Genomic DNA, 134329 nt, shown 5'->3' with positions numbered 1-134329 from the left:
ATTATCAGCATTCCTTCCCAGACTTGCCAAATTAATTAGCGGGGTTACCTTCAGGTGGAAGCCAACCTGAGAGCATTTAGGAAATATTCAACTGCTCCTTGCTCCCAAATAATTCCCCCAGCAGTCTGCAGTGTTGCTAGAAATTTCACCCTTTGGCTCTCTTCCCTTAAACTGTTTCCTATGAAAATACAAATAGTCTGTGGCGAGTTAGCACATTGTATCAATACTAACTTAAAATAAATGGTCTTACGAAATCCTTCCCAGTCGCTGGAACAGCTACACACATAATAGCTTTGATAGGTGAGAGATGTGGTGGGAAACACTGTGCTGAGTGTTAGGGGTGTCCATCCTAGACCAGCTTCCCATCGGGCCACAGCCTTGCCCAGGCGAGCCCTTTAATGGAAGGCCTGGAGACAAAGAGAGATGCCCTTTAAGAAATAATGCCAAAAATTGCTCTCTGTGTGTCCAGTAGATCAGCCTGTAATGGATCAAAGTAGAAATACACACCTGGAAGAAGTCACGAAGCTGTCGGGCCTGTTGCACTCATAACCAGTGGGGTGCTAGTTAATGAACAACCAGCTTTTGAAGGGGGGGGCGATAAATCTTGATTTGTAGTGTTTGCCAATTTCTCTAGTATAAATACTTCCATCACAGCTGATTTCAAGCTGCCAGTGTGACATCGCTGGAAGCAGAGCTGGGAAGAGGTACACACAATTTGCACTCCTGAGCCGCAGTTGCTGGGAGCCACTCCACCACCACACCACCTCCTAATCTGGTTGAGTGCAGTGAGATTTATATAGAAAACATGTTTCCAGCATAAAAGGAGTTGATCAGCTGTAGCATGGCACAGGAAGAAAAATCACGGAGACAGACACTGACCATGCCCATGGGAATACTATCCAGGAGACAGGAAGGCTTGGCAACTTGAATTATGAATATTTCCAATTCCAAAGGCCACATCACCTGCCCTGTAAAATGATTGTATGGGATTATTTTTAGCTCAATGCCATTAAACCTCAATTTACCTAACACCTCTTTTTCCAATCCCGTTCTCCTATCATGAGCTGCCTTCCCATGCTGGTTTATCTCCATGGCAAGATTTCAACCCCCCTTGACAATGCTTTATCACAGCAAATTTTAACAAAGTGGCTTTTGATTATGTTTTGGTTTCCTGTGTAGCTTAAGAACACAATTTATTAAGATACTCATAGAAGTGTTTCAGTCTACACATCGTTTCTATTTTTCAGTGTAAATGAATTAAATATCACTGTGGTGTTGCCCTGAACCTCTCAGGTGTCCTTGTGTGAATGGTTTTTTTCCAGAGCTCATAACTTCTGGGCGTGCATCAGAATCCACATGCATGCTTTCAAATCTGAGAAAATACCTCAGGTTGTGGTGTCAAATCAACACAGAATTCTGTGCAGCCCTGGCTACCTTCCCCTGAAATACTACCACCAAGTTTCTCTCTCTTCTCTCAAGACTCACTGCTTAGCTATGTAACCTCTACCTATGAATCAAATATCATGAGGATGTGCTAAAAATTGATGAAAACTCATCGGCCTCCATTGTATTTCAAGATGGCAACATGTATTCGTCAGGATCCCTTTGGTTGCATACAATAGAAACCCCTTTCAAGCCAGCCTAGTCCCAAATTCACTGGATCACGTAACAAAAGCTGGGCGAGGGCTTGTTGATAGCAGGGACTCACGTGACGACAGGATTCTGTCACACTCTCTGTGTTGTCATTCTTCCCTGGAGTCGATGGTCCTTCTGCGTACAGCAAGGAGCATGGCCACAGGCTTATGGCCTCATATCCAGAGACAGAGGGAAGCTCTACTGTTAGCTCTGGCTGGGACAATCCCCAGGAAGTTTTCTGTCTCTTTTTCTTTCTCTCCCCCCACCCCCAGTTGAGTACAATCCATCTTGGGCCAATCACTGCGGCCAGGAAGATATGGTAAGATAATTGACCCAGTCTGGGCCACGGCCCCATGTGATGGCGTTAAGTGCCATAGGAAAGACAGCAGAGGGGGTTCAAGGTAGACAGCTACGATGGTCTCCAATAGAGTCACAGCTCGATTTCCGACGTAGAATGATGCATTTATAAATATAAAGTGCCTAATGATTTATAAAGCCCTTTCACATTTATCAGTGGACTGCATCTGAACTACGGATAGTTTGGTTTTTGACTTCTGTTAAAAAAACAGTTCTCTCCATGTTCTCGTGCGGTGGCTGTTTGCAGGAGGACGTTGTTGCTTCCTGCGAGGGTGGCGGAGGGGATGACGTGCTGTGTGTGACCGCTGCAGGTCACAATGGGCACCCAAAGCTTAAAGGTGGCCCAGCCGGGCGTGGCTCAGCGGTTGAGCGTCGACCTAGGATTCAGGCGATCAGGGTTCGAGTCCCGGTCAGGGCACATGCCCGGGTTGCGGGCTGCAGCCGATCAATGACTCTCTCATCATTGATGTTTCTCTCTCTCTCTTTCTCTCTCCATCTCCCTTCCTCTCTCTGAAATCAATAAAGATATATTTAAAAAAAGAAACAAAACAAAACAACAACAACAAAAAGCTTAAAGGTGGATGGGAAGGGGGTGGCTCAGGAGAGGGCATGCGGCAGTCTTAATGAAAGACAGATGGGTAGCAGCGGGATGCTCTCGCGGGGCAGCCACGTGGGGCACACGTTCCCGGTTCCCCTGGGAAGCTGCAGCAGCAGCCGTGCCAGGGCAAGTTCGCCACGCTCCAGCGCATTCCCATGTTCGAGAGCGACTTCATCCGGGTAAACAAAAGGGGAGGAGTGATCGATGCGCACAACAGTGTGCAAATGGTCACTGTGGGCATCACGTACACCAGCCCCCACCTCACCATGCCTTATGTCCAGCTGCTGTCAACTGTGCAGTTGGTGCCAGACGTGACCAAGACGCCCAGGGAAGGGGACTCAAGTCAGCGAGGAGCTTGGAGCTGACCAGGCTGCTTCCTTTGAAATCTGTAAATTCTCCATCTACAGTCGTGAGAAAAAACAGTTCCACTTGAAGCTTGCCCCCAGCCTCTCTTTTTACCTACAGTTATGCCCCCCTTAGAACAAAAGAAGATGTATTTGCAACCTGGGAAGGCCTGGTGTTCTTTCTGAGGCCGCTGGGGGAGGCTTACCGTGGTACCATGCTGTATCAGCTTTGACACGGTGGACATACCAGTGTTGGAGGCTGACCAGCGGTAAGCTTTTGCAGAGACTCTCAGAGAGGGGGCCTGGGCACTTAAGAAGAGCAACTGAAGGCTCTCAGGCTGCTCCCCTAGGCTGCCTGGGGAAACATTGCATGTGGAAGGGCTCGGGCCAGATGAGCCGCTCTGTGGAGGCCTTGCCACACTGGAGAGGTCCCCAGAGCATCTGAACATCTGAGGCCCCTTAGATGTCAGCTCCTTTGGCCTCATAGCCAATGTTGCAATGCTATCAACAGCATCCTGATGACCACAGTCATTTAAGGGTGATTTTGTGTCTTGCAGTTTTCCATGCTCTATTAGTAACTCATTTTCACTCCCTTCAACCCTGAGGCCCGATTAGCTACTGTGCAGAAACTGTCCATTTAGTCTTCTAGGGCATCGGTCTACAGAGATAACATTGAGCCAACTGAAGGAACAATCGCAAGGAACTCACGGTCAAGTTGACCCCCTGATCCATCAGTTCATCAAGTGCCCTTGCCTCTTAGTTTGTTTACTTACACGTTTCCAGAACGATGTAACCCTGGAGAATTAATCATTTATTACCAGTTGTTGTAAAGAGTGAGAAGGTGGGCGAAAAGTGCTTAGCCCATTGCTGGGCACATAGAAAGTGCTTCCCGAATCGCCTCTGTTATGGGCAGTGTGTGAGCCAGCCTGCCTGCCTCCCAACCCCCCAGCAGGCTGTTGGGTGGAGGGTGTGACGCTGTTGCAAGTACTCACATGTCACAGTCCCCGGGCCATGTTCCTGCCCAGAGAAGCGCTGGTGCTGCTCTACGCAGGGCTCCGACGCCAAGCTGTTGGGCTGGACGAAGATTATAAGAAAGGTGATCTGATCACTCACACATCGCTCCCCAGCACTTAGATAGGACTGAACCTCAGAATTACTCACTGTGAGAAGTCAGACATTGTTTTGGCATTTCTCCAAATGCTAACATTGTGGGAAGATGCAATATAGCTTTTTTTTAGAAGGATGGATAAAAAACTATGTTAGAGGTTGACTTTTACTAAGTCAGTGAAAAGAGCAAAAAAGAAATTATTCAATAATGAAAAACTATGTCCATCCCCACTGGAGGAGACAGTGTTTTGAATATAATGAAAATGTAGCCAGTCAATAAAGAAACTCCCAAACTCTTTTTTTTTTAATTACTGAAAAATGTAAGCAGATCTTATCCCTGAAAACTATTTTATTCCTGCCCTTTATCACATAAATATTCTTGCCCTTAAGTGAGTATCCTAGTCAAAGAGTCTGTCCCCCTGTCCCAAGAGTACACAGTGGTCCCCCCCCCAGAAGAGGTCCCCATGGTCTCTGAAGATCCTGGAAACATTCCTCACCCTATGCCAATTGTACAGCTCTGCCCTTTTCCCACTGATTTTTCTTTTTTCTTCTGACTTCCTGTATTTTCCTCCAGAGGGAAGTCTGGGTGATTTTGTAGAGGATGTTCTCTCTCTCTAGAGCTGGTTAAACAGATTCTGTCCCCTTTCCCGTGGTGTGAATATATTGTAGCAACAAAAATATGATAAATTGCTAAATAAGAGCCCTGTACTGTGCTTTATATAAACTACAATTGCAGTTATGCAGAGAAACAATATATACAGATAAGTGATAACATTTTCAAATAAGCAAGAAGACAATCAGGAGAAGGGATATGACTTAGGGTTAAAGGCAGTGAAGCAAACTTTAGTCTCTTCATGCAAATTGTTGCTGCCCCCAATACCTGGGGGGAATGGCCCTTGCTCCTCAGCAGGTGAGTGAGGCTGGGGAAAAAGGGCCCCATCCATGTGGCTCTGCTCTGGCGGGTCATAGTGTCCTTCTGTTTCTCAAGAGGAGAAGGCAAGAGCTTTCTCAAACATGACACAGAACTCATGTTTACCATTAAAAATAAAAATTCTCACTCCTAGATTTGTGTGAAGCTCGTGGTGTGTAAAACATTTTTAAAGATAATATTCAGAAGCCATAAAACATCGCTGTGGGACACAGCGATGGCTCATAAACTGGCTCATGAACTACTTGCTGTAGTGAACTCAAAGTGAACTCTTCTGGGGTTTTCAAAAACTGGTTTCACCCACCTATTAAAAACCTAGTGTTGCTTGTGAAGTCTGCGAAAGCTTATGCCGGTGATTTTCTCTGCTGTTGTTGTTTGAAGTGAACTTGAATTAAAAGTGTCTTTGGCATTTTTTTGAACCTGCACATAATGGGATGAATTTTTTGGTGGTTGTTTTCTTTTGGTTGCTCTAGGAGCTGGGGCCCCAGTGATGAGCAAGACCCAGGCACTACCCTCAGAGAGCCTAGCCTGCAGGCTGGTGTTCAAGGGCCAGGCAAAGCCCACCTTCCTTGACCAGGGTCAGCTTGAGCAGAGGTGGGTAAATGGATGTGTAAATAGCTGACTTCAGGATATGAAGCAAGATGGGAAAGAACCTAAGAACTGCAACTCAGAATACAAGTTGGTACACAGAAAATATACACCAGAGTTGGCCGACAGGGAAATGACTCACCCCTTCGATCTGGGGAAAATGTGCTCTTCTCTGAAGCTACCACACTGTGCAGAAACCGCCCGTGTGTTTGTCCCTGGCTCTGGACTGTGTTGAAGTCATCTTTGTCAGCACTACCATCCACCACACTTCCTGGCACAGAGCAGGGTTAATAAATAATTGTTGGATTAAACAAACATTCAAGAAGGAATGTCCTCACTGGGTAAGAGGTTGAACTAGAATAATTCCAAGATTCTTTTCTATGCAGAGGTTTTATGATCATATAGAGCCTGGCATGTGACAAGTGCTCCCTAAATATGGAATCAAATGATGCCTGCTTAGTATTGGGGTTAGTTGTACCCACGTTTTATCTCCTCATAATTAGCTCACGCTTTTCTACAAGTGTAGTACTATTTACAGGGTATTTTATTAATCAATTTGCATGCATTATCTGATTTAATTTTTCACAACCACCCTGGGAGGTAGTGTTTTGGTTTCTATTGCTGTATAACAAACCACCTCATAACTTAATGACTTAAAACAACAGTTTATTATTATTTGTCAAGGGTTGTGGGTTGACTAGGCTCAGTGGGGCCATTCTTTTTAGGGTCTCATGGGGTTGCAGTCAGATGTTGGCCGGAGCCACAGGCATCTGAAGTCCCAAAGGGGCTAGAGAGCCAAGGTGGCTCACTCACGTGGCTGGAAGTTGATGCTGACTGTTAAGCAGACACCTACACCATGGCCAAAGCTAGGGTTTTTCACAGTGTGGTGACTGAGTTACAACAGAAAACATTACAAGAGACCCAGGCAGAATGACTTAGCCTCATGTGGGCTAGCTTTGGAAGTCCCAGAACATTGCTTCTGTGACATTCTAATAGTCAAGCAAGTCCCTGAGGCCAGCCCAGTTGCAAGGGGACAGGAACTAGACTTTATCGATGGAGGAATGCAAGGCGATTTCAGAGCAGCTGGGATAGGAAGTACAGTTGTAGGCATTTAAGGGAAATAACATCTGCCATAAGTATGCACAGTTAACATCCCATTCTACAGGGGAAAAAACTTTGGAACAGTTAGCTAGGTCATATGACTAGCTTGTTTATTTGAGGTGAATCAAACCCATACTCTCTCAGATTTCTTAACTATTCTGCTTCACCGAAGACAGTATTCTAAAACTTTAATAATGAAAGAATCACCCCCTTAAAAGATGCAGTATTTTAAAGAATATAAAAACATAAAATCTAGCCACATTTATAAACTAGAAATAAGAGTTCTAGTAGGATTTGAGGTGTTATGCATGAGAAATATTATTGAAGGAAGAACTACCTTTTGCTGAACTGCTTTAGTGGCCCTGGTACTTTTATGTAATATATAAACTCATTTAATCCTCACAAAAATCTTTACCTTCGGATGAAAAGTAAACTTTAGAGAGGTTAAGTAACTTGCCCAAAGTCACTCAGCCACTGAATGAGAGAGCCAGGGTTTAAACACAGGTATGTCCCGGTCCATGTTCCACGCTGTTCCACGTTGTAGTTTGGGCTCAGGAAGCGGACTCTGAGATTAGCGTGAAGGAAGTTCATTGAAGAGCGCTCAGGGGCACCGCTGAGGGGGAAGGGAAAGGCACAGGATCAGGCAAAGAAGGTCGGCTGTGATAGTCAGAACAAAGAACTCAGCAGGCCCTTGGAGAGCTTTGAAGCTGGGATAACCCTCCAGAGTTGTCCTGAATAGGAGCAAGGGGCCTGGACCTTTATTATCAACCCCTCCCCCCCCACCAGGCATCACAGTAAATGGTTGCCATAGAAGCAAATGGATCAAGCAATCAAGATTGAATTATTGAAGGAAGCAGCCAGCCCTAGCTCTGCACCAGGAGGGGCTTTCCTGCAGAATGCTAGACTATTCAGGGCCCTGACTCCCAGGCAGTCCTCAGGAGGAGAAGCCAGATCTCATCTCGAAGCCCAAACAAAGAGCTAAGATGAACACTGCAAGTCCCTCTGTATGACCTGCCCAAGGAGCCCTCAGCTCAGGCTGGTACATGTTGTTGAGTTAGGCATGGCCTCAAGTTGAATCAACTTACAGTATTAAATTTATTTACTCTAGGATTCCAAACTGTGACCACACACCCAATGAGGAGTTCCTAAAAGTAAGTAATTCAAGAGCTATTCACGCATAGAGGCCGGTGGTGGGAGATTATTAGCCGATAAGAAGTTAAGAGCCAATCACAATGACAGTCATCTTCAAAGGGTGGTGTTCAAAGAGGGAGGAATGAATCAAGGAACCGCAGGTTTCCCCGGCCCATGCCACACGTCTGCCTGATCCGGCCTCGCCTTAGTCTCGGAGCAGAAGGGAGGAGACGCCGAGAGCATTAGAAGTCAGGGGGCAGAGGGAAAGGTGAGCCAGCCTAGGGAAAACAGGGCTTCACTGAATGTTCTCTCGCTTAATCCGTATCACAGCCCTGTGAATACCCCCATGACAAGCTTTTCAGGTGAGGACACTGCGATTCAAAAGGGCTAACTGAGATACCATGACGACGGGAAGAAACAGGGGACAGAAGAAAAAGAAGTGAAGGGAAAGAAAGGGGGGAGACTAGAATTGGGTACATTTATCTGAAAAGGGAACAATTTTTTTTATTGATTTTTAGAGACAGAGAGAAAGAGAAGCATCGATTTGTTGTTCCACTTATTTAGGCATTCATTGGTTGCCCCTTGTATGCGCCCTGACTGGGGATCAAACCCACAAACTTGGCGTATCGGGACGATGCTCTAACTGACTGAGCACCTGGTCAGGGCCAAGGGGACAATTTTTAAAATGTTGCGAAAACATAGTCATGTTGCCATAATACCATGCTTCCAACCTCTGCACCCAAACTGAGAAACCAAAGGGGAAATCAGTCCCTGAACCCTCAGTCCTCATCTTACCTTCCCTTTCTCCTTTCTAAATATCTCCTGATCCTGAGGAGCCCAGGGAACTCTGATGGACTGTCTCTCCAGAGGTTTTGACATGTGATGATAGGAATCACTTTTCACTTTATTTCTAATACGATTTTCAACAAGAAACAAACTTTCTGAGTATTTCTTATACATCGGGAACTTTCAAAATATGTTATTTCATTTACTCTTCACAACAACCCTGTCAAGATAAAGAATTATTATTTCTTTTTTTAATGGAAGATGAATTTGAAGCTCAGAGACATTGAGTAATAGCTAGTGGAAGAACCAGGATTCTAACCCAGGTTGGAGCCTACACATTTTTCATTTGGTCCTACTGCCGCAAGGTTACTAAGGTCCATGAGTTGTTCACATATTGCCCTGGTCTTGCTTTTGGTTGATCCAAACATTCAGGATCCATCAGGAATTGCAAATTTTGCATGGATCAGTTACCCCAGTCCAGGGCATTTCATTTTTATTTATTTAATTAAATTTATTTGATGACTCTTTGTACATATTTAGCATACAGGCCTCCCTCAAATAAATTAAACTTCCCACCTATACTGAGTCTTTGGCAAGAAGTGGTCACAACCAATGCAAATAGAGGAGTGAAGGAGAGGGGAGAGGTGAGAGAATTTTGTAATGTATGAAGCTATGAGTGTAGGTGCCTCATTTTTGCCTCCCCCCAAATAACCAGCACCCCCAAGCTAATATTAGCCCAAGGAGTCATTCCGTCTGTACTTTTGGTCTGTGGTCCCACAGTGACCCCACAGCCAGAATCCACCACCTATTCATTTGGCAATCACCCTTGGTCTGGGCCTGGCTCTAGCCTGTGTGGACAACTATGGATGCTGTCAATAATTCCTTAAAGGAAGTGGGATAACCATTATCCACTGCACCGTGAGGCTCTGCTTTTCTGCAGAATGGATGGGAGGGCACAGGTCCACCCAGGTCCTGGCAGTGCATTGAGGGAGGGCTGGTGAGCCAGAGCCCAGACTGGTGTCTCTGTGTGTGTGTGGGGGGGGGGGGGGAGGGCATTCTAGAGGCACACCCAGTGTAGAAGGCAATGATGAGGCAAAGGCCATATGAGTCAGGGCCCCCGAAACAGTCATACTGTGTCCCTAAGTGCTACCAAGGAATCAAGGATGTAAGGCAGGTAAAGAGAGTGGTGGGTGAAGGAAGGAGTGGAGAAGTGATATTACTGGGGCATGTGGAAGAACTGGACGGAGTCAAGCAAATGCCAGCCAAGTTTTAGGCAGAAAGGGAACTGTAAAAATGTCATTAATTCTCAACTCTGGGTGATGGAAAGAAGAAAAAATATATTCATGTATCTATGTATGTGTGTATATGTACGTATGTATCTGTAATTTCTCTAAAACAGCACTGGGGTTGAGATCCCCTCTGCCACTTACCAATCATGGGAGCTTGAACAAGGTACATAGCCTAACTGCGGGTAACGAGTGCTCTGGACAAGGTCTGCAGACAGGTTCAAGTGCCGACACATGCTCAGGGCACAGCGAAGTTCCCTTCCCCTGCACGCCCTCGAGTGGTCAGGAAGGTGCTTTGCTTCCTTCCCGGGCAGAGATCTCAAGGAAAAGTGAGGCTTGTGGCTGTCTTCGGAGTTCTCCACGGGAGGCAGCCCTGAGCGTGGAGGGACAGCACCGGGCCCTTGCGGGTGGGGGTGGGGACAAAGGAGCTTTGTTCCCTGGAGGCCTGGCTGGGCGGGGCGCAGACTCCGCCGGGGGCCTGGGTGGGGACAGGTTTGCTCCCCCTGCCGGGAACTCCCCGGGCCCAGCCCGCCGCCACCAACCTCCAACAATAGTTTTGTTCAACAGCAGAAATGCGGGAATAGGACCAGAGACTGTTTATCTCCCCCTGGCGTAGGTAGCGGAGAAAGCCGCTGCTTTTCTTGGGCTGGGCGGAGTCATCCCCGCCCGCGGTGTGGTGGCGGCAGGTTCCGAGGTCCCCAGGAAGGCGGCCAGGTGACCGCGCCGCCCCCTGGCCTCCGCGGCCGCGCTCAGCCGCGTTCCTGCAGCGCAGACAGGAGGCGCTGGAGAGGAGCACGGGCCCCAAGCGGGATAAACCTGACCCCGCTCTTCCCTCCTCCAGACTCGGGGCATTGCGCGGGGAGGGGCTCAGTCCCGATAGCAGGCGGCCCTGCTGTTCGATTGCAGGAAAATAAATCTGTATATCGCGCCCACAACAAGGCACCCGGCGCCTCCTTTGGCTGCGCCCCGTGCCCAGGGCCGCGGTGGGGGGCTCTCGCTTGGAGTCTGGCGGCTCTATTTCGGGTTCGCCGCAGCCTGGGCGCCCCTCCTCTGGGCTCGGGCTCGGAGGGGATCCGAGTTTGAAAGAATCTTTCTCCACCGCGATCGCCGACCGTCGGCCCCGCGGGCCTCCAGGTGGTCCGCGGGGCGGAGAGTCCGACGGCACCCACCCGCTCCCAGCGCCTTAGGAGACCCTCGCCGCTTCGGGGAGAATGAGCCCAAAGAAGCGGACAGAGGCCCGAGGGGCTGCCGGGCTCCTTCCCGCCCGTCCCGCCTCGCGTCCTCCCTCTCGGCGCCGGGTCTTCCCTTCCTCGCGCTGGGAGCCTGCGGGGCAGGAGGCAGCCCAGGCCCCTCCCAGGGGAGTGCACCCTCCGTCCCCGGCTCTCCATCACCCTCTGCGCCTCCCGGGACGCTCGGGAGAACCCCGTGGTCCCTGATCTCACCTGGGAAGGGCGCCCCCCCGGGAGGCTGGAGCGGGGCTCCGGGCCCGACGCCTCTCGCGCTCTCGTTCCCCACCCGGGGGTGCGCGCCTGCGGCCCCCGGCGGCCTCACCCTGTGGCCTGAGCAACCGGGCCGAGGGTCGTTTATTAATTTAGGCCGAGGAAAGGCTGCCGGGGGCCCACCTGTGGCGTGCGTCTTGTCCCGGGGTTCAAGCCCCAGGGGAGGCCGAGCCGGCGAAGGTGCTGGGAGACCGTGAACTCAGAGCGGCCGAGCGGGTGAATCAGACCCCGGTGGCGTCAGGCTCGGACCCTGTGGACCCATCTCAAGGAGACCAGATTCTTCCGTGAGCCCAAAGGGCCCGACCTAACCTAGACCCGCGCCCCGCCTCCTTTTCCTGTGAAGCGCCGCTTCTAAGATGTGGCAATTTCGTGGAGCAGCTCTTCGCACAAACGTCTCCGCGCTCTTCCACCGGGAGCCGGTTCTGAGGGCCACCGGCAGAGGGCAACCTTCTCCAAGGGCTCCCCGGCTCGGCCCCTCTGCCTACCCAACTGGCGAGGGGGGACTTGGGTGCTCCCGTTTCCATTTCCTTCCATGGTGCTCTCTCTCCTTCTCTTGGGGCTTCGGGCACCAGGCGTCCCGCAGCAGATCCAGTAGGTCTGGCCTCTCCCTCGCCCGCAGTGAGGCTTAGGGAAGAGGGGCCCAGCCCACTCGCCTCCAGCAGAGCCCGTTTGAGCTGGCTGTGTCCAGGTGACTGTCTTTTTATTCTTTCCTCTGAGAACTGTTTACGTTTTAAGGAGCCACAAAACCTCCAACCTAGGGAAACCGTGTGTGTGTGCGCGCGCGCGTGTGTGCGCGCGCGAGAGCGCATGGGCACCTGTGCAGGGGTGGGGGGCTGGGCAGTCTCTGATAGAGAGGGAGGGAAGGCTTTCCCTGTTTTCTGGAATCCCCTCAGATTCCAGTTCATTTAGCATGCGAAAGCACCTACTCTGTGCTGGGCATCCACTGCACACTGTCTTACTGGAACAAGCTCTGGGTTTGAAACTGTAAGATCCAGCTGGAATTCTGGTTCTCTCCCTATGAATTTCTTCCTATAGCACTACATCTTGTTCATAGCACTTGCCACTATGCAACTATGATCTTTTTTTTTTTAAAAAATATCTTTATTGATTTCAGAGAGAGAGAAGGAGAGGGAGAGAGAGATAGAAACATCAATGATGAGAGAGTCACCGATCGGCCGCCTCCTGCACGCCCCGAATGGGGATCAAGCCCACAACCCGGGCATGTGCCCTGACCGGGAATCGAACCCCTGTCTCCTGGATCCTAGGTCCACGCTCAACGGCTGAGCCACGCCCGGCTGGGCTGTATGATCATTTTATGCATTGAACACATATTTGTAAAGTGCCCACTATGCGCCATTAAATGACCCCTTGCCAAGCTTGTAGTCAGACAGACAACAAGCAATAAATAGAATAACTAAATCATATCTGTTGGAAGGGAGCTGGTTGTATAGGGCTTTGCAGACATTTTATGGACTTTGGCCTTAATGTGAAAGAAATGGGAAGCCATTCATGGGTTCTGAGCAGCCGATGGACTTTCTCAGGGATCACACCGGCTGCAGTGTCGAGCATAGGCTGGGGAGGTCATTGAGCAAAATGGAGGCCAAGGTAGTGACCCAGGTGGGAGAGGGGGCTCCGTCAGGCCACGGGGCAGTGCTGGAGGTGGAGAGAAGTGGCGAGATCCTGGATATGTTTTTCAAAGGAGAATAGAAAAGACTCCTGTTCAACTGTGGGGTCTGAGAGTGAGGGATGGAAGATGACTGCGAGCTGCTGGAAGAATAGAGTCGCTGCTGACGAAGACTGGAGGACTATGGAGAAGAGCTTAACTCTGAGTCTGAGGCATCTATGAGAAAAACTGTGAGAGAGGTAGACTAGGGTGATCTTCATGTCTAGAGAGGGCTGGGCTGGAGGTAAGAAATGTGGGGTTGTCAGGATGCATATGAGCCTGGAGAGAGTGAGTGAGGCAGAGGAGTCTAAGCACTGAGCCTGGGCCGACAACACACACATCACATGTTCCCTCTGCTTAGCTGTAACTCCCATGATACGATCCCCTCTTGTTCATGCCCAGTACTTGCTCAGAGAACACCTATTAGATAAATGGGCCTGACTTCTCTGACTTGCCCTTTCATCACATGTGAGATGATCATAAGCATGATACCTACCTTATATGTTTACTGTCAGGGGAAGTTAAATGAGGTGATGAAAGTGAAAATGGCTTACAAATAATAGACACTCAGTGTATGTTAAAACTATAGGTTTGATGATCTCATTCTCTACTCTTGTGTATAACTCAGGTTTATATGAACTTTATAGCTTATATAACAACGACAGCTTCACATTTCATTCCTGGTGCAAGCAGGGCAAACACTGTTAATAGTATTCTCATTTTATAGGTGAGGAAAGTCGGCTTGGTCAAGGAAAATAGCTTCCTGAAGGCACCCATCTAAGAGCAATACCAGTGGCTGACATATCTGAGCATGTCTGTGTCAGGTGCTGTATTGATGATTTTGCTTGTATCTTGCAACACTCCGAGGTGGATATTATTACCCTCGTTTGCAAATGAGGAACCTGAAGCATAGAGAGGATGCTTAACTCAGGCAAGGTCACGTGGTGAGTGGGTAGCAGAGCCCGGGGCATGAAGCAGGCATCCTGATCCTGACTTGAATGTCCTTTACCTGACCTTGCAGTGCCCCTTTCTCATTCACACATCCCAGACTGCTGCCAGGGCTGGGCCTCACCGCAGGTACAGTGAGGGACTGCCTGCTTGCTTTGACGTTGGCAGAATTCTCTCTCCTCACGCTCCCCTCCTCCCAAGCCTGCTTCAGGATCTGAAAGTTCAGTCACCTCTTGAGAATCCTGGAGAGCAAACCAGATCAGAGCATTTGATTCATTGTGTCCCCTCCCTGGGATGTCCTGCCCCATCTTCTCTACTTAGTGAACAACCCCTGTGTGTTTGTCCACATTCTGGTGAACTCTAATGTGTTTTCTAAATCCAGCTGATATGTCACTTCTACTGTGAAGCCTTCCCTGCTTGCACCAGTGTTAGTCACCACTAAGTTCATGTGACACTTTGTTCATACCTCTGTTGTAGCAAGTGTCACAACAAACTGACAGTTTCCTATGGATTTGACTGATGCCACTGTATGATTGTGATTTCCTCTGGGGAAACTCCTTGTTGTTCTCATGTCTTTGTATTGGACATGGTGTGTGCTTCGTGAATATCTACATGAATGAACGACCCATCGATAATCACTATCAAAGCAATATTATGGATATTAATACTGTTTTAGAGATGAAGAAATAGGCTCCAAGAAATGACTTGCCCAAAAGCACTCAGCTAATTAAATATTGGAGTCTGGCTCCAGATTGGTGATGAGGTTGCGCCTCATGAAGTCTCCTGACAACTGATGAAGCCCAACGACTTCCCACTGCTGTTACCTTCTTTATCTGCTGCCATCCTGGGTCCTGGAACTCGCCCCAAATGATCCTGCAGGTGGCAACAGAGGCTAAGGAAAGGCCCAGCGTCTGGGTGGGAGCCCCAGTCTGGGTGTGTGTGTGTAGGAAGGCAGAGCTCCCCGAGGGCAGAGAAAAAAATCCCGGCAAGGGGAAAACATCTTAGGCCTCCATCATTTGTAACTCAGAGGGAAACTGTTGACACTTTCAGTGACAGCTGGAGTGAGGAAAAGACAAAGCAAGTAAAACAAAAGGACATCAAATAACAAACTGAAAACTTTTATTTGGATGGAAAAGCCACACGATCTGTCTCAAGTCATGCAGTTAGAAAGTGGCAGAGGGGAGGGTCAGTGCCAGGGCCCATTGCCTCATGTCACCTGTCGAGCAGGTTTCCCCCTGATGGCTGAGCACAGAGAAACCAGGTGTCGGTACAGGTACATGAGATGGGACTAGGGGGTGTTTGGTCATGGGCTGACGGCCACCCGGAGGGTCAAAGCTTCTGGCTTGTGGGGCTCTGTCCCCAACTCTGCCCTAACAAACATTTTTAGCAATAAAAAAGCAGAGGAAAGTCCATTGAGATTGCCAAGTACAGGGAACTCTGAGTATTTAAAAGTGCCCATGTGGAAGAGTGGGGAATTGTACAAATCCAAGCAGCATGGAGAAGGAGGACAAGGTGACATTTGACCCTTGCATCCCACTGTAGAGAGCTCTCATGGTCATCGTTTTCCTCTCCAGTCCACAGGGAAGACAGGAAGTGGTTTGAGAGGCCCTTACCAGGTGTCAAGCTCTTTATATGTAGGTATCTGCTTATTGTTGGTCTGCTGTTCTTGGTGAGATAGTGAGTCACTCAAGGGTAGCGACCCTGGGCCATAGACCTCCAAAGTCTATACTGACTTGTGGTGTAAAACGTGCTCAGTGTGTACTTACCAACAGGGCCAAGATCGTGCAAACTCATGAACTCAATAACTGCAGATTGGAAGCAAAACCATACACTAGTGCTTCCCCCACCCCCACATTTCCTTACCAATCTCCCACACCTCCCAATTCTAGTTTCAAGCATTTTTCAAATCTGAAGCCTTTAGCTCAATTTAAGCCTTGGCTTAAAAATCCATTTTTTACAGAGCTGATTAGGACCTGAATTTGGAAGATGTTGGTTCTTTATTGGCCTTAATTCAAAAAAGTGTTGCTTTATTTGAAAATTAGCTGTAGCACCTTCAAAGGCCTCCTCTTGTGTGTGTTGAACTGAGCCAGATTTGGGCCTTTGAAAGGAATACCAGTTAATCTTGGCCAAGCCCCACGTATTGTTTCTAAGGAGGAAAAAGGCAGGAGGAACACAGATGACTCAGGGCAAAGGACCAGTTGGCCCCAGATGTGATCCGCTTCTGATGCGGAAAGGGCAAGAATCCTGGAAATATATGAATTAGACGCTAAGCTTGGAAAAAGAAAGGGACGAGCGCCAGCTGGGCAACCTTTCAATTTTGCTAACTCCAAAGATTTTTCAAATATTCCCCGCCCTCCTCAGGATTCCTGGCTTCCCCAGCTACTTCTGGCGGTGATGTGCTGAGCAGGGCTCAGCCGAGCAGGGCCGGGCTGCCACTCTGGGTCTGCTTGGGAGCCAGCGGTGCCTTCCCGGAGCTCCCTCTTCAAGACTTCCTCTTGCTGCATGGCTGCCTCCAGGAGCTGCCCACGCAGGGAAGGAACCTTCTGGAAGCACCCTGGCTTTTGGAAATTTTTTATTACTTTTTTCTCTTTTTAAATGGAGTCCCTTCCTTTCCGCGGGAAAGGCTGTCATGACAAATAATATGTCTCTTTTTTATCATTAGGCTCCAAACTTCTCTATGGAGGAGAAAATGGCTTTTAAGAAAATTAAATAAACTTGAGAAGAAGCTCTTTATATTCATCAACTTCAAAGAGACTATACTAGGCTCCTTGGACAGGACTCAGAGCAGAATTTCTTAATCGAAAATCAGGAACAGAGAGAAAAGGAGACTGGGACACAGGGGTGAATTTTACTGGATTAGTGGTTTTTCCTTAAATGGTCTAGTTTGGTAGGGGGGGGAGCAGGGGGAGGGAGTTTGCATGTGTTTGTGCTCCAGGTATTGTGCTGGGAGCTGGGGATGCAGAAATAAATGAAACAATCCTTGGCTCCCCCTGACTGGTGGAGGAGGTGGCCTGAGGTGCCGTGTGCCCAGGGAAGCAGTCTGCGTAGTGGTAAGGAGCACTACCCCCAGGGTCAGAAGGCCTGGTTTGTGCACTGGCTCTGCTGCTTGCTTAGGGCCTGTGTGGCATCAGGCAAGTTACTTAGCTTCTCTGTGCCTTACATTTTGCATCCTAAAACGGGGTTTATTATAAATCCTACATTATAGGGTTCCTGTGAGAACTTAATGAATTAAAATAGTTTAAGGTACTTAAACACAGTGCTTGGCACTTGTGTTTATTGCTCTCGTTTCGAAGGTGTGGAGGAAGTGTGTGGGAGCACAGAGGAGGTGCAGCTGACTGCCTGGATGTGGCAGGGGAGGCGGCAAAGGGCAGGCGACAGCTGATTGTACCCGGAAAGATGAGTAGGAGTTTGGTAGACAAACATGGTGCTAGTGAATCTGGGGGTGGGGGTGGAGGTGGCAGTGCTGGTCAGAGGCTGGAGAAAAGATGGTGACTGCCCGAGGAACAGAGGCCAGTGTGGCTGCAGCCAAGGACTTGTATCTGGATTGAGGAAGAAGTAAAATCACAAGAAGAGTCTGGAAAGGCAGAGTCAGGCTAGATTGGGAAAGACCTTGAGCTACTTGTAATAGGTCATTAATTCATTCATGAAAATCACCTGACTGTGTCTGATGTACTATAAGTGCTTCATAAATATTAGCACTGTTATTACTACTTTATTATCAAGTCCTTTGCAGGCATCATCTCATTGAATTCTCGAGACATCCCTGGGTGGTGGGTTCTATTGTCCCCATTCTATAAAACGAAGAAGGCAGGCTGAGCCAGTGGGGGCGGAGCCCAGAGGTAGCACAGCTGGAATTTGAACCTCAGTCTGTCTGACTCCAGAGCCTAAGCTCTTAACCATGACTTTGTGCTTTCTCACAATGTTTAAGGCTGCTTAAGGCTGCTGTCTTAAAATAGTGCTTCCCGTTTGCTTAGTAAATGGGATTGTTTGTGAATACGATACTGTTTACTTTGAAAGATGTAAATGAAAGGAATCCATGAAAGCAGTCTGACAGGGACCTTGGTGAATAAATGCACCCTCAACCTGGGGTGCATTTCAGGCAGCCTGGGCACAGCCATATGACCATATGACCCTCTGGTGCCCTCAGCACAAAGACCACCATGGCAACTCCAGTTAGCATCTCTTTGCAGACTGCTTGGCAGGGCTGAGTGGTACCTGACACCCTCTGGGGTCACTTTGCTTTGAGCAAGGACTTGGCTCCCTTAGGGGTCAGTGCAGGCCAGGCCGTGCAGGTCTCCAGGCCTTGGACAAGGGTCCAAACATCTTCCAATTGGACCTGGGCCTGGGATACCTTCTCTTCCACCGTTTCATGGCTGGCTGGGCACTTATGCCCTGGGTCAGTTCCGCAGGTCTTCTCCCTTCCTCTGGGAGATGCTCGTTGGAGGAAGGCACTGAGTCAGTGGGCCCCCAGCACCCATCAGGAAGTAGCTGGGGAGGGAAGAGCCTTCTCCAGTGGGGAGGTGCCAGGGAGTTCCCCTTCTCCAAACACTTCCCTGTTCACTGTGCACTGACTGGTGGCTTCGGTGCCAGAGCTTTGAGAAATCACCAGGGGCTTTTGTTGGGGGTGGGGGGGAAGGGACCTTTGCTCTGTGCTTGTGGTGTTTGCCTGCAGTCAAGAGTACAAATAACTTGATTTGGGGACAGAATGGGAGCCTCAGCTTCCTTTTTGGCAGCTGACAGTGCTTTTCTGGTCCCCTATTTGACAGGGAGAGTTGGTAAAGTGAGGATATTAATTTTGGAAGGTAAGTAACTGCCCTGTGGAGTAGAAAAGGGAACAGGAGCACAGAAATGCAAGTTCTCAGGCATAGCCCTAGATCTGCATTAGGAACTGGTAAGCTAGTAGAATGAATGTTCCCTTGGCCAGGTGGCCCATTGACATTGATGAGGAATTACAGAAGGCACCGAGTATGGGCAGGTCTATTAAGACAGTATGGTCCTTGGACCTCGGAGGCCCAGAGAGCTCTTCAGAATCTCTGAAGCGTAAAATGGAAACTAAGATGGTACTTGGCCTTTTTCAATCTCAGAGTTGTTTTTCTAACTGTATAGCTGAATGAACAGAAAGCAGAAGCCCATGAGAACCTAGATGTCCTTTTATTAAAGATCCATCTCTAATGTATTTATATACAAAAAAAGGGAGGAGGGGGGAGGAGTAGGGGGAGGAGGGGGGAGAAGAAGAAGAAATCACCAGGCTTCCCAGGCATTTGCCCGGGGACAAGGGCCCCTCATTAGCATCCCAGTGCAGAGGAGCTGCTGTGAAGAACTGTCCCCAGAGAACCCTGTCCCGCCCCACAATTCACTCTTCCTCTCTTTCCCTTTACAGCATTCATTCCAGTTTATAGTCCTACCATTCTGTGGCTTTCTTGCTTAATGTTCCTGCCCCTCCACCTGACAGCAAACTCCATGCAGGCAGGGAGCGTGTCTGTTTTATTCCCTGTCGTGCAGTCAGGTGGGCACGTGGCTCTTCTGTCTGCATTTCTGGCGGCTCCGCCTCTCCCTCCTTCCCTGGCACTGGCCTTAACTGACGGGTCCTTCAAGGCTGGCTCTTAGGTTATCTTCATCCCTCATTCTTTTTCCTAAACCATCTCACCCATGGACAAAGCTTCACTTCACCTACTTGACATCTTTGTCTGTATGTCTTAAAGTCACCCCAAATTCTCAGTGACCAAGGCAAACACATGGTTTCTTTCCTAGCACTTGGCCCCTTTCCAGTGCTCTCTGAGTAAATTGCTCCATCGGGCAACTACATGGGCAAGCCAGGATCCTAGGAGTCACCCTGACACCTCCTTATTGTTCACCCTCCCCCAATCTAGTCATTTTACTTCCTATTTATCTCCCAAATTCATCTACTTCTTCCATCTCTGCAGTCCCCACCTTAGTCCTTGAAACCTGCTCCTTTCACATGACTGGCTTATTAACTAGCCTTCCCTCTTCTATTCTGTTTGCCTTCATTCTTCTTGTTCCAGCCAGAATGTTCTTGAAATGCAAATCTGATCATGTCAGTACCCTTCCTCCCCTCCTCCACACACACACTAAAAACTCCTGCTGTAGCTTCCATTGCTCAGCCAAGGCCCAGACCACGCAGTGGACTGACGCAGGAGATGGGCTCTCCGGCTTGTGTGCTGGGGGCATCTCACTCTGGCAGGCCACCTCTTAGACAGTGTCCCTTCAAGACAGCACCAGCCTGATTACCTTTGAATTCTTCACTTGGCTTATAGAGAGCTTGCGCATCCTTGCCATGGAAAAGGCTGGAAGGCCTTTGGCTGCCCTCCCCACCCCCAACTGCTTCCACCAGGCAGGCCTGCCAGTGAGAGCAGCTCAAGCCACACTTTAGCCTGTGTGCTTTCTTCTCGATTGAAGTTCGCCACCAGTGTATGGGCTCTTTTACCTCCACAAGACATGTATAAATTCCTCAGAATGGTCTCAGTGAAGGGAGCTGGGACTCAGTTCTTTTTAACAAAATCCTCTCTTCCTGCCTCTTCAGCCTCAAGTTTTTTATAGCCAGGAAAACGGTCGAGGTAAGGCTCACACACAGGTGGTTTTGGTTTTTGTTTTTGTTTTGGTTTTGGTTTTCACTCGTCCTGAATACATGGACCGTCATTCACCTTGGGATATGGGAGCGCTGTGCCACATCCTGAATCCTTTCGTGGTCACAGGCAGAATTAAGCAGAAAGAGTGCCAGTTACAGAGTCCTGTTTTACACAGAAGGTGAGCAATGAAAGCAGTTGGTTAGAATCTACCATTACATAAGAAGGGTCACGTTCCTTTTGGAGAACTTGGGTGGGCAGAGTCCTGGGCAGCCAGCACCATGATAGCACCAGGAAGCCGAAAGAGAGGGAGTAAGGGCTAACCACCATGCCACCACCATGCCCACTGCCTGAGGCTACAGTGCAGGGTCTTCTGAAGCTCTCAACCTCGCCCACCCCTGCTGAACTCCTTCCCTCTCAGTCAGCCCCTGTACCCCATCTGGGGACCTTCTCCATGGACATCAGCCTCACCGCAGCCCAGATGGGGTCCTTCTGTAGGGGATGGTTCTGTAAATATCCACCAGGCCTGGGCCAAGCAACTGGGGGACATCAATGCTGCCATATCCCCTTCAGGCTGGGCAGCCACACTTCTCTTGAAAACTATGCAGAATCTTTTTGCTTCAACCAGTTGGTAAGAGTCCTTCTCTCTTGCTCAGAAGTCCCATGGCTGTCTGAACCTTGCCCCTCACTGAGCCCTTGGTCCAGGCACAGAGTATGTCTATGTCATCTCGCAAGGCCAGCCCTGGGCAAAATCACAAAGGAGATCCAGTTCATCTAAAGTGCTTGTGACCACAGGGGAGGGACATCTCATGCCCATTGAAGGCATAGTTGGCACAACTGTTCAGGAAAGCAACCTAGAAATGTGCAATAAGAGCATTGAATGTTTTTGCCTTTTGAGTCAGAAATTCCATGTTAGTAGTTTCCATTTCAGGAGCAGTGAGGTTTATAAAGGGGAGTTCATGTTCCCCATGGGGCATCCAACTTTGATGGAGCTTCTTCTAGTTTCCTTTTGATTTGCTGCTCTAATAAGACGTGAACCTTCTTCGGTTACGGTCACATACAGAACAGAGTGGGAGGGGCAGTCAAGGTGAATTTAAGGCCACACAGAAAATGTTGTCTAAGGGCCCTGCTTCCAAATGATATCTGGGTCTCAAAAGGAGACCGCTGTGGTGCTGAGTGCATAAAAATTTGTGTGGGGAGCTTGCAAAAAGGGAAACTGTGTGAGCTCGTCCCTCCCACTCTGATTCAGAAAGTTAGGGTGGTTTCCAGGAATGTCTATTTTTAAGAAGCTCCCTGCACAGAGAAAAGATTTTGAGAATCACGGCTTAGATTGACATCTACTATAGCCCCTTTCGTTTTTAAAGAATTTCCCTTTATTTTCATGGGAATATTATATGTCACACTGGTTCCCTGCATTTAAGCAATATCTGAAATACCAGGCAAGCATTCTTACCACAGAGTTATAGGGAGAAGAGTAATTATAAAAGGCATTATGTAACCCATATACCATTTTTAAAAAATATGTTTTTATGATTTTTAGAGAGAGAAGAAGAGAGGGAGAGAGAGAAACATCAATGTGAGAGCAAAACATAGATCTGCTGCCTCCTTGCATGCCCTCCACTGGGGACTGAGCCTAAAACCCAGGCATGTGCCCTGACTGGGAATCGAACCAGTGACCTCTTCGTGCATGGGATAATACTCAATCCACTGAGCCACACTCGTCAGACATCCCACATACCATTTTCTACTGCACATACTGCATATAGATATAGAGAAATCTAGAATGACTTCCATGTGCGAAAGTGTTCTGTCACAAGCAAGCTTGGACAGTTGACTTCTTTTCCTAGGGGTCATGGTCATGTGAAATGGGTCTATATTTCCATGATCACCTTCCTGGCACCTCTAAGATTCTGCCACAACGTGTGATTTTAGAAGCAGCTGGGAATTCCCTTTCATATCTGCCTAATCCAACTGTCTTTTCTCCATTCGGCCTGCGGGTCAATTTGGTAAATCAGGGGTGCAATTCTTTCCACTGTTAGGAAGACATCTATTTGGTGGGAGGTGTAATTACTTTTACCCACAGGTTCTGCAAATGTGCTGGCCATTGGAATCACCAGGAAAGCTTTTCAAAACCAATATCCTGTCTGCACCTCAGACTGTTTCCATCAGAATCTCAGGTGGTGGGTTTGGACCTCAGGTAGCAGTATTTTTAAAGTCCTCAGGAGACTCAGGTGCAGCGTGGTTGAGAGCTATTCATTTGGCCTAAATGCCACCAGAGATAGGAACAGAAGTACAGCAGGAACCTTCATGGACAAGCAGGAAAAACACACTCCTTTTCCCTGTCCCTGCCCCCCACTCGTGATTCCATGACGACTTTCTGTGTCCACTTGTCTTTCAGTGGTTTGGTTTTTTTCTTTGTCTTGTTCTTTTTTTCTCTTCACAACCTTCAAGTATTACCCTTTGGTGCAGCCCAGTGTTGTAGTTTTATTACATTCAGAACTGGAAAGCTCTTCTTATAACCCCCCCGCCCCCCCAGTCTGACCATGTGGCCCCCAGGTACCCAGGAGATACACACACACACACACACACACACACACACACACACACACACACCACACACACACATACACGGGAGTTCTTGGTCTCTGCCCCACACTCACCAAATCAGAACCTCTGAGGGTGGTTCCATAAATCTGGATTTTTAACAAGGTCCTCAGTGATTCTTATATATTCTAAAGTTTGGGTATTTGGGCTCTAAACTCATTAGTCCAGTTATGGGTCCAGTCATGCTTAGGGTCTAAAATATTGAGGATGAAGACCTAGGAACAAGCTTAACAGGAACACGATATACTTCACCCCACAAAGAGGGGCATTCTGGGGACAAAGAGGGATGCTCAAAGCGCTAATTATTAACTTACCAACTACTTTGAAGGTAGTTGAGAGATATAAATGAAAATCCCCGAGTCTATTTCCAGGAAATCCTTTTATTGAATTTATTGGGGTGCCATTGGTTAATAAAATGCTATAGGTTTCAAGTGTACAGTTCTATAACACATCATCTGTATATCGTATTGTGTGTTCACCACCCCAAGTCAAGTCTCCTTCCATTTATCCCCCCTACACCCTCTCCTACCTCCCCCCCAAGGCTATCCTTAATAGACTGTGATATAAGGAAGAAATTTCCCAGTCCCGATTCTCTGCGAAGCGCCAGCCACCTGCAGCATTTACATGATGCCAGTTATCTGTTGCCACAGTAACGCTGTGTAACGAACAACCATGGAACCCCAATGGTGCACAATGAACAGGAGTTTGCTCGGGAGCCTGTGGGTCGGCTGGGCGATTCTGCTGGTCTGAACCGGGCCTGGGGAGGACCCCGTGGGTCAGCAGCAGTCAGCTGCAGGTGGTTGGACTTGGCCGATCTTGGTGGACTTGCCCACATGTCTGGGGCCTTGGCCAGGATACCTGGGGCAGCTCAGCTTGCCCAGCTGGCCGGTCCCCAGCAGGTTAGCCTGGCGCGGCAGGATTCTGAGGAGAGAGTGGAAGCGAGCAGGGGCTCTTCCAGCCCAGGTCTGCAGCTTGAACAATGTCACGGGCTGAACCCCTACTCAAGGAAGTGCAGAAACAGACTCGCCTCTGGTTGAGGGAAGTTGTTAAGTTACAGTCCAGAGGATGTCGACGCAGGGAGGACATTAATTGATGCCATTGATGCGAACAATCCACCACATCCATTACCTAACTTTCATTCATTTAGATAAAGTGTAGTTAGAAAGCACGGAGTTCTGAAGGCTCTCATATTGGTCGTGGGCATCAGAGGGTCTGTGTGCACATATGTGGGAAGCGAAGGCCTTGTATGCTAATAGTTTGCTTTACCAAGGCCAGCCTGGTGTATGTCATCAAGGGGATGCGTGAAAGTACGTGGGAAATTATTTCAGGTATTCATAAAACTTCCCCAAGGAGCCATCACAGTTACCTTGCAGACCGTTTCTCTCCTGCCCTGGAATTCTAGTCAGACTCCTGTTATCAAGGGGCACATTCATCCCAGTGGTAAAAAAAGACCCACTGAAAGTGGCTTTCACCTCCTTTCCCAGGTGAATAAATACAAGTGTTTTAGCCTAAACTTTCAGATCCTGCACAGCCTGACCAAGCGACACTTTCCAAATTCACCTCCTAACGTAGTTCCTACACATCCGCACTGACCATTACAGCGGGTCTCTGCTCCCTCCGTCCTCCCTGCCTGAATGTCTTGTTCCTCGGTCTCTGCCAATCCTAACCTCAGATATTCTACAGGTGCCTGTTTACCTATTACTTGCTTTAAAAACCATCATTGATAACAGCAAACATAAGGGCACTACTTTCCTGTTTACTTGGCATAGAGGAAAAAGAGAATCTATTAAAGTCAGACAAACCTGAGGACAGTCCACCCACCCACTTGTTTGATTTTAGACGTTGCTTAATTTTGCTAAGCCTGTATTTTTAACTGTCTAATACGGGGATAACACCCACCTGCAGGCTGATTATAATAAAAATAATGTGTTTAAAGCTCCTAATATTGAGAAGGTGCTTGACAAATGATGGCTGGTTTTATGACCCCACTTCACAAGTTACTACCTTATGCTTTCCTGTGTTGGCAGGTGTCACCTATCTTATCGCCTTACGCACACTTCCCCCTTCTTAAGGACAAGGGCTATGTCTCCTTTCTTATTACTGTCACCTGCATTTTACAGATGAGGCAACAAAGCAACCCCAATATTCAGTGACTTGTTCAAGGTCAGGTAGTTAGCAATGGTGGCGCTTAGATTTGGATTCATTCTAGGCTCTGCTTTCTAACCCCCTGCCCTGGACTGCCTTATCTTGGCCTGGGCTCCCAGGGAAGCAAAGCCCAAGACAAGGCTGATGTGAGGCCCAGGACTGGAGGACAGGGGGCCTGAAACAGGAAAGGAGGGAAGGCTGAAAGCTGGACTGGTACTCAGTTCCACCAGGCCCTGGGAGTCTCCAAATCGCGGTCTGGGGAAATGAAAGAGGGAAGCAGTCACGGTTGTCTCGTTAGTCACTGGTCGTGGGTTAACCATCAACTCCCTGCACTTCTGGTTGCACCCGCTCAGCTTACAGGCAGTGCCCTCTGGCACCCTGCCACAGCACTCAGAGCAGCCCCGGGGCAGGAAACCAGATGAAAGTAGTCCAGGGCCATCGAGGTACTTTCCCACTGTACCTGTGAAAACCTGGCTGCAGCCTTCATGGGACTGGGGGCCACAGCAGCAGGACGGAGGGAGGTGGAGGGGCCACGGTGACTGTGGAGTGGGGTACACGAGGCGTGCACTAACACCTCCGCACATGAAGGTGGAAAGTACTGCAACCCGGAGGGTTCTCCTGAATTTCATCTGATGCAAAGATGAAGGACTTATTTACATTTATTTTGGGAGCAGGCCAGTGCAAGAGGGAGTATTAAGAATTCTTGCCTCAAGTTCCTTCTTAAAGAATTCTATGGAAAGGTTGGGCTCACCTGTGTTTTGAAAGCTGTGAAGTATGTGAAACCACGGGAGAAGAGACATTCTCTGTGGCCGGCTTTCTTCTCAACTCACAGTTGGAAGGTTATGTGCATTAGAAACTGTGACTTTGAACTGGTAACTTCCTCTGCGTAGCAGAGTGGTCCTAAAAATAAAATGCAGCAGTTGCAAGCTTTCCTGAGTCCTCTTTAGCACCAGGCTTAGCCTTGGGAGAAACGGCCAGCCTTTAAATGGACAGGTACTGATTTTATACACTGATCTGTGCACCTTCCCCTCAGGGACCATTTTCTCAATCAAAGGGCCCATTCAGGACTGGAAGGAAAAAATCAACACTTTAAAACTATAAAAGCTGCAAGTTAGCCAGAGAGGAAAGTTATCGAACTTTTGGTTGGCAGCATGGACTATCCTTTTACTTTTTAATAGAATGTCATGTTGATAGCATGGTCATTTAGATCAGGAAGCAAGACACGTAGGCCCTAGCAGGTTTGGCTCAGTGGTTAGTGTCGGCCTGCAGACTGAAGGGTTCTGGGTTGGTTTCCAGCCCAGGGCACATACTTGGTTGCAGGCTCAGTCCCTGGCCCTGTCGCTGTGAGAGTGGGAGGCAACCAATTGATGTCTCTCATCAATGCTTCTTTCTCTCCCCCCCCAACCCCCCCCCCACTTTCTCTGAAAAGCAATGGAAAAAATATCCTTTGGTGAGGATTAAAAAAACCCTGTTATATACATATATGGATAGCTGGGCTGAATTAAGGTAGTGAAATTTAGTGTAAAAGGTGGCATCAGGAAGACTAAGTACAAATGCTTGCCGTGCCTATTCCAGGTGCCAGCTCTTGGGCAAGCCAAGGTCTCTGCCTCGCTTTCCTCATCTGTAACATATCACTTCTTTACTATTTTGGTAACACAAGATAAGAGTGAAATTATTTTGCCCCTTACCAAGATCACAACTGACATTTTAAAAGGTAACAGTAACTATACATTTTGTCCAATTTATACTATTGCAATATTCTACTAAAGCAATATTGAGTAAATGTATGAAATGTCATGAGAAAACTGTCAGGAAGAAATAAGGGGGGAAAAAAATCACTTAAAATTCTGATGTCATTTATTTTTTTGTATTTTTTAAAAATTTTATTTTTGTTTAAAATATTACAGATGTCCCTTTTTCTCCCCAATGACCCGTTCCACCCCATCCCATCCCATCCCCCTCCCCACCATTGTCCGTGTCCTTGGGTTGTGCATATCTGCGTATGAATTCTTTGGTTACTCTCTCCCCCTCCATCCACCCACCCTTCTCCATTCGTCAGTCTGATCCACGTTTCCCTGTCATTGAATCTATTCTGTTCATCAGTTTATTAAGTTCTTTAGATTTCACATATAAGCGAGATCATGTGATGTCTTTTAGAATTCATGTCTTAATAATCACGGAGAAACAGACCTGGGAGAGAATGGTACTCCGTGAATATAAATGTGTGTGTGTGTATATGTGTGCATATATATGTATATATCCTTGATATATATATGTAAAGAAGAGCAAATAGTCGGGGTTCAGTTTTGCCAATTTTATTGAACCAATAAAATTCCTACTAATAACAATGAAATAAATTTCTGCAAGTATAAATGTGATACAGTTTAACAAAACCCATTGTTCTGTACCTATAAATAGATTTTCAAAATGTCATAAAAAGTGCAGTTATGAATTGTTAACATGTTAATACACAGTTCCTTTATTTCAAATGTGTTTGTCTTGACTCACTAACAGTTCCTTCTGCATCTGTAAAATAATATTACCCATCCCTCCAAAAAAAAAGGCATTAAAGCACTAGAATATTACACATAAACTGACCCATTCAGGTCAGCTTTAGTCAGAGTTGTAAAATCAGCAACAAAAGAAAAATAAAACCTAGTTATACATACGAAAAGCTTTCATGGGTTCTACAATCTCCTTACCTGCTGACTCATGTGGAGGGCATGGCAGTTGAAAAGGCTTATATGGTTAACTACCTTAGACTACATCTACAGCAGGGTCTGGTTCGCCAGAACACATTTAAAGTGGCTGTTTATCAAGTTTGCTATTCTCAGAAATGAAACTATAAATATAAGACTGATGTTTGACAATGAAAATTGTGTAAATCCTAAATTGCATCAATGATCTATTTGATAAAAGCTTATTCTAATGGAAAACCTTATATAGTAAGACACTGATACATATAGCAGTCTGAAGATCATCCGCCTCACATTAGTCCAAAGTCACGTGCTTCGTAAAAAAAAAGTAAAAATTACAGTAACAAAGCACAGGACTACAAAGGCAAAACATCACAGCTTCTGATTACATTGAATAAAAAGTACCGAGGAACGCAAAAGATAATTCTGTATTAATACTGATGAATTAAAGAACTATATAGACATTTCACAGCATGCTACATATCGCTCACAACTTAAGGATAAAATGAAGTCTAAAATTGAAAAAGTCAAGAAGTTGGCAATCTGATTTCATGTGCAATTCAGCTACAAAGTCTTAATATATACATTCATCATGTAGCTGCCCTGCAAAATCAGGATTTGTTAAAAAAAAGATTTCAAGTTCAAATCCTGTTTCATGAGCTAAAGGATACATCCAGTTCTTCCATGACCAGAAAAGGTATTTTCAGGTTTGAAGGAGCTAATCCAAGTAGCAAGGCCATGTTCCATGTCGGCCTGACAGGGTCCTTTACCTTGCTCAGACTATGCACGTGGATGTCACTATTCTATTAGCATGAAGACGCCAAACTGGCTTGTGGTTTCCTTTCTATCTTATCCCAGGTTGAAGAGTATAAATGTGAAGAGAAAGAGGGAGGGAAGATTGTATTTTCTTTCCAGGGAAGATAGATGAATGCAAAGGAAATATCTGCATTAGATATGGAGCTTGGATAACTTTCCTTGACGAACAAGGGTACCATTTAACTCTTACCTTTTATTTTAGAGAATCAATAAAATTCGGAAAGGAGAAAACAGCCTCAACATTACAAAGGAAACTATGTGGCTACCTAACTGATATGCTTTCTTTATCCTACCTTTCGATCCTTCCTTATCAGATTTAGAAGCCAGTTGAAAATGCATGAAGACTAATTAAAAGAAGTTTAACCCATTTCATTAAGTGTCATAATGCACATATCTGGAAAACCAGGATTCATACATTCATTTCTAAGAGGTTAAATGGAGGGGTGGAAGAAAATAGGCTGTTCTTGCAAATTTATGTACCAAAAATTATATTTATCATATTTAGATTTACTGTACGATGTCCTATGAGCTGTAAAATGGGGTGTTTGTTCTAAAGGCTATTTTATAGTATACATTTCATTATTTCAAAAATTTCCACAAGCACTGCAAACAATCAGATGTTCTCCCCCCACAACTTTCCTTTTTTGATTCTGTACTCCATGGTGGTGCAGCCACGATTAATTTAAAGCTAAAACAAATACTTTATGACATATGATTTAATAAAAACCATTCTTTTGGTCTCCATTATTGCCTCATTTCTTAACTAGGCATTGATTCATTCCTGGGCCCTTGAAGGCATTTACTAGACTCCGCTGTCAGTTGGGTTGTTCATGAATGGGAGTGGAAGGCATCCAGATACCACCACTGATCATAATAACCGATACTTTCAAACAGGTGGTTCATTGCTCTTCAGGTCAGACAACCATCTATGGACAAACATGCCCGTTAGAAACCTGTCCAGCTGTCCTCTGAACTACGCCGAGTACACACCGCTGGGGAGGGAGAGCTGCTGCCGCCTCCTCCTCCATGCATTTCCTGCCTGGATGCACCACATGAATCAAGATGACAAAGTCCATGCATTCCCTTTCCATCCCACAGACCGACCCCCCACGAGAACAGGGTAGGCCAGGGGCGCGAGAAGCGTTAATCTAACCCAGGAAAGCTTGAGCAAGCTCTTACGTAGCCCATTTTGTGGTATTTTAAACATATTATAATCAAATGGGCTTCTGTCATCCAATAGAACCAACTAAACACCCTTGATCATATGTCCTTCTATCAGAAATGTGTTTCAAGGCCCAAATACCACCAAATAAAATATCTGAAACACCACCCATTTGTATGCCAGAAATTCCCTGTACCACTGAAGGATTACAGATGAGTCTGGACTGCTGGGGAATTTTAACTTTACATTCAGTAACTTGGACTAATACTAATACCAGTATTTATTACCTAATACAGATCCAGGTTAGAATGGCAATTCGATCACTTTAAAATCCTGTTAGGTGCTAAATTCTGCATGGTAGAAATAGTTCAATTTCTGTATCATGTACAAATATAAAGATTCCTACTTTGTTAGAAGGCAAAAATCTTCTATGACTTATTTAAAACATGGAAGTAGTATTACTTGAACAGAGAGTGAATCCATGCAAAGGTTGGATACTCTGAATTTATAGGCTCTTCGGGGATGAGGTAGAGGAGAGCAAGACATTTTGGCAGCTGGGAAAGGGAGGACGGTCTGGGGTGGACAGGGTTACACTGGGTGCTACAAAACATCTGGAAGGGCATCTAGGGCAAAGGTTAGTCAAAACATAGCTGGATGGTAGGGGGATTTGGAGGGAGTCGGGGCAAAGTCATATTCCTAATGAATGGAGAAAAAGTGACTCAGAAAGTAAATGCTGGTGACTGTCGGCAGGTGGCTGGTGATGCTGGAGTGTGAAAGGCAATCAGATCAAGACGGGCTGAGGGGAGGGGAGGCTGAGGCACTTGGAGGAAGAGAAAGCAGGTGGGAAGGGTGGATCGGGTGCAAGCAGGAGCTCCCGCGACGGGAAATGTTCCTCTATATTAAGTGTATGACGCTGAGGACAGCCACGCTTTCAGAATTATGTTTCATGTGTTCTCTGAAAAGCTTTTCCTTCCTCACCAGGCTCTGCCTTCACAGGCACCTCTAGCTCTGTGACCCTCTCGCCCCTGCTATTTTTGTTCTAGGTCTCACCTGAGCAGACACTGCTAACGGAGCCACATTAGATTGGAAACAAGCTCTGCATACAGGGGGCATCTAAGTTCTGTTGACTGAGATGAATACATTCAGGTTACAGTACTGCTTTGAGGAAAGACTACTTATTTTGATTCTCAGTCTTCAGATGGATATGATAGGGAAATGTAGTTTATGACGACGGCCACCTAGACTAGGTTGTATGCAGATTAGCTAACTTAAAACTTGATCTGAACAGTATAGCCATATGTCTTTCAGTTTGCTGTTGAATTATACTAAGAAAATTTCATATACTATTTATATAACATTATGGTTGCATAAGTTTACTCCATGCAAGACCATCTATTTGCATAAAAGAAGAAACAGTCCTTAGATGAAGAGTTTACGATCTTGCTTTCCAGAGAAATGATTTAGAATTGTCTTTAAATACAACATAAAACAAAACAAAAACCTCATTTTACTAGGTCAGTGCAGATCATTTTTGTAACATGCACTGACATTTATTTTCTTCCCTGATGAATTGTCCTTAGAGTTTAAAAGAATGTTACCGTCATATACGCATGCACTCTGCACTAAAGTGGTGAACTATTTTTAAGTACAGATCTTTGTTTGCTGATAACTGTATTTTGCTGCGGTATAAAAATCTAAGATTTTGGATTAAAAAAACTCTGTAAGGTGGAAAAGGAAAAAGTTGCTCTGGAATAATGTTAATTAGCTTTTAGAAGCATTGAAAAATTTTAGGAGATTGTAACACAATTAAAACAGGGGTTCTGGTTCAAATAGGATTTTGATCTAAAGCTTACATTGAGTTCTCTGTTCTAAAACAGCCCTGTGAAGCTTGGCCATTACTTGGGTTTAAAGCCACAATGGAAGGCCAAGGCCATGCCCCAGATTCTACATTAGCCATCTTTTATTCTAAAAGTACCCTAATCGGGACAAAGATTCTTCCCAAGACTAAGACAATATACTTAGTTCAAAAGGTGAGGAAGGTATTAAGTAGTCCCATCTCAAAAGCCTCTTTTCCTCTAAATATCATGAGTCCACCTGAGGAGGCCTAATCTGAAGGATCCAAGGAGGCAGCCACCAGGCCACTCCCACAGTCAAGGGATCAGGTTAAAGAACAGACTCACTTTCAGATGAGAGAGTGTTTAGATATTTCTTAAGGTGATCTGAGAAATGAAGAATTACAACGGAAGCTGGAAAACTTGAAATTCAAAGGTCAATAGACGTCAGTGGATGACTAGACTAATTTTAACATAAGCTACGAAGGTAGATAATTCACATTCGCATGTGCTTTTTTCACGTACACTTGCACATTTAGGTTTGGCACGATGTGAGCCCACGGTGTAGGTTAGCGTCTTGTATAACCACATCATTTCACCAATTGAACCAGATAGCTCTTTAAAAAATATCACACTTTAATATAAAAAGCTATACTATAAATTACTACATAGTAAATTCAATACTCTGAAAAAATACCACCCTGGAAAACCGCATCAGAATTTCAAGTTTGCATTATATAAAGTCCACAGCAAACTCGGTGTAAAATGGTATCCACAACCTGGAATGCTGTGCATGCCGCGTCTGAGTGGGCGCTTAATTCAGCACCTTCAGAAGCCACCTTTTCTAGGCTGGTTCACTGAGGTTCATAAATAGATTGTTTTGTTTTTGTTTATAGTTCCAAGCCAACTTATTTTCCTGATTACTGATGAGATAGATCAATGCTGAGCTGAAAAGAAACTTTGCTAGGAAAGAGATCTAGTAAAGGCACTAATATTTCCGTAACCCAAACTCCAACTACTTACATTTCTGGGGGGAAAAAACTAAAACAAAACAAAAACGAAGTGGCCATTTTAGTTACTTAAACCTTGTTTCCCCTTTTGGTCTAAAGCTTACATGGTGTTCTGTGAGAATTTCTCCTCCTTCTCAATATACAAAAATCATTTTCATCCTGTAATAGAGGTCACCTGCACAAACATAGGGCTATTGACTGAAAGAATTCTATTACGAAAACAAATGTCAGGAATAAAAGATATCCTCAACTTGAAAGCTCAAAAGTTCGGGAAGTTAAATGGACATTGATGTTGTCATCTAGGTTTTGCCATTCTCCCACATACCTTCTTTGAAATACAGATCTCTATGAAACCAGCATATGCTATAAACAAAACAGAAGAAACCTGGCACAAGTTCTTTGAGTAATCTCTTTAAATAAACCACCCTAGTCTTTAAAAAATTAGCAATTTTTTCCTCACATGGAAGTTTTCAAAGAAGATCCTGGAATCCAAAAATGCAGAACTACCTTATGTTAATAGGCTTACAGTCATCTTTCTATTTTCTCATCTGGAACAAAATCTAAAAGACAGCAACCTACAGTATTATACCAGAAAAGGATGATAAATGGAAGGGGGGAAATGATTTAACAAAACACTAGTCCACTATTCTTTCATGAGAGATAAAAAAAAGTAAGTCCTATATAATAAGTAAATCTAAAATGAAATCTTTGTGGGAACTCTAACAACAAATTTTAACTATAATATTTACTACGAAAAAAGTGGATCTGTTTTAAAAAAAAATTAGCATGTGGTGTACAATTCAAGTCACCATTCATTAACCAAAAAGTGTTGAAGCCGTGCAGTCGTGTCCTACGGATAGTTGTAAGCATCTCTTTAGGCACTTCGCTGGTTCAGTAACGTAACACAAATTAAAGCTATAAACACATAATGTTGTGCTCTGTGAAGATAGTCTAATCAAGCAACATAAACCAATGCAAAAATGTGACTTTTTGGATGCTTATGTTCCTCCCCTAAGACTGGATCATCTTTTTTAACCAGTCGTCCAAAGAGATTTTTCTGGGGAAGGGGATGCTTTGGCATTACGAAAGGAACACTATTCAACCCCAGTAAGGCGAAAGCCTTGTGCAATAAAGAAATCTGAACCAAATTTCTTTATGGCTCTGTCTTAAAGGACACTTCTGCAGTGACACAATAGGGGGAAAGTTTAGCTGAGTATTTTTTTAAACATATTGCACTCTTTTTTTGTTGTTGTTCATTCACATTAATGCATAGAAACACAATTTTTACCTTTGAATAATAAACCGTTTAACTTATTATAAGAAAAATCATGGAAAATAAGTTCTAAAGGCCTAACAGGAAAAAATATAGGTATAGTAACCTTCTTCTGCTTACTGCAATATAGAAATCACTATGAGAAAAGAAAACTGTGCAAAGAAAGTTTTTGGTCAGCCTTGTGTGGGTGCAAGTTTGTATGTGCCAACTAAATGAACTGGAATAAGCAGCACTGTGAGCACTGGTTACTGAAGATGACTGAGGATTACTGTCAGTGATAGAAAGGATTGTGCATAATTCCACTTTTTATATATACATCTGACATGGAAAACTGAAACTCCTGTTTCAGACGAGAAAGAAAATAGCTGAATTTGGCATTTCAGTAGCATGCTATAGAATTCATCATGATTATTTTCACATTAAATTATGGACAATGGCTGTATCACATTTCACGTTATCGCCAATAGCAGTAAAAAAACCAAAAACAAACAAACAAAAAAAACCAAACAGTGCCTGACAAATAATCTCCTGGGGACACAGGGTATGTCCTGTGAGCAGCTTAGTTCAACAGCGCATGCTTTTCCTCTACCGGATTTGGGACACACCATGAAAAGTGGAGAACGGCCAGAGGAGGTTATTCTTTGCTGAATTCCAATATCTGAATAAACAATTGCTTGAGCAGATTATAAGCACTTTTCCTTATTTAACAACCAAAAAAAAAAAAGGTGGGGAAAGAAATACACATACACACAAACCCCAAAGCGCTGAAGTTAAGCATTACCAAACCAGGGTCATGATTTATGATCAGTTTCCAAAAATCTGACTATAAACAATGCAAAGTAGTGCTCCTCAGTATTATTTTTGCAATTGTTAGTAATGTTAAGCATCAAGAAAAAGAAAACACATCATTGCACATTACAGCCGCCCCCAAAAAACGGCTAAACTTTGACACAGAGAATTGAATAATTGTTGATGCTACATCACAAACAGCTTCTGATGTATATCTTATGTGAAAAGGTCTTTACACATATGACACTTTCCCTGGGTGAGGCTTCAGGTCAAATGCCGAGTTATGGCACGAAGAGCATACAGGAGTTCAGCTTGCATCCGTGCTTCCATTAACAGTAAATTGACGTGAACCTGGAAGTGAAAATGTTATCAATTTAATTATAAACAACTGAAAAAACTTTAAATGTTTTTCCTATAGCAGACGTTCCCAAAGGTTTTTCTTATGCATAAAGACACAAGTACAAACCTACATGCCTGGGCACTGTTATGCATGTACATGTAACAGAAGAAAACATTATAAAAAACAGTTCTTGTAAGTGATAAAGATGACCCCTAAAGTCTTAACAATTCCAATAATTTTGTTAGAATATATATTATATAAAGCCAATCAATCTTTTGGGTTGTAAATAAAATTAACCTTTATAAATTACAACTTTTCTACAAATTATACCTTCTTCCAGTTGTAAAACTGTATATGGCTAAAAAAAAATCAGCCCTACATTTCTTATCGCATATGCTTATTCATTGGAAAGCTTTTGAAAACCTTTTTTACTATTTACTCGAAAGGGTACTAAAATGAACATCTGCTTTTAGCAGTTTGTAATTAATGTCTGGTGCTCATTAATATGCATAGCCTCCCTAGAGTCCTTTAGAAATAGCTGCAAACAAGCACCTGACTTTTGGGGGGGATACTACTTCTTATCTGACAGGTTAAAATGAATACTCATGTAGTCCCAAAATGTATTACAAAAAAATGACATATTTAAATTATTTTGGTAACTTTCTATAGGTGGGACATATTGTTAGATACAGTTTTTTGATAAGTGAAGAGAATTTCTAGATGTAACCTAGTAAAGGGAGAAAATCTGCAAACATAAACAGGGCCTAAAGATGCGTCAAGGAGAGATGCTGGAGATACAATGGATATTTATCAGGTGTGTGATTGGTTCTAAGACTTCAAAAAAATCTGTTAAGTATTGAGGCCATAACATTCTCTGTCAAGGTCATACAGTTATTTTGTCACTATTAGGACCCTAAAAGATTTTTTTTACTCTCAAGCTTGGGAACAGTGGGATAAATAGAAGCTTCTTGGACTTAAAGGTCAAAAGACCTCAGGTTTAAGGTCAGTTCTTATACTATAATGTTAGTCAAGATCCTCAGTACCTATTAATTCTTGAATAATGATTCCTCTATATCCAAAGAAATATTTTTATATAATAATATATTTGACTCAAAGGTCCTGCATTATATTTTTAACATACTAAATTACCAAATTGGAATGAAAAACTATTGTTTTAATAGGTTAATTCTAAAGACTACAGTTAAAAAGAAATCTCTATATGCCTTTAGGGCCATGACATAATTACACTTAACACAATATCTCAGTAGGTTTGACTTTTATTGTTAGAATGATGGACAGTTTTCCAAATGTACTTTAAAAATGTATCTATATTCAGATCTAATTTTTCAAAGGCCAATGCTAAACTTTTACTTTATATACCACATAAACAAAACACATAACCAAAATTTAGTTAATAGTCAATAAACCTGAATTTAACAACTTTAAGACAAAAAGATGGCTAGATAACACCACTTTCATTTCTTTAATGGCACTCATTTATTAATATTTTTATGCATAATTTTTCATAATCATTACTTCTTATATTGAACATCTATCTGTGATATAGTGTTTAGTCATGAAACACACCTTTTCCGAGTGTTTGAACTGACGCCAGTAACTATCATACATGCGCTTGGTAGTTCTCTCAGGATAGCAGGTCACTGTCTTAATGTAAACCTTCAGGCTTCGTTCAAGTAATTGGTTAACTTCTCCGTAATCATAATCATCATACCTATGAGCAATGACAACAGCTTTTTATAAAGACAAAAATCACAATTTCTGATTTCTAAAGTTGTACCAGAGACATTTATTGTCCAATAATTAAAAACCAAAGGCTAATCAATTAATTCATCTAAAAAATATTTATTGAGTGTCTATTATGTACCATGTACTTTCCATATACTCTTCTAGGCACTGGTGATACACAAATGAACAAAATAGACAAAAATCCCTGGTCTCACGGAATTTAAATTCTATTGGAGAGAAAAAGAAAAATTAAAAATATAAACATAGTACATCAGATGGTGATAACTGGGATGGAGATAGAATGAAACTGGGGGCTAGAAGAGGGGCTGTGATTTTAGATGGGATGGGCAGAAAGGCCTCTCTGAGAGGGTGATGTCTGAGCAAATACCAGAAAGAGCAAGTGCAAAGCCCTAAGTAGGAGTCAAGTGTTTCAAGGAGGAAGGAGTAATGAACTGTGTCCAGTGCTACTGACTGAAATTAAGATAACTGGAAACTGACCACCGGAAGCAGTTATATAGAGGTCACTGGCAACCTCAGTAAGAGCCATTTTGTTAGTGAGGGAGGAGTAAAAGCCTGATCTGGTAGTGGGTTCAAAAGAGAATGAGATATGAGAAAATGGTGAGAGTAAATATAGAAAATTTTTTCAAAGAGATTTGCTGTGCACAGGAGCAGAAAAATGAGGCAATAGCTGAGGGAAAGCAGGATGAAGAAAAAAAATTGTTAAAAGATGAGAGAAATTATAGCATGTTTATATACAAATGGGAAAGATCCAATAAAGGGAGTAAAGGTGAACATGCAGGATCTTTAGAAGAGAGGAGATGGGACTCTGTGTCAAGTGCACAGGATCATAGACAGTTCATCCACAATAAGAGAAAGGAGCCACAGGGAATAGGCACAGAGGCAGACTAAAGGGTAAATACAGTAGTGGGGTTTTGTAAAATTTCTGGTCTGTATTTTCAGTTAATTTTTAACCCAAACATAACACTGAAAAAACAGTATCTAGAGGATTTTATATAAGTTTTATTTAGTAGCATCCCATAGATAAATATAATCACCATAACATTTGTTATTTATTGTCATGAATACAATAAACATTTATCACAACTGAATTAATTCTATTGGTGTTTCTTTTTCTTATAGGTATAATATCTGCTTTAAAATGTGATGATTCTGTGTAACTTACTGTCTAGGACAGTAAATGGGTAGAGAGCAGTTATTATTTACCAATGTAATAGTGTCTTTTAGGTAGAATGTTGATTTTTCAGGAAATTTGTTTTTTTAGTTGAAATTATAGAAAATACTTTCCTTAACAAATTAAATTACAATTCCATTTGAAAAAGGCTTAAATTGAATGCATTTATAACAGGATTTTCTCTTTCTGCAAATTTATCTTCACAAAAACCTTCACAATCAGCTCAAAAAGGCATATTCTCAAAAAAAAAAACCCAAAACCAAACAAACGAAAATGTTTTCTGATTAGACCATTTTCATTTACTTATTGTCCTCTCAATGCAAATTTTTAAAATTTAGAGGCTATTAATTTACACTGATAGTTTTATTTCAGTGTAGTTGTGTGAACTTATGCAAGCTTTATGAGGGCAGAGTCTATCTTCGTTTTATTTGTACCCAAATTTCCATTCCTTCAAAACTAACCAAGCAACCAACCAACAAACCAACCAACCAACCAGCATTTATTAGTGATCTAAAGGAATACAATGTATGGTTTTTAAGCGCTAATTCTTCCAGGAAGGATTCTCAGACCGAGCCTGATTTTATCCTATCTCCAATGATTCCTGATACTTTTTTCCCTCATTAATAAATTGTTAGTACTGTATTTACATATGCGTGTTAATATTCACAACAGTTAACCATAGAAAAAAAGCCCTTCTATAAAATGGAGTTAATTGTTTAAAACCAGAAGTCCACATGTAGTATTTCCTCCCAGGAACTATATACCCCTAAACAGGATAGAAGTAAGAGTCGTGCCAGAATTTTCTTTTAGAAATTTATAAAACGGTCTCCACAGTGAGCATACCTGATTCCAAACATACAGTGAACATAGTTAAATAAAGCTCTGCGCAGCATGGTTGTGTCAACATCCTCGTGGGTGGCCATAGTGTTATAGGTGAGACTGTAGACCATGCGAAACTTTTCATCAAGAAGATGTCCAATGTCAGAATAAAGTCTATTCACCAGGGAGAACCCATGATTTTCCCAGGTATAGTCCTAAAAGAATAAAAATGTATACAATTACAAACTAGGCATTCTTCATTGACATAAATTCTAGGTTTTTATTAATTATAACTATTTAAGCAAGTAAGTGAAGATATTTCAAATTTATTTCATCAGCCTGTAGACTGGAGTGCTATGTTATTTCCTCAGTGTGGTCCAGGGTTTAGCAGTCGGTGATAAACTGGCTACTTCCTGTGGTGAAGTACTATGCAAACTACCCCCTTATCTGAAAGGACCCCAGACGATCTTAACCCATTCCTGTGATCAAGCCTATTCAGTGACATGGATAGTTAGCAGATCATCTGAAATGGGTGCAAAGGAATTCAAATTTACACTCTCTTTAGGGGTCACATCACTATTGTGGCTATGTTTTCCTAGGGGTGCGGAGGGGATAGCTCTTAAGCCATCAGCTACTGGTTTGTGATTTTATTAAAAAATGTCTTATTATAAATGTGATACATCATTTGGTTTCTTCTCTGTTATGCTCTCCCCCCTAAAATGGTATGCATATTCTACAACTACAATGCGATAATGCAAGTAACTGAATAAAGCAGTTTCCTCTTGTCTTCTTAATGGGGAAAATGTTGAAATAATAATCCATCTATTGGGACATCAAATTAGGCTAGGCTGAAAACTAGATTAAATAAGGAAAGATTTATAGACTCTATCAAAATGACCAATAATTTCTTTAGAAGTCAATTTATTTACATTTTAACACTTCACAGTTAAAATAACAGTATTTATTCCCTAGTTTCTCTGAAATAAAGACATCTCATACCTGAGCTCGGAATGTTGGCAAATGCTCCTCTCCTCGTCTGGCAAAGTCTTCATACCCAAAACCTGGGTCTTCAATATACCGAGAGACATCAGCTGTTATAATCATGTCATCCTCAAAATCTAAGAGCAATAACAAACAATGTAGTGTTAAGGAAACTGTACATAGAACAATGAAACATCCCCATTTTCCTCCACTTTTTAGCTTTTGGATTTCCAAAGTGAAAATATTGACAACCTGGCTTAAATTCATATAAAATATCTACTGCTGAAGTTTTGAATACAATTTCATTACCAAATACTGGCCATCTTAACATTTAGCTATAGTTACTCAGTCAAAAAATTGACTAAATTGAAATACCTAAATAGTAGTAGCTCATTTAGAAAGAGGGAAGATAGCATAGGCCTTTGAATAAAGCTTAAACTTTTGATTTCTCTGGGGATGATGTGGGGAAAGAGAACAGATGAAGGTAAAGACCACTTTAACTGAATTGAATGTTAAGATAGATTTTGTTAAAATTAGATAGATGGTCTTTCATCTGGATGTATTTACAGGGAAAATTCGTTCATTTTTAGTTTACCAAGAGGCATATAGGGAGAAGGGCTGTGATGGGAAAACAACAGGGAGGAAGGGGACTTTCGAGAGCCACTATTATTCTTAGCTGACTTGCTGCTAGTTAAGCAGGAAGGGCCTGTTTGTGAAAATTCACTGAGTTCTACACCTAAGATATGTACGCATTTCTGTGCACATGAAAATAAAAGGTATACAACATATGGAGTAAACAATGTGCTAATGAGATTGAAAATGGAATGCTAACAAAGTGGTATTAAGGAAGGAAGACTACAATAATATCTTAAGACACCTAACTTCTGCATATTTGATAATAATAAAAATTTGCCACAGAGAAATTATAAAAACCTAATGCATGTTAATTTGGTATAAAGATAATTCTCTTTTAACTCACTTTTTAAGGTTAGTTTTTACAATTACTTTTTCCTGATTTAAATCACTAAAAGGGAATGATCAACCTGTATTTACTACTTTCTGTTCTCAAAAATAAACATACATTTTCAAAATAAATGAAAAAAACTAGCTCTTTCCACTCAAAGAACAGTATTTTCTTAGTATTTTAATTAATATTAAATACATTCAATATTTAATAAATATTATATAATGTTAATAAACCAAATTTATGGTATAATAAAAAACTATAATTCTTAACTGGACAGTGTTGATAGGCTTAATAAACAAGTGCAATTATAGTAATTCACCCAAAAGACCTGGTAAACTAGTAGTACCTTCATTAACTTTCATCTTTGCTATTTCATGTAAAGCCTTGCAATAAGTATTCTTTTCTCACAAGTTTTGACCTTTCCTTGGGACACTAGCATGCACTAACTGGAGTGCTTGATAATGGCAAGAAAGATCAGGTGCCCAGGCTACCCAACTTAGGAAACATTTGATTAAAATCCTTACCTAACTTCCTTATTACACAAAACGAGACTGGCATTTGTTGAGTACTTATTACATACCAGGTACTGTGCTATGTACAATGTGGATTAGTTTAAGATGATATAGAAACTTGTAAACATTGAACTACTGAAATTGGTCTGAAGCTCTGAAATGACCTTCGGCTCTCTAAAAGAGAAATCTCAGGCTCTCCCAGCCTACCCCCAGCCACTCTACTGTCTCCTGATGCTCTAGCCCTCTTTTCGGGGTAAACAGAAACACTTTATAAATGGTGTTTTCACTGCATTGTCTTAACATTTACCAATGAGGTTATGGTTGGCTTAATTCAGTCCATCACATAATAATCAGTAGAAATGAAGCAAAAAAATGAAAAATGCAATTGCTGAGGCCACTATGGAAGCTATGAATTTTGTGGAATGCAAAGTAAAATTAAACCAAGCACAGCGAGTGATAATTCAACTCTGTAAAATAGTTTTTCTCTTGAAGTGATTCCCCCCCCCCCCCCCCCCACTGTACAACCTGGTAGAGTTGACTATTACTTAGCTGGTTCCTTTGACTTTGATGTTAGTTTTTGTTTTGCTCATACACATTTTCATGTTGACTTTTAAGCATCTTTAAACAATAGAGAGTAACTAACCAAATAAGATAAAAATTTATTCTACTAATACTATCCATTCATTCATTTTTAAATTAGGAGTCAAATGAGACATGTTTTCTAGGCAATTTTGTCTAAAGAAATGTACAAAGATCTCTCAAACCACACATACCTTTTTCTTAAATTTATCTTAAGAAGTTAATGTTTTAAAAAAAATTAAAATTAGTACTCTGATCAACAAATCTAAAGCTCTCATTTAAATTCTACCTAAACAAAAATATTTCAGTCTGAACTGAAAGGAAATAGTATTTTGCACATTCTGCACTCTTCTGCCCCTAAGAAGTAACTATTAACAAAATACGGAAAATGTTATGTTACAGTAATGAAACACCTTTCTAACTTGAAAAACACACACACAATAAAAGCTAGTTAACTCTGTTACCAAGCTACAGAATACACCCCTGTATAACACTTTAAATATTTATTTTCTTCAAAAGACTGGAAAAACTATTCTTAGAATCTCCACATGGAATCTGGAATGCTTTATCACACTGGTCAAATCAAAAGATTTATTATTATTTTTTAACCAAGAAATTTTTTATAGAAAAAATAAATGTCTATTTCCATTTTAAAACATGGTAAGTTTATAAAAATGACTCAATTAGCCAGTGCATGAAGTCATTTTTTTATGTTATCTTTGTGTGACCAGCAAATTTAGTACTGGGAATGTTTAAGAGTAAATAATGAAATGATTTATTTCCTTGAATGATTTACAAACGATACAGCCTCTTCTGTTAAAATCAGAACAAAATTTCTGGCTAGGGGCTAAGACTTCCTAGTCAAAAATGCACTTTAGAAGGCAGTAAGTAGTTCCTGCTCAAGGGTCCAGGAGAGAGAGAGAGAGAGAGAGAGAGAGAGAGAGAGAGAGAGAGAGAGAGAGAGAGGGAGACATCGATATGAGAAACACTGATCAGTTGCCTCCACATGTTCCTTGACTGGGGATTGAACTCACAACCTTTTGGTGTACGGGACTATGCTCCAACTGAGCCACCCAGCCAAGGCCCTAGGCTTATTATTTTTCTTTGTCCCATTTGTTCTCCCTGGCTGATTTTATAATCAACTCTTTTGATTTTAACCCCTAATTATATGCTGAAAACTTCCAAAACTTTATCTTGAACTTAAAGCCCTCTCCTGATCTTAAGGCTACAACTCCGAGTGTGGTGTGCAGACCAGCAGCATTTGTATCACTTGAGACTATGATGAAGTGTAGCCTACCTGGTCCCAGCCCAGACTGACTGAATCAGAATCTGCATTCCAGCCAGATTCCACCAAGGGACTCACACCCACAGTAAAGTTGAGAAGTGCTGTACTAGACATCTCCAGACTGGATGTTTTATAGACATACCAACTCCAAATGTCTAAACTATGGCAGCGTACATGTTCCTTACGGTTAGAAAGATCAGATCATCACGATAAGACCCCTGCCTACCTAGTCAGCTTCCTTGTCACATTATCTACCCTCATGATTTATGTCCTAACAGCACGGCCATTTGTTCCTGAAGCAAGCATCCTGTTTCCTTACCACCGTGCCTTGGCTCAGGCTTAGGTGCTGTTTACCACCAATTCCCATCCCCCAGCCACTGCCTGACATCCCTGCACTCAAGATTCTAAGACTTAGCTTAGAGCCAAATGGTTGGAGAAAGTTATCCTCTAGGAACCTTTCTGCCCACACTTCTCCCCCACCAAGACTGGGTTCAGGGTCCTCTTCTAGGCTCATATGCCTTTCACATTCTACTATGTATTGTAATTATTAATTTCCTTCCCACTAGCAATGACAGCTCCCAGGAAGCAGTAATCCTGTCTCATTCAGGCTGAAAATCTACCTACCACAGTGTTGAGACTCTACGTCCATGGGGTACTCAAAAAATATTTGTAGAATATTAAGTAACTAAACCACCAGGTTTCCCTTTTGGGGGATTTCTTACTGACTAGAAGCTCTGAGAAACTCAATATACTTGAGTAAGTAATATACTCAATTTTGTAGATAAAATCTTTCATTAAAAAAAGATCATCATGGGAAATGATAAAAGGGAATCTTGCTTTTCCTGGTAAAATTTCTGCGAGCTATTGGTTGATGCTATGTTTAAAGTTAACAAACAGGTGTGGTCAAATCAATTACTCTCAGAATTTATGAGAGTAACCAGTCTTTAGACTAGTCATTTTGAAGCCTCCTTTTAAGCCAAAATGGAACTCCATTTTAAAAATAAATGTTATGTAGATTGATGACTTTGAAGGGTTTAAGCTTTCTATTGCATCTATGCTATTTTAGTAACATTTATTATGTGGTGTTCAATATCTTTCTTAGTCACAATTGAAAAGTTTCCCTCCTATTTCAAAGTCTCTTAGAATCTTAGATAAAAAAGTATTTTTAAAACTACAGCAAAGAAGCCTAACTTTAAACATGAAATAAATTCCTCCAAATTCAATCTAAGAAAATGACCCAAATAATACATTTTTATAAAATTCCAAAGATTTCTCCAAAGAAATGCAAATGCAAATACAATGTAATTTTAGGACTAACCTGGAAAAGCAGCAGTGTGAGAAGAATCCTCCTACACACTCCCTGCCCACAAAAATGGCAAAGATATTTTTTAAAATCTATTTGAAATAGAATTTCACTTATCTTTAAAGAAAAAAAATCACAAAAGTAGGATGAATTAAATATTTCTATCTAACTTTATAAGTAACTGGTCTGCTTTGAATAACATTTTCTCCAGGATAGAGTATGGAGTAGAGTTGGAAGTTCCTCCCTACTGGGTGTGAAATGTATTCAAAGATGCTCCAACCTAAGAGAGGAAGCAATGGTGTCAGGTGTACCATCCACAACGCAGAAGACAACGAACCAAAGGACCGTAGTAGCAGAATCATTTTTACATATCCACATGGGGAACACTCAAGGTGGTCTGTCAGGGTTCCAAGAACAACTAAAAGACAGTGAAAAAAAGGCACCTGAATGAGGAAACGAGTGAAAGGTATCTCCAGAGACAACGAACAGACTTTCCTTCTTCTCCTTCTCAAAGCGAGTGGTCATTTCTTCCTGAGATGCGTCTTCATCGTCTCTTTCTTCTTGAAGCCTTTTCATCCTTTCCATTAAGGCCTCCAGCTCGCTTAGAGAGCCTACAATCTAGAACCAGGCAAGATAACGATTGTGTTATGGAAATTAGAAATGGTTCCAGTAAACGTCTCCACCTCCCAACGTCACCTTACTGGATACAGTGGCATCAGTACTATTATTAAGTTCCTAAGTGGGTTTTCGACTGACTCCAAAGAAAATCATATCACAGATTCAAACGTTTTCAGAAGTTTGATGTTTTTGCCTCAGCTATAAAAATAGAAAATTTATAAATATAGATATATTTAATCTAGAATTCTAGCATTTGGTATATATTATGGGTTTTTTTTAATGAGGCAACTTCAAATTTTTAAATTTTTCTGTCATAAGATATATTTTCTATTGGTCATTACAGACCAAAGATAAACTGTTCTAGGATCTATTGTTCAAAGGGTCTAACGTGAAAAGCCTAGGATCACTGGAATGAACCACTGTTTTAGTCTTTATGATCTGTCATAATATCTATCCGCTTTAAAAGCCTCTTTGAGATAATTCAGAACTTCAGGTACAGGTTAAATTTTTATAGTAACAAAAATTATGCTAAAATATTTCAAGTATATATATCCTGTTTAATCAGAGAATAAATTCTCTCTTGATACGTTTAATGTTAGGAAGTGTAAAGGCAAAACAGTAAAGAGGGTTAAGAAAACTGACCCCAAAGTTGTTGCCTGTAAGGGTTGCATTCTCTATGTTGTTGTCATTAGCGAGGTCACAAACGCAGAAATTGTTGACTGATATTAGCCTGAACCCATTGGAGATTTCTGGATCTCTCTCTGGATTGATGCCACTACCAAAAACAAAGCTTGCCAAAGCATGATAATGTGCCAGTAGGACCACAGCATGTACCAGTTCAGGCAGAGACCAATTATTTTCTCCAGTTTTGACAAGTTTCTGAAATTGGAAAGCAAATCAAAGTAAAAATAAAAATCATAGAATGCTTCAAAGCAATTTTAGAAAGCATGGAAAATCTATCAAATTTCATATATGTTCATTTACAGTAATAAAACTTAAAACTCTCTTCTAAAAATGTTTCATATGTTAAAGGTATGGCTTTGGTCAAACAATATTACATTAAAACTATCAAACCTAACAATATAATTTTGTTGTGGCTTCTTCTAAATTCATATATGTGTGTGTGTGTGTGTGTGTGTGTATACATATATATATACACACACATATATGAACTTCTGCTTCCAAAGCACTCTCCATATTATGTTATTTTAATAAGATATTTCAGAGAATCAAAGAACATTATATCTAGAAGGGGCTTTAAAGATTACCTAGCACAACCATTCATTTTAAAGTTTTAAGGTAGAGCCCAGCCGGGTGTGGCTCAGCGGTTGAGCATCGACCTAGGATCCAGGGAGATCACAGTTCAACTCCCGGTCAGGGCACCTGCCCAGGTTGTGGGCTCGATCCCCAGTTGGGGGCATGCAGGAGGCAGCCGATCAATGACAACTCTCTCATCATTGATGTTTCTATCTCTCTCCCTCCCTCTCCCTTCCTCTCTACAAAGTCAATAAAGATATATTAAAAAATAATAATAAAATTTTAAGGCAGAGACCCTACCTTAAAAAGTCATATAAAAAAATCCAATTCAGTAAGTCAACACTGTAAATTTTTAGATATCTTCTCTGTTGGAGAAAGACCCTACAGCAGATGATAGAAACTGTACAATACTACCTGGCATGTGAATAAAAACTTTAAAAATTTCAAAACACTTTTTCATATGCTAATGGACTTGATATGCCAGCCGAATGATGGCATCACAAGTGAAGCCATTAAAAACAGCAATCTCTTCATCCCCACTTTCTCTAAGAGCCAAGCCCATCTGTTAACCCATCAGGGATTCTTTTCCAAGTGTTTGTTTTCTTGTCTGTCTGTCCATCTGTGTGTGTGTGTGCGCGTGCGCGTGTGTGTGTCCTGCTGCTCTCTGCAAATCTAAAACTTTAATTTGGCTCACTTACTGACTAAAAACCAAAACCAAAAGACTGCTTTTGTTCTACTCTCCATTATTTAACTACATACACACACACACACGTAATTTATTACCAAAAGGTCAGGGAAAAGAAAAGGGAAAATCAATCATATTCTACTACTTTATAACTTTTACACATCTCCTTTTATTTTTATAAGCATTATTATATAATCAGAGTACACCTCTATTTTTTTCTGTTTTTCAAACTTCACATTTTGACACGTTTATTTCTTAAAGGCTACAGTTTTATATTAATGGTTAAGCATGGGCTACACTGTCCAGTTGTGGCTGAACAGAACTCCTTCTCCATTCCCTTACTGCCAGCATACAAATTGGTTCTACAATATTTTTGTTTACTTGCTACTATGAATAGCATCTTCATGCTATAGCTTTGTTCGTATTTTAGAAACAATTCCTGGAAGGATTTTTAGGGCAAGGGGTATTAATATTTTTTATGACTTTTGATAATACTGACAAAGAGCTTTCTAAAAGGATTGGTAGAACTTAAAGTGCTTTTGTCAGTCTTTGCAGGATTATTAAACCTGAAAGGATAGCCAGTATGCATTAGTTTAGATTTCTCACCTCATGTTCACTTCTTTTTTATTTATTATAAATAATCTGGTTTCTTTTTCAAACAAACCCCTGAAGCTACTTTCTATTTCTTTTTAGCCCTTATCTTATTTGATCTCTGCAGAATTTACATTTTCCTCACTTCCTTCTTGAAATTAATCTCACTTTCACTATTTTTTTTTAACCCTTTCTACCCTGAGATGGATTCTTCTTCATCTCCCCAGCAGCCTCCTCCCTTTTCTACTTGCCTCCACAATGTTGGCTTCTCAAGTCTACCCACGACCTTCTTTTCTTATACAATCTCTCCCTGGATGGATCATTCATCCCTTCAACCTGACCTTTGCTTATTTGTAAATAACTATCCTTTACCTTGAGCTACAGATCTGCAGTTCCTCCAGTAACTGGACATCACCACATGGCTGCCAAGTCTCCTGCTCCTAGGCCTGTGGGTGATCTCCTGCTCATGCCACTGCTTTGTGCCGAGTCAGAAGGCAGAACCTTAGGATGGTTCTCCTGCCCCAATCCATTCTCCATCCTCACGTTCTGCCAGTCACCAAGTCCTGCTTATTCTCATGCAGAATAATTACATATGGTCTGATCCCTCCTCTTCATCTCCCTATTGCTTTAAAAATGTCATCTCTCAGGTGGATTACTGCAACTGTTTCATGACTGGCCTCCCTGCTTCTAGTCCATACCATTTGTAATTTATCTTCTGCATCAACAAATGTGCTCATATTACAACTTAGTTCAAAACCTTCAATAATTCTTGATTCTTTATCACAGTGATCTCTAAGCTCTTTTGAGCACATATATTTCTGACAGTAACAACTGGGAGCCCATCCCCTGATAGTATATACATTTATAAATTAACATGTACTTATAAAATTTTACATAGACTAGTTATATACATGTACTATAATACTAATATAATGAAACAAAAAAAATACAAAAGAATGACATAAGAACACACACACACACACACACTTTCTAACATTTTGAAGGGCTGTCTTGTGCACCCTGTGAGGTAGGTACATAGCATAACTCTGGGGACCATAACTTTCTGAGGGTAAAACACAAATTCTTTAATACACTATTCACTGGGTCACACAGTACGATCCCAATTCTTTCCATTTCCTATCCACCACCTTATGTAACCATTCCTCCCCTTCAGTAGCCTGAAGGTGCTAGCTACTTTTCCTACATAGCATATTTCACACTCTGCTCTTTGTCTGGAATGTCCTCCTCTACTTGAAAACTCCCACTTCTTCTTCAGGACCTAGCTGCAATGTTACCTCTTTCGTGAAACCCCTTTATCCCGTTCTCTTTGCTCATTCATACACTCCTGTGCGGTGACTACTGTCATTACCTCCCCGTCTCTCCTCCAGACTCCAGGCATGACCAAGGGCAGGGTCTATCTTTTTAGACCCACCAAAGTTGCTGACATAAAGTAATTAACATGTGATATAAAAATAATAGTAATTCCTTTATCTAACTAATACACTGTGAAACCAGAACATAAACACAGAACAACACTGTTCTTCAGAGATTCCCAAATAGATCATTAAAATCTGAGCATATACAAATTGACGAAAGCTAAGTTTGGTTTAACTGGGCAAATAACTAACAAAAATGTAACCTAATAAGAAGATTTTTAAAAAGGACATCTGAATGCATTAGAAGCAGAGATTTTAAATGCTTAAGGCTTATATTGATAATAATTTAGATGATAGCTCCTATTTATTAGTTGCCAAGTGCCATGCACAGTGTTACGGATATTACACAGCAACCTCACCCTGTAGCCTTTGATGGAAGCTCCTGTTGAAGTGCAAGTGCTTTAGTCAATCACAACTCTATTTCTCATCTAAGCGCTAACTTTGAGAGGCATTTAAACACTCATACACCAGCTGGCAAATTAGTTCTTATCTGCAAAATCATTTTGTAAAAGTCTTAAAATGATGAAATGTTAGAACTAGAAAAGAGCTCAGAACTCACTGAATCTAGGCTCCTTATTTTATAGCAGGGGAACTAATAAGGCCCACAGAAGTTAATTTATTAAATGTCACAAACTTGTGAGTGACAGAGTAGAGACTAGACCCTAGGTATCCTATCATGCTAGTGTATTTTCCTTGTTTTACCCACTGCTTGAAAACAAAAATCAACTTTTCTCATAGCCACTCAATCAGTACAAGCTAAATACTGATTATTCAAAGAGAAGCATTCATTCATACTTATATTAAACTCACTGACTTCCTAAATTTATTTTTCTACATATATTAATATACTATTTTATTTTTCAAGTCCCTAATATGCAAGTTTTAAAAAATTGAGTCTTAAGCAAAATACTTAACTAAAAATTACTCAGTTAGAATCATTAGTAAATATCTTTTTTTTATTTCAAAGAAACACTTATAATACCTGAATGTGCTCTTTTGTGATCAGCCAGGGTCGGTGTGCTAGCAGCTTATTTATTTCATTAAGATTTTTCAGTCTTTGTGGTACATATTCCAAACCATTCAACCACTCAGCGATACCTCCTGTCTTTAGAAATTCATCCACATGCATGTTTATTAAGTAGGAACACTGATGTCTAGCTGCAGCCTAAAACACAAAGAGTCAGTTGATAAAACAATCATGGGCAAGTCTTATTCTACTATTTCTAAACAAAAATATAGATGGAATGAATCATTTCTATAGCCAATAATTCTTTTCTTACAGAATCCTCCTCCTTCTAAAACTTCCATCACAATGATGCCAAAGATTCCTGAATCAATACACGGAGCTGATACTTGTATAAGCACATAAATTGTCACATGAAGCCCATTACTCCCTCATCTAGAAGGAAGCTAGCTCCTGGCTAACTCATCTAGAAGTTAGTACCAGTCAACCTAAAAGCCACTTTCTTGTTTTGTTAAGAAAATACACATTTCTTCATTATGGTAAGTTACATCAACTGTATTCTACTTAAAGCAATCAAATCTCATTAACTTGTATTCTACCAATTCAGAAGGCAGGTTAATTTTGGGTAATTCTCTTATTGCTTTTGGTATAACTGTGACATCGGTCTTATCTGTGCACATCACTCTAGCGAGAAGAAGCTGAAGATCACTGGCCCTTTCCTTCCTATGCAGCCAAAATCAGCCGTGATACCGACAATCTGGTAAATCCGCACAGAGCAAACTTGTCACCACCGCTCCTTTCCTCACCTCAGGGCTCCTTCTCACTAAAATAGTGTTGTTTTATTCTTTCTATTTTCTGTATCTTGTTTCTTTCTTAGTTTACAACCACTCTAGGTTGTAAACTTTCAGCCTGTCATCAAAACCTTAAGCTGAAGTTATATTAGTAGTCAAGTTCATCATTCAATAAAACACAGAATGCTGCCTTTTGTATTTGTTTAAAACTTCAGTGAGCACATAAACAAAATAATCGAATTAAACTTGGTAAACCTAATCTGCTAGCTCCTGGCTAACTCTGCTAGCTCTGCCAGCCCAGCTGGTCTAAATCTCCAAATATACAGCACATGCATCATGTTCTCATTCCTCTTTTTCTCGGGCGATAGTTCAACTATAGCACTGCTTCTTTCTACCCTCCTCATTCCCGCTGTCTGTCAGCCCAATTCATAATTCTCTCCCCCCACAAACATTAGTTAGCGAACTAGTCCTCTTAGTTAGCCAAAATAGTCATTATTTTCATGTATAAAATGACTAAATAAAATGTTACAACCTGTTTTACATTAATAATAAAAACAAGGTATCAAGAGCAAAAACAAAACTTGTGGGATATTACTTTGGCCCTCTACAAGTATCTTTAATCACAAGAGATTAAATATGGAAAATGATTTTAGTGAAAGTTAAATGAGGAATTTTCAGTACATTAGGTGGTTTAAAGCATTCCGAATATACCCAAGGGACCTGGTATCCAAAAGGCCACAGACTTCTTCAATTCTCAGGTCTGTAAAATTATACTTAGCTCTACACACCCACTCATAATACTAGGAGGAAGGAGTGAGGCAGTGTTACCATTATTGCGATGTAGTGCCTGTGTGGTAGAGGAAGGGGGCCGTCCATGCGCAGCATGTAGAACTGGCTCCGCAGGAAAGACTCCAGGTACTGAGTGTGCAGGCTCATGACCTGGGTGATGTTGTCTAGACGACCGGATGTAGAGTATTCTTCCACAAGAAAGTTAGTACGTTCATCCACTGTGTTTGCTTGGGCAACCTTACAACCAAGAAACCCCAAACAAGATAATTATTGAGAAATAAACACATCCTTGTTTTACATAAATTATGCCATTATTGAAGCAAATGAATGTTCTTTTGATATTAACAGATGCTGGAATTACACAGTTGCTCATATGGGAAACAGAAGTAAAAAGAAAGCACCACTCATTTTTGGCTCTGGTACCACAATTTATTAAACAACAAATGTCAAATTATCAAACATTACACATACAGCTATGAAATCAGAGAAAAGAAGCTTCCATCTGCTTTGCCAGGAACATAAGGCACATTTTTCAGAGCCCACTTGCGTGGCCATTGTCACACCAATTTGTGGTGAGCCAAAAACAGTGGCATTTGATTACATACATTTATAATTTTATCTCAACAGCCTATGAAGATATTTAATCACATTATCTATAGATAAATATTTTCAGTCTGATTCTTTGCGTTTGTTATCTGACATTAAAAAGAGGCCTTCTGAAGTTTTTTTAGGGACAAAGGAAAATATGATAGTTTATAGGAAAGTGTTAATTGAAAAATTATTAACACCAGGATACTGTCATTTCTATTTTGAGCCTATTGTGTTAATTACAAAAATAAGGTAAGTTATTAAAATGGACCTCCTCCATCCTAGGGAATCAACACAGCTCACTAAAAAATAAGTTATTTATATGTAATTTTATACATAATGACAGCTTGGGCATCACACCAAGAATTGGCTTGGAAGGTGTAAAGAGCTTATTAGCACCTTGTAGAAGGACCTAGCTCTGTGGGAATGAATAGACATGAGATGCTATTTCTAGTATTGGTTCATTATTTATTGACATTTTAGAATTAGAGTTCTAGACTTAAGAAGCATGTAATCCTTATATTAGCTTCAAGATTAAATTCAAACTCACGTACCTAGCTATTAGAGCCTGATCTGGAACCCAAATCTCCTAAAGGCCAGACTAACGGTCTTTCCAAAGGTTCACACTGCTAATAAGAAACCCTATTCACTCTTTGGGGCTGACTCCACAGCCTCTTCTTAAAATAAGTTGTACAAAACATGCTACTGACTGAGAAAAATTTAATCCCAAAGAACATATAATGTTTGAAAAGTGTAAATTGCAAGGAAATATTAATTACAATGGTGGGGGAAAAAAGCAATTTCACTTTAGCTCACTATAAAGCCAAAATAGATGTTCATTTTCCCATTTTCTCAACTATAGGGACCAAGATGATTGTTAAAAATATAACAGAATCCAGGTAAAATACATATAATTAGGGATAGAATATTTGTTGGTTTTGTTCTGTTTTCCCCAGAAGTTTCTTCTGTTTAACTGATGCCTAACATATGTTAATAAATGATTCATATGGTGCAATAGATCCTGGAAACAGTGGTGACTTCTGCAAATCAGATTATCTTCAAATACATGCTGAGAAAACAATTGTTTCAGGAAGGCTTTATATATATTCCCTAAGCTATATGAGGGAACTAGGTGCTAGTACAGCAGTTTCTCTAATGTATGGTCACCACCTAGATCAGCTATAGTCACTGAGCTCCCAAAACATTACTGTTAACTTTCATTTAAATTGCAAGGTCACTAAAAAAGTGAAATGAAGGTGAAGGAACTGCTGACCTTGGCAATGACCTGGCATGTCTTATTTGAATTCTACTCATCCCTTCTTTTAAGACAATGTCTGGCACATAATAGATGCTCTATAAATATTTATTGACTAATTTCAGAACAATATGGGAATTATGTTGGTGCTTTAAGATAAATGCTATCTTTACAATTCACGGTGAATCAGTATATATTAACTGTATTCAATATGAGTTAGTAACCCCTTGAAGCAGAGACAAACTCCTTAATTAGTGGTTCCCAGACCTTTCCTAGCGCATGTGTATCTGAGAGGCATCTAGGAATCTAGAAGGTCCTGCACACTGCTGTGATCTTCAGAGATGCACACCCACATAACAGGCACAAATCTTGTGCTGATTTCAATCTCCTTTGTGTTATTTTACAACCTCTCTTTCTTGTGTTCACCACCTTGACTCCCCACCCTCACCAAAGGTACAGATTTTATCAGGGATTGTGTAACATTCTGTGCAATCAAGACTTAGAACCAAATGCAAAGAATAACTACTACTAATGTAATACCATGTTTTGTTTAACAACAGGTTTAATAAGGAAACTTAACAGGTTTAGTTGGGCAACTTACTTTTTCATTTCAAAATATTTTTCTTAACATTTATGTAACCTATAATCACCATGAAACAGGGGCCATTTTAATACTTAAAACCTTTGGATTAATATTAAATTTTATTACTGTTAGCAGCTTTGCTCAGAAAAGTTCTATTTAAAATCAAATACGCTAAAATTTAGATGTTTTAAATCTTGCTAATAATAACTATTATTTTAGGCAGATTATTACATACACAATCTTTTAACTGAACATTAAAAGAAAATATCTTTGTAGTTTTTCTGACATATAAGAAACAAGCAAAACACATCTTTACTTCTATATTAATAATGGAGATATTCTTTGATACAATTATTATTGATCGCTTTTACGTATTTTAAGACAGATAAACTTACTTCCTTCTCTGGAATAAAGGCACTTGGTCCTCTTGTCAAGGGTTGAGATACTCTAATTCTTTTATCCTGTTTTTAAAAGAAAAGTTTTATGTATTAATGATGACTTTCTAAGGAAAGTTAAATTGGTGCAAATTTATTGCTAAGGTACTAAAATAAATAGAATTATGTAAAATCAGAGTATTAGGTCTCAGGTCAACAAAACCCCACAGGGTCACCATGTGACTAAGATGACAGGGCCAGCTCCCACCGCAGTGCTGGGTGTATGGCAGGCTTCCTCAGTCACCGTCAACAGCACCATAGATTTTTAGTCCATAGCTGACCTGACTGAAAACTATCAACATCCATAATAAAATCCTATCTAATAGTATACTAGTACACTGTTAGACCTCAAATGGAAAGCTAAAGAAAAGGTTAATTCCAAAGAATTAAATCATAAGCAACTCCCCGAAGCAATGACCTAATCTATGTTTTTACTTTAAATAAAACAGGAATAATCATATCAAATATAAAGTTTTGAAGCTTTAAGTGAGAAAAATGCAAAACTTGGAGAAGTAGAGGTTAATTTAACCTAAGAAATGGGAAAATGCAACCATGCTTATTGTTACACTTGCTATTCTATTTAGTATTAACAACTGATAGATTGCCAATAATATGGTGATCTATTAGTTTTTTTATGTTTTAAATTGTTTTGATAATTTTTGTAATTAAAAAATATTTTGGTGTCCCCATGTAAGTGTGATTATCTGTAAACCACAAAAATTCCTATCAGGGAATAACTTCCTTCTCCGTGGGCATGCTGAAGAGCAGGAACAGCCAGAGGATGGCTCTCAGGCTTGGAGGTCCATCTTAGCCAGGAGAGACAGGAGAAATGGCCACTTAATTTCCTATAATAAAAGTCATATTTTAAAGTTCTGAAAAAGAAGCCCTCCAAATAAAAATAGGGACTATGCCATGGTTTATAAAAATTATAAACACTGAGTGGTAAATTACAGAGCATGGGAACTGGATAAGAGCATATTAAGCTTTAGGTGCCACCAAGCCCTCTTTAGGAAGCTTCTAAACTGAAGAGGGAACTCCAATTGGCACCTTATCTGAAGATGGCAATATCTTTTCACATGACTTTTGTCTCCTGGCCACAGCTGACTAGAACAGCGATTTTCAACCTTTTTTTTTTTTTTTTTTTTATCTCATAGCACACATAAACTAATTACTAAAATTCTGTGGCACACCGAAAAATGTTATATTTTTTGCTGATCTGACAAAAAATAGGTATAATTTTGATTCATTCACACTGAACAGCTATTGTTGTGTTGGCTGTTGTCACTTTTTAAATTTGACAATCCAGGGGGAAAGAGGTTAGTGCCCCTGACTAAATAGTCAGGTATTGCATGTTTTAAAGTTAGACACAGAGGTTGAAAATCGCTGGCCCAGACCAATAAACACAGTAGTTTATCTGCAGCCCATGGGTGCCCTGATGAAAAAGTTCTGCCTAAAGAGAGTTGAGGGTTATTAGCTGGAGCAGTAAGGTTCTAGAATTCTAGAAGTAACTCTAGAGTACGGGAGTTGTATGACAGTAACGTAACCTGATGGAGAGAAGAGAAAGAAACACTCAGAAGCAGAAGCAAGAAGAGAACCATGAAGAGGCTTCAGAGTGTGCCGAGCATCACGGAAGCCTGCTTGCTACGGGGAAAACCACTAGTTTCTATGGATTCATTAGAGAAAGTAAAGCCTAATCATGGCTCTCTTCTCTCCCTTCCTCCCACCTTTCCTCATCCTCCTTTCTCTATGAACAAAGTAATCTGAGTCTTTTTGCTCCTTACAAAGGGCCTACCAAACACAAAATAGTTGCTTAAATCCCTTACTTTTTTAGGAAGCAGTCACAAAACAAGTTGGCAAAAGTAGGCATTCGATGATTTTTTAAAGAGCCTAATCAGATCTCCAATAGACACAGGGTGAACAAAACAGATATGGTCCCTGACCTTATGAGCTTGGCACAAAATCATCATCAATATTCAGGGTTCTATCGAAATAAATATATCAAATAATGACCATCTTAAACTGCTAAATTTACAGAAAGAACTAGGGATCTACATTATATGTATAAAGTGATGACAAATATATCTCAATTTACTGGCCAAGTACACTAGAGGACTCCATGTAAAAATTAGGTAATTTCAAATTTCTAATATTGGCATTTTTTGCCTACATCAACCATAATGGGTATTTTTTCCACTGCTTTTCAGAGAGAGTGGAAAGGAAAGAGGAAGGAAGAGAGGGAGGGAGGAAGGGAAGGAGGGAGGGAAGGAGGAAGGAAGGAGGGGAGAGAGAGGGGGAGGCATCAATATGTGACACATTGACTGGTTGCCTCCTGCACTGCACCCTGAACCGGGCCGGGGATCAAGCCTGCAACCTCTGCAATCGAGGTACGTGTCCTTGACTGGAATCGAACCTGTGACCTGCGACCCTTCAGTCTGCAGGCTGATGCTCTAACCACTGAACAAAACCGGCTAGGGCTCCTTTCCTCAGCTTCTATTTCAAATCCAAAATGCTTAAGGACTGAATTCGTACTTCATTCATACCCTAATTAACTTTTCTGAAGTCTCTAGGCCTGTGTTGCCTTATATGGTAGCCATCAACCACATCTGACTAAATTTAAATGAATTAAAATGAAATAAAGTTAAAAACGCAGTTTCTTAATCATGATCACAATTCAAGTGTCCAACAGCCACATGTGGCTATGGCTACTGTATGGGAGAGTGCAGACATTTCCATCTGCCATTGCAGAGCTTCTACCAGATAGAGCTGCTCTAGACTCATTTGATTTTTTTAAAAATCACATCTTCATTCATTTTAATGCCTTTCTGAAATGTTAAATGACTGCTCTGCAGAGTTATTGCTTTGATGATTACTCCTACTCAATCCCATAAGCAAGCATTTTAATGTAATTGCAGAAATCCTCTAAACCAAACTAAGAGTGAATCCAGATAGAAGCAATGCAGGAAAAAGAAAAAGGAAAAAAAAAATCTGTTCCAAAGAATCCTTGTCTCAATTTCTGCTCACATTACAGTCTCCAGAAAAATATCAGAATCTGTTTTTCTCTTTCTTCCCCTTTTTAAAAATTATGGTAAAAACACATAAATCTACCCTTAACAATTCAGTGCACAGTACAGTATTCTTAGCTGTAAGCACAGTGTTGTACAACAGATGTTTAGGTCCTTTTCATCTTCCTAACTGCAACTTTATACCACTGAACAACTCATTTCCCTCAGCCCTCAGCCCTTGACAACCACTACTTCCTGCTCTTTATGTAAGCACACTCTTCAGATCCCAGCGCGGAGGCTGTGTAATCACCAGCCTTCTTCACCTCCCTGCACAATTCAGATCTGCCTCTTTCTGTGCAACTCTCTCCTTGCTAGGCTTCCATGACACCGAACCACTCAATCCACTTCTTTGTCCACTTTGACACTTTTCCTAGATGCTCCTTACATTTCTTTCATCAATAGGCACTCTCTCAAGTGAGTGTTTCTTTCATGGCTTACATCTTTTTTGCACAAACAAAATTCTACTGGATTGTGTGACAGTCTCTATATTGAGGGAAGATGGTAGAGTGGGAAAAGTAGAAAAAAGGGCATGTGATAAGAAAATAAGCAAGCTGTGCAACTGACTCCTCCATCTTTAACATCCACCTAGGAGCTATGTTTTCTTAGTCCTTCAGTCTGGCTTTGGACATTCTGAAGAGCCTGTGACATCATCTGTTTGTAATATTAGCGCCTTCAAGTCAACATGTTTAAAATTAATCTGCTACCCAAAACCAGCTGTTCCCGCTCACGTTCCTCTATAAGTTATAAAATATACACACACCCCAGTAACCGTGGCTCGGATTTATAGCTATCTTTGACTCTATCCTATGAGTCTGTATTCATACAGTTGCCAAATCCTATCATTGCTTTTTTCCAATTAAATCTTTGTCATCCTTTCAACAGACCCTTCAACTCTAAGAGTTTCTCTCAGGCTGAGAAATAGTTTCCCCTCACAACTGAGAATAACATCAGTTCTAGGTTTTGGCTTTCCCTCTTGTGAGGAGGTTTGAGAAGAAAACATGTAAGAATGTAAAAAATCCAAAGCATAATACAAAATAAGGTTTTATTTTTATTTTTCCCCTGCCAATTTTCCCTAATGTAAAACAAAACACCTCAAACTGGAATAGCTATATTTTCTCAACAGATGCTACTCTAACAGAATAACTGAAGGGTTGTTCTAGAAGTGAAATAACCTGCAGCTGCACTGATTCTAAGAACAAGACTGCCATATTTTTCTCTCATAGGTATAAAGCTAGTATCTCATTCTGGGGAACAAAGGACTTTGATCATACTAGTGAATCTTGTACAGTGGCTTTTAAATCATAAGCCTTGTTTTGTTTCTATGAAAATCCAAAACCAACAAATAAGTTCTTGAGGGGTTTTTAGCTTGCACAGTCCATTCCGGCAGCCACTAGTCACAAGTGGCTATTTAAATTTAAATTAACATTGAAGTTAAAAATTTAGTGGCTCAGTTGCACTAGTCATATTTCAAGGGTGCCATAGCCACATGTGGCTAATGGGTACCATGATGGACAATGCAAATCTAGGATTTTTCTATCACCGCCAAAGGTTCTATGGTACAACATTGCTCCACAGCCACTAGTCCTGATTCCAGCTACTGGGATGATGCAAAGATACAAAACGATTAAAAATTTGAGACTGAACATAAGCATAATAAACATGTATGAAGTTAACTTCATAGATATAAAAATTGATTTGGGTGTTAAAACTAAAAAACCAATAAAACAAACATTAACTACAATGGCAAGTTGTAGAAGATACCATTCTTCAGAGTCTTAATCTGATGACAATGTTCAAATAACTAACTAAAAAGAAGATATTCTCTAAAATGTTGACTTTAGTGATAAAAAATTAAGTGGGTTTAAATTTTTAATTTTAAATAGTAAATTTAATTTTGATTGTTTTTAAATATCTTAGACAATAGTCATAGAATTTGCTTAAATTTTTTCCACAAAATCCTATAATTTCAATCAAGAAAAAAAACTATAGTTATACAATAGGAACTGGTACTTTCTATGTATCAGTTCTATGTGTTCTAAGAGGTTATTTTACAAGGGTTGTGATCTTAAGAATGCTACCATAAAGAAAGCTATAATATAGCTGAGAAAAGTTATGTTTGAAATACATCTGTTGAGAGTATGCCTAATTATCTGCTGGACACCAAAACACTAAAAGGATAAAGATGAATTATATTTAGAAAATTGCTTATTTTGACACTTAACAGCTAAGCAATTTACTAGATCACTTTATATAAATTCTAATAGAAAATTAAGAAACTTAGAAGTTAGGTATTCTTAAAATTATGTCTTTAGATGTAATCAGTAAATTACTTGCTCTAAAAATGCTGAATGCCAAAAAAATTTAATTGCTGCATTTTAAGCTATTAAATACTGCCAAATAAATTATTAAATTTAATTTTTACTTTTCTTGTTTATTTCATTAAAATGGAAAAGCAAAAAACACATTCTATTCATTAAAATATAAAAGCTGCTTATAAATTTATCTCTATATGAGAGAATATTGAGAGTAATATGTGTAATTAATTTTACATAGAGGCACTTAAAGAAGAGGTTTTTTAAAAAAAATCTGTTCACATATAAAAAAGATTCTAACAAAGCAGAAATTTGACTCCAACTAAGCATACTAATCCCACCATTTTTAAAGATATCCTTAGAAGACAGTTTAATGGCTTCAACATTCTATTTTAACACACTACAATGGCAAAGTATCTTAAATATGAAACACGTGCCTCAAACAAAATTGTGAAGTGTGACTATAATTAAGCCAACTGCAATTATAGACACAAATAGTAAATTTCAGTTGTTGACTCTCCTTCTATTCTCTATAAATGTTCCACTTTGGCAGAAGCCACTGCAAAAAGGGCAGAGATGGACAGGTGGCTCTATGCTATGAAATAATGCTGATGCCATCTCTTTAGTCCTTGGCAGATAATTTCAGGAATAAAATTGGGTTTATAAAAATTGACATTACATATTTTAGAGGGAAAGAGCAAATGGAAAGGAACATAGAAAAGAATAAGTTTTAAATTAGATTAATTATAATAAATTGGTAATTTTATAGTAAACTCTAATTTAAATGTCTGCCATTACCTGGAATATACACTATGTTCTCATCATCCCAAATTAGCCTACATACTATTTAAGAAAATTGTGAATTCTCTTATGCTAGATTAAACTATGTACTCACCTTTGTAGTACTGTACTAACTAATTGAGGCATAAGGTCATTTGGTGAGAAAAGACATGGAAGCAGAGAATGGCAATAGTACCAAGGGTGAGAATATTTCGAATCACACTGACATCTCTCCTACTACTTGAAGTCAGAGTGGTGCAAGGAACCACTTAGATTAGGAGGCCAGCCAGGCTCTATGGGGTGCAACACTCAAAATTCCCCTTCATAATTGGGGAATCCTGTCTCATTCTAAGAGCCTGAGACTTCGGGAGTGGACTTCCTTTAAACTAAGCTATTAAAACCAAGGCTATCAAGTTCTTCCTGCAACAGCTCCAACTCTGGGTAGAGTCACCTGAGGAACGCTGCAAAGATCTTGATACTCAGTGTGTGAATTTCAGCATTCTTTAATAATACATGCTGATTAAAATTTTTAACCTGAAATCTCAAAACATTTCCACTAAAAGCACTGCATTTATCAACTATATTTTAGCAATGTCTTAACCTCTTCTTTCCTCTAGGTGGGCAAAGACAGTGCCTTCCTCATCTTTGAGTATTTCAACTTTAGTATAGTATATGGTGTGAGGGAAAGCTCTGGTACATTTTTGCAAGTTTTACGTTACGGTCATGTGAACAGTAGTATTTATTTCACTTTAAAAAAAATGAGTTCCAGAAAATAATGAGATATCATAATTAAGCAACACTCATTAAAAAACAAAAAACTGTCCTCTGCCATTTGGTAGAAACTGTTAGGTAAATTTTGTTTTACCAACTGTGGGTCTAAAGATAAACATTTACTGGGTACTCTAGAAATGGTAGCCATGAGTACCACTATTCCTAGTATAAATCAGCTGTAGTTATTTGCTGGAGTTGATGCAATTAAAAATGCAAAGATGAATGGGCCTCATTCCAGCACTGAATTAAAAATGTATGTCCATATCCAGAGAGTAGCTAATGAGTTAAATCTGCACTGCTGTACAGCTCAGTTTCTAAATGAGCTTTCCCTTGGCTAGTAACAAAATCCCTTTTACTCATTAGAACAGATGGTGAACCTGTTCAAAGTGCAGACAAGTTTTTATACTTATACACTGACTATGAACCAGCAAACCTCTGAAAACAAAAGGACCACAAGTACCCTGTACAACCGCAGGATGACACAGACTTAAAGGTGGAAAGAACAAATATAGGGCTAGGATAGTCTCCAAACTACACCATTATCACACTACTAGCTAATCGTTTAAACTGGAAGTAACTCTAAACTCATGTTCATGCCCAGTGATATCCAGAGGCACATAGCAAAGAACACACTTTTTTCCCCCTTTCCATGTAATGCCAAGAGTAGCATAAATCAATCAAGTTAGATTCACCTGTAATTGAAAATAGGTAGTTCTAATGGCAGATCTATTCTGTGTTCCCGAGGCTCTGCCTTTCCTCTTTATCTCCAATGAAATTCTACTCATCCTTCTTTTAAGATCTAGCTCCAATACCAACTCCTTTGGCCTCTATTCGCTCCCACCAACTCCCAAGCTCTTCTATGACTTTAAAACTATTCTTCTTAAGACTCACAATTACATTTTGTTTCTCTCTCTTATAACTATTAACATATATCATTATCTTATCACTTCTTTTGGACCATAAACAACTTCTTAAAGAGCAGGATCAATTTCTAACATAATAGATGAAGCATTATAGCAGAGCAACATGAAAATAATAGATATACGTGTATTTGTTGAATTGAATTAAAGAGACAGGAGTCTGGTACAGGCCCTTCCATCTTTTTCTTCAGCAGGACAAGAGCATCCTGTGAACTTGAGGCAGTTCTCTGTATTCTTATTGAGAAACACCAATACTTTAAACTAATAAACACAGTCCTGGACATTAATCCTTGTACCCCCTGGGTTCCCTATGTGACAAATATTCACTTCCCCCATTTGTTTATCTATTTATGTTGTTAAAAAAGTAATACCTACAATTTCCTATACTTTATAATATTTTCTTAGAAACTGATAGTATTGCATGCTGTGACATTAATCTTGAGCAACAAAGCCTCCTACATAAGCTTTTCAGCGTTGAGAACTTTCTTTAGAGATGCAGAACTACCAAATTTGTTTGTTGGATATGTTATTAAAATTTTGGGATAAAGCCCAAGAAAATGAGGCAAGAACTGTAAGTTTTTGTACCTAAGATAATGCAAGTCCATAATAACTACCTAACTCAGGGCTTCCCTATTAACACACAGACAATATACTTTTTTTACCACTAATTATAAGATCTCTCCCCAGTGGCACAAAAGTATTAAGAAGAGTTTCATTTCTATACAAACAATTTTTAAAGGTCTGCATTGGATAATAATAATAAAAATGCACCTTGAATTTTAGAAAGCTTTACCTATTAAAATTATGTTCCTATTAGATTTAAAAAATTAAGACTGAGTGTCTCAGAAAGACTCCCATTAGAGATAATTATATAACCATTCTAATATTATTTAGTGTATGGTTGATAAGCTACGAATCTTTTGGAGAAACAAAAAAATATATATGCTGTGAATGTAGTTCCCTTGGTATACGATGTGAAAGTAGAGTCTTAAATAAAACCTCTATACTCAGCATCTACCTCCTAGGTTTTAACAAAATCAAAAGGCCTTGAGGCTATTCTAATGGAACCTAGAGTGACAAGAATAGTTCCAAGTCTTTCAAAACACAATGATTAACAAAATATAGGTCACCGGCTCAGCTGAGAGGAATCAGGGGAAAAACATGAAAAACAGTTGATTTCTAGAGATTTACGAAACATAAGCATATTAGCCATCTGAAAACCAATACTTCGTTACACACTGAGTAGTCAGAAATAACAAAAACTCATGATCTTATTTAAATTAATTGAGAACACTCCTTTCATACAGCCTCCCAGGAACACAACAATTGAGCAAATTAAAGCATGTTTGATTTTACACTGAATTATATCAAATTTCAGTTTTAATAAAATTTTAAATAAAACAGAAATTTTTGTTTCTAGTTTTAAAAGGATCATTTGTGTTTTAATTTCTGCCTGGAATAGAAAATAGATCTGATCTGTATTGTGAATTCTCATTAACTTAAAACCTACTGTAATCAGAATTAAAACCATGAATTGTTACACTCATTTAATAGATGGTTCACAAACTTCTGGATACCAGGACCTCTTTATTTTTTTATTTTAAAACAACTAAAATTTTTTTTCAATTGAAGTTGATATTCAATAGTATATTAGTTTCAGTTGTGCAACATAGCAATTAGACATTTACATAACTAATGTAGTGACTCCCCCTAATAAGTCCAGTACCCACCTGGCACCATACATTGTTATTACAATATTATTGACTATATTTCCTAAGGTATACTCAGGACACCTCTTTATATTGCTAACAATTGTTGACTCCAACAAATTTTATGTGAGTAATATCTAACAATAATTACCATATCAGAAATCAAATTAAAAAAATAAAATTTAAATATTTATTAATTCATTTAAAAGAAAAAATGAAATAAATTTACACAAATGAATTTTTTTGAAACTGTAACTTCTAAAACAACAAAAGTTTACTGAAAAGAGTAGAACTGTTTTACATTTGTACAAATATCAGGCCTAGAGTCTTACATCTGCTTCTGCATTCAATCTGTTACTATATGTTGTGGTGATTGTACAACATGAAGAAAATCTAGCCTCATAAATACATGGAGTTGGAAAAGGAAGGAATAATTTAATAGCCTTTTAATTTTGGACATTTTTTGATACTATACTAAAACTTGACAAGTGGTAGCTTTTAGACCCAAACTTCCTATTATGCATAACACTCTATCATTTAATAACAACTTCATAGTCGGTTATCTTACCACCTATTCACAAAGTTTCTTTCAGTGACTCTAATACGCTTTCCATTTCCACCACCACCACCCCATTTTCAGTCTATTATTTTATCCCCAGCTATGGAAAAAAAGGCAGTACAAACAAGAAGGTAAGGTTTTCAACATTCTGGCCCTTACATAGCTTTCCAAGGGTTCCCAATATGAACATTTCACTTCGCTTCAGCTACACTGATCTGCTGACTCCCAAACACTCCTTTCCTATCTCACGCCTTTGTCCCTTGTCTTTGAACTTTCATGTGGAATGCCACATCCTTTTATATTTATTACAGAGTTGCTAACTAATCTTATAAGGCCCAACTCAGTTCCCATATTCTCTATTTTGGGTCATTCAAACCTACAGTGGGTTGTTTCCTCTTCTGGGTTCTCATATGACAATTGTTCATACCTTTATGTGCCTTTAACTTTCAATAATTTGATTACAAAAAACCTGTTCCATCTAATAATTAATTCAAATCAGGTACTCAATAAATGTTGATTAATCACACAATATTTCTATATATTGCTAAGCCTAATACACATGTAATGATATTACATACTTTGTTTCTTGGCATCCTGGACCCATGCTAGTCCTAAACACAATTTCTATTTTGGAAACAAAATTTCAGAGTGTAGTTTTTTTGATAGGAAAAAAAAAGAGCTATAATTATGTTCTAATTAAGATCTGTGAAAGTAATTATCTTCTAATAATTAAAAAGACTTTCTTTAATTTGTCATTCTCCTGATAGCTCCTCCCATTTTCCAGATTAGCCTGCATACATACAGATGCTATTCATGCCCATTTCTGTTCTTTATCATTCTATTTTAACTAACTTAACTTACTTTAAGAGTAGCCTGTACTTTAGGCTTCAATGTCAGTATACTAAATCCATAGTTTTCTAGTTAACTCAAAATAAACAAGATCATTTATATGATCTAAGCATTACCAATTTTTAAGCATTAAAATGAGAACCAGAACATTGAACTAGACATTCTAAGTTAAAACTACACATTCAAATAAAAAAAAAAAAAATCTACCAATTAGCAGGCCCTAAACAAATTCTTCATTATTAAACAGCTCCTGTAATAGCTCTGTTAAGAATACAGAAAGTAGCCCTGGCCAGTGTGGCTCAGTTGGCTGGAGTACCATCCTGTGCACCAAAAGGTTGCTGATTTGACTCCTGGTCAGGGCACATGCCCAGGTTTCGGGTTCACTCCCCAGTTGGGGTATGTATGGGAGGCAGCCAATCTCTCATATTGATGTCTCTCTCTAAAAAAATAAAAAATCAATAAAAACATATTTTAAAGAATATAGAAAGAATAAAAGCTATGTAACAGAGCTTGCTTACTTTGTTAAAATTAGATAGATACCTCAAACAACAGTAAATAGAACAAATGTAACTGAATGTTACAGGCACGATGCTATAATAAAAGGGTACTAAAAACCTGAGTTCTTTTCCCTTCTCAGGCACTGAGAGACCATGATCAATTTCACGGGCATCAATTTTCTCATTTGAAAAATGAGAAAGATGATCTCCAAGGATCTTTTCACAGTAACATTTTCTGGTCAATGTGAAATGCTGTGAGTTTCTAAATGCTGGTAGGAAGTTTTCATAAGTAAAATAACCAAAATGCTTTAAAATTACCTTCTCATTAACTGTACTAGTTTGAAATATCATTCTTAAGGAACACCTTTACTCAGTCTATTAATAAATTGATAAACAGATTTGAATTTTTGGTAAAATGTTATAAAGCCAAGATAAAAAATAACCCATATTTTAGGTATCTATTATATAATTCACATATTTTTATAAAAGAATGACCTTAAATATATCTAAGGTTCTTTTCAATGTTGTACATTCTATGTCCTCTATAAATGATTCAGTTAAGAAAACATACCATACTAAAAAAAATAATAAAAAATAAACATTTCTTGTAAGGATCTATGTCACTTAATGATTTTCTTCTTTCTCTAGTTTTTATCCCCCAAGTAAATCAAGGGATTATGATAAACTATTTATATAAATAATGACAGTTTTGTTAATAATCTTCAAAAGATTAAAAATCTGTAAAATCTATTATTGTAAATGATTTTTCAGTCCTTACAAAATAATGTATGTACTTATGGTCCTTAGATATTTCTATTAAAAATGTATTATAGAATTTTAGCATTAAGGAGTACTAGGCCTGTATATAATAATGAGTTTCAATTTTCAGTAACTTTTTTAGGGGATTCGAACAGGTCTTCAAACACAACTGTTTCTTCACTAGAATGCAATCTCCCAAAAATACATTTTTCTCTTCTAAAAGAAGAGCCATACGATCATCAGGATAGCAAACATGTATACAACTATTAGAGCATATGGATTGGCTGCTGGGTCAAGATGCCTCACTCAAATGCTGGCACTTGGTGCTGGCTGTTGACTGGGGGGCCTCGTTTCTCCACGTGGGCTGCTTTTGCCTCCTCCAAGTCTGGCAGCTGGGCTCCCAAAGGAAGCATCCAAATAGCAAATGTTAAAGCAATACATCCTCCCCATGAGGTGTTTTTTGTTGTTGTTGTTTTTAAATATATATTGCTTTCAGAGAACGGGAGAGGGAGAGAGAGAGAGAGAAACATCAGTGATGAGAGAGTCATTGATCAGCTGCCTCCAGCATGCCCGTGACTGGGGATCGAGCACGCAGCCCAGGCATGTGTCCTGACCAGGAATCGAACCGCTATCTCCTGGATCATAGGTCCATGCTCAACCACTGAGCCACGCCCGCCTGGGCTCCCCATGAGTTTTTATCGCTAGCCCTTCAGAACCTAATTTTACTTTCTAAAGCAGAGTTTTAGTTTCTCTAGTTGTACTCCAAACTATCTTTTCTCTAAGATGAGTGTATTACAGTGGGAACAACTCTGACTTCTCAGCACAATTATATGAGTGGTTCAAAACCTAAGGATTAAGTTCATATGACAAGGTACATTTCCACGTCAATAAAACTAGTCCAGTGATAGTTTTGAGAGGGCTTAAAGACTAATCCAATGGTGACTTTAGTTATGATCAAGAGCAGAAGTGAACTTACCAAAGTTGTCACTCGTATCCATAATGTGAGTGAAATTATTTTACATAACAGTTTGAATAGACATATGTGATTACTTAATCAGCAGGATTTAGTTGGCAAATATTTTGAAATACTTTTAACACACCAACAGACTTCTACATTCCCGATAGCCAATAATTTCTTTTGTATTTTATTAATGTCAATATTATGTGCTGCCTTGACATCTGATAACGTAGGGAGAATCTCAAAATATCTAACTGTAAGTTTCCTCCCCACTCTGCTCATGCAGAGAAGGCCCCTTGGCCTTCTCATTAGAAGGACCAGGAAAAATTCCTGTTTATCCTCAAGGAGCAGCTTTCAGTTCCCTACCAGCTCATGAAACTATTCAAACAAGCCAATACAGCTTCTCACAGGAACCATGGGATACCTCACCCTTTTGATACTAGATAGTCTCCCTCCCACAGTCCCCAGCTGATCACTCCTGAGTGCAGCCTCAATATAGCCCTGCTTTTTTTCTTTTCCTGTGAGTCTATGTAACTAATAAACTGTTGATGTTATCTGTCCAATATTGGGTGTTGTGTTTGATCATCCCCATGGCCCAAAGCTGGAAATACCTCCCTCACCAATGGGGTGAACAGGAGGCTCTGAGAATATTATGACTTAATACCTGGAAAGCTCTTAAAACAGTGGTATATAACTTACTACATAGGTATTTGCTATTATTAGAATTATGCAACAGTGAGTTCATAAAGTACAATGTAAGTAGTAAAAATGTTTAAACATTATCTAACAAGTTAAAGATTTATACCATAGATTAGATTTAGAAAACTATTAGTTAGCTCATTAGTAGTCTCTTAATTTAATATTTTGCTCAACAAATGATGCTGACAATTTAAAATGGACAACAAATTTGGAAAAGAGAGCTACTTAAGTGAGAAATACACATTTACAAAACAACTGGTATCTATAATGAGTATCTATAATGTAGAAAGTCATCAAGATCACTCTGCCTTAAAAACAAAAACAAGTATTTAATATTTAATACTTAACTACCCTTCTTTTCTATATAGTAGCATATTTGGATGATTGAAATTTTATCATGCCTTCACAGTTGTTAAAGACAAATAAGAATCTATGAATACCTACAAAAAGGCAAAAGGGTATATGTTTTCCATTTTCACCTCCCTTCATAATTATTTAGAAAATAAGTTTTCTCTCCAACCACACAGTAAACTTTCTAAAACCCAGGCCATATTCAGTATACTTTTTTATTGTTCAAAAACTCTAGAAAGTAGCACTGGTTAGGTGGCTCAACTGGTTGGAGCATTGCCCCATACACTGAAAGGTCACGGGTCTGATTTCCTGTCAGGGCACATACCCAGGTTGTGGGTTCAATCCCTGGTAGGGGCACATATGAGAGGCAACCAATTGATGTTGATGTTTCTCTCTCTCTCTCTCTCTTTCTCTCCCCCCCCAAAAAAAAATCAATAAAAATAAACATATCCTCGAGTGAGTATTAAAAGAAAAACCTAGAAAGTAAATATTTACTGTAAAATTAAATTATTTCATAAAATAACCATCTTGTCCTATCTGCAGGTTCTAACTGAAAACATCTCTAGATTAACATACAATGTTCATGTTAAAAATCTGATAAACTCCTTAAATTTATACAGTAAGTCTTATCTACTGTACAGTATTAGAGGAAAAAAAAATTGTAGCTATCTTTTAAATTCAAAATTAAAGAGAAAAAAGTAATTTTCTGATTAAATATTATTAAGTACCTCTGGTTCCTAAAAAGAAACCCTGGAATGACTGATAAAACATAAAGGAATATGCTACAGAGAGAGCTATACTAGCTATACTATCTTCATTCATTTCCAGATGGTATATATCTATATCTACACATCTGAGTTATTAGCCACCTACAAAGACATTATTATTCCCTTGGCAATTTACCCACAGCTTCTATGTATAGCTATTAAATCTATGAACCTTTGTTTTTATCTCAATGTCTCTTTAATTTACTCTCATTTAATTCCATCTCATTTGGAATTTGCGCTGTACACTATCCTTCACTTAAATTATTTGTTCTACTTTATTATTTCAAAACAGAACTAGCTCTTGAATTTTTATAAAACACATGTTTATTATTAAAAGAAAGGACAATGAACAGAAGTAGATGGTGAAAGTAATTTCTAGAAGTTCCACTATCCAGAAATTAATACTATTCATTCTGGAGCCCATCCTTCTGTATATATCTTTTTACTTTTTTAAAAATGAAAAACTTCACACCTTTAGGGGAAAAAAAACCTATCAGGGGCCTCTGTTCTCTTCAATGCATAGATCTACATCCTAAGAGTTATCCAGTACTCCACTGTATTTATGTCATATTATTCATTTAACCAATTCCCTCCTTAACACTAACCTCAGAGTATTAAGCATTTACTGATACTTTAAAGGTGAGAGATGATTCAGCTGGAAATTAACCCTATAAGGCTTAGAGAGATAAGGCTTAGTCAAGGAGGAAATAAATATAGAAAAGAACAAAAGAAGATTACAAAGGATAATGTGTTATTTTAGCTCTCAATATACAGCCCTGGCACTGACCTTAACTGAAGGCTTGGTGGCCCAGCAGTGAGAAGCAATGGGCTTTGCTCGCAAGTGGGTGTGGCTGCAATAGGGAGTAAGGGAGGCAGGTTGCCAGCAATCTTTTAAGTTATCCTTAGACCCTAAATTGTACGTACCAGGTAGGGAAAAAAAATGGCATAAACTGTAAAGTCTTGTTTTTAATCTTGTCATTGCTTCCAGTGTTCCAGAGATAATTGTTTAAATATAATCAAGAATGACCCATCATTTCGTCAGTATTTTTATTCTTTATGGGAATAAAATTACAACTGGAGCTAAGCAACCTGTTTTTCTTAGGCATGGGCCCCAATTTTAAGTTTATATCTGAGCTTCTCAAGTTTTCCATTCATCTGAAGATATTACCACTCACTCATTAAGGGAAGGAATTAAGGGAAGGGTTGTAGAGCATTCTGAAATACTCGGATAAAAAGTGCTATGTTAAAAACACACACGGCCCTATATTCTGCTAGCTTAATTGGTCATGCCAAAACTGACAGAAAATATTTTTATACCTTACTTTTGCCATACTGCTATTTTAGACCATGAAAATGCTTTTTAAAATTTCCTTTTTTATGAGTCTCAAAGTCAAAAGCTGACTGCCCATTGCCATGGAGACAGTTCTATTTAAGGTACTGTATTAGTTCTCTCCTCACAGGACAGAAAAGCGGTCAATGGAAAAGCATCACTGTCCACAGTTTAGAATTAAGTAACTGCATAAGCTTCTGGGGCAGCTGGCACATAAGGGAATCTGAAAGTGGGGTTCAGGGCATAATTTAATCCAGTCCATTACTCTTCATGAGTAAGATCAACACAGGTTAAAATTTAATATTAAGCTAGAGGCAAGAGGAGGAAAATTTCCATTACCTCAAAATTAGATGCAACCAAATAGTAAAATAAAATTCCTTATATTCAGTATCCTAGATAGGACTACAACTAAAACAATCTCTCCTTTTCAAAGAGCAATTTATCCCTTTGATTTATCTAAGGCCCATGTATAACATACATTCCTTAGGTTTGTTCTGTTTTAATTTTTCAGGCTTCCTGATGTGCCTTTCTGACAATCCATTTGTAACTGTAACCGAAGAGTAAGCTACCAGTTTACAGGTGAGAAAGAATATCCATAATTTACATGCATATTTAATCTTTTCTAAGATTATCTAAGAGGCTCAAAATGATTTTTTTAAAATGTATCAATATTAAACCTATCTTTAGGACAAACATGATCATTTCTTCTATTTAAGAAAAAAAAGTCCTTGAGAGGTAAAAATTGCTAGTTAGATAGTCACTGGGATGTACAGTACAGCATAGGGAATATAGTCAATAATACTGTAATAATGTGTATGATGTCAGATGGGCGTTAATCTATTGGGGTGAGCACCTTGTATGGTATATAAATGGCTTATCGCTATGTCATACATCTGAAAATAATATTATATTCTATGTCAACCATAATTAAAACATAATTTTTTTTAAAATGGAAAAAATATGGAAACAACCAAAAAAAAGTCCAAGACAATTTTCTTCACCATGAAAACTTAAAACATCAATCTTCCTTGAAGTAAAAATAACCTAAGATGGTAAGACCCATCAGAATCTACCACTGTTAACACTAAAACACTTATTTTTATGCTAACAAGCAATTCCAACAGAAATTTTCACTTGATTTTAGTCAATAAGCTTTCAAAGCCCAACTCTTTTTTCCCCTTAAGCTAAAGTTTAGAATCTAGCAACAATAAAATAAGACATTATATTTTTCTTAAGGTTAGAGCATATTATACCTGAAGGTCCCAATTTATAATTTTTTTTTAAAACAGGCTAGAGGAATCTTGAATGTCTGATTCTAGAGCTGGTACTGCCATTATTATTTATAAAGAGTAGGGACTTAGTATTGATTTAATTTGAAACAATTTCCTCTTTTCACCATATTTCTCAAAAAACTGACAGTGCATACTGAAAATAAAATGGATATATACAATTCTGACTTGTAGAAGCATTTGGCTACCAATCCTAGAGCAGTGCTTCTCAGTCCTTACAGTGTGCATCAGGATCACTTGAGAGCTTGTTAAAATAAGGATTGATGGGCCCCACCTCCAGAATTTCTGATTTAGCAGGTCTGGGGCAGGCCCAAAATTCTGCATTTCTAACAAACACCCAGGCTGTGCTGATGCTGCTGGTTCATGGACCACACTTCAAGAACCACTGTCCTAGACATTAAACAAGCTTATTAGTCCACAGAATTGTTATTCCTTGTTAATAAATTACTTCAATCTTTCCCACAACGAACCATTTTCAATTAAACAATAACTCCAGTCTCTGGGGGAACAGTCAATTTGGAAAGGATATTAATTCAATCAAAACCAAGTTAATTCCTAAAAACTGCTATCCAGTGGTTGGATAACTGCTGTGAGTTACAATGACATTCAGGAAAATAACCCCCTGACCAGCAGTAAGTGCCTTGTATCCCCTGTGAATTCAATTGGCTTTGAAAAGCAAGTATCTACTATAAAATTTTAAGGAGGAACTTAGTACTTGAATGTAAATTTTTTTCAGAAATAACTATGAAGCAATTATGCATTACATGTGTTCCAGAAAAGGTATGTATTAAGTTTCTGTGAATCCAATCTAACTTTCCAACTGACTTACATCTTTATTTAGAAATCCCTTATCTTAAATTGATTTATCTACAGCTGACAGCAGAGTTATCTTGAACTGATTGATTTACAACCATCGGAAACATCATATTACATTTTAGTTTTCAAGTGCTCTACAACTCACCAAATAGTTAATTATCCATAAACACTAACATGCATTAAAATGACTATAAAGATAGAATAAAAGGAAATGGCTTTGCATAATAACAAGGCACTCCTCTTTTAGGGTCATGAAATGCGTATCTGCCACTGAAAACGTGATGGAGGAGTACTAGAGGACAAATTACTTTGTTTTTATGACATCAGAGTACATTTCATGAAATGGTAACACAGTCTTAAGAAAAGCTAAAATTACCAATGGACGCTGCCACAAGAGTTTTGTTCAAATGTTAGTGGCACTAACATTAAGGAAGTAATGTCCTGTAGCACACTGGAGGCAGGATCCTAAGTTAATTTCTTACTCAGTATTTTTAAAAATCCAATTGTTACTATAAATATCTGTAGGTAGAGTTATCATAAAGGTAATCATTAATGATCCATTCTTTCCATTTGCCACTGTAACAAATACATTCTTTACAATAGCTTTAATAAAGTCCAATACTAAAGGACACAAGAGGAAAACACACTGATGTCATGTACTACCTTCAAAAGTTTAGTATCAATGAAAAGATATTTTTTATTAAGGGCTGCTTATACACCATGGGAATTTGACTTTTAAAACCTAGTGCATCAGATTAGTGATTACTTCATAAAAGAAGGCAAGAATGACCATCCCTATCAATGAATGGCTTATGTACTCTTAATTCACCCATATATAATCATAATATACAATCATAACGAGTTGGTCAAAAGAACTCCCACCAGATCTAGTTTGAACCACACACTATGAAAATGCATAGTTGTCAATCTTCATTTCAATGACAATTCTGATTGACTGAACAGGGCTTGAATCTTGCACATTGCACTGGCTGTGTCACTGCTCTGGGTGTCATTTGATCTCAACCATGGAAACATCATAATACAGATGCTTTTACAAATGTGTAACCCAGATAAATGGGTCCATATTATATGTACCGATTAAGTGCTCAGTGTGAAGTTTTAAAGCTCATCTCCATAAATATTTTGAATAACTAATGATTTCCCATTTTGAAATTACTGACAGCCACTACTTCTGCTCATTAGAGGTGTCTGTTTCCACTGAATTACCTCCCCTCCCCTCATGCACACTACCCAGCACCAACATTCATGTATCTCTGCCTTCAGGTATGTCCTACCCTTGATAGCTCCTTGTTTCACTTATTATATGACACATTTCTTGAGTGCCACTACATTAATGTTGGTTGAAGAAGTTAGTTATGGAATTAGGCCTTTAATGGAATAGGACAATGGGTTCAACATTTAAACTTATTTACTGTAGAAAAATGACTATGCCTGTTGCACTGCCTATCTGTTGTCACAAAGAATGTCTACAGAACTACCATCTATTATCTTCACTGGAGACTTCAAAGGCAGTATGAAAAACAGCGTTCTGAAACCCTACATGGGGACTCTAACCAGTACAAAATATATTCAGATTCTTGAGTGATTAATTTTGCACTATGACATATCAATCCAAACATTCATATAAATTAGGTTTTGGAAAACAGTCAAAATGTAACTTTAATTAAGATCTAAGGCTCAGTAATACTTTAATGGCACATCTACTGAAACCAAACAAGGTGTGACAACTTCAAAAGACGTAAAAAGCATTGTTTCTGGTGCTAAATGACCTGACATATGTGCTTTCAAGTATATTCAGTATCTACAGATTTTTAAAGTTTTACTTTGGATCCATCTAAGTTATATGGTATTTATCCAGGTACTATGTAGACAGGTCATTCTAATTAAATGTTTTTACATATGACAGTGTTTATTATATATATAGTTGGCTTTTGATTAATTTTGCACACGAATAAAAGTAGAATTAGAATGATACGGAAAATCTTTTTAATAGGTACTATTACTACCTATATTTTAATAATGAGCAAAACACAATTCAGAAAGGTCATGTAACCTAGGCCTCTGATGCCAAACTCATTGCACTTTCTTCTATACCAGGAGGTCAGCAAACCACAGACTGCTGTCCAAATCCAGCCCACTGCCTCTTTTTGTACTGCCTGGGAGCTAAGAATGGGTTTTATATTTTTAAGTGACTGGGGGAAAAATCAGAAGAATGTTCATGAAAATTATATAAAATTAAAATTTCAATGTCCATAAAGTTTTATTGGAACAAAGTGACATCCTTTCTTTAATGAACTGGCTATGGCTGATTTCATGATACAAAGGCAAACGTGAATAGGTGTCACAGAGACAACTACTTATGCCATACTTCAGGACTGCAAGCCTAAAATTATTTACTATCTAGCCCTTTACAGAGAAAGTTTGTCAACCCCTATTCTGTACTCTTTGTCAAGTGAGGGGCATAATCTTGAAAGATCTCTTTGTGAGATCCACATGTATGTTGCAACTCATCACACTGCTTAGGCAAGAACCCTGCTGTCCTCACTCTGTGTTCTTTTAGTGCCTAACAGGTAGGAGCACTTAATGTTTGTTGAATGAATAAATGAATGAAAGATATTCATACAGCGTGTGAGTGGTTGGTTTATAAATGTTTACAGCCTTTACATCTCTTGACTGCTTAAGAATATGAAGGCATTAAAGGATAAGAGTGTTGAGACATAGAATAGGCATAAAATGGCAATCTATATATTTTTACCAAAAAAGGAAGAGAACTGTTTCTACATACTCATTTACCAAAACATGTATTTTCCTTTGTTTTTAAGGGCACTAAATACTAAATAGGTCCCTTGCATAATCACAAGAATACTTATAAGTTCATGCTAGTCTTGGGTGTTTAATAATCAAAGTACTTTGCCTAAAGAATATTAGAACCTGTACCTTGTAGTTGTTTTAATAGCTACACAATATAAAACAATGTCTCAAAAGACTAACTGTATAGATCATACTCCATTAAAAAATATAACTACTATACAAATAGGTACTTCATACCCCAAATAAATATTTACTAATTTTAATATATTACACCAAAGTTTCGATAAAAGAATTTTCACATTACTTGGGGTTCAGTGCTAATGTACCTTTAGGTTACGTGATTTTGTTTTGTTTTCATTCTTTTTTAGTAGAATAAATCTGCTGGGCTTGTTTTCCTTTATTAATTTATACTAAAAACCAAGTTATACATGTTAAATTCCTAATTTCAAATAAAAAGAAAACTTCCTGGGGAGTTAAAATTGATTACTTTTCATTTATATTACCTTAAAGACAATGATAGGTAAAAAAAAATATGCCACCTAGCTTAAAGTGCTGGGCCAGAGGCTCAGGGCAAAGTGAACAAATATAAGCCAGCTTGATGATGGCCCTTGGTTATCCCAACACCCTGATTATCACCCAGTTTTCATCCCTTTCTTCATCTGAACTCCTACCTGAATACTGAATGCAACTGCATTAACAGTTTTCCTATTAGGCACAACAATAACCAAACATATTCTCGCAGTGAATATATTAAAATGTTTTTGTCAAAATCATTACCCTTTGCAGTGTTAAGAATAACAAATTAGGAAAGATAGCCTCCAGTGAATCAGTTACTTAGATTTCAGGATGTATTTTCCCCTGGAAACACTACTGTACCTAGTGGTTAGGTTTCCAGGCCAATCAGTAAATGCCTTTTGACTATACCTGTCATATTAATAGTTCTCTGGAACTTATCTTACTGTGTTTCCATGGAAAACTCTCAGGAGTTCTAATTTACAAATAGCAAAACCACATATTCCCACAACATAAACCCTCTGTAAGACTAGAAACTCTTCTAACAGTTGTAGTATTTATTATAGAGGCTGTAAGTAGAGAAGGACCTATGAAAGGATACCAGTCCCAGGGTTCCTTTACTTCCTTTACCACTATTTTTGCCTTAACACAGAAAGCTAAAAATGAATGGCGGATATGAGCATTCATGTTATTTATCTTCATAAATAACTCTTTTTTTACTACAAAAAACTTACTAGAAAGTGAGAGCATTTCTTAAGAGGTCCTATTCAAAAGAAAGCATTTAACTCAAAATGTTTCTGGACAGTCTTATGCCACAGATACTATAGCAACATTGAATGAATCAGTTATTGAACTAATGAATGGTTGGCAAAAGGAGGAAGTCAAAATTTGCTGGGAAATTAGGAAAAGTACATCCTGGAGTTAGGAAGGAATGGCCACATAATTAACAACAGATTTATATAGATAAAAGTTCTAGCTAGAGAGGTCAAACTGTTCAATGAGAACTTCAATTTGTTTCTCAACTGACTTACTAAGATAGAAAATTTTGCATTTCTAATGTAAAAATAAAGTAGAAAATATCTGAATTTGAAATCACTCCTACTAATCTCTCAAATAATCAGGTCCTATTAAATTTCATTTATTTTATATTTTATAAGTCTTCTGCATAAAAGAAAAACATGTATAATGTAAGGCAATACAGTCTTTATACCTGTAAATTGAGCCAGGCTTTGAAACTCAGGTTTCAAAGTCTGCCACTTATTGGTACTGTGACCTTAAGCAAGTAACTTAAGTTCCCTGAGCCCTAGTTTCTTCATCCATAAAATGTAGTAATTCTTCATAGGTTCACAACAATGAATAAATGTGATACACAAGTAGAGCTTAAACACTTAGCACAGTATGTGGCACATCACAGGCAGTAGGGAAGCTACTATTGTTATTGCTATTATAAAATGCATTTCAAAGCTAAGAGTTACAGTCCAGAGAAGTACAATAATATTCCACAAATCTAGCTTTAGTTAGCCATGAGGTCAATCTGACACATCTCTATTATTTGGGAAGACATTTAATTTCTTCAGCTGACTAGCTCCATCTTTGCAATGGAGGAAGGCGTCAAAATAAAATATATATCTAAAAACAAGAACATATACTTCCATTACAAGTAGCTATTAATTAGTAGAGAAAATAAGTCTTACTCAAATATATATTTTATACTTGTTAAGAAACCTCTGGTTCAAGAAATAATATCGCCCTAAATCAGCCATTTTTATACTTGGTCATACTTATTCATATATATGCTTAATACATTCTTTATGAAACATAAAGCTAAATGCGTGCCATTCTAGATTAGAAGCTCTGAGCAGCAAAATACAAGGTATTTCAACCCATCGTTGAATAACGCACAATATTCATGTGTCCCTCAGGAGGCAGTCAATATTCTGGCCCATAGACCAGTGAATGACTCACTTCTGGGTGGATCTAAAAAGTAAAGGCTAGCTAAGGGGTAGTCCAGGCCTACAAACAATTCTCTGGTTCAGTTACCAAGGGAGTGCCTGCTGGCCAAGGATATCACAGCTGGCTTGGGAGACTTCCAAAGTAAAGGATTTGGGGGGTGGGGGTTAGGGGGAGGTGAAAGAGAAAATGGCTTAGACAGACTTCTATGGGGAAATAAACCTTAGGAGATGGCCTACAGAGAATCTTGGAAGTCTGAAGGTATGCCTTTAAACTACTCAGAAACAGCCATCCCTTACAGAACGCTAGCAGATTCCAGGAGGGGGGGCATTTGTCTATATCAAAGCAATGGCCATTTTATATTTCTGAGAAGAACCAACAGCTAAGGACAGTGTCCTGACCCTCTCAGTGGACTAACATTCTTGCTCCCTATCAGAACTCTGTCCAAAACGTGGTATAATATTTAAGTGAAACATTCCCAAGGTCACAAAGATGACAAAATAATCCTGAAAGTGTCCCTTATAAAGAGAACAAAATATGCCTGTAAAGAACAGACATATCAGACAGACATATTTTGGAAAATGAGAAAAGTTTTATTTTATTGGATTATATTATACCCAAAGTAAATATGCTGTTAATATATATAAGTGCAATATACATTTAAATCAGAATCTTATTTTGCTAAAAATAAATTTTCCATTAACCAGATCCAAAATAAGAGGCAACCTTGTAGGGGAATGATATATAAATTGTTAATCTAATTCAATGTGCTAAGTGCAATAACCACAGTATACTTAGGATAGCATGGCGGTCCTGGGAATAGAAGAAGGCAAAGAGTTTGAAGATTAGGAATGGCTTTTTGGAGCTATCACAAGAGTTCTGAAGAGTTTATATGTACCACTCACTGCTATAAGGAACTCTGGCTCAGCAGTTCTCAAATACTTTGTTTTGAAATTCCTTCACACTCTTAAAAAGTATCAAAGACCCCGAAGAGTTTTGGTTATGTATGGGTTATAGCTGTCAATATTTACTGTATTAGAAATTAAAACAGAAAAATTTTTAAATGTGTGAGTCATTTCAAATAATAATCCATTACATATTAATGTCACATATTTTTATAAAATTTTCCAAAACAAAAACAGTAAAGAGTGACATTTGTTTTTACAAATGTTTGTTTAATATTATGTTTGTTGTATTACATTTGTTTAATGTAAGACAGCTGAATTTCATATTTGCTTCTGCATTCAATCTCTTGTGATATGCTTTGACTGAAGAAAATATGGCCTCACACAGATACATAGTTGAAAAACAAAAAAGATAATTGTGAATATTCTTCGATACCACACCAAAACTTGACAAGTAGAACTTCTTAAATGTTAGTTGCAATGTGGAATCTGAAATCCTACCAGTAAATGTAACTTTCTATACTATTTGAATAAAATCCATTTGTCTGTCTCGTGCTTTGAATGGATCTTCTACCATGTAAGATTTTGATAAACATTTTCTCAAAAATGAGGAAAGTGATCCTGAAAATTCAAGAAAACAACAAACTATTTATTTCTTGTGATAAAAATGTTCAGATGGCAAAGATTATGCCCATTGTACTTAACTGATTGGTTCTTAGCTGACAAGAAAGGCCCTGAGTAGCAATGGCTTTATATATTGGTCATTTGGAAGATATTGGTTCATTAAATTATGCAGATCTTCCAAATGTTGACCCATTTTGTTATACAATATCAAAAGAGCATATCCATTAACATCACCCAAGAGAAAGTCTTTAAGAATTGGGAAGCTTTCAGGCTAATGACGGCAGATACACATTTTCCAAAATTCTATTATTTCCTTGAAAGTTTGAATTCTTTCATTGGCAATGAATACTGTCAGTTTTTTCTTTGAATTTTTAGGGTCACATTATTCATTTTTAAGACATTTTTTTCTTTTTATTGAATTTATTGGGGTGACACTGGTTAACAAAATTATACAGGCTTCAGGTGCACAATTCTATCACACATCATCTGTACACTGTATTGTATGTTCACCACTCCAAGTCAAGTCTCTGTCCATCACTATTCATCCTCCCCATACCCCCTCCTTAACCTCCCCCCGGCAATCACCACACTCATGTCTATGTCCATGAGTTTTTTGAAATTTTTAATCAAATATCCAAAGTTTCTCTGACAGGTGTTCTTTTAAATAAAAATGGAGTTACAGTTTGAAAAGTTTTAAATTAACATTCCACAAAATTAACTTTTTTGTATGTGCAGGTCTGTGTGTCTTAAACATATCTGTATACCTACCTCCAAAGTCAGGATACAGCAGTTCCATCACCCCAAAATCCCCTTATGCTGCCCCTTTCTAGTCAAACCTTCACCACCAATCTCTGTCCCTTTAGATTGGTCTTTTCCAGAATGTCACATAAATAGAATCATAAAGGATATAACATCTGGCAACTGGCTTCTTTCAGTGTAACATCTTTGACATTGTATGTGTTGCTTTTTATGGCTAAGTTTCCACTGTACGGATGTACCACAATTTGTTTCACATTCACCCATTGAAGGATATTTGGGTTTCCAGTTGTTGGCAATTTTGAATAAAACTGCTATAAACATTTTATGGATTACATTTTAAAAGTGGTTAGTTTAGCTTGTAACTAAAACAACTGCACAAGTTTTTTTCCCCTAGAGATGATGAGTTTGCTATGCAGTAGAGGTGCTTTATATACTTCTCATTTTGCCACACAGGATATTTCTTTTATTTTTTTTTAAATCCTCACCCAAGGATATTTTTTCCCATTGCTTTTCAGAGAGAGTGGAAGAGGAAAAGAGAGAGAGAGATGGATTGGCTGCCTCCCACACAGGCCCCAACCAGGCCGGGGATGGAGCCTGCAACCGAGGTACATGCCCTTGGCCAGAATCAAACCCAAGGCCCTTCAGTCTGTGAGCTGTTGCTCTAACCACTGCGCAAACCAGCTAGGGTGCCACACAGGATATTTTAAGAAGATGGACACTCAAGGGTCAAGATTTTAAAAATTTAAATTCTTACTGCTTCTTCTAGGACACTCTTAAATGAAACTGGCATTTTTTTCACTGAATATATGGTGGTGAAGAATACAACGATTACCGTTTGGTGCTACTACCTTGACTTACACTAGGGGCCAGCACAGTTTTACCTCCAGTACTTTTGCACACAGTGAAAAAGGCATAAAGTCTTAGTATGATTATAAAAATAGTTTTGACCCCTTGATTCCCAAAGGGTCTTAGACACCCTCAGGATCTGAGGATCATATCTGACAAGTGCTGCTTTATCTCATCAAGGAATTAACCAAACAACTGTAATAGAGATACTTAATATAGCCAGCTATCTCCTCTCCTTTCCCTCCAGTTGATCTGCAATAATGTGTCAAAGAGTAGCTAAAATTCACACTTCCAACCAATATTACCTGGAGAGTTTTAGGCACCTATAGACATTCCCCAAATGCTGAAGCTGGGAGTGGGGATATTCCTTGACAACCTCAACACTGAGGGAGACAAGTGAAATATGGTTTTATTTATTATAGAGGCAGTAATAACAATTAAATGGCCATCTTACTAGTTATATGACAAAGGCCATGCTGCTTGAATTTTCTGATTGTGAGAATCAACTGAGATAATGTGAAAACACTCTAAAAATTGTGATGGTCTAGATAAGCATAACCCCATTCCTTCAAAAGGGAAAAAAAGAAAGGGGTGAAGGGAGGAAAGACCCAGAGACTTTTACTTCCATAACTCTTCTCCCAAATTAAAATAATTAAAAATTCTTTGCTTTACCCTAGATTTGAGCCAACTTCTATTAAACACAATCATCCTTAACTCTTAGTCTTTTCAAACCAAGTACCAATTTCCCTCAACTGTTAGTGTCCAAAAGGCAATTTTATTTTAATTATTGGAAAAACCAAAAAGTACTCATTGGATTACTATTTAAGGGGGAGAGAGGGGAAGTTGAATACAAATACATATATGCAAATTTTAAAATGTTGATCGTTTGAACTAAAGCATAATATCTTTACCTCTCATTTACAGGTAATAAGTAAACAGGACAGAAAAGTGATGACTAACCAAATTACTTAGTATGTATTGAAATATATTCCAACAACAGATAAAGAACTAAGGTATCTGGGAAAGGGGAAAATAAATAGGCTTGCCTTTTTCTTGTATTTATAGTTGTACTTTATGGTTTACAAAGTATTTTCTCACTCGCTACTTCTCTCAAGCTATGCAGCTACCTATAAGGTAAGTAGAAATTATCTACATTTTTATAGAGAAAAGTGGGCTTCAAGGAAATTAACTTACTTGCCCAAAGTTAAAGGACCTATCAAAGATCTATCTGTGAGCACATTTTGTGGACTCCAGAATCACTACACTAGCAGTTATGTTTTAGCAATTTATTTAGTGGTGGGGAAAGTGGGGAGAGCAACAGAATCCCTTTTACAAATGAAATCTTATATTGAATCTGAACTATGAAATACATAAATACAGAAAACAATTATTTTTATGTGTTTTCATGACAAAGTAACAACTACTGATAACAAGTTTGTGTTCTCACAAGTAAAAATTCAACATAAGTAGGTATGTACAGGAATGAATTTTTTATTAAAGGCCAGTGCCTTCATAATCAATGACAATCTTTCTCACCAATATCATATTAACAAAAAATGGTCAAAAATACGTACAAAGGTAGAAGAATGAGGTTTAATTCAAGCCCTGTATAAGAATAATCTTGTAACAAAAAATAACTTTTTGAACACTGTTAAAATTTGATAAAACAGACTTTGGGGTAGCTATATTTTTACATTATAATTTAAAATGTACTTAAAAATTTAATCCAACTCATGCATTTTTGAACACAAGCATTTTAGGGCTCCATAAAAAGCAGTTTGAAAACCATTGCATAATGGATTGTTATCATAAATTCCCCGCTTAATCTGTTTAGTTCATTTAAGATAAAACAAAGTAAAGAACTGCTTTTGACAATCAAAATTATGTACATAAGAAACCTGATTAACAAAGGCAAAATATAGCTACTAATCCATAGTCAAAGTAATTCTGTTCTATTGTCTGAACCATATAAAATTGCTGTTAACTGACAATTTTGACTAGAAAAATGAGGTTCATATGGTTCAAGCCAGTATTTTCCACTTTATTTTCAGTCTCTTCACTTATAAAATCATCAAAAAGTTGTCAAAATAAGTAACTATATAAGCAAAGTGGAAAAATGCAATAACCAACATATACCACTAGGACTACTAAACATATTAAGAATTTTTAAATGTTTAACCCTCTAATTTACAGTGCAGAGTTTTATTCTTTCAACAGTACTAATTGCTTAATAGTTCATTGTAATATACTATTATTTATTGGAAAATGGGTGGACTGACAGTTACCTACCTTTCTTAATGTAGTTTAGCACTCCACTTTAAAATTTATCCAGTTGTCCCTAGAATTTCTTCAAGTAAAATGCATTACACTTCAAAACTCATTAACTTTTCCATAATAAATACAGGCATTTCCTCTTTTATTAGAAACTATATTGAATTATTTCATTGATAAGAGAACAAGTTAGACTTCAGAGGAATTATGGATTTGAGGACAGTTTTGTTTGTTTCCCTCTGTGGTTTACCTCTCCATTCCTTTTACTGACCTAAGGGTACCAAATGTATACTCAATATTTTAAGAATTCTTCTTATTTTTGGAGGACACTGAATCAAAATCATAAAGGCAATTGTAAAAATAAATGTGATTCTCATACAATATAGAATTCAATTTTCAGATACTGGGTTAAACCAAATTATTTCATGCGAATCTAGTTCCTTTTGAAGACCTCCCCAAATTCAACACTTTGCAACAAATGAAGCCACTTAGAGAGAAAAAGGTTTCATGCTACATATAAAGGTGACTTTCCCTCCATCATTAATGAGGATTATAACAGCACAGAGTAATTCACACCGGTGTGCATGAGTTTCATTCTTCCCAATAAAAATTCAAAATGCTATGACTCACTTGGTTAGTACTGAACACATTATTAAGTAAAAAACAGGATAAATTTGGAGAATCACATTTTGAGAGTTACACATGAATTTTACTTAGTTATATACTTTGTATCAAAAAGAAAACCATCTCTATTAGAAATAAGCTCTCATATGCTTTTAGAAAGATGAATTTAAAATGCTAAACACTTGATATTTTTAAAAAACACTTAAGAATACCACTCTTAAAAAGCTACAAAGGTTGCCAAGTCATGTCATAACTGGCTCAAACAATCCCATTTCCATCTAAAGCTATTTCATGCTACTGCATGAATCAATACTAAATACCCTCTTGTAGATACTAAAAACTGGAATATTAGCAGAGGTATGCATAGTAACTATAAAATATGAAAATGGTGAATATCTATCCTCCATATACCCTTTTCTTTTAATAATGGCTAGAAATGAGCATCCTCTTTCTAGGTAAACAGAAATAGTTTCTCAAAAGCTAAGAGAAAGATATAAAGAAATGCTAGCAAAGTATGATGAATCCATAGCCACGGTTCTCTCAAAAAAAAAAAAAAAAAAAAATTTTGAAGCCTAATATCACCTCCAAACATTTTATTAGCTGACCAAATTGCCAGAGTCATTAAAAAATCAAAATCAATATAGCTCTTTTTTCCTTCAGTTGAAAAAAATAATTGTTATTTTAACCAGGCTTGAGTTTAATCAAATGTGTACCAAACAACACTTTTTTTCCCTTTATGTTAAAGCCATAACTTACCACTTTTAAAGTTAGAAAATAATCATCATTTTAAAAAAAGCTTATCTTAGTTCAGATGACATCTGGCCCTGAAGAGAAAGAGTTAACATTCAACTAAGCTGATCTGCACTTCTGATCCATTACATTTCTCACAAGCTGCCCTACAATGAGCTGAACAAGTATCAACTGTAATTTGATCCCAGAGTTTATGGAAAAAAATAACTGCACATACTCAACATGAACATTGAATAAAAATCTGTTTCAATAAAAACATACCCAATAAACACAATTTAAGGCATATTTAACTGTTCGATTAACTTCAAATCTGCAATCCCTTTGCTTTCTTCATGCTCTCCAATAAAACAGGGAGAAAAAAAAGCAGCAGCTCCACTGCAGGGAAAAGAGGCTTGAAAAACAACTTTGATTGGCACTTGGCCTGACCCACAGAGGAAGAAAAACAGTTTTTGGACAAAGAGCGCAAATATTTGAGCTTGCTTACTTACATGCTTTCTTTCTTTCTTTTTTAATGTATAAAGAACAATCCCAACCGAACTGTATTTAGAGAAATTGACTAAAAACGGTGCCCTATTCATCTTAGTCTTTCAGTCCCGAAGCATTTGCACAGCTCAGCAATTTTAATTCATTTGTACTGGACAAACAGAAGCACCTCAACTAATGTTTCCACTTAATGTAATGTAAAAACAGAGTTTGGAAAAGAATAAATTGATTATAATATTATCCAGTGGCCAGTGTTAAAGTCTGATTAAAAGCTTTTCTCGTTCTAAAGCGACATGTTCCCCCCTCCCTCCCCCTTTAACGGAGCGATTAAGCCAAGTAAGCTAAACAATACTGGAGTAAACTTTCTATCAGTCACTCTGGGACGCAATAAGCTGATGGTGCGTCTGATTTTTCTGGACAAACTCGAGCAGGGGAGGGGTTAAAAAGGAATAATTCACGTCCACCTCAGTGCCCCCCCCCCCCATCCCAGCCTGAGGAACTCTAAGGTCGAATTGCATTTCCCATGGGCATAAAGTTCAAGCTGCTTTACCAGTTCCTTTCATGGCTGAGCTATAGATACAAGACGACCATCAAGAGACTGTAAAAAGGGGGTGTTAGGGGGGAGCACGCCAAGGAAGGCAGAAGGGAACCGAGTAAACAAAAACGCCCGCAAGAGATAGCCACGGCGAAGAGGGAGCCAGGTTCCTCAAGACCAGACGAGGCTGTTCTGATTTCACACAGGTCTCCATCAACAGCACCAGGAGCAGGGTCGAACAGGTCCCTCGCTCCCTGCGCCGAGGAGCGGGGCGCTTAGGTGGGATGAGCCGGAACACAGTACACGGCACCCCCGTACCAAAAATAAAAATTAAAAAAATCCCAACCCCTCGGGACTAGTGTCTGACCCGGAGGAGATAAAAAGCAGCAGCAGTCTTCACCCACCCCTCAACCCACGCCCCCCTTTTTCGGCCTCGGCGTTGGGAAGGTGCAGGGTGATCCCTTTGAGCCTCGCTGTAAGAGTGCGCCCCGGGGCCGAGCAGCCCCAGCCCAGGCCGGCAGGAAGCGCCCCTCTCCAGCCGAACCCCAGGCCGAGCCCGTACCTTCCGCAGCACTTTCCGGCAGTTGGTACAGATCAGGTAGTTGGTGGCGGCCGACGGGCTGCTGCCGCCCCGGTTCATCGTGGCTGCCGGCACCTAGAGCGGGCGGCGGGCCGGGACCGGGCTGTCACTGCGGCCGCCCGCGCCGCTGCAGAGCCGGACCGTCCCCGCGCCGCCGGACGCGCTTCAGACTCAGCCTCTCCCGGCGGGATACCGGGCTAGGAGGCGACGAAGCGAGAGTAAGCGGCACTGTCCGAGGCGACCACCGCGGCGGCTGCCGAAGCGACGGCGGAGACGGCGGCGGCTGCTCCTCACCGGCCCGTTGTTCTACCCGCCCCCATCCTCCAGACCCCCGCCCCCGCCTGGCTAGGACGAGCAGCCGCCACCGCTGCCTCCGCCGCCTCCGCCGCCGCAGCGCCTCAGTGCGGCCCCGCCCCCGCCTCCCCACCACCTTCACCACCTCCACGCTCCGGTACCGCCCCCTCCCACCAATCGGACAGCTTCGGCCACGCCCCCAGGGCACTAGACCGCCGCCAATGAGCAACTAGAGCTAGGTTGGGAGCGGCGCCGGCCAATCACGGAGGCCGAGGACGCCTTGAATCTCTGGGCAAGTTAAGTTTATCTCCCAGCCTCTGTACTGAAAAGAGAAGGCGGGCTAGTTAGGTAGTGGGGTGGGAGGGAATATAGTTTGTCCTGCTCCGCCAATAGGAGGAAGGGGGTGTGTCACATGCAAATTACCCCGGGAAGCCCAGCCCGTCCCCGAAGGCAAGCCACGCCCCCCTCTCTAGGTCCCTGCAGAAATGGTGAAAAGAGTGAGATAAATAGCTGGGAGCTAGAGCTCGCTAGTGGATCTAAAACTGAACTAAATATTTCCTGATTTCTTGAGAAAGGTTTGGAAGGTGGCGTGGGGGCGGGGAAGTAAAATGCTCATACCATCACGTCAGTGGTTAGGCTTTTTCCCAGCCCAAATGTTAGCTTAGCTGTAAAGAAGACTGCAGTCACGTAGCGCTTTGCATTCAGGGAGCTCTAAGAACTTTATGCATCATTTATCGTGAGTCTTGGTTTGCAAAACACCAGTTACCTGAGGCTTGGGGGTAGAGCAGGGGATGCTTGAGGCATATTACACATTAATCAGTTGGCGGGGGGGGGGGGCACAAAACCCCTGGTTTCGCGGTTTCCTCTCCACCTGAAACCCCTTTTCGCAGTCCTCTCAGTAATGAAAGTTGCTTTATTTGTCTAGCACTAAAGGGCCAAAGAGACAGGTTTGTTTTCTCACCCCAAAGTCCTTTCTAAGGCAGCTGGTCAGAAACCTGCAGAAGGCACAGCCCTGCTTGGAAAGGAAGGTTCAGGGAATAAATTGCCTTTTAAAACTATTGGGCCGGACCGGCCTCTTCCAAAGCTAAAAACGGTGAGTCAGGGCTTTTTGCGTTCACATTCTGGAGAAGGCAGATGTAACTGGGGAAAGCTCCGGCTGACGGGATGGGAGGGGGGCAAGGCCGGCGGGGGAGCCAGTTCTCCCGAGGGGGCCAGCAACGCGCGTGCGGGGCGAATGCGGTTCCGCACGCCACACGCCCCGAAACCTGCTCCCCAGTGAGAACAAAGGCAGGCGTCCAGCGAGAATCTGATTGGTGCGGGGCCTCCCCGCTGTCCTTCGGGCCCCGGAGATAACTTGTCTCACGCACTGACGCGGAGCTCTCGGCTCCCAACTCCCCGCCCGGCCTTGGCTGTGGCCACACTGGACTGTGCGCTATGACATCACCTGTTTTCGCTCTTTAGAACAGGATCCGTCTTCTCGGCTTCTCGGGTTTTAAAGGTCTCTAGTGTACGCTCATTTGTGAAGGCCTGCAGTTCGCAGAATGAATCTGTGATGATTGCAAAGAACGGTATCGCTGGTTTGCATTTCTTTCTTTCCTTTTTAAATTTAAAAAAAAAACGACCCCGGCTTCCTTTGGGATTCAGGAGGGTGTTGTGATGCAAAATCAGAAAGGTACACTGGGAGGAGCTAGCAAGTTTAGCATATCAAAGCTGTTAGACCAAATTGTGTGGTTAAAACTGCCAATCTCCTCTCATTTTTACAGACCAACAGGCATAAACCAAGTCTACACAAGGAACAAAGGAAATGGAAATCTTCCAGTGTTGGGTTTAAAAAGATTAAAATAGACTGGAAAACCCCAGAAGCTCTAAGTTCTGTGGTTGGCTAATTGTGTTGATCCATTGAACTAGTGATAGCTAAAGGTTGCTTAATGCTGTGTAGACTGTGTAGACTAGACTATATTCTAGACTATATAGCCTAAAATAGCAATGGTGTGAACAAGGTGCTTAAAATTCAGGCAGGAGAACAGTAAAAGCCAGGAAGTTCAGCAAAGGGAGAAATTACCACATACTTTCCAATGCAAAAACAAACAAACCAACAAAAAACCAAGAAATCCAGGAAGAAAGTTAGCAAGGCCCCGTTTTCCCAGAACTAAAACACATATGTGGTAAATTTCTTGGGCTATATTCCTAAGTGGTTCTGTCTTGTAAAGCAGATTTTATGTGAATACATTTTAAAGGAAAGAAGAAATTGAACGATGAAGTGAGAAGAAATTGAACGATGAAGTGAATTTGTATGCAGAGATAGAAATTTCTGAAATAGCATATTAGCTTCTAACTATTTTTTGTTTGTTTTAGAAATAAGCACTTCACAAGTTTTATTTATTGATTAATTTGGGGGGATGGAGAGAGAGAGAGAGAGAGAGAGAGGTTTGTTGTTCCACTTATTTATGCATTCATTGGTTGCCTCTTATATGAGCCCTGACCAGGGATCAATTCCGAAACTTTAGCATATCAGGATGATGCTCTAACCAACCGAGCTACCCAGCCAAGGCCCAAGTTATTTTCTATCATATCCTTTTCATAACATTTCCTTTGACTTAATAGGTAAAATTCTTTAACAATGAAGCCCTTTAAGTTCTTCAATAACGAAATTTCCCAGAAAGGATGGCCAAGAGAGTCCATCCCTATACAATTATCCCCTCTGACAAAGGTTGCTAAAGGGAAGTTTTAGAGGAATATCTTCATTGACACTTGGTGACCTAATGATGGCTCTCTCCATCAAACTTCCCCAAGTTTTTATAACATTAGTTGTCTGTAATGCCATTTATTGGCAGTTAACCAAATACTGCCCTGTGACATTTCTTATATTGAACTGTTACATATGTGTTTATGTTCCCCTCCTGAGAATTTCAATTCAGTAACTCATTCTCAATGCACAGCAACTGCCCTTTCTTCTGATTCTCACAACCTCAGGCCTATCATACTTGTGCTCTACTCTATGGTAATTTTCAGCCTCTGGACCATTTCTTTCTCTTTCATTCCTCACCTAGCCTCCCTTCTTTTCCTAGCTAACCTGGATATTATCAAGAGAAAGGGACTTAGAGAATAAGTGACTTGCAAATAAATCCTGGATCACACTTGTCAAACCAACTCAAAAAGAGTCTGGAGACTTTGCTAGAAATAAATGATATTTATTCAAAGGTCTAAGGGTTTGCAAATTGGAAACACAACTAAGCAATAGCCAGAGTTTTCCAAAAAAGAAAGAAAAGCTGAGGGTTCTTATAGTAAAAAGTATATTCTTGAGAAGAATCATTCCTGCAATCCATTAGCCTCTGGAAATGGTAATCCTCTCTATGACCACTGGTCTGGATACTGGAAGTCAAGTGGTCCGGATACATGAACGTTCTTTCTTTAGTCCTTCAAAGAGGTAATCAGAGGGTTATCTGGAGGTTTGATATATATTCAGGCATTGACACAGGACTGGAAAGTTAAAAAATATTTAAGTCCTCAGGCTAGTTAGAACAAGAATAGAATTGTTTGCTCATACCTCAACCTACTTGATTTGAGTAATTTAGCAGTTTGACTCTAGTACTCCCTTTTATTTCTTTATTCGTCATTTCCCTGCTTTTGATCAGGATTTTTCTCTCAGAAAGCAACATAGATCAAACAAAACATTTTTGAAGTCACCTGATGTCAAGACATTAATGCCTTTCTTGGGTTCATCATGTCCTTCGGAGGGGGATTAGAGACATGCTTGTTATATATGCATTTATATTCAGCTCAGTATTTTAGTTTGAAACATTGGGAAATGACTAATTGTGACATTATTACATATCAGTTTTAGAAACCAGTCTCAGTCTTGAGAATAGGCCAATTCAATTGAACAGTGGTCTCTTATCTCAGGAGTCGATGATGCAGGTGGCCCCAAAGTTAGGCCTATGGTACCAGAAATCAGGTATTTAATAAGAGGTATTTCTATAAAAACAAAAGGAAAACAATATTTAATAATCGAAGCACACTATAATTCTAGTGTCTGAGTTCTAAAGGCAGCCAGTTGAGAAGATTTCTAATGTCTGGCTCGAAGTGTCTTCAGATGGAGTGAAGGCAGACAGTGAAAATCTGCTAGATCCTCCTGATTTGCAGCTTGAATGGCCCTGGTGATTCTTCTGCAAGAGGCACGAATATTGTTATATATGAAAAGTTCATATCAAGTTGTCCTACTTTAGCTTGCCTGGCATTGGAAAAAGGCAGTTTTAGCTCTCAATGATTCCAAATCAGAAGCGTAAGAGAAAAATTGGAAATTTAGTTTGGAGAGTAGGCCAGATGTTGGGAGAAACTATAAGAATTGGGATCCAGTCCCATTTACAGGTAGGAGCAAAACCTTAAGAGGTAATGAACAACACTAGAATCTAACATCTACAAAAGTATATTATTGAAACATTTTTCTCTCTAAAATCACTCTCATTTTTACCAAAGATAGCCAAATTAAAACTAAATTGTTGCAAAACAGGTGTAGTTTCAATAAACTTAGCCTGTTATTTATATAGGAGCAGCAAAAATATCTGCTTTTCTAGAATTTTACATAAAGGAAATTCTTCAGATTGAATTTTAAAAGGCATCTTGAGGCCAGAAAAGTCAGGGCAAGGATTTGCCATCACACTTTGCCTGCAATACCTATAGAGTGGGTTGAGTTCCTCTCTTCTCAACGTCCCCAAAATATCTTAAGATTCCTTTACCTGCCAATAACTGACTGACCTTACTCACCTGGTAAGGCTGATGGGGATCTTGTAAGAAAGGTACCAGGTCAATAAATCCAAGGGTTTTGTTGGCTTTTATAAGACAGTTTTAGTTCCTTAAAGCTGTCTGGTCATATCTGAGTTTATGCATATCTTTTTCAAATATGACGTTTCAGTCAAAGCCTTGGTAATATAACCAGTTTCCAATTATGTCCTATTACAAGGAAAACAGATTCTTATTGAACTTGTACAAATTTGCCATAAAAAATAAGACTCACTGAAAGGTTCTGAATTCTGGAGGCATTAAGTAAGGATAAAAAGATAAATGTTTCAATTCTGCTCACCAAGTGTAGTTTATGAAATTGCTCTAAGTCACAGGTAGCGTAAGAAAAAGGTTTTCTTGTATCTGGAAAACAGAAAATTAAAGAACCAATAATATTTCAAACAAAAAGTCATAAAAATTATAATCATCCTTACCAGTTCATTTAGTCCCATGTTATTAATTGTTGATCTTGATCTTTTTGTTATGAATCCAGTTTTTCCGTTAGTTCTCTCAACCTTGCCTGATGATTAAGGGTGTTAGGGTCAGTGCTAATTCCAGGAAGTTTGTAAGGTTTTCCTTCAAGGCTTGTATGATTTTCTCAGTGAAGTGTATGCCTTGAACACTAGGAATTGTGGAAGACATGGGAAACGTATTTTCTAATAGTTTCTTTGCCACTGTGAGGTCATTGGCCTTGCAGCAGAGGAAGGCTTCACACCATCTGGAAAACACACATATAATAGGAACATACTGATAACCCATAGTGAGTGGCAGTTGAATGAAGTCCAGCTTAAAGGCACTATGTTGGATGAAGGAATGCAAACACCGAAAATGGGGTTTGCTAGGTAGCTTGGAGGAACAAAGTGGTTGTCTTGGGTTTCCCATAGCTCTCTGACTGTACATTGAATATACAGCCATTGTGTCACCATCTTACTTTCTCTGATTAGGAGCAGACTGTTGCCATGTTACAAGAGCATCAAGCCGGCTAAAGTCTGATGCGGAGGGGTCATTTTTGCAGAAGCAGAAGGGACATCATTCACATGGCCACAATCTTTATAGATTTTGTTGCTGCTGCTTTTGCATGAAAGTCAGCGCGGGCACTTCCCTACGCTCAGGTTCAGTTCTTTGAGGGTGAGCCTCAATGTCGATAATAGACATCTTATGCCAGAATATATCTGACTTTCCAGAAATTTCACATAATTTCCGGAACGTTTATAACATATGCCATACAGACACAACATAAAGATGGCTTAATGTTTATACACGTGACTAAATAGAATCACAAATTATTTTGAAACAATAATTATCTCTTTGACCAAAGTAACAATGAAAGAGTTCAAAGATAAATACAGAATGTTAGTCCTTATCATTGAGAAGATTGTTTTCTTAACGAATCAAAGACTTGATTAAGGCAACATAAAACAAAGAAAATTATTTTGATAAAACACAGAAACTTTGCTTTCTTGGCAGAAAACTCTCCACAATATCTTATCAGGAGCAGACCAAAGTCCAAGAAAACTTTGTCTTTTTAGCAGATGAAAGAATATTATTTTAGGGCGCTATTGATACTAAGGCTTGTTTTAAAAAAAATCTTTCTAACTAATTTATTCAGTCTTATCCAGCTTGATCACACATTAAATTTATTTCCCAAGATTTCTTTTCACAAATCTTCTACAACTTGCCTTGTTCCTCTTAGTTTGTCTCTTCTTACTCATTCAGAAATAACCAATTTATTTTAGAACAAACCATTTTCTTTTAATTTTCTCAAAAATGCATTTCCATACTTTTTATCTTCTTCTGCTGAAAATACATTATTTTCTTCTATATTAATTAGAACTCCTAACCTTTAGAAACATTAATTTCTAATGACAACTAAAAAGTAGGCAATTAGCATTCTTAAGATTGACAAATTTATGAATACATTTCATAGCCTTTAGAAACAAAGGATTTTTTTTACTGGCAAATATTATTTCCTAATTTTTAGAAACATATGCTTCCTCAACAAAACACAAAACATATTCATTAACAAATCCAACTTTATCTTATAGCTTCTCCAAAATAAGAAGTCAAAAGTAGATAAACATACACTTATTTAACACAAAAATTAATGTTTCAGTATTGTACCTTATTTGGAAATGAGCTTGATATTCAATGAATTTAACTTTTATTTAACTTAACTTAGTAAAACTCTAAGGTTTTAAGTTATCAAAAGACTTTGGGGCCCTAGCCGGTTTGGCTTAGTGGTTAGGGCGCATGTGGGAGGCAACCAATCGATGTGTCTCTCTCACATCGATGTTTCTCTCTCTCCCTCTCCCTTCCACTCTCTCTGAAAAGCAATGGAAAAAATATCCTATGGTGAGGATTAAAAAAAAAAAAAAAAGATTTTGGGAAACTATTTTAAGTATATATACCATATAATTATTGCTAAAACATTTTATCTAAAAATCTTTTCACCTTACATCTATTTAGATTACTAGTTCTTAATAATTATGTTTAGATTACCCGTGAAAACTCCATGAGATATCAGGCAATAATAATAACTGACTAATTATAATTGACTAATTATTATACCAAGCTATTTTTCCTGCTGACAAATTTTGTAGTAGAGATAATATGAACTTCTTTTTGTAATCCCAGATAAAGTAAAAGTATTATACTTAATTCTGTTAACTCTAAAGGCATTCTTATTTAATCAAACCAAGCTCAGATCAGCTTTACTATGAAATATTTTCTCAGGTCAAGTGATTCTGAGAAGCATGTGGGTTAGTTTTTATTATATTTTTGAGAATTTTTATATAAGTACTTAATTTCTTTAAGCCAATTAAACAGCTTTTACAAATTAGCAATATCATCTGAAGGTAGAAAGTAGCACACAACACACATGAACATTCAGACAGATACAAACAGTTACCTGATATATTTGTTTTTAGAATTTCAGCTGTGAGACAGGTACAATAAGGCAAAATCCACTAATTTATACCAGTTAAGAGTATTTGTTCATATGGTTAAGGCTTTTTCTTATTAATATTTGTGGAGAAGACAAGATTTGTATTTGCCCTTGGGAAGGAGTATTAGAGCCAGATCAGCAGTTTGTGCTATAAAAAAACCCTTGTTTTCTCCTCCGTCAGTCTGAGGAATTGAGGATGGTAAAGATAGATGGGCTTTGGACTGCTTTTAGAGTTGCATTTCTGGTTTCACAAAGATTTGTAAGATTAAGACAGTTGCTCTCAATTCCTCCAAAGAACTGGATTGTAACTTAACAACCATGTAGTTTTGGGATCTACCTATGTAAGCACTTCTTCCTAATTTGCTTCTTTCCCTCTGAGTACATAGTTTTATTTTCACCTTAAGGGAGGAGACTTCAAAGAAAATATCCTACTAGGCTTTGAATTTTTATTTTCTAATTTTGCCAAATTTCTGATCATAGAGTTATTAAATATTTTGAAGTGTCAGGTTTCAGGAGTTAGAAATAGTAAGAAACTTTAAAGCACATGACCAAAGTTTCTTTTAGGGTCCTTTTAGAACTATTTTTAAAGTCGATTTGTCTTTTAGAATCTGTGCATGTCAGTGAAGGACTGCATTCTGTTGTCCCCAAGAGGTTTGGAATTCTCTTTAAGGAGGACCCTTGAGGTGTAGACTTAAAGGTTTTCCTGAATGGCCATTAGAGTTTTAAATTATTTTGGCTAAGTTGGTCTATTTTATTAAAAATCCACAAGAAAAGGAACCAAAACATTTGTATATATAACTAGCTGGAGTTCCCAACTAAAGGACGAAGATCCCATGCTAAATAAAGATTAATTTCCCTGAAAGCTGTCATGGCTGGACAAAAAGACAAAAGAACAGTTAAGGCTATTTTTGAATCTAATTTCTTAGAGGCTTCTAAGTACCAATTGAAAAATGCTTCTCATTCAGCTTGTTTAACATTTCTAAGATTCTCTAATTGTTCACATAAATATACTCATTTTGGAATCTCTCGAAATCCCCAGAGTGGTCACTGTAATTCCAAATTGTCCTTCGTATCGGAAGTCCATCTAAAAATACTCAGCAGAAGGTGAACCATAAATCCAGCTGGCATTCCAGAATGGGGTTGCCCCTCCGTAACAGTCTTAGAAACAGGGTGCCCCATTTCAGAAACCAGTATCAAAGGACCCAAGAATAAAAGCTCTGAATCTGAACTGAAGCAGGGAGGTTTGGGACTAAGGGAACTCTCACTGAAATCCCAAAGCCGCTGGGGACACAACAGAACACCAGGGCTCGGTTACCTTACTCCAATCCACCTGGTGGCACCAGAACTGGAGTGGAGCGTTCTTCAAATTCCACGACACTGACACCATATATGTCAAATGAATTGAAAAAAAAAGTCTGGAGGCTTTGCTGGAAATAAATGATAAAGATTTATTCAAGGGTCTTAGGGTTTGCAAACTGAAAACACAATTAGGCAATGCCCAGTGTTCTCAAAAGAAGGAAAGAAAAGCTGAGGGTCCTTTGTAAGTAAAAAATACATTCTCAAGAAGAGTCAGTCCTGCAATCTTAGCCTCTGGCTGGGTCCAAAATGGTAACCTTCTAGATGACTGGTGGTCTGGATACATGAACATTCTTTCCTGAGTCCTTCAGGAGGCAATCAGAGGGTCATCTGGAGCCTTGTTGTGTATCCAGGCATTGATGCAGGACTGGAAAAATCACAAGTTTAAGTTCCCAGGCTAGTTAGAACAAGAATATAATTGTTTCCTCATACCTTGACCTACTTGATTTTAGTAATCCAAGGGCTCTATTCCTCATACTGTTAAGAGAAAAAGAAATTTCTCTTGATTTCAAAGCAAGAGAAAATCCACCCCTTCTGTATGTCTAAACAAGAAAGAACTTTACAAATGTGGGATTATGAGTGTAAATTGCAACCAATGTTGAAAATTACTTTTTAATTTTTTTAATTACAAGGTTAGGATAATATTTCATTCAATACTTTACATCATTAAAAAAATCAGTTTTGCTTGTCATGAAATATTCTTATTAAATGTTTTCTTTTTTCTTCTTTCATGTACTTCATAAAATCACATGGTTTGGATTTCCCATAACTTATTTAACCATTACTCCATCGTTGAACATGCAGGTTGTTTCCAGTTTTTTATGGTTATAAATAATGCTTTGATAAGTTTACTCATACCTAAGTTTCTGGCAGCATCTCTGATTCCTCGACATGGGATTTCTAACTGACAGGATATGGCTATGTTTTAAGACTCTTGATATAATTTGCTAAAATAGTTTGTGGAAAGGTTTGGCCGATTTGCACTCATCTCACAGTGAGTAGGAACACCTGGGAGCTTTTGAAAACACAAGTCTACCTGTCCGTCTACATAAGGCCCATCAACTGTCCTCTTCTCTCTTCTTCTGATGTGTTCTGCCTGCTGATTTTCTCCTTCTGTTGAAATCTCCTGGAAGAGTAAAGCACTTGTCGCATTGTCCACGATGCCTCTCTCATACCTCTTCTTTAGCATCAAGCTCAGTATTGAAATGATTGATTTAAATTCTATTTTTCTCATTAGACTGTGAACCCCTAGGAGGCAGCGATAAAGTTACATCACTTTGTAGTCTCAACTCCTACTCAACCCGCAGAGAAATGCTGCAAAAGTATTGGAGAACACAATGAGTTTTTGCTTTTACTTTCCTAAATACACCGTACATTCTTCTAGTAAGGCATTACTTTTGAATCCCTAATAGCCACAGGATCTTATAAAAGGGCCCCAATATTTGTGAATCGAATGTCGGGGTTTTTTTTAAAAAACAAAAACAAAAAACTATTCTGTGGAGCAGAGAGGTTGGCTTTATATCCTTTGCTATCACCAATTCCTTCTCTGATATTGACTATAATAATTATTATGGCTCAGGCTTGCTATCTCTTTTTATAAAGTGAAAGTTCTTGCCACAAATCAAGGGTTGGGGGGCACACTTTTATGTTCAGACCTTTTGAAAGAAGTTACCCTGTTAATAACAGGCTGTGACTTTTGGTCTTGAGATTGTCCACTTCTCTGGGTACCTTCATTGGGCTGACCTCAGAACTGGGCCCCTTCAGAGTTCCTAAACAAGGATTCAATTGAAAATCAATTGTTTTTAAAATTCCATTTCTTGAAACAATAGGTTATTTTCTTACATTTTGCCTCCTCAGACTTCTTTTTCTGAGCACCCAACGCATTTGGACTGCAGGCGAAGTGCTACATTATTTACAATTTACAAATACTGTTATTTGTTTTGTGCACAAAGGAATTTGCACTTCACACAGTTGTAAATTGATTGCTCCCTTTGAGCTGTTAATTAGAGTCCTGCTATTTTTTTCCTAGGGCCCAATACCAATATTACTCCATAGGGGAAACGAAGAGGATCTGATACAAAAAGGCCACTGCTTTTGTGCCCATTCCCATCCCCCTCCGTCAATCACCCACCTCCACCAGGGAAATTATTCTTACCAAAGCTCATTTTTCAAAAAACAAATATTCCACCAGGATCCAAGTTCCTGTCAGTCTTCTCTCCTAACTTCCCCTTTCGGAGCCTCCTGCACTTAACCCCATAGAAAGCAAACTATGAATGAGAGGCCTACAGATGTGGGGTTTGTTGTTTGTTTTGCCTGCACAATGTTAGCCAGCAAAGTGCTTTAAAAAAAAATTGAATTACTTAAAAATATTTACAATGTAGGAGATTTTACACCAAAAATCTAGATTTCTAGTTTCTTTTGAAAAAATATGAAATCTGGTCACACTGGACTGATACTGCCAGGTGGCAACCATCTACTGGAGCCTAATACCTGCTATTTGGGTTCAGACAAGTGCTTTCTAGTTTACCAAGGTTTCTGTCACTCCCGGGGGGTTCCATTTTGCCACTTTATTTACATATCTTTTTGACATTTGTAGGGATTTGCCACCTCTGAACACTTTCTCCAGCATCTAAAGTACTGATCTGCTCATTGTCACTTAACTTTATCATAGAATAGTAATTAAAAATAACTTGTCATCTCTAGGCTACAGCAAAAGTTGGAGACAGTGGTGAGATGCAAGGAACATCATGATGTATAGCTGGGCACCTTGACACATATATGTTTATGTGGTGTGTGTACACAATGGAATATATATGTGTGTTTATAGATATACATATATGTATAAACTAAAAAGGAACTACTCTATTCTTTAGGCTGCCAACCCCACTCCTTATTCTAACTCTGTCCACATTTCCATTCTATCTGTAGCTTTAGGAAAAAGGAACCACAGGGAATGTGGCAATAGTGGGAGGACATTGAGGGTGTTATCTGTGATGGGTCCTGGCTCTGGAGTCAGACATGGATTTGAGTGCTGACTTTATACCCTTTATTAGATATATGACCTTGGACAACTTACTTAATTTCTCTACACTTGGGTTTTCTCGTCTGTAAAATGGAATAACAATGCTACCTATCTTAAAGGGTGAGTATAAAAATCAAATAAGGTAATATACTATAGTTCTCAACAAAGTGACTAGAACATTGTAAGCCCTCAAAAAGTGTTTGCTGCTGGCTGCCATAATACAAAGGATGTTGTGCTCTCTGCCTATTGTGTGGCCTTGGTCTACTTACTTAACCTTTCTCTCTATCAATTTTCATCATCTGAAAAATGAGGGATAATATTAACTTAGTCATAGAGTTGTTTGAGGATTAAGTGAGCTATGTGTAAAGCGCTTTGAAACAATGCCAAGCAAATAAGAAATGCTATATAAGTGTTTGCTTTTATCATATACTATAGTCAGGAGATTCTTTTATTTGCTCCCACCCCTCTCCCCACCCAAGTGGAAATCTTTGATTTTTGAGGTACTTCTCAAAACTCAGATAATGTGGGGTAGTAGAAATAGAAATAGACAGAAAATCAGGAGACCTAGGGTTTAGTTCAGCACTGCTGTGAACTATGTGATATTGGGCCTCGGTTTCCTCACCTGTTAAATATGGAGGGGTGATTAAGTCAAGGCCTGGGGCCAGATTCAAGTTTTAGGGGCATTTAAGAAAAATAAAAATAAAACTAGAGGTGCAAAATTAGTGAATACTTATTTTAAATGAGCAAAAAATCACAATACATTTTTAAAATCTGAAAATACTGTAAACACTACAAAAATCCAAATAAATAAATGGGTTGTTGTGGGGGGTTTTCAGTCCTAAAGGGAGAATATTCTTTATTTGGAGAACTCTGCCAACTTCCTTGCTGCTCAATAAATAAATGATTATTATTTATCTGACGCAACCCTATATTACTTTTTCCCTACAGTTTCTGGGCTGTATAATCTGATTTGCTCTTCAAATGCCAATGATGTTTGCACTCTTATCTTCTATGGAGAGAATAAAAAGATTATTCAGCCTTTCCCCTAGCATACATTTCCAGTGCTGAGTGCCCAGGACACATCAGCATCAAGAAACAGCCTCTAACCCTACATTTTGGTGACACGATGCTGGTGAATTGGCCTGTTGGGCAGTGGAATATTCCTAGAACCCATTCTTACCTTGGGACAACTCCAAATAACAACCACACACTGAAATGACTGACTCACATATATCTACATAACTCATAAAACCCGAGCTAAAATTGTCTCCATCTCAACTTCCCCTTAGCCAGATCAACAAAAATACCCATAGCTTCCCCAATTGCTCCAGCATGAGGGAGAGTTTAAAGGAGGTGGATTGGAGGGCAAAGAGACTGGTTCTTTACCAACAATGGTTAAAATATCTTACTTTTGACATTTAATAAAAATCTGGCCATGTGAGCACATTGCTCGGGCCTATCTCAGGACCTTGGAAGGCACCAGCGCTAGTGACAGACTCTAAAGTTTAAACTTCATTGTGTGGTTAACCCCTGTCTGAGTAGAGAGTTGCAAAGATCTTTTGAAACTTCAAATTTCTGTGAATTTGTTTTGTCTTAGTATTTTCATGAGAATGTTGCATGAGTAGGACGTAGGAGAGGTGGGAGAATTTCTTCACGTAGGCAGGGAGAAAGCAAAAGCCACCCTAGACCAAGAGTTGTGTTGGTTTCCCTCGGTTCCCTCAGGGACCATTTTTCCTGTTAGTCCATTTATCTCTCTGATATTTCAAACTCACGCTCCCAAATCCTCAGTCTCCTTTTGGAGTTGGGGAAACTGAGACAGAAATATCTCATACATGTTTTAAAAAAGATCATTGTGAAATATGCTGGTTGTTTAGGTGTTCAAAAGGAAAGTGGATGAATAAAATTAAAAATCCATATGAGAGTAAGAGAGCATGGGAGTGGGATCTAGTTAAGGGAGCACAGAGGATTTATAATATGTGGACTCAGAATTTAGATGCGATGGTTTTCTATTGGGAGAGACTTGCAGGGAATCAGCACGGAGGAGTGAGGGGAAATTGAAGGGGTCCTTAGAACAATCTACACTTCAGCTTTCAAATCCTCTGCATGTGACTATGGTACATACAGACTTTGAGCATCTCAGGGACGCATCTTATTGATCTGAGTGTTTAAAGCACTTGGCACCTAGGAGGTGCCCCAAAAGCTTGTTGGATGAATTGATTGGATATATTAGAGTTGGTTAACCAGAAAGCAAGTGAACATATTATTTTTACCAACAAAAGTTCCCCAATTGTCTTAGAATTGTAAAAATATTTTCATGCAAATGTAAAATGTGCCTTGTTAGCAAGAAGAAACTATCAGCATTTATGTGCATGGTTATAACAAAGACAGTAATTTCAAAGATAAAATGTTGGCTTGGGATAATGCATTCCTACATGAATTGCAAGCTTGGAATCACAACAGCAATTTGTGAGATTCTGGAAGGCTGCAAATTTGGAAGAATATGTTTTGAAATATATGCTATCCAGATATTCTTTTATTCACTCATTTATTTATTGGACCCTTACCAAGTAGTGAGTCCTGGTGATAAAAATAACAAAAGACAGTTTATAGTATAACAGTGAGACTGAGGTATAATCTCTGCATTGGTAGGAGATAAATAGAAAATGGGGACTAGAAGGTAAAAAGGATTATTAGCAAAGAGCTCAGAAAGATCCTTTGAGCATTTATGCCTGTAACCAGATGCCTCTTTGTAGTAGTGATGGAACCGTGATGCAGAAGGTTTGTTGTGTCTCAATGCAATCTACAAGTTAACAGGAAAATAGGATTCACACTTACAAGTGTTAGAGAACAATGCAGACATTAAATGACGAAGGCACCTCTAATTCCATGTTCATTGCTTAATTCATTCTTGCATTCATGCACTCATTCACTCAGCATATCTTCTTGGAGTAGCTATCATGTGCCAAGCACTTGGCTGGTCATGGAGATAAAGTGATGAACTGAGAGTCAGGGTCTTACAGAACTTGTAACCGAGCACAGAAGATGGCCTTTAAACAAGTAATGCTGATATGTAGTGAGGATTATAGCAGGGAAAACACAGGAAGGGAACACACAGCAGGGAAATCAAACCCGGTCTAGGCTTCTCTAAGTAAGTGCAGTGGAAACCCGAGTGGGCTATCCCCTAGTTTGTGACAGTGACTTCCATGTATTCCATTGAGTAGGTCCTTTCCATTTGCAACTCTCAATGTTTCAATTCCCCTTTAAATATAGTTCATGCCCCGGTTATAAAATTCCTAAGAATCCTGTCTTTTTACATTACAATAGATATACTTTTATGCTGGGAGCAATTCCTCCTTTTTTAAAATTTTAAATTTATCTTTATTGTTGAAAGTATTACATATGTTCCCCCCCCCCATTGATCCCCTCCTAATCCCTCCTTTCTTTTCATTTTTAAGGAATATTGAAGAATATTTCCTGATTAAAGAATATCACTTAACATTATTTCATCTTAACATTCTCACTTGGTTCACCATTCTGCTGAGTCCCACTTGTGTATGTGCAAGTTACATGCAGGTACCATTTCTAGTATGTATGTTTATATTATCTCTCTTAAGGCTGTGAAGTATTTGAAGATAACCCTCAGATTGCTAATCTATATTCTCTAATCCCCATAACACCCATGATAATATTATAATCATAACAGATGTAGTAATAGAAGCAACTACTACCATATACTGAGTGCTTGCTACATGCCAGTTTTACAATAACCTAGATACTTCATCTTGCCTAATACTTACAAAACCCTATGAAGTAGTTATTATTATCCCCACCTTGCAAATTATTTATATGGATTAAAATTTTGGTCAGAGTCACACAGTTATTGCAAAATAGAGCTGTGATTTGAACCCAGATTTGATTGATGCCAGTGTTTATAGTGTTCTGCAATCCTGCCTTGGCATTATATAGTCAGTCATTACTGTAAATATTCTTTGAACTCATCTCTGTGTTAGGTTACCAAACTGTGAGGTCCACTGACTTAGATCTCCCAAACATGCATCCAATATAGCTTGGCACCTCTATTAATTGGATTCTTATTAAAATAAATGCTATGGGAATAGGCAAAGAAGAATCCATTATTTCCTGTTCTAATATTTTATTGTCCACTGGCATGCTACTCTAAAATATAACAATTGAGTGATCCTGGGATGTGAAAAATACTCCTGCTGGTACTCTAAGTTGAAATTCCAGATGCTTTGACATGTAAATCTAAAGATTCCTAGGTACTTGGTTAGTCATAAAGTGATGGATGTAATGGAAATAAAGTTGAGGAAAAGTGGAGAGGAAAGAAGGCTGTTGCTGCTCTCACATGCTGTGTCAAGGATCATCCAGAACTATCGCGAATAGCTAAGATGAGCTCCTCTCAGAAAGATGAATAAACTGGTTTCCACATAATCTGCCAGCAAACTAGAGATATTTATCTCGATCTGTTCCATGCAGATTCTCCTCTAAAGAGATCTTTCTATTTGGGGCCTCATTCTAAATAGTCAGACCCTATGCTATGTGTTTGCCCCTTGTTTCAGATGAGTGGACCACGGGGCAGACACTTGACTTCAAAGACAGCCATTCTGGGACCTGGCCAGCCATCTGTATGGACTAACTTAAAATGATAATCTGGGCTAATCAGATGCCTTTCTTGGAAACTTGGCAGTGGGAGACTAAGACACTAAGCCAGTTGGCAGCAAAGTCAGATTGTGAGAGGATGCCATGAACCATATGCAAGCTAAAACTAGGAAGGAACAGAACGGATAGAGAGTAAAGGTTGAGGAAGCTGTTGGGGACAGGAGATGGGGACAATGGACAGAAGAAAAAAAAATCAAAGACACCACCACACTGGTGTTTAGAGCGGCTTTCAATCATGGTGGTTTCCAGTCCTGTCCCTGCTGTGGATGCTTGTAACAATCCCCCCTCCCTCCCTGCCCCCTCAATCTAATCTCCTCTCACTGCTAATTTTGTGAAGTAACTTGAGTGTGCCTCTGGTTTTTTTTCAACCAAAAGAGACAGACTGAAACAATCTTCATTTCCATAGCAAGCACTTACAAATATATCATTCTTGGTTCTCATTAGTAAATGGATGTGAAAGTCAGACATTCTAAAAGAAAAAACTAGAACTCACTGGGCCAGAAACCCCCATTTTAGTTTCCGTACATGACAAATTTTTACAGCCTATGTTTCATTAAGAAACCCTGCTCTGCAAAAAGCTCAAAATTTTAGAAACTTTTTGTGTCCCTAGTTGGAGAGCGGAGATTGGTAATCTATTAGTCAGGCTGCTTTTCCTCTCCAGGTTTAATGTCAAGGCGACTCTATGCCTACACTTGCAACTGCCTCTGAAGAAAGCTCTGAGAGACAGAACTTTCTCCCTCTCTGCTCTTCAGCCTCCATTCAAACTTAACACCTGCCAGCCCAGTTTAATGATTTTCTAGGGTTTTTGAACCAGAAATATTTGCTGAAAAGTAAAGACAAACAAATAAAAATTAAATTTCCTTAGAAGTTTCCAAGAACTAAGTGGTCAAGTAAAAGAGTGAATGAGGGTGATTGTGTCAGTTTGCAGGTTAAAGATCATTGTGCTGGTCTTTTTGGGGTGTAAAGGGGACCAGGCATATACTAGGGGGTTATTTTGTTTTAGAAATATAAACATGCATAAGTGTTTTAATTTCATCCAACAAATGATCTGTTTCTGTAGAGCCAGTGACTAACCTTAGAGAGCTCATCTCAGCTAGCCGTATAGATCTTGACTCTTCTTGGTTCCATTCATTTCTGTGCCTCTCATGCCTTGTCTCTGCAGGAACCACTGCTCTCTCTCATTTATGTTGGACTTATTCTGAGCTCAACAACACTTGAACCTAATCTCTATGTTACAGGTAAAATCGTTTCTAGGATTTGCTACGTCCTTGGAAAATAAAGGGGGTACTTCACTTTACCAAAGAGAATATCTTTGCCAATCTCTGAAAACTCTGTGGTTGGGGAAGAAAAGGAAATGGTACTTCTCTCTGGACAACACTAGATGGGTTGTGGTTGTGTTGGCCTTGCTGTTGATGAGATACTTCTATGGCTATTTCTGTAGTTACAGGACCTGTCACTTTGCATTTTGTATTTCTCTAAGAAAACATGCACATCTAGAGATTCACGTGTTTAGGAGGAACTAGAATGCTGAGGGACAGAAGCAAATGGAACATTTTGTACAAGTTGTTTTTAGCTGTGACCTGAAATGCATTACCTAAGAGTTCTGTAAGGCAGAACTTGAAAACTTTTGTTTTCTATGGTGATATTGTATAATCTAGTCACTGTTCAAAAAGCCTTTAAGTTTCATTTTCTAGTACTTCCTTTATAGGTTTTTTTTTAAGGATGAAAAGAAAGAGTAATGTGTAAAGTGGTTAGAACAGTGTCCCTCTTATGAGAACTCAATAAGTGGTAGCAGGTGTTATTTCTATAAGGTTTCACTCCACAATAATGTATTTTTTCAATAGCAATTGAAATTGACTTGAATTTTAATGTTTTGGGTTCCCTGATACCATTGACCACCGTTTGTTTGATTTAAAAGGGCCTTGAGTACTTGATGACATGCGAGGTTTATCATCAAGCACATTTATTGCATTTGTGTTTAAAGTACAGTTTGTCTTCTATTAGTCTAATATGCCAAGATAGAGGACTCTGTGTCAAAGACACTGTTGAATAATGAAGCACCTAAGTGCTTGGAGAAATTAAATGGCAACAGTGTAGAGATGAAGAAAGACAATCATCTCTAGAACTTGGACTTGTATGTAGGTGAGAGTGTGCGTATGCACACACACACACACACACACAAAGATGAATATATACCTTTATGTGTCTGGCTCTCAGTTCTTTTTTCTGTGCTAGAGATAGCATGTCATCATTATTTTTTAAGCTTTCAACTGAAGAGGTGTCGTTTGCTAGTTAATGAAAAGGAAGTAATAATCCCATTTAAGAGCTGGAATCCTGAGATAGAAAGCCTTGGAATACTCCCAGACCTTTGCCCACTAGCCAATAGCTTATGATTCCCAGTTTTACTCTGCTAGAGTCAACTACTTTCCATGATATGAACAAAGATATCTGATGCCTGATATGTTCTGTCTGACTCAAGCAAGAACCTAACTATATTATAAATAAGTCTGTTTTTTGAAAATATAGGTCTAGGCTAAGAGGGTCCTTTGGGTGGTGTAACGGGCAGGATATATAAAGCATGGACCAAGCCACAGGTTCTGTCATCCTTGCCTTTTACAAAGACTGCCTTCTGTTTATAGAAGCCTATTTGTGAGTCTGCCTTGGTCATCAGCAAAATGCCTTATTTATTTCCTGGTTGTTTATAAAACCAAGGAACCAGGCTACAGGATATTTATACTGTTGTCTATCAGAGCATTCACTGGGAGAGGAGATAAGCAATTCATCTGCCAAAAATATTGTGGCTTGCAAAGTATGAATGCACATGAAAAAGGTCATTGCATTACCAGGTCATAAGTAAATGATTTTGTAATCTTGAGCAGCTGACGCAACTCATTTACATTGATTTCACCTTCCTCAGATGTCAGGAACATAATTTTTTTTTGCTTTTTCACTATCATTCTGAGCCCACTGTGCAGTCACATCTCAGATACAAAGGGGCTGAGCTGTATCCTCCTGAGGTCATCAAGAAGAGCTTCTCCCCCTTTTCAAAGAACTAAGGAGTGTATTTAGCCAAACAAGGATAAGGTTCTAGATATGGAGGGTAATAAGGAGGGGTCAGATAATGTAGCTAGAAACTCAAAGAAGTACCTGCTTGGGTGTGTTGATGGCGTAGTTTCTGTAAACCAGCTGCTGCCCAAAGTAGCTTCTGAATGAAGACCAGTGTCTTGCTCCCCTAGATAGAACAACCCGAGGTGAATAGTGGCTCTAGCTACCAGCTGCCAGCTGCCAGCTCCTGAGCTGGTTCAGCACCACCTCAAGTCTGTTCCCTGTGCCCTTTGCCTTCAAGGCTTCAGCAACATCATTCTAGCCTCATTCTGGGGTGAGATCAGGTGAATTCCTCAGAGCCCATGGATTCCAATGACATGTTAGTGATGCTGACTTTGTATAGCTGAATCTGCTTCTGGGGCTCCAGATTCAACATGATTTAAAAGCCTTTTACTATCTCTTGACTTTGGTCCTGTCGCTTTTCTGACCGAATTCCAACTTTCCATGCTTTAATCTCCAGTCCCTTTTATTAATCTGCTTTTCCATTATCAGCCCTACTCCCTGCTACTCTCTAACTATAGCAAACTGCTAAAACCAAGTAGCTCTGCTCTTTTGTTCACATTTTCCTCAAAGGCCACCTAAAATACCCTGGCAGCAAAGTAGAAGTGATTAAAAATATTTTTTTTTGCAGGGAAAAGCCTAGAGATGATTTACCTATAACATGGCCTGTTTGCCACTGGATGTAGTTCTTGCTCCTGCCAGGGGGAAGGTATGGGTAGGATTTTGCCCAGACACAGGTTGGCTATTGTGTTTAGTGTTGCCAGTCCTGAGTCAGCTATTGCTCAGGCAAGTATCCTTGAGAAATGGGAATGGGCGCATTGGTAGCATTCACATGGCGGGAAACTTACAGGCTACCTCTGGCCCTGTTTATGTACAGAACCTCAACCCCAGCCATATTCTCCCCAAAGAAAAGATCATTTTCATTGTTAGACTGTAAGCTTCAGGAGGGCACACATCTCTGTTGGGCTGCATTCATTTATGTACCCCATGTGCCCAGAATGGAGCCTGTCCCATTGTGGGTGCTCAAGCAGTCTGTTAATTTCAATTCCTACCTGATGAAGTTATTACTCTAGCACTGTATTTCCACAAGGCTCTTCTCCATTAAATAGCACAGTATCAAACGGGTACTGCAGAATAGATTTTGACATGCTAATTAAAACACAGAAAAAATGATCATTGTATCCATCATGGGGCTTTGAATGAACATGAGCTTCTGAGGGCTGTAAATGTACCTTAGAGAACAGGATTAGGCAAAGTAGAAATAAAGTTTTAAGGAATTTCTCAGACATGAAGAGTAGTTGATAAAAAGAAAATTTATTTTTAATTATAGAAATGGTAAACTAATCGTTTCCAGTTTATTTGAAATACCAGCTGTTTTCTTAGGCCCTTAATATGTTATTCCTAAAAAGGGGGGTGGGTGGGAGGTTTAGACTAGATAAAAAATTCCTTCCAAATCTAAAAAGTTATAAGACTATGATTACAAACTTTCAAAAACTGTAAAAAATAAATAAAACAGAGGGCTTTATTCTCTCTCTTGGGAATGGGTCTAGCCTTAGAACAAAGGTTATTTAGCTAAAGTCTATGAATGTACAGTCTTGTATCTTTGAATCCCTAAAACTGCGTGCAAAATGTTTATACCTGTGCATTTTCCCCTTGAGGAACAAGGACCCAGAGTTTTAATTAAATTCCCAAAGTAATTTGCAACCTCCAAAACTTTGTAAGCCACTGGATGATAGCATTCGAGACTGTCTTCTTTATAAGGCTTGCCAGAACACTCCCTAGTGTCAGGCATTATGCTAAACATTTTATACGTATTACATCATTTAGCCTCAGCTTCACAATATTGCTGAGTTTCTCCAAGTCTTACAGCTGATAAGTAGTGGAGCTGGGAAAGCAATGCAGGCTGAACCAGTATGCCAAGCTTTTTTAAAAAAATCAATATTTTCCGTTGATTTTTTTAGAGAGAGTGAAAAGGAGGGAGGGAGGGGGAGAGACGGAGAGAGAGAAATATTGATATGAGAAAGACATCAATTGGTTCCCTCCTGCACATGCCCCGACCAGGGCCAGGGAATAAACCTGCAACCCAGGTACATGCCCTTGACTGGGAACCGAACCTGCAACCCTTCGGTGCCTGGGCTGACGCTCTAACCACTGAGCCATGGCGGTCAGGGCCGGAATGCCGAGCTTTTTATTCATTATGTAGAATTACCTTCGTTTTCAGTAGATAGAACATTTGCCCAAACCCAGAGCCTCTTCAGTCTTAGCATCATTTCCCCTTTTAATCATCTTTCATATTTATATAGTAACCGCTTCCTAAGCACCCCTAAGCCCCACCACGCCCACGCAGCATTGCCCTACGGGACTAGCCTTCTAAAGCACAGCAGCAACCCTCTCCAGGCTACTCACCTGTTTTTTTCCTTTGTCCGACTAGGCTGCAGTGAGCATAATTTTGTCTTAACTGTCTATTCTAGACTCAGGTCTGGCCACATGGCACAAATGGACATGCCATACATTTGGAGAGACTCCAAGAAATCCAACCCAAGCACTGAATGGTCCTGGCCTTGTTCCAAAATTTTACTAATCTTCCACAAATTGTGATTCCAGACACGTTTATACCTTGGCTCCCGGGATAATGGAAACCAAAAGAGAGACCAAAATTAAAATGTCAGCCCAGCTGGGCCCACAGTGTGGGCCAGCAATTACATTGGAACTGATTGCCTCTTAGATCACCTGAGTGTAGCACATCTGTGCCTTCGGCGAAAGGATAACAGAATAATCCAGAGCCGTTTCCTACAGGCTCCTTAGCTCAGTGTAAATACAGTGTGCTGCTGGACAATAGCAATTAAGCTTCCAATAAGCAACAGGGAATTTTTAAAAACTCAGGTGAATAGCAGAGATCAGAATTCTGGTAAGCTTTTTAATTCAGTTACCACCACCATCATTCAGGATGGAAATAACCTGAGATACACTAGGGAAGCTGGAGAGACAAGTGACATAAAGCATTGCTGTTCTTTGCCTGAGGAAAGTGTCTCACCCAAACCTTCTCACTGCTGCAGATTCTGAAGGACGAGTAGCATGCTATGTCCCTGCAGACAGAGAAAAGGATGTCCCCAGCAAAGATGACCCCTGAGAGGTCATACACTTTGTGGGATCATGATAGGAGTTCAAAACATGAGCCTAGAAAAATAAGTGAAACTAAGGACCAAAGTCAGGAGGATGGGTGACGTAAGGGATTAAAGAATGTGGGAATGGAGACACTCCCAATCTCCTTGCTGTCACCTTTCTTTTTCCTTCCAGACCCAGCCACTGATAGCAGCTGCTCGTTTCACCTGAAGTAATCTGTTGTTTTCTGTGCTCTGAAGGTGCTGATTTCAGTGTCTGCGATGTTACGTCCGTGAGCCTTTGCTGGGCTTGACACTGAGTGCTCCAAGCAAGCGGATACCTTTCCTTCTTCTGGAAGGCCAGGGCGACATGGAAATTACGTCAGCAGAAACACCCTTTCTGCCAATCTGCAGCATGACGCGGAGAGGCAGCTGGTCAAGTGGACAAAGAACTCTGAGAGTCAGGGAGGAGCTAGAAACTTTCCCTTTATCTTTTTAATGCTTTGACACAACAATATGGAGATAGGTTTCTTACACTGCTTGCTTGCCACCGCTTTGCTGCTGCTGTTTCCTTGGCTACCTTCTCCAAGAGATTCTAGGCTTCACAAGGACACTTTTTGCCATCCTTGTATCCTCCATGCAATAAAACATTTTGGGAGAAATGAATAGAGAAAGTCAATGCAGAAAAGTCTTCTGGTCTGTGTCATAGGAAGAGTGAATTCTTATCAGGTTAATAAAATGTGGGTTGAATTGCTCAGGAGTTCGCAATCCCCCGTGGTTTCACCTGAACTTAATTATGTGCAAATGCAATACCGAATGTAGTTATATGTTTTAGAATAAGGGCAAGCGTTCAGGCCTTGGTGGCTCACTGCTGTTTTGTCCAGCCTAGTTTTCCTTTGGGAAACTCTTAGCCAGTTTTAATCTGGAAAACTCCCCCCCCCCCCATCTCAGGCCTGTCGCCCCCAGGTGCAGCAGGTGCAACGCTGGCATGAGATTCTCTGTTCCAGCGGAGAACCGCCTTCCCCAGGCCACTGGGCTTTGTCAGCCACAGTTACAGTCAGCACCGTGGAAGGAGTGCTGGAGTGGGAGGATGGCCTTTGGAGAGAAGTGAGCTCGGGCTGTGGAGGTCTCTGTATTGAAGCCAACATGGGAAGGTGGGGGGAGGGTGGGGAGAAAAAGGGAAAGAGAGAGCGGGTCCTGATGACATCATTAGAGGCGATCAGTCACCCACAACTTACTTTTTTCTGCCAATTGCCACAAAAATAGCTCTTAACTGGTCCAGAGACCATGCTGTGTGACTTAGTTTTTGTGTTTGTACAAGAAAGAGATCGTTTAGATGGCTCCTAGAGGAAGTGAAGTTTGGGACATCTTGGTCTTGTTAGTACAATCATTGTTTTATTGGACTGAGATCTCTGCCCTAGATATAATGTTGGAGCTTCTGGAGCTACATGTAGCCCAGAATGCATGTAATTCATTTCTTTTGTACCTCACAGCTCCATATGAAGAGAGCTAGTAAGACCCATTTGTTCATTCAATAAATATTTAGCAAGCACCTACTATGTGCAGGCATATATTTTCTCCAAGCTTCATTTTTAGACCTTTTTTTGGAACTATTTCTCATATCATGGAGATTCTGGACCAATGCTAGTGTTCCCTCCTTAGAAGGACTCTACTATGTCAAATCTACCCCCTTAAAATATGGCATCGGGAGCAGAGCATGATAACATCATTCATTAGTGTTACACATTCCTTAAGTGCCAACCATGTGCCAGGCATGAAGGTTAACAGGGATGAATGAGACACATTTTGTGCTCTGAGGAATCACTGCCTGGAAGGAGGAGGCTGCCCTGTACATAAGCTAGTCCATCACAGGGAGCTACAGTGGAACCCAAATGAGGGAGTGACCAATTCTCCTTGGAGACGGGAATCCTGGAAGTACTTCCTACACAGGGAGGTGAATCAGGGCAGGCGTGTGGACTTCCGACAGGTGAATGGAGCTAAGAGAGGGCATTCCAGGGAGAGTCAGCCACCTGAGCAAAGGTAGGGAAGAATAGAACAACCAAGTAAGTTCAAGGCACTGCAAAGGCCTTGGTAGGGCAGAAGTGTGGGATGTGAGATGGGTCTACAGAAGACGTAGGACCAGAAAAGTAGGCAGGGTGGAATATTGAATGCCATACTGGGAAGCTTGAATTTTCTTCCTACAAGGTGACAAGGAGTCTCTAAAGTCTTTAAAGAAGGGGGATAACATGATTAGGTTTACATTGTGGGAAGATACTATGAAGGTGTATGGCCCAAGGGCTGGACCTCTATGAAAGCAACAATAGTTTCATGGTTAACAGTGAATGATGACTGTGATGAGTGCTAGGAAGGGGACACATTGGGAATTGGGAGATCATGCAATAGAGGGATCTTAACTCGGCTGTCCAGGGAACGGTTCCCTGGGTAAATTAAAGCAATATGTACAGTGACCCTGGAGAAGCAGGTGGAGAATTGTGTGTGTGAGGGGGTGGGGAGGAGTCTTCCATGCAGAGGGACCAGGACTGGTTCCAGCTGGAAGGGACACTGGGACTTTGGAGGAACTCAAAGAGCTGGAGCAAAGAAGAGCCCTGGCACATGGGGCTGGAGGTCAGATGGGGCATCAAGTCAGCCTTCTAAATCACGCAGAAGATTATGATTTTTATCTTAAGAAGAAAATGAGAGCGCAAAGCCCAGAGCAGTATCAGACAGGTATACATCAGAGGAGAGCCGAGAGCCTTACCTGGTGTGACCACAACCTGTTCATTAGTGGGGCCTGTTGCTCTAGGCTTTTTAAAGCTTTGACTCAATTTAAGAAAGTTCTATTGAGCTCATACTCTGTATTAGGCCCTATCCAGGCAGAGGAGGGATATTAAAATATTAAAGATGTGATCCCTTATGGATATTACAGTTAATAATGATATTTTGCTTTGTTAAACTTATAGAAAAACCAAGAACTTCCAGTTAATCATTCCCTATGTCTTCCCTCATGGACTGCTTCAGAGCCAGTTTTCTCTCCTCCTGTTTTTGTATGTTTACTTTTTAAATACAAATGTACTTTTTTCTTGGTTTCAGGCCATTTTTCCAGCCTGATAGATTTTTTCGAGTCTTGCTTCAGTCATCAATTGACTCCCTCTCTCTCACAACTTTATGCTACATGCAGACCTGATGAACAGGTTTTCTCTTTGTTAATTTAAGACCCTACTTTAAATTTTGGCGACAGGCCTCAAAGGGCTCTTAAACCCTCTAGCTTGGCAGTGGCAGAAATGCCCTTCTGGGTGATTATTGACTGGTTAATGAATACATGTTGGATACCATACAGTATTTTTTCTTGGGAATTATCTCCCTATCTTGTAGCTAGAGACAAGTATACCATTGAGGGAACCCACAGCACCTGTGAATACCCATGTCCCAGTACCCATGAGGTGTATTTTAATTTTGTTACACATCTACTGTCAGTATGGGACCACCATTTTACTCATCACTGTATTTTCCACACCGACCACAGTGTATTGCATATGGTGGACACTCAATAGACTTTAGTTCACTAACTCAGCCTGCAAAGTTCTTTATGGACTTGCAGAAATTGCACAAAACAGCCAGGCTATTTGATACAGTTAAAGAATTAAAATATAAAATTATCCCTTCAGGTGTTTCCCAGGTCCGTGGCCCGTTTAGCTCGACATGAGTTAGTCAAAGGGCTCATGTTCATTCCCCAGAGTAGGCTCAGCAATATCATATGCCTTACTCTCTGTAACATCTCCTTATACTTTGTGAAAGTTTTAAGTCCCTTTAGTTTATCCTAGGGATTCTGCAAGTGCTGCAGTGAAATCAGAAGAAGAGATATATGTAACTCCTTCTGTACACCACTGATCCCTTTTCGAGAGGGTATGTCAAAAGGACTGGATTTTACCAATAGAGCTCTAGTTACTAGGTATACGAAATACAATAAATGCCAGTTTAATTTGGCAAAGCTCATTAATAACAACCACCAAAAGATTCTTCTTTTTGATGTGAATCATCTAGACTTATTTGGAGTTTTCCATACTACCCCTGATGGTTTCACTTTTTTTCTTTAATTTTTGAAATTCTCTTTCACTACCTTGACTTTTTGTTCTTATTGCATCTGAATTTCTGTCAGTTTAGCAAAAATACTTGGTAACACTTAAGCTTTTTTACATCCTACATCCCAGTTCTGTAATATGGACTTCACAGGCATTATCTTATTTAATGCTCATCTGTGAGAAGTACATACATGACAATTCTTTTTTTTTAATATATCTTTTACTGACTTCAGAGAGAGGATGGGAGAGAGAGAGATAGAGCGAGAGAGAAAAAAATATCAATGATGAGAGAGTCATTGATTGGCTGCCTCCACTGGGGATGGAGCCTGAAACTCTGGCATGTGCCCTGACTGGGAATCAAACCTCGAACTCCTGAATCATTGGTCGATGCTCATTTGCTGAGCCACACTGGCCAGGCATGACTTTTTTTGATATAAAAAATGAAGGAGATGGGGAAGATAAAATTATCCACACATTTTTATTGGTTTCCCTTCTCCCAGTCTGCTGATGTGTTGCAGGACTGAGGGTCTGAATATGGCCTGATTCCAGAGCCCAAATTCTTAACCCAGCACATGCAATTTTGCAAAGGGCCCAAGACCTAGAAGGCCATGATGGAAGTACCCCCTGAGCTCATCTTGCTCAGAATGTGATGTATGCTTGTGGACCTGATTTGCTCTGTCATTTTCTGGGCAAAAGAAATCTCCCAATGGAAGGCAAAAGGCAGGAAGGGGAGATGAACAGAGTGGGAGAAGGGGGATAACTCCTGGGATCCCAGGAGAGAGTTTTCATGTCTGGAGCTTTGGAATTGAACGGATATTGTACAAATTTCTTAACCTACATTTGTGTATTTCTTCATCAATAAATTATTTGTTTCGCCTGGCCGGGAGTGGCTCAGCCATTGAGCTTTGACCTAGGATCAAGGAGATCGGGGTTCAGTTCCTGGTCAGGGCACATGCCTGGGTTGTGGGCTCCATCCCCAGTCAGGGGCGTGCAGCCCATCAATGACTTTCATCATTGATGTTTCTATCTCTCTCTTCCTGTCCTTTCCTCTCTCTGAAATCAATAAAGATATATTTAAAAAGTTTTAACTGCCACCAACTAGCTATGTGGCCATAAGATTTTTTTTCTTCTTGAACATTTATTGAGTGCTAACTCTCCCTTTTTTAAAACAAATATTTCAGGTAAAGGGACAACAGAAGCAAAGGTGTGGAGAATTCACTGAGCAGAGAGGGGGAGAGATGTGGGAACTGACCAGGTTCATGCTGGAGAGTCCATGAGACTAAGATTCTACTTTTTCGATAAGAAAAATTATTTACCTTCAAATAACTCAGAAAGACAAAAATCAGTGAGTTTGTACTTCCACAGGCAGTGAAAACATGAGCATCTGAGCTGTGTGAAACAAAGCCAGTTTCAGAGAGAGCACTTTGCTGAAGGTGAGAGTGACCTGTGGGTACGTAGTCGTACACAGGAAGCATGAGACATCAGGATTGAGGGGGACACGCAGCCCCACAATGTCACCAAAAGGAAAAAAAGGGCAACTATCGGGAAAGAGAAGCATAAAAAGTACATGAAATTAGCTACGTCAGTTGTGAAACTTAAGTCACAGTGCTCTGAGTTTGGGGGCTACAGTCACAAAGACTGAGACAGAAAATTAAAACCTGCATTTTCATATCTGAGTCATCTGTGCCCCTCACCTTCCACCCCCCATTCCATCCACCAACATTTCTATCTCCTAAGCATCTGTTGAAGGATTCTCTGATTCATTTAAAAATAAGGATGGGTAAGGGAGTATTGTTTTCGCCTGAGCAAACCAGATGTGGTGGGCTCCCCAGAATAACACCGTGGTTTTTTTGCTCTGCTCATGTTAAAATAACCTAGGGACACTGAAATATTTTAAATGTGTCTTAAAAGTTGAAGAGAGGAAGGCTTTGGAGCAATGAATGAGATGAAAGGAAAAGCTGTGCCAGGCAAGGTGAAAGTCAAGATCGACAAGAGAAAACCAGTGTTTCCCTTGAGGTGAGAAGGAGCCCTGCTTCCCACCACAGAAATGTCTCTGACTCTCAGCTACCGAGCTGCGTGCTAAGCTTGCAATTTCTGCTCTGTCGTAGTCATTCCATTAAAACTTAAAATGAGCCTGCAACTAGAGAATCTTACCCTTTATAGAAGCCTTATGTAATATATGCAAATGTGCATCTGAATTATTAGGCTTCTCTCTCCCCCAACCCAAAGCTGCACTTAATGAGCAAAAAGCTTGTGAAAGCCCAGAGGTTTCTAAAAGAAATGTGTGTTTAAAAACATTTCTAAAGAAAACCCGAAGAATGGTGTTTTGAGAGCCAGGAGAGGTGTAGCAGAAAAGGCCCTGTATGGAGACTGAGGATTGCTTGATCCTGGTACTGGATTAGCCACTTACTTTGAACTGGCCCTTGCAAGCACCTTAACCTCCCGCAGTGGAGAGATGCTGTGTTTGAGTCCCAGTCTTGCCATTTATGAGCTATATGGTTGGCAAAGGGTTTAATATTTAGGGACTTGTTTCTTTATCTACAAAATGGGGGAAGCAACATACCTAGTTCATAGGATTGTTTGAGGGACGCATGAGAAAACGTCCCTACAACGCGCTCTGCAGACTGCAAAAGGTGACAGACCACGTTGGTGTTTGCCATGACTCCCTCCATTTATCTTTGCCTCTCAGAATACTGGGACAATCAACGAGCCAGAAAGGCATTTATTACAGAAAGTCACTAATCAGAAAGCCAGCCTCACCTGGGAGATGTATAAAACATCTTCATCTGCACTCAAAGGAAAGCAGTGCTCTAGAAGGCCTTGGGGCTGCGGGGCTAGGAGGAAGGAGGGCTAGATTATGGGGTGGGGGGATGCACACTGTGACTTAAGAGGCATAAGAGGACTGGAACTATCACACAAAAAGGAGATCTTATCAATAAAATATACTTTAAAAAAAGGAGATCTTCTCATTCCATTTGAGCTGTAATCTGATTTCGCTGTTGAGGTCAATGTTCCCTTCGCAAGATTGTGAAGCCAGTACCAGGGCTGCGCAGCAGAAGTTTTCCACCCAGCAACAGGGTGATGTCAGCGGCCGGGCAACCACCAATCAGCGGGCAGGATGAATCAGAGCGCGCTGGGATTTTGCTCGGCCGGCTCCTCGCAGAGCAAGCTCAGCTCCGAAGTGCAGGGGCTCTTTGCACTTTCTCTGCACTTAAAGCTGAGACTGAATGTCTCCTTAGCTGAGAGGGTAAAATGGGTGTGTGAGCAGTTAAGATTATTTGCATCCAAACAGCCAGTCCTATGGGTAAAAAGAGTCATATGTGGTGCTTTTCTGCAAGTATTATTTAGCAATAAAAAATTTAGCATTAATAAATATTTTAAAGGCCTGATTTATATGTTGTGCCTTGTAATTGTTTGAAACCTGTTCTGTTCCATGCATTATGGGCAGCTGGGCAGCTCTTGGCACATGAGATATATATAAAGTTCAATACTGTACCTTATAGAATTTGTACTTGCTTCTGATGTTTCCCATCTTCTCTCTCATGACAAGCAGTCTGGAAGCCAACAGCTGTTTCATTTCTGGGTCAAAAGCGCCAGTTCTCTAATTCCACTAAAATGTGTTTTGTGTATGCTTTAAAAATAAGTCTAAATGGGAAGGTTATGATGTGACTTGGAGGTATCTCCTCATGGTGGGGGAGGGTAAAGCTTTGTAATACTTCAGAGGACATGCAGTTATGTCCAAACATTTTGTCAGTTTTTGCTTCATTTTGTTTTTTTGACCTAGTGGGCGGTGACAGCTGTAAGGGAAAGGGGCGCAAAGGGTTAAACAGTTTATTACACTGCCCGGGCAGGTTCCTTACCTATTCAGCCTGCACCACAACACGACCATGTCTGCACTAAGACCAGAGGCAATCTCTCCTCTGAGTGGTGACAACACATCTTTCCAAAAGAAAAAAACTATATAACAAAGAGGGAGTGATTTTCCATCTTGTGGCCTTTCAGAGTTATTGGCTGGTTTCAGGAAGCACCAAGGACTATGATTTCTTGATTTTTTACCCCAGACCTGCCACAACAGCAACCTCTCTTTCCTTCGACAGCTTGCTTCTTGGCCCAGTGCCTCATTTCCCTCATTACTGGAATGAAAACAGAGTTTACAAAAGCTAGGTATTTGGGGCTTATTAGGGACAGGTCATTCTGAAATACTGAGAAGACTGACTTTGGAGACATATTTTAGAGAAAAGCAGACTTAATAGGTCCCAAGGTTGATAATGTGCTGGAGGAGGGCGCACAGGTTCTGGGGTTCAGGCTCACCAGGGTTTGAATTCCAGCTCCAAAAGTTATGGGCTCTGCACCTCTGGCCAAATCTCAGTTTCACAGGTGCAGACAGGGCCAAGCTTAGCTCCAAGGATGGCTGTGAAGATAAAGATAAACAATCTCTCACCCAGCACAGGCAAAACACACTGTAGCTACTCAATAATTCATAGACCCTCCATCCCCTTTAAACTGGAAATAAACAACTTGTTGGCAAATAGAAATCCCGGAGGGAGCAGCTTTCACAAATAGCGGAGGGTTTGCAATTAGCATGTAAAAGGATTGCTTCCAAGCCTTGAAAGCAGGTTGTCCTTTCCAGGCTCTTAGGCAGACGTGGAAAGCCTTGTTTACACTCCAGCATTAATTTGCTCAGCAAATCCTCACTGCTAGGGCAAAATTAAATTTCAGTTCAGGCTCTGTTTGAATGACCCCAAACTCCAAATGAAGGTGGCTTTATGGTGATCTGAATTTCACTTTTCTGGGAGCCTTGAGATGAACGCAATGGGCCTTCTAGTACTTCTGTAAAGTCCTAACATACTTCACAAGAAAAAGGTTACTGAAGTATCTGAACCTATCCTGTTATCACCATTCCCCTCCCTTGTCTGAACTTCCCTCTAGGAGACCTGCTCCTGGGGCCCAAAGGAGTTTAGAAGAGCTTTCTGGAGACTAGGGCAGACTCTTGAGAAGATGTGAAAACCCCAGGGCAGGTTAGAGGTCAGAGCAGCTGTGATGCCCAGAGGGAAGGGCAGAAGGAAGTGCGGTGGGGGATGCACTTCCTGGGCAAGACCCTATCAGCTATTTTAGACTCTGGTTCCTCATTAGTCAGCAGTCAAGAAGATTTTAGACATGGTAACATTTTATTATTTCCTTTCTCCTGAAAAATACATTTGTTGTATTGCCTTGGAGTCTCTGCTCATTCAAAGCTTCCTGTCTCACAGAGAAGGGATGGAGAAGCCTCCTCTTCGCAGAGATAAACTGATAGTGTGGGCAAGCTCAGGGATTCATAAAAGATCACCCCACATCTGGGTGGCAGGATGGAGATGCTGAGGGGAACAATGCAACAGAAAGTTGAGATCTCCTGACGGTACCCCTATTATTCTCATCACTTCAAGTTCAAGTGGAGAAGTTAGAAATGGGTAGATCTGCACCTGCAGCTTTAATTAAGAGTCAAGACCTGCCTATTTTTGAATGACTGCACCTCAGTATATAGGTCCAAACAGATCTTTATGTGTATTTGTTGAAGGGGAAGCCAATTTATTCCAAGAGAAAGCCATTAAGAGTGAGAATAACTAGTGTTATTGGTTGAATAGTGCCCCTCTCCCCTTACCACCACACAAGTACACAAAGACAGGTCGAAGTCCTAACCCCAACACCCCAGAATGTGATATTATTTGGGGATAGGTTCATTATAGATGCAGTTACTTAAGTTAAAATGAGGTCATACAGGAGTAATGTTGGTCCCTTAAATATAACTGGTGTCCTTATAAGAAAATGACAGTATGAGGACACACAGAGGGAGAATGCCATGTGAAGACAGAGGATTGGATTGATGCACGCCCCAGCCAAGGACTGCCAAAGGGTGCCAGCTGACCACCAAAAGCTAGGAGGAGGCATGGGTTTTCTTCAGGTCTCAGAGGGAACTTCCAGAACTGTGAGGCAATACACTTCTGTTGTTTTAGGCCACCTAATTTTTGGTACTTTGCAGCCCTAACAAACTAACATACATGGCAATAGCCAAAATTACTGATGTCACTCCAGACTAGATAAAGCTGGCAGCTGTGTGATCTTGGGCCAATTACTCGACCTCTCTGGAAGAACTTTTCCTTATCTATGTAATATGGCTGGAGTAGGCGACTCAAAGAGACTCTAGAATCCTCTGAGAATATTGCTGTTATCTCCCAATATTTTATAGTTTTTCTTCCTCTGATCGAGATCTGGAAGCCTTCCCCATCTCCCCATCTGCACTTGCTGATAAGGTTCAGGGCCCAGTTTTTTCTTGCCTGGAAAATTGCAAAAGTATTCTCCCCTCCGACCTACACATATAACACAAGTGCCTGAGAGATTCCCGTCAACACCGATCTGATAACATCATTCCCCTGCACGGCTCTTCTGCAGCCTCACGCTGCCTACAGGATACTGTTGAAGCTCCTTAGGCTGGCGTGAGGCTCTTCACGTCCAGACCAAACGTCTCCCTTCAGGCCTGTCTCCCACCAGCGCCCTCCAGGCTCTCCTCACCCCCACGTTTTCTATTTATATATTCTTGCCACACTAAAATACTGTCTCCTAAACAAGCCGTGAACTTCCTTTTCTAGAACCCTGCACATCTACTCCCCAGAGACTTCCCCCTGCTCATTTATTCCCCACAAGATCATGAACAGTTGGAAGGCAGGAGCTGTGCATTCACCGTTTTGTCTCCGCTGCTTAGACTTTCCTTAGCATTGAGTCAGAGCTTGATCCGCATGAACCAAAGGGAGGGATCTTTTATTCTTCAGGACGTAGTTCAAAGGGTTTTTCCCCTTAAACGAATGCCTGAGCTAGGAGTTTCCTCACAGCTCCCGTTGTTGAGCTGTGTCACAATTTTATCCTATCAGTTCTCCCATGCATGTGTCTTCTAGCTCTGTGCATGGTGCTTTGCCCATAAGTACTAAGTAAATGCTTGTGGGGCATATGGACGGATAAATAATGGGCTTATTATTGTAAGCGTGTGCATTGTTTGCTTGTTTGTTCAGTGCAAACTCCGAGTCATCTGCAGCAAGTGAAGTTTAATCTTAGTTTGGTTGACTTGTCTTGTTTCAGTGGACTGTAATCATAGCAGTTTTGTTCACTTGGCCAGAATATGTGCCAAGGGTGGGCTTCCTGTTGCATCCTGGCCCAAGGTAAGGCACAGCCAACTCCCCAACTCCGATGACACTGGGAAACCCTGCAGGGCAGGCAGGGCCCTAGAAGCCAACCTGGGGTTATAAAAATATTCTTTAAAATGAAGAACTCCAACTGTTGATACAGCATGTGTTTAACTTCCTCGAGCCAGAAGAAAACCAACAGATTTCACATCATCTGCCCAATTTGGTTTAATGTCTCTCTGCCTAGGTTATTCCAAGCCCTCAGTTCACACAGTGGGCCCAATTTGATATTCTCCAATAACCTAGATTTCTGAGAGCTGGGTGTATTAAAACCTGACCTTGACTTTTATGGGTACTAAAAGGCAACGTTAAGGCTTTAAGGGAGTATTTTTGCATTTTCTCAAGCTATAAAAAAGTATGAAATGAGAAATTTCTTCAATTAGAGTAGGCCTGAACATGAGTTTAAAAATTAAACATTTATGAATAATAAATATACGAAAGGTATAAAACCTCACTAGAAGTTAAAAAGTACAAAGGAAACAATGAAATATAATTCTTTACCTTTCAAATGAGAAAATGTGATTCTTAATCTATGTAGGATTTAGTGAAATGCAAAGTCTCAAACAGTTCATGTGGGATAAATTAGTAGAGTGACTTTTCAAAGGAAGCAGTTGGCACATGTGTCAAGATTCTTAACCAAATTCGTCCCTTTTGACCCAGTAACACCAGAGTCTCCTCAACCCCTCAATGATAGCTGGCACATCATAGATATTTAGTAAGCACTTATAGAATATATAAATTAATTAAATCTGATAATCCTAACAAAGCTAAGAAAGTAATGTTAATTATAAAAATGTACAAAAATGTTTATTGAAACATTTTTTTTAATAAGGAAAATGGAAATACCCTGAATGTTACAATTAAGATTTGATTAAATAAAGTATAGAATAGTCATTTGGTGGAATATTTTTCTGCCCTTTAAATGAGGCTTTAGAAAAATTTTTAATGAGGTACAACGTGGACAAAGGTAAAGATACTAAATTTGGTATCTCCAATATTTATATCTAGAAGACAGATACATAGCTATACATAGGAAAAAATAGTCAAGGAAGAAATACTTCAAAATATAAATTGTGGTTGTCTCATAAGTGACTTGTTTTCTTTTTTATCCTGTATTTAAAAATTTTCCACACTCACCTTGATTTACATCATAGTTATAAAAATAGCAATATAAATATTTTAATAATAATTTTCAAATCTAAGCCTATAAAATTTTGACCATTAAACTATGACTATGTATTGAACCAAAAATGTATAGTCAAATAAACAACACTTTTGGCTTTCCCCAAATATTAGAATCATGCTAGTTTTCTTTTCTTAGTGCTTTTAAACTGGGAGACCATGTGGAATAGTGGTGATGGACATATTCTCTAGAGCCAGGCTTTGCTGGTTCATACCTGGACTCTGACACTTACTAGTGGGGGGTACATAGTGTGACTTCTAACCAAGGACAGCTCTGTTCAGTGTCAATGGTTTGATATCTAATCCCTCGCCCTGGCCCCCATGAACTAAGAAGAGAGGCATGGCAAGAGGCCTTCTGTATATTTGGATGTCCATGTATGCCTGATTTACAGAAAAAATGACAAAAATGATGAATTGAAAGATGAACTGAACCTTAAATGTCATGGCCTTTTAAAGCAAGCACTTTGAAATGTACTTACTATGGAACTTGACTTTCTCTTGCCTTTGAATCATCCAAAATAATATCAAACTCTCTGCTCACAGAGGGGTTCTCTCAACCTTATTGGAGAGGCATGAAAAGCTTAGGAGTTTTGGCCCCTGGGCCCCTGCTTTGCACACCGAGTGGACATCTGAGGTCCAGATCATGATCTTCCTCCACCAGCAGGTCTCTCAGCCTACTCAGCAAGATCAATCCTCTTTCTTCCAAAGTTCTTGAGCCCTTTCTCTAGAGCCCGTGGTGACTATTTCTACTTTTATCATATATTATGACCATTATGTATGTGTGTCAAACAAGATTTTAAATTTCATGTTTTATTCTTTCTGGTACCACCCAGCTATACCTAGTGTGGTAGAACCTGCATAGTAGTAGAACCTCATTTTTTGAGTGAACTAACAATAGATCATGTAGATATTTAGAGCTGGGGAAAAACCTGGAAGATGCTACTTTAGAGCCGAAGGTCTGGAGGTATGGAGAGAAGAACCATAATCTGCACTCGAACAGGCCTCAGTTTTAATCAGATTTTAATGCTCACAAAGCTGTGTGATCTTGGGAACTTTCTAACCTTTCTGATAATCACTGTTTTTATTTGTAACCATGAAGAGAACCATACCTTTCTCACAGAACTGATAAGAGAATAGAGATAATTAACTTGCAAGTGGCAAGTGACAAACATTTCATAGCTTGGTAACCGCTAAAGCCACTGCACTGTACTTATTCTTTGGTTTCTCTTTCTTTGATCAACTTTTAGGTTTTGCCCAAATACTGTGGCTGTGACGTGAGGATCTTTCCTAGGAGGAGAGTGGGGAGAGGAAGCAACCTTGGTAGAGAATCCGCTATGAACCTGGCTACTGCGCCTGCAGCTTTCACTATAGTTTTTGAAGCTCCTCTTTGTTGATGGCAAAACCTATGGAAATGGGTGAAAAAAATCAAATGAGCTGACATTGCATTCTCATGTTTCAAGCACTCTTGAGGGTTTTCTTGAGATCTTGCTCACTTTATTCCTCAGATATATGGAGATAGTAGATCAGGTCACTGGACTGAGAACCTCCGGGAAATTCGAGTAACATTCACCTATGTGGGATAATTGGGGCTCTGGTTACTTGAAACTACCTCCCTTATGAAGCTTTTAGAGCTAACGGGCTAAATTGGATTATAGTTTTCTGTGAATCCTGCAGGTATTTCAAGCAGCCCAGTTACCTGGCCAGTGTGAGATAATATGCCACAGACACATTTCCTGGGATAGAGGGTAATTTAGCACTTCAAGGGCATTTTTAAAATTATGAGCAACCAGTACCTCTGAATGACAAGAATTTTCAAGCAAGGCTAATAAGAGTGCACCCCAGACCTAATCTAACTCTTCTGATCTGTATTTTACAAAAAGTGTAACCCAACTAAGTGTTTTATTATGATGATTATTATTACTATTATTATTTTAGGAAAGAAGCATTAGTGAGAACCTACTATATACCCACATTATGTTAGGTGCTCCACCTTGTTAGCTTATTTTTTTTTTCTCAATAGTTAATGAAGTAACACTGTCCCCATCTTACAGCAACTCAGTTTTTTCACTTGCAGGATGCAAAACAGGTCTTAAGTAGTGCAGCCAGGAGTTAAACTCTTTTTTAATTTTTTTAAACTTGCAAGGTCATTGTTCTTTTGGCCACACTATACATATCATCTTAAATTATTGTCAAAGTGATTAAAAAATAAATCATTTACTCATACATTTATTCATAATTTATTCATACAGAATATGGGCTCCCCAAGGGCCAGGACTTTGTCTATCTAGTCACCTCTGTATTTCCTGTATCTATAACAGTGCCTGGCTCACAGTTGGTAGTCAATAAATATTTGTTGAATGAGTAAATTCACTTGATCAGTCACTCAACTGTTAGTGTCTACTATTAAGTTCTGTAAGTGTTGTGAGAGAACAACCATGAACAACACAGATTTCTCTTCCTACTTACTATGCTAAGTTAGGGGAGAGAAATGTATATACAGAAAATGATGGTCCAAGTAATTCTTTGAATAAGATAAGGACTCTGAGTTGAGAATTCAAAGGAGGAAGAGGAATATGGGAGGACAAGAGCAAAGCTTTAAGGAGGAGCGATATTCAAAGTGAGCTTAAATCTATAGGTAGCAGACATTGACAGGTCGCAATCATGGGGAGAGAGAGGGAGAGTAGGGAATGGGGATGGTGTCCCTGGAGATGAAACAGCAGGAGCAAAGTTAGGAGGCAGGAAAGAATCAGGTATGTGGATCAAGGAGAAGTACAAATCTACTAGCAAATAGAGTTGAAGGGAACTTAAGGACAGGGACTACGATTCTGGAACACTCTGCAGAGAACCCAGAAGCCCATCCAAGGTTCAGTAAACAAGCTATGAGTCACTGCAATGGAGGGCTGTGAAATGAGTATCCAAGAAGGCCCAGCGAGAAGATTGCTTCGCCACAGGAAGGAGAGAGGACTGGCTGTGGAATTAGCTACAGACAAAGGATGAGGCATGAAATTGATTAGTGTGTTGTTTCCAAACCCACCCACCAGCAGTGTCTGGGAGGATTTTACCAAATTCTAGAAAATTAGGACTTTGAAACCCTGGACTTACTGGCTTGGGACTAGCCCGTCTCTGCATTTTGACTCAAAATAAAGAATATTGGTGCTTCTATAAAATGAATTTGTTTGGCAGAGCACAAGTCCTGAAGAACATCTGAATAACACAGAACTGTGTCTAGCAGGTGCCATTCAGCCCCTTCCACGCCTCCTAAGCTTGGAGGTTAGAGCTGATAGAAATCCTGCCTAAATTCTGCACCACCAAAGATACACAAAACTGAGCTGCAGTGGACAAACTATGCATCTTCTTCAAGTGTCTGAGATTTCCCTGTAAGATCAACCTTCAGATGATTCCCTCCTGCCTGGACTAGTGGAGGACAATGATAACAGTGAACCTTTATTGAGCACATACTATATGCCAGACACTGCATTATTTTATTTTATTTAATCTTCACAACAACTCAGTTCGGTGACTTCTATTATCCCTACTATTGTATAATTGAGAAAATAAGGTTCTGTGAGGTTAGATTGTTAAAGTAGTCAGAGCTTGGACTCAAAGCCAGGTCTGTTTGTTGAGTTAATTGCATTTCATTGCAACCACAGGAAATTTTCTCTTTAAAGAAAATTTTATTTCATAAGTACAAATAACTGAAGGAAAATGCAAATTTCCTAGAATTTAGTGGAGTAGTAGGGGAAATTTCAGAATGCGTAAGGGGCAGAGCCAAAGGTCAGCAAATGGAGTGGAGATAATTACAAAAATAGTGCTTGCTTTTTCTTCTAGGGTGACAATAGTTTCTTTCCCCTACAGTCAGGTGGAAGTGGTGGCTTTAGACTGATTTCATGGTCTGTCTGGCAAGGGACAGAGATTTTGAATAAAATCTACGTAGTACACAGGTCCCATGGTCACAGGGGCAATGTTGTCAGGCATCCCTGAGCCGCAGCTGTGCTTGAATCCTGGGCACCCACCTCGAGCAGGGCTCTTGTCATTCGAATTAATCATTAAGCCTGGGGATTTGCAGTTACCAGACATAAACCCTGTGCACAACATAGGAGATTGCATTGCTCTTGCCACACCCTGCCTGGTGCACTTCCCAGAGTGAGCTCTGCATACCAGCCTGGATCTGCAGTCACCTCTGGAGCTGAGGGGAAGGGAGGGGGCTGCTCATGTGGATTCTGAGGCTCCCAGGCAACAGGAAATCCAGAAGGAACTGAGAAGGCAAAATGGAGTTAGTAGTTCCAAGATCTCCCCTTTGGAATTAAATCAGCATGTGGAGCGCAGTGGAGGCAAACCCCCCCAGGGACCCACACTGTTTCATATTGTGATATGATATGCAGACCTCTACAACTCTTTTTGAGTGCTCAGTGGTATCTGCTTTGCAAACCCCAGGCTCTTAGTAAGGTAAAATTTCCCCAAAGACTCCTGTTGACATTTGGCCTGAAAGTTGAAGTGGGTAGAAGCAGAAGCAGCCCCAGACATTTAAGTGAAATGTGAGGGTGGAAGGGAAGTGTCTCAAAGTACAGACTCTGCTGAACAACAGTTGAATTTGGGGCAAGAGTAAAACAAGGCAAAATGGAAACCAGACCTTTGAACTAACCTGCCAGCTGAGAGATGCCTCACTGGGGTAAAGAGTTGGGTTGTATTCAGACTTTGGTTCCATCAAGAATGGCATTCTGTTCATCATTCCCTGTCTAAAATGGCTTTGCTCTTGAGAGAGAGAATATCTTTAATGTGCCCACAAGGCCCACAGCTTGGGCCCTGTCTTTTCATCACCAGGCTGTAGCCACATTGGCTTTATCTCAGCTCCCAGAATACTCCAGCAACATGTTCCATGCCATACCCCGCCTTAGCTTTCTTTCTTCCTGCACACTTATTGTCTACTCCATCGCCATCCCACCTCACAAAAACAAAATAAAACAAAACAAAAAGCAAAATCATTTTCCTTCCTCCCCAAAAGAGAATGCTAGCTCCTTGAGTGCAGCGACCAAGCCATTCTCATTAATGCTGTATTCCCCATGCCTAAAATAGTGCCTGGCATGTAGTCAGTGCTAAAAAAAAAATTTGGTGAATGAATGAATGAATGAATGAATGAATGGAGCCAGATTGTCTCAAACAGTCACAGTTTTATCCCATAGGCTGTTCTGTTGGACAAACAGTATAAACACAAAGGCTGGTTATTTGGCATATTTCCACAATATATTGCAAACTAGATGCCAATCAATAAACAACTGGCATACACAGGGTGCCAAGTGCCATGTTTGGTGCCATCAACTTGACAGCTGAAGAATTCTTCGAGTCCAGACACATCCAGGGAAAGTCTTAATGGGGGACAGAATCTAAAGAAAGTGCCTGTATCTTTTCAGCATGAGAGAAAGAGAGAGGAATGAAAATAATCAGTGTGACATTTTCGACTCAGGCAGTGAATTGGCTTATCTAGCTAGAGTATCTTTAATTCAGCATTCATTTAGTAACTCTTTATTGAGAATTTACTGGAGTCTCCGGTGAGAGAGTAGAAAATAAACACGACGAGCCTTGTGCACTGAGAGTCTCACGGGCAGACCCATCAGCGCTGCTGCTGCAGCAGCTGCCTGGTCTCGGGCCTAAAGGGGCCCCGTGCTGCTGGGCGGCCTTTCCGCCTCTCCACTGAGCATCTGCTTTCATTCTCCTCAGTGCCTTTTCCAAATCTGCACCGTTTTCCTTGTACCCTCGACTCTGACCCCATGCTACCCACACTCAACAGGGGATTTCGATTCCTACTTGGAGAAATGTGAGGCCATGAGGGCTGAAAGGTCTCACCTTTCTCTGTATCACTATATATCTATGCCCGTCTCTACCCAACTTTACTTTCTTTTAATTTTGAAAGATTTAGAAATTGAAGTTTTAGAGATTGAACACTCTCTCATTCCAACATTTTTGGGTTTTTTTGTTTCGTTTTTAAACTTTAGGCCCAGATCAGTTAGTAGGGCATGAGATCAACGTAGGGTATTGTGATCCGCATTTGTTAATGAAATAGAATAGAATAGAATAGAATAGAATAGAATAGAATAGAATAGAATAGAATAGAATAGAATAGAGGAAAATTTCAGGGTATATAATATATAGTAAGGACAGATATTGTCTCATAACCTTTGTTTTACGTCTATGATCATGTGTATATCGTTGTATGTGTACTGGGTTTTGAGCAAGATGTATTCCTCATAGTAGGTCATGGTCAAAATTATTAAAAACATCATCCTACTCGAGGCCATTCCCCACCCCTTCACATTTCCACAGCATTCCCACACCTTCCACTATCTTTTATCTTTTCTGAATATTTAATTTGTTAGTTTCTAGTGATTCTTTCCCTTAGCTTATAATAAATGCCCTCTAATTTCTCCAACTTAAAACTATCCTTCCTTGACCTAGATTTCCTTCAACTCACTCCCCTTCTTAGTCAAGAAGCACAATCTAAATTCTAGCTCCTTCTTTAGTCCTCCAACTCCCCGCCATTGAAGCTTCTTTTTAAGCAAATGCTCTTCAAACTGCTAATGAAATGCATATTATTTTAGGCTGATATTAGTTGAGTATTTGTCATTGCTGGCCTTGCTTGAAACTTGCAACATTTCAAGTTTCCTCCCAGATTCTTTTTCTGCCATTCTGATCACTTCCTATGCTCCTTCAAGTATTCTTTCTCTTTTTCCTGCCCCTTGAGCCTGTGATCCTCTAGGTCTTAAAGCTGTTGTCAGAGTGGAGGACCAGAAACTATTATAACTAATAGGCAGTACCCTATTAGTTAGCTTTCCCAGACTTACTGTATAATTGCTCTGTGTTTTAATTGCTTTTGTGCTGTGTAGACCTAGAGATAGATGCAAAAAGGAAGGAAGAAGGAGTGCCCCCCAAGAAGAATCTCTGAGTGACCTTTCAATTTAATGCGAGTACACAATAGCATTTAATCCTAAGATTAGACAGACAGACATGCATAGCTCTATTACAGGGCTGTGGTGAAAAGCAAAATAAGCTACGTCTGGCACAGTTTAGGAATGTGATCAAATCCAATAGCCGGTGTGTTCAATTGTAAAGTTTCTCTAATTAGGTTCTAAGCAAATTTGACCACATCTTGACTTCCTTCCCTTTTGAATTTTCAATAACGTAGATAAGATGTCTACTCTCTAAGGCAGCAATTTTCAACCAGTGTGCTGCAATAATTTTTAAAACCTGCAATACCTGACTATTTAGTCAGGGATAGTGACCTCTTTTCCCTTAGATTGTCAAATTAAAAAATGACAACAGCCAACACAACAATAACCATCCAGTGTGAATGAACCAAAATTATACCTATTTTTTTGTTAGATCAGCAAAAGATATATATTTTTTTGGAGTGCTGCAAATTTTAGAAATCAGTGTGTGCCATGAGATGAAAAAGGTTGAAAATCTCTGTGCTAACTTATCATTAGTTTTCCTAAATAGCGAATTGAGTCCTAGTTTTTGAATCAAATTTCCTCTTTCACAGTCACAACCATGTTTAAAAGCAAGATTTTTCAGCAAAAGGCTTTTGAAATTTTCTTTTAAATCTAGTCCAGTCAAATACTACTTTTAAGGTAAAATATTTTGAACACCTAAATTTACCGACAGCTATTACCCAAGAATAGTTAGTTCTTTCTTTCTGATTTCTGGTTACTATAAAATATTTATTGAGGTAGATTTCTTCTAATGCTTCAGTTATTTCCTCATTGTCTCTGAAGTTGGTGATAATATAGAAATGTCCTCAGTTTTACTTTTTTGGGGAGGTTGAGATAAATTTGGTTTTTGTTTACTGTATCTCAAACCAAAGATAAAAAATAATTCTAACCATCTGTCCCTAAGCCCCTTATAGACTTAAAGACTGTTATAACTAGAAGATGCAAGAAACCATACAATCTCAGATATTGCAATTCATGTCATTCATCTCTCCTTATTCTAGGACATTTCTATAGCATTGTGTTAACAAGGATTGTGAGACTGTGTTGAGCTCAGTGGGAACAAGAATTATAACTGATTAGCAATGCCAACTATGGGCTCATTGTAGTACTGTGGTCGCCTTTGAGTCTTCTCTCTTGTGCCACGTGTCTCCCATCTGTCAGAAAGTCCTATCAGTCACAGCTTCGAGCTGTATCCTACGGTCTGATTACTTTTCAGCATTTCTCCTTAGTATCTTTATTGGTTAGGATAGACTAGGTTATTTTAAAGCAACAAATAACCCCATAATCTCTGTGATTTAAACAACAAATGCCTGTTTCTCACTTGGGCTACAGATTCAGCAGGGAGATCTGCTCTCTTTCTTTCTCACTCTCAGCCCCTCACTGAAAAGGCTCCTCCATCTGAGTGTCACCAGCTCTACTTGCTGGGGATAAGAGCACAGAGCACAGGAAGGCCTCACCCAGCAATCAAGGGCTCCAGTCTGGGAGTGACACACACCACTTCTGCCCCCAATCCACTGGCCAGAATTATGGGGACAAAGAGGTATAATTCTTCCATGTGCATGGAAGGGGCGGACAACAGATACAGGTGAACATCCGAATTCTACATCACTACCGTCTCTCACTGGGATTCCTAAAAGGTATCCTAATTTCTCTTCTTCCATCTTCACCCTTTGAAGTACACTCTTTATAAGGCAACCAGGAGATTTATTTAAAATAAAAACCATAATATCCCTCTCCAACTGGTCAATTGGTACACAAAAAGAATTCTCTTTCAGAAAAGGAACTTCTATTGTGTCCACAGCACCTTCTGTGTTGCCATGCATTTCTAGAACAACTGTTCTCTTAAATCTTTTTTTTTTTTTTTTTCATGAGGAATGGGTCAGAGCATTTTCCCACAGAGCCAGATGGAGATGGAGAAGAGAGAGTGCGTATAGGAAGGGGCCAGCCCAAGAGGGGTTGCTGTGAAAGAGGCAAAGGCTATGCCAGTGTGCAGAATCTTCTACAAGAGTGGGGCCTGTGGCCCTGCGTTCATTACCCAGATCATGTTCCCTGGTGCTAGCTCTACTGGTTCAGCTTGGTATGAGAATGAAAGGGAAGCAGGGAGTGGCTTGTTTTCTTTCCACACAGGGCCAGAACAAAATATACGTCAGAGAAAGACATATTGCTTTCTCCTTTCTTATCTCACCTCCTCTGCTGCCTCCAGTATCTGTAAATTATCTGAATCTTCTGATGTTCTTTGATGGAAATTAATCCTCCATAATTTTTGTCAGTATCTTACTTGAGGCAGTATCTTACTTCATCAGTATTCTCACGTTATTCTGACTACAATGAGCACCCCTGGGCACCGCTACCTATAAATATAAACAGCATAGAGAGGAAATAAGCTATGCCCTCAAATCTGACCTCTCCTTGGTGATTTCTGTTTTTGAGTAATATTAACATTCATTTTCTGATCCCAGGCTCTGTCTTTTCTGACCTACTGCACGTAGTCTACCCTTTCTGATTTGTTTGGACTTGACTTCTGACTTATCTAGATTTATGTTGTCTGTCTAACCTTTTCAGTTTTGAGTACATCTCCAGAGTCACTACCCAGATTTTTGCTCTTATATAATTTCCTTTCACCATATTTGTCATATTCTCCTTGTTCATGAATCTGTCTTCAACAAACTTTCAATACCAATACCAATATATTTGGTATGAGCAGGTCTCAACATGACATATGTTTCTGGGGGAGAAAGCTATGTGTTCTTGTATCACCATAGCTTAAGAAGAAATGCTTCGAGAAGTATAATTCACTTAATTTGGAAAAATTATTATAGAGGTTCTGAGATCTTTCTCCAAAGTACTTAAACTAATTTCATATCTTTATGTGAATTCACATAGAAATAGAGCTAGAAGAAACCCTAAGGATTATCTAGTTCAATCCTCTCAATATGCAATTGAGGAAATGGGAACCAGGAAAGAATCAGTAAAATGCCCAATATCACAAAATTAGTTTGTGTTGGGCTGGGATCCTAGGCCCCAGCACCCAAGGCACTGGCCTTCCCACTTCAAGATACTACCTTTGAGTTTCACATTGTAATCATTATTTGAGATGTTGTTATCCAAGTGTTCCTTATTGCAATGAAAATATGTTTTTGAGAATATTTGTTTTGGGAGATTCACCTCTAGAGAATGGAGTCATTCAAAATAAGGGGAAAAACCATACCCATAGGAGAATGCAGTTACAAATTTTGTTTTGTTTCTGGGGATTTCATTGCAATTCTACTGTTTTACACTGGAGACCTATTTGAAATCTCTTTTGTATTTTAGTTTTTGATGTGAAAGTCTATTGTTGCCCAAAGCAAAGCAAATCTAGATGGGGTCTGAAAATCTACAACATTATTTTTATAGAAACAAAAAATATCCAGTGATAAAAAGAATACAGAAACCCATAACCTAACTCATATATTTTTTATTAATTTCATTGAAAGAACTAGAAGCATCTATGAGCCACAATTCAATATAGTTTCCCATTCTATGGGTATTATGTTTGTGTTTTATCATTCTAACCCACATTTGGCCCCTAATACATTTATCTTCTATTTCTCTCTTTTTTCTCAGATCAGCAAAAAAAAATTTTAAGTGTTTAGAAGCTCAAAATCTTCCTTATAAGAATAAAATATACCTCAAAAAGAGCTGAGTGCTAGAAGAAAAGCAGTCCCAGTATTGCAAGCAGAAAAGAAATGTCTGAATTGTCCTTTTTTTAAATTTTAAATACTTTTAAAAATTTTAATTTTACATATTATCCATCCCAAATTCCATTTAAATCTGATCTTTGAGACTGCAAACTCTGCCCTGGAACAATGGTTGTTCTTGACTTATAAACATTTTTGCTCCATTCTTGATTAGTAGAATCAGACAAGAGTCAAAACAGGTTTCTATCAGAGCCTCATCTCTCCAGTAATGGTGAAGGCAGAAATGGTGGATTCGTGTGAGATAAAAATGTACAAATCTGAGACATGGGTAAGGAATGTGAAATGCTCTGTGCTGATGAAGATGTGTTATGTGGCCTTGTGGGATATCACTCAACATCTGGATACTTTCATCAGTCAACAGAACAGGTCAACAAGTATCTGTTTTCCCATGGTGCCGAGAATTCACTTAAAGGTCTGATGCATTGAAAAATACTGAAAGACTCTTTAATATGTCAACTCCTGAGTCAGACTCCCAACAGAATGTGATGGGAGAGCCAGTTTGAGAAAAGAGACTACTTGATTAGCTTGAATTTTAGGGATTGGGCAGTTATGATTAATTTTATATTCTTATAAAATTAACTGAGTTATATTTTAACTGAGGATCAGCTACAAAATCTCATTTATTTCTCTTTTTGTCATTAAAAATGTTTCTGAAATCTATGAATGAACTCTTGCACTAATGTAGTGTAATATGAAGCACAGAGATTCTGGAAGTGGGTAGGCCAGGGTTCAAATCCCATCTTGACCACATAGAATGCATTCAAAGCTTATACATCAAGTTGAATAATTTACAGATGATAATAACTGTCCTGGAAATTGGTTATGAAGGTAATAGTAAATTAAATTAAATTAAATTACAAAATAGATATGAAGTCTCAAAAATAGTGCATGGCACATAATAAATAATCCCATTAGTTTTTGAGATGCAGAGCCTGAGACAAGGATTTTTATGGCAGTGATTTATTGAGGGAGTGCTCTCAGGGAAAGCCTATAAGGAAATACACGAGAGAGCAGAAGGTAAGAGGCCAGGTAAGATGTGTATTCTGCTGAAGGCTAGCTTACCTTGATCTCAGGGGGACCTCCAGATGAAGAATGACACCACAGAACTTTTCCATAGTGAGGCAAGCGGGGATGCTTTTTGGATTCCTTTATCAGTCAG

At 39.7% G+C, this 134329-nt stretch overlaps 1 protein-coding gene across 1 annotated transcript; it reads right to left on the bottom strand.

Annotated features, from left to right (window-relative positions):
* Positions 1 to 27603: 27603 nt before the first annotated feature.
* SESN3 (sestrin 3) lies at positions 27604 to 87019 on the bottom strand. Its single transcript, XM_016206773.2, has 10 exons — positions 86680 to 87019; positions 54559 to 54624; positions 51777 to 51974; positions 50176 to 50358; positions 45867 to 46103; positions 45050 to 45224; positions 39979 to 40097; positions 39004 to 39194; positions 36810 to 36954; positions 27604 to 35233 (listed from the first exon to the last, which is right to left on the bottom strand). Exons 1-10 carry the CDS (start codon positions 86755 to 86757, stop codon positions 35147 to 35149), a joined length of 1479 nt encoding a protein of 492 aa, XP_016062259.2. The 5' UTR covers positions 86758 to 87019; the 3' UTR covers positions 27604 to 35146.
* Positions 87020 to 134329: the final 47310 nt, after the last annotated feature.

The sequence above is a fragment of the Miniopterus natalensis genome, chromosome 11 (genome assembly GCF_054644295.1).
Source record: "Miniopterus natalensis isolate mMinNat1 chromosome 11, mMinNat1.hap1, whole genome shotgun sequence".
Taxonomy (NCBI): domain Eukaryota; kingdom Metazoa; phylum Chordata; class Mammalia; order Chiroptera; family Miniopteridae; genus Miniopterus; species Miniopterus natalensis.
This window is presented reverse-complemented; position numbering and strand designations above follow the sequence as displayed.

Bases quoted from the DNA above. Each gene is read 5' to 3' on its own strand.
- SESN3 (XM_016206773.2), bottom strand. From the start codon at position 86,757: ATGAACCGGGGCGGCAGCAGCCCGTCGGCCGCCACCAACTACCTGATC. The intron at 54,625-86,679 runs GTACGGGCTCGG...TTTTAAAAACAG, and splicing joins GCCGGAAAGTGCTGCGGAAG to GATAAAAGAATTAGAGTATC. The intron at 39,195-39,978 runs GTATGAGATGTC...TTATTCTTTTAG, and splicing joins TGCCAACATTCCGAGCTCAG to GACTATACCTGGGAAAATCA.